The following is a 105,268-nucleotide window of genomic DNA, read 5'->3' on the forward strand; positions in this document are numbered from 1 at the left end:
GCGCCCCGGAGAACTACAAGTCCCAGAGTGCAGCGCGCCGCGCCAAGGCGGAGCAGCACCGGGGATGCTGCGAGGGAGACTGCGAGAGAGCCGGGGCGCCAGCGGGGCACGCCGGGACCCGTAGTTCCCAGACGGCCACTTCGCGGCTCCCAGGAGTGCCTGAGCGACAGGGCCCGCCCGGGTCCCGCCTTTTGTCCACGTCTCGCTTCTCCGGGCCAATGCCCTCTCCGGCGGCCGGGGCCGGCCCCTTTGCGCTGAGGCCGCTATTGGCCCGGAGGCGCGGCGGCGCCGGCCGCACCCGGAAGTCGCGCGGGCGGAGGCGGTTTCCTAGACTACGACACCGGAAAGCCGGGGGCGGCGCTCCGGGCCGCCGAGGGAGGGCGGTGGCGGCGCTGGCGCTGGGGACCGGCTCGGTGGCTTGGGCACACAGTTCGGCGCCGGCGGCCGCCCGCCTCGCTCCGCGTCCCGCCCTCGGCCCGGCTCGCTGCCCCGTCGCCCGCGGCGTGCGGCGATGTGTCCCCGCGCCCGGGCGTAGCCGCCGCGCGTGCGCGGATCCGCGGGGCCATGAGCGAAGCCGGCGGCGGCCGGGGCTCTGCGTCCCCGGTGCCCCAGCGAGCGCCATGGAACCTGGTGGCGGCGGCGGCCGCGCTCTGCCTGGTGGCCGCCACGTCCGTGTGCACGGCGGGGGCCGCGCCCATGAGCAGGGAGGAGAAGCAGAGGCTCGGGTAAGGGCGCGGGCAGCCTGGCTGCGCTTCCCGGGCGGCGGAGCTGTCATTGCCGCGCGGGCCGGGTGAGGGGCGCGGACGGCCCGGGAGGGCGGAGGGGCCTCGGCGCTGTCGCCCGGAGGCCGGCCGAGCCCAGTCCGCGCAGCGGCGTGTCCCTGGCCCGCGGGAGCCCGCGCTGGGTGGATGTCTGTCTCCCCCAAAGAGCGCCCGGCTGGGAAGGTGTCGCCCATCCCAAATTAGTTAAGGAAATGGTGTTTACACCTGTTCGGGGTGAAAGGGGGCCGGGCATTCACTTGGAATTAGAACTTGACAAATCTTACTGTGTCCGCACGGTGTTTGCCTGCCCTGCATGTTCATAATAGTGCCGGCTATTTGATGGTGTTTATTCAAAAGCCCTAATTAAGTATACTTCACTCAGAGTAGTTTTCAGCAGTCTTGAGAGTGTCATAAAACTATTGGTTAGGTTTATAGCGTGTAATTCGGCCAATAATGCTAATACACACGAGATCCCACAAATGGGTAAGAAAAAAGCCGAGGACCAATAGAAAATGGGCAAAAAGCGTGAACAGTTAGGTCAGGGAAGAGGAAATGCAGATGGCCAAACAAAGTTACTCAACCACATAAATGTGAGAGAGAGAGATTCAAATATGTTAGCTGTTTTTTACCCATCAGAAATGTAAATACAAAACACAGGGATACAGTACTAGATAGTTTAGGACTTGAGGAAAAAACCCCTCAAAACAACAAACCTTGGTGGGAGTATAAATTCATGTAAGTTACCGACATTGTCTCCTGAAGTTTCAATTGTGCATACTCTCTGATCTGTAAGTCGTCTCTCCAGGAATCTAATCCTCATAAACAAAGCAGTGTTAGTGTAGAGGTAGGTATACAGGGGTGTGTATTTGACAGAACTGAACTGTTGGGGGGAAATGGTTAAATATCATGCAGAAGATCTGTCATTAGAAGGCTATATCCAGGATGTATTCCGAAGACAAAAAACAAGAACAAAACAAGATGTAGAATAATCTATATATAGTACCATATCCTGGGTGTGTGCATTTTACTGGGGATCAAGCCCAGGGCATTCTACCTCTGAGCTACACTCCCAGCCTTTTTTTTTTTTTTTTTTTTTAATGTATGTGTTGTTTTTGAGACGGGGTCTCATCAGGTTACTGAGAGTCCCCCAGTGTTGCTGAGGCTGGTCTTGATCCTGTGACCCTCCAGTCTTAGCCTCCCAAGTACTGGAGTTACAGGCGTGCACCACTACACCAGCGGGTTTTATCTTATCTTTTTAAAGAAAAATATTGTCTAAGCTCTGAAAAACGTGAAAAGACAATTATCTCCTAGTATTAGGATGTAAGGGAGTTGGGACCATCCAGTTTTAATCTGTATACTTCTTTATTGAAATCATTGCAAGAATCTTGTGTTAATTTTTTGATTCAATAAAGGTCACATAATGGGAAAAAGATCAAATATCAACATCCAAAACAAAATTACCTTTAAACTCTAAAGTGTCTTAAATTTTTTCTTGAGGAATTTAGTGTATCATTGATAACTTTTACTAAATACCCCACTTTGCGAACACTTAAGATATGTATCTAGCCCCCCGTGGTGTAACCCCCGCGATTGGGAGGATGAGACAGGAGGATCACACAGGTTCGAAGCCAGCTTCAGCTGACTTAAGACAGCCTAAAAAATAGGTCTGAGAGTGTAGCCCGGAGGTAGAAGGCCCCTGGGTTCCATCCCCAGTACCACCACCACCAAAAAAAAAAAAGATATGTTATCTGTAATCCTCCCTATTTCTTCAGGAGGTGGCTAGGATCCCCATTTTGTAAGTAAAGAAATTGAGATTTAAAATTAACTTGTTCAGAGTTGCAAACTAGAAATGGGCAGAACCAGTTTTCACAATCAGGCCTGACCCCAGAGCCCATAATCTTTGCACTGTGCTGAACTAAGCCGTGGAAGAGAACCACCAGGCTACTAACGATGACAGCTATTTCATCACCTTTCTTCATTTTACCTTTTTATTTGTGTGTGTATGTGTGTGGTGCTGGAGCTTGAACCCAGGAGCACTCTACCTCCAATTTATAACCTCAGCCTTATTTTATCTTTATTTTGAAACAGGGTCTTGCTAGGTTGATGAGAGTCTCACTACTTGCTGAGGTTGTCCTCAAACCTGCGATCCTCCTGACTCAGCCTCTCAAGGGCTGGGGATATAGGTGTATGCCACTACACCCAGTTCCTATTTCTCCCTTTTTATTTTTTGTGGCACTACAGATTGAACCCAGGGTTATTCTACCTCCTAGCTAAAACCCTAGCCCTAATTTTTAATTCTTTATTTTGAAATGGGTTCTCACTAAGGTTGCAGAGGACTTCACTACATAGCTGAGGCGGGCCACAAACCTGTGATCCTTCTCTCTCAGCCTTGAGTACTGGGATTATAAGTGTATGCCACTATGCCTGGCTCTTTTTCCTTTTTTTTTTTTTGTTAAAAAAATCTATACAAAAATGATTGGATAACTCATTTTAAAAATGAGTTATCTCATAATTCTTAACCAAATTACTTTTTTGCATTTCCCCTTTTTAAAATTATTTTTGTGGCCGGGCGTGGTGGCGCACGCTTGTAATCCCCGCGCTTGGGAGGCGGAGACAGGAGGATCGCGCAGGTTCGAAGCCAGCCGCGCTGGCGTAAGAGACCCTGTTTCAAAAATATAAAATAGGTCTGGGAGTGTAGCCCGGAGGTAGAAGGGCTTCCAGGAACCCCAGTACCACCAAAAAAATAAATAAATAAATAAAATTATTTTTGTTAGTGCATAAAATTTCACAAAATAGTGGGTTTCATTGTGGCATACTCTTGCATGCACATAGCATCATTTGATCAATTTCAATCCCTAGAATGAACTTTAAGCTAGACAAGACTAGCCATGATTTCAGCTAAAATTTGGAGATCATTTACAAAAGTAAAATTACAATTATTTAGGCTTATAGTAAGGGTGGAGTAAGAGTCCAGAGCTATAAACCACAAATAAATGACTACTTTCTCCTTTGGAAATGTTGAGAAAACTGAACTGTGAATCGTTAGCTTTACATTGTGATTTTTTTTAAAGCTCAAATAATGATTTATAAAGAGCAGACAATGTCCTACCCTTTCCCCTACTCCCCCAAACGAAACATAATAAAGAGCAGGATTGCTAGGAATAGTAAGCAGTTGCTCAGTTGCTTGTAGTTTGTAGATAATTTACTTGATCATATCTTTCTTAGAAAACATTTTTTTTTGTCATTGTTCTTAAATGTTTAGGGCAGATGTTGTTACTGTTATCTTTTTACTCGAAAATGACTATAAGGCAACCCAGTCACTATAGATGTTGGCAGGTAGCTGACTTGGAGAAATGATTTGAAGAAAGACATAATTTTAAACTAGGAATCTGATTTTTAATATATTTTAAATAGTCGTTGAATAGATATAAAACCTTACAGAAATGTTTTTTTTTTCTGCCTAATGTAGTTATTATTGTACCATTCTGGACTTCTACATGACTTTCTTAGGACAGAGAGCAGCTAGATATTAAATATGTCCCCATGGAAGTATGTGCTGTGAGGTTTGCTGATCATACTCTCTTTAAATACAAGGACTGGAAAGTAGTATGCAGTTGTGATTTACTTATAATTTTGGAAAATCAGTGCTTGCAAAGTTAAACCTTATGTCATCCGTAATCCTGTAGAAATGACAGGAATTTCTACTTCTTGGTATTGATCTTTTTTTTTTTTTTGCTTTTTGGTGGTACTGGGGTTCCTGGAAACCCTTCTACCTCCGGGCTACACTCCCAGACCTATTTTTATACTTTTTATTTGGAAACAGGGTCTCTGAAGCCAGCGTGGCTGGCTTCGAACCTGCACGATCCTCCTGTCTCCATCTCCCAAGCACGGGGATTACAAGCGTGCACCACCACACCCGGCTCTTGGCATTGATCTTGTATTAGTTTCATTTCAGGGAAGGAGAAAGAAGAGCTTCCATAGTACTGGGATTACCCACCTGGCAAACAGCCATTTTTAAAAACACTTTTATTTTTCAGTTCTTTCTGTAAGATTGCTTAGCCATTTTGCTTTGCTAATTATTGAGAGATTTGGCCTCGTCTGGCCCTACATTAACCCTTATAGTTTTTCTTATAGCACTTAAGCCCCTGAATATGTTTCATTGAGAGACTGGTCTTATTTTCAACCTTGTAGCTTTTGATTTAGTAAATCTGATGTGGTAAATCCTCATTCTCCACTTTAAACCTGAGATTTTTGTAAACAAATTAGCCAAAACACATAAATTCCTTTCAGCCTTAGATTACTTAGAGAGTACTCTTTATATATATATATATATATATATATATATATATATATATATATATATATGGACTAGAATGCATCACAAACTATCTTTTGTAAATGTGACACACATGTTAATAAGTATATACTTACACTAGGCATTAGTGGTTATATTCAGTGTAAGTGGAAAGACAGAGGCTTGATGAAATATTATTTAATTCCACACACACATACACACACCTCTCTCTCTTAGTAAAGCACACAAGATGGCAATAAATGGTACCAGTAAACATTTTTCTTGGGGGCTTTCCAGCAGTATTTCCGCTTCAAGACACATATGTTAAAGGGTTATGTTAAGAGGTATGATAATTGTTTTTCAGCATCAGATTTCCTTCCCTCTTATCATGAATATGTCATTCAATAGTTTTCTTAAGACAAAAGGTGAATCTTATATAAATTACTAAAGGTTTGGCCCAGGTCTTTGTGATGAGTTTATGAAAACTTGTCTACTAAGTGCTGTATTTTCCAACTCTGTTATATCTCCTTCTACTGAATTTTTTTCATTTTTTTATATTTTTATGAGTGAGAATTAAATTTTTGGAACACAATAGAACATACTTAACTTTTCTCTGTTTATTTTTTCAAAATTAGGAATCAAGTACTGGAAATGTTTGATCATGCTTATGGTAACTATATGGTAAGTAGAAAGCTTACCTTTATATATCATTTCTGTGAGCTAATTTTGTGAGCACAGTCAACTGGGAATCTTGAAACCTGAATCTCTAGCACATGCTTTTACAGTAAGTTTTTAAAAGTCGGAGGAAATATAAGCTAATAATAGTCCTGGTAGTGATTCTCAGTGAACCAATTTATTGAATAGGCAGGAATAAATTTAAATCAGGTTATATAGCTTTGTATTTAAGCAGTTTCCTTGGGTGTTGAGTGAGTGCTACCAACAGTGTTCATTGAGTGCTTTGTATAGCTAGATATGGCAGCTGTAAACATGAAAATCTTTGGCTTTAAGGGAAATTCTCTTAATTTAAAAGAAAACTTTTTAATATTACTTTACGCTGTCTGCAGAAAACTACTGCTTGAAAGAGATAAGCTATCACCTACCTCTGACTAAGTTATATCCCTGTGGACTCTGAATATATTTTGTGTTCTGCTATGCTAATTTGTACTGCTTTAAAATGTTTTAGAGCTCTCTTAAGATGAAATACAGTTTCAGTTTCACCATATGAAACGTTCTGGAGATTTGTTGTACAACAGTGTAGATGAAATAGCAAGCAAATTTTAGAGTTCAAAAGAAAGTTTTGCTATATATTTCTGTAATTTTGAAAAGAATGATCAACCTGTCTTAAGAATGACCTTTACTAGCCTTTTTTAAACCCAAAAATATGCCAGCAGATTTTCTTTTATGATTTCAGTCTATAAAATGTAAGGCTACATTTTATAGTAGTCGGCAGCTGGGTGTGGTGGAACACATTTATAAATCTAGTACTTGGGAGGTTGAGACAGGAAGATTGCAGGTTCAAGGACAGTCTCAGCAATGTAGCAAGACTCTTAGCACCCTAGCAAAACCCTATTTTAATACAAAAATTTAAAAAGGGCTGGATGTCGTGGTGCACACTTCTAATCCCAGCATTTGGGAGACTAGGACAGGAAGATTGTGGTTTGCGAACAACCTCAGCTACTTAGGCCCTGTGCAACTTAGTGAGACTGTTTCAAAATAAAGCATAAAAAATAGGGTTGGGGGTGTAGCTCAGAGGTCGAATGCTCCTGGGCTTGATCCCTAGCACTTTCTTCAAATATATTTGGCAAAAGTTTGGCAGATAACTAATTTTAATTCTGCTTTAAACATTTTTCAAGAGGTAAAGTATTTTTTTTTAAACAGGTATAGGTCTTTGATTCCATTTTTATTCTATAGTAATCAAATATCTTCATACATCAACATCATTACTGTTATCTGTGAACATCTAAGTGTATATATTTTATGCATTTTTGTATTTTTTAAACATGTTTTATATGTGATAATCCTTGTTCTCTTTTATACTGTACATTGGGTGAGAGTACATTTTTGACTTAATAGTAAATTATTTAGAATATGATGGCGATGAAGTTTCGGATGTAAATATATTGGAAACATGGTTTTTAATGAATGTCTCAAGACTTCAGGTATTCCTGTAATACTGTTTCAGATCATTTGTGGCCTAGTTAATTCATCAAATGTAACTTAACAGTTGTAGACTGGGGCTTTCGAGACGGCCGAATGGACTCGTGCTGTGCCCTGCAAACCATCGTCTCCTCAGACACGCAGCGTTTTAAGATAGTGTACAGCTGGATGAGTTCAGCATGTCTTGCTGTGCATGGGAGCCTCTCTTTGTAAAGCATGTTGCCTTTAATTTCTTGTCCCTTTTAGGTAAATAGCAAAAGGTTAGATGAGTACATTTTCCCCACTATAGAATAGATTGAATGGTTTGTGCAGAGCAGGTGCTGAGGGCAGTTTCAGTTGTGACCCAACTGGGTATATTTTTGCTACAACTAACTACTTATGAAATCTAAATGAGAGAGCTTTCCACTGCAAAGCCTGAGAACTTCTGGAAGTAATATCCTCTTCCATATTTCTGGTGGGGCCATACCTATTTGTGTAGACCATTGCAGTGCATATTTTTAAAAGTGCAACGATTTTACAACATGCATGACTTGGAATGCACTTGTGCTGTGCTCAGTCTCTGAGTGGTCTGTAACCCAAGATTTAGTCTAGAATTTACTGTTGCCTTTTTCAAGTTCTCAACTAACAGGACACAGTTCTAAATTATTAAAGAGAAATTCAGGTGCCTTTTATTTGTTATTTGAAGTCAGTTTAAATTTTTTTCTTCTTCCCACAATCAGAAACACTGAGCTTAGCTTGCTCTCGAGTAAAAATGTTAGTTTTAGGGTTCAGTTGTGTTAAGCTGAAATCCTGGAACAGCTCTTCACTACTTGGACCCTACGCAGACCTGTCAACGCCTCTCAGCAGTGTCTTAGTGATAAAAACTGAGATCATTGCAAAGGATTATTGTAGACTGTAAGGTTTTTGAGAACAAAGATGATTTATTTTTAACTTTTAGTCGATCCACTTTTATATATTCTATGCTTAGCATAGTACCTGAAACATAAATGCTTATTAAATGCTTTTTTTGGAAATAAATTGAATTCTTGTGAAGATAAAATCTAATTATGTTTATTTATTGCATTTGAGTATTGTAATATATCTTTGCCTTTTAAACTCAAAGAAATGATTTAATAAATTTCCTTAAAAATCAAGTTTATGGTGAATTTTGGGACCTAGATCTCCTTTGTTTTAGTCAGTTGCGCCCTGTGCCTGACCGTGGCGGGCTTTTAATAAATGTTGAAAGCTTTCTCTTATTTCATGGTAGTTCTTTCTAATATTAATTTCTAGTCTAGCCGACAGAACAATTCCTTTAATCTTCTTGGTTCCCAGGAAAACAATGTTATTTTCTAAAGAGGCAATATAATAGAATAAAGGGAAAAACTTAGCTGGGCATTGTGGCATATGCCTGTAATCCCAGTACTTGGGAGGCTGAGGCAGGAGGATCACAGGCTGGTAACCAGCTTCAGCAGTATAGTGAGACTCCCAGCAACCTAGCAAGACTGTTTCCAAGCAGTATAATTGGGCTGGGGGTGTAGCTCAGAGGTGCAGTGCCCCTAGGTCCAGTCTCTAGTACCAGGGAAAAAAAAGAAAAAGCACATAAACTCTGGACATGAAACAGGCTGCCGTGAGGTGACGGTGCTACCTACTAGCTGGGTTTCACTGGGAGAGTTACCTAATCTCCTTGAGCCTGTTTCCCCATCTCTGTACAATGGAGACCATGGTTTGCTTGCGCAGTGTGGTGCTGAGAACTAGTGTTTACAAACAGGAAGCACTACCTAAGAGTTTACTGCTTCCCTGCTACTAACTGCTGTTGATTGTAACTACTAATGCTTTTCTGTGTCCTCTGCCTAAGATTGAAATGCCCTCTGTTTCATTTAGGCTTTACCCCAGAACTCATCCTTCAGATTATGCAGAGAACTTCCTTAAAACACACACAGTCTTTCCTATTCTGGGCATGTGTCCTGTGGGCTTATTTTTTTCTTTTTGTTAATGAAATAAAAGGTTCTCTTCGGGTTGTTTCTTTTTTTCTTTCTTTTTGTGATGCTGGAGATGGAACCAGGGGCATTGTACCTCTGAGCTATGCTAAACCCCCAACCCTATTTTATTCTTTTATTTTGAAACATTGTCTCAGTAAGTTGCTGAGGATGGCCGGGAACCTGCAATCCTCTTGTCCCAGGCTCCCAACCACTGGTATTATAAGGGTATATTTCTCAAGGAAAATGGCCTACCAACTCTAGGTAGTTTACTACATTTCTGCTATCCCTGTAGTTATATCCAGGGATTTTCTCATTTTTATTAATTAAGGTTTTAACTATTCATATTATAACAATTATTTGACAGAGCACCCACCCTGACCAGACTGTAGTTTACCCACAGTGACCTACATAGATAACTCTCTTTTCCCAAAATAACATGAAATTTGCTGTTTATTTGGGCAGTTCTTGTGTGACTGTACTTAACCCCAGACCACAATTACTTTAGAGCTTCTAGTACCATTTTTTTTTTTTTTTACTATTTATTCTGAGTTCAGTTTGCAAATTAATTTAGGTGACAAAATGGTATGTATTTGTGCTACCCAAATGCAGAACCATTTTGGATCTGAGCTTTCTGATATGGTATTTGTATCATAATGCTTTTCCTGCATACTGAAGATAACTCAAACTCTTATAAGCAAAAATTGTACTTTGGTAGAGCCCTAAAGCTTACAGATAGACTTGGAAAGAATTGTTCAGCACAATTTCCTTTAGTAAAATCATACCTAATACTGATAGGTCGGGTCCCTCCCTTCCCCCACGGGACCCCGCAGCGGGGACAGGAGGCAGAACCCCGGAAGCCAGAGTGGAGATGTTGAGAGACTCCAGGTGTCTCGAAACTCCAAACATCATGAGACAGACTCCAGGCATCGTGAGACTCTGGATGTCATAAGAGAATTGGCATTCTCGCACTGCTAACCCCCCCCTCCCCCAGCTTTAAACATGAGTACTTCCACTCCACTGTGCGACTCTGCTGACTGTGTGGCTCATCGGTTCCTTCCCCCATGGTCCGTAGATAACTTCCGAAGGTGCCAGGTTTGATTAAAGCAGATTTTGATAACTTGGCTGGTATTTACCTCCTTCGCGACTCCCCAACTCAATTTCAACATTGCAAATACTTTTAAGTTTGGTTTCATAAAAGAAATAGTCAATTAGTCCTTACTGTTGAACCAAAGAAAGTGTGTGTGTGTGTGTGTGTGTGTGTGTGTGTGTGTGTGTGTGTGTGTGGTGGTGGTGGTACTGGGGATTGAACCCAGGGACATTCTACCTCTGAGCTACACCTCCAGTTCCATTTTAATTTTCATTTTAAGACAGTCGCACTAAGGTGCTGAGGGCTTCACTAAGTTGTTGAGGTTGTTCTCAAACCTCAACATACAAGCATCTGGTCTTAGCCTCCCAGGGACTGGGATTGCAGGTGTGCGCCCCCACGCCTGGCTCCAAAGAAACTGTCTTAAAGTATATAGTTCTGTGGCATTCAGTACATCAACATTGTATATCCATCTCCAGAGCCTTTTCATCTTCCCTGTCTGAAACGACTTGATTTTTCTTTTTAACAGGTTTTTTTCATGAAGATTAATCTGTAAATAAAGTATTTTAGAAGTACCAGTATTGGGGAACTGCACTTAAATCTTTTCATGTAGACCTTGTAAGACAGTCATGTGTCAGTCATGGTTCCTTGACCTTTACTTTTAGAGAATCCTAAATCTTACTGACGTACACGAGAAATTCTATTATATTATCTCATAATGTTTTATAACCACATTTCAGTACTTCAGTTAATTTAGTAACCCCAAGTATTTCTAACTAATATTATTGAGGTATAATTTATAAGTAATAATATTCCAATTTATTTTATTTTATTTATTTATTTTTTTGGTGGTACTGGGGGTGGAACCCAGGGGCTTTTCTACCTCCGGGCTATACTTCCAGACCTATTTTTTATACTTTATTTGGAAACAGGGTTTCACGAAGTTACTGAGAGCCTCACTAAGTAGCTGAGGCTGACTTTGAACCTGTGCGATCCTCCTGTCTTAGCCTCCCAAGCGCAGGGATTACAAGCGTGTGCCACCATGCCTGGCTATAATATTCCAATTTTAGTGCACCATTCTAAGTTTTGACAGTTATATGTAATTACTTACGTACTAACACAATCTTGATATAAAGCATTTCTGTCACTTTCAAAATTCCCTTTTTACTTGTGTCAAGAAAATTCCTTTTCTCCATATTTGACCTGATAAATATTAATCTGTGTTAATTTTTTTGGTTACTGTAGATTTCCATTTTTTTGGTACTTCATACACATGGCATCATACAGTAGGTGGTCTTTGAGTGAGGCTCTTTTGTCTAGCACAATGCTTTTGAGTTTTGTCCATTGATGGAGGTAAATCAAAGCTCATCTTTATGCTCTATAGTGTTGAGTTGGTTTGCTAGAACACTGTTTATTCACTCTCCAACTGATGAGTAGATGGCTTGTTCCTGGTCTGCTTTACAGCTGCTATGGACCAGTGAGTGCCAGTTTTTTTTTTTTTTTTTGTAGACATGTGTTTTCATAGATTTCTCACCCAGGAGTAGAATTACTAGGTCATGTGGTAAGTTTGTCTGAAGTGGCTGTAACATTTTGTGCTTGCTACTGACACTGCATGAGTTTCAGTTACTACGCATCTCCAGCACTTGGTATTTTCAGTTTTTAATTTTAGCCATTCTAGTGGGTGTGTAGTGGTCTTTCGTTGTGACTTTCATTTGATTTTTCCTGATGACTAATGATAATGAAAATCTCCCATGTGCTTACTTGCTATTCGTGTATCTTTTTTGACAGAGCCTCTGTTCAAATCTTTTTTCCATTTTAAAATCAGATCATTTGTCCTGTTATTGGTGAGTTGTAAATTTTTATATAGTTTGGATATTAGTCCTTTATCACATGTTGTTTTCTACATATATTCTCCAGTATGCACTTTGGCTTTTAATTTTTTAACAGTGACATTTGAAGCACAAATATTTTAAAATTGTTCTCTAGTCCAATTTATCATTTTTATGACTCATTCTGTTTATTCTTAACTAAAAAAATTTTGCCCAGTCCAAGGTCACAAAGTTTTTTTTTTCTTCTTATACTTTATAATTTTAGCTTGTTCATTTAGACTTAAACCCACTCTGAGGTGATATTTGTATATGGTATGAGACAAAAGTTAATTTACATTTTTTTCTATGTGTATATGTAATTCTTCCAACACCATTTTTTGAAAAGAATATCCTTTTCCTACTGAATTATTTTGACCCTTATGTAAAAACAAATCAGATTACCATATATGTGTATGTGTGTATGTGTAACCCGTATGGATGTGTCTCTCTCTCTATATATATTTCTTTCTAGACCCTGTATTTTATTCTATTAATGTAAATATCCTTACACTAATCTCTCATTATCTTAATTATTATAGCTTTATGGTAACTTCTAAAGCCAAGCAATATAAGTCTTTCAGTTTTTTCTTTTTCAAAATTGTTTAGAATCACATTGTCAGTTTTGTTTTTTTGAGGTACTGGGATGGAACCCAGGGGCATTCTACCTCCAGTCTACCCCAGCCCTATTTTTTATTCCTTATTTTGAAACAGAGTCTCACTGAGTTGCTCACTGAGTAGCTGAAGCTGATTGCGAATCGAGATCTTCCTGTCTCAGCCTCCCAAATGCTGGGGTTACAAACATGCGCCACCACACATGGCTTTGTCAATTTCTGTTAAAAAAAAGCCCATTGAACTTTCATTTGGGGTATGTTAAATCTGTAGAAAAATGTGAAGAGAACTGACTTTTAACTATTGAATCTTCAAATCCATGAATATAGTGTCTCTGCTCATTTACTTAGACCTTAATTAATGTCTTGGCAACAGTTTATAATTTTTGGTATATAGGTCTTTGTACATTTTTGGTTAAATTTATCCATAAACATTTTATATTTTTGGTGTTATTGTAAACTATGGTTTTTCTAATTTTAATTTGTACTTGTCTATTGATGTTACAGAAATACAACAACTTTTTGTCTGTTTTGTTTATTTACCTTATATCCTGTAGCCTTGCCAAACTCACCTGTTATTTCCAGTAATCGTTTCTGTAAATTTCTTAGGATTTTCATATGGTCAACCATGTCATCTACAAATAGACTTTTAGTTCTTCCTTTTCAATCTATATGTTTTATTTCTTCTTCTTGCTTTATGACAGTGGCTAGGACTTCCAGTAGTATGTTGAAAAGAAGTTGTGAGGTCTTTGCTTTGTTTCTAATTTTACAGAAAAAAGCAATTAGTCTTTTACTATTGAGTGTAAAGTTAGCTGTTGGTTTTTCATAGATGTTCTCTATCAGCATAAACTCCCTTCTCTTCCTAGAATGTTAATTTTTATAATGAAATGGTAATGAATTTTGCCAGGTGCTTTTCTATATCTATTGCTATAATCTTTTTATTTTGTTTATTTATCTATTTATTTTTTGCGGGTCTGGGGATAGAACCCCGGGCATTGGACTTCTGAGCTATACTCCCTGCCCTATTTTTTATTCTTTATCTTGAAACAGGGTCTCACTAAGTTGCAGAGGGCCTCACTAAGTAGCTGAGGCTGTCCGCAAACTCTGATCCTCTAGTCTCTGCCTCCCGAATGCTGGGATTATAAGCATGCGCCACCACGCCGGGCTTCTGCTATAATCTTTTTTTTTGGATCTGAGGATGGAACCCAGAGGCATTTGACCTCCAAGCCACACCCCCAGCCCTATTTTATTTTTTTTTAATTCTTTAATTTGAAACAGGGTTTTACTGAGTTGTAAAGGGCCTCACTAAGTAGCTGAGGCTGGCCAGGAAAGTGGATCCTTCTGTCTCAGCCTCCCAAATGTTGGGATTACAAAATGTGCACTACCACGCCTGGCTACTTTGTTTCATTTTAATTTACTCTTGCTCCTTTGCACTGGGTACATGTTCTACTTATATAGGGCCCTCCCATCACCTGAATTTTACTTCTGAATGACTATTACTAAGCGTTTTCATGGCCGAGTCATACTGACATGAATCAGTTACTCCTTGTTCTGAAGAGGAGGCATTGCTGTACTTCAAATACCCAGGAAGTTTGAAGCCTCGTAAGGCTGTTTGCCACGTATGCACTACTCTGGATTTATGCAAACACGCTGGAGTTTGCTTTGTGGTTAACCCAAAGAAAAGGTTGTGGTTTATTTTTATCTTTAATCTTAAGACAAAGGAACATAAAGTATTTTTACACCTAGTTCAAAAATTCTTTACTGTACTACTCTGCTTTGCTTGGTAGTAATATTTTTATTTTCTAGGTATGTTCAGGATTTGAATTTTCATATTTAATTTGGAGTTTGAATTTGTATTTAATTTCAGACAGAGGTGTTTGTGTCTGTTTTGTAAAATCCTAAAAAATAGGAGTGCAGAAGTTTTCTAAAGCAGTGGTTTAAAATATTAAGGAACTTTACAACCAAATTAACATTTGAATGATCTTTTTACAGAGTACCTTTCAAAATATATCAGCAACTTCAAAAAAAAACTTTGCTTTTCCTGACTTCTAAGTGTTACTTATGTGTTAAAACAAAACTCTAAAGCAATAAGAAGTGTATTCTTGGAAATTGGGATTGACAAATGCAAAATTAGAATATATACTAAAAAAATTAGAAAGTACTGTATTGAATTGAGAATTTGGTGGCTGTCCGTGGGTTCTAATGATATTAAAACACTTTTTGCCAGGAATCCTTTCTTCATGGTATAAATCATCATAAGGGCCTTAATTTTTCTAAATAGTTGAATGTTTGCATTCTTTAATAGTGTTTGTATTCTTTAGCCTGGTTTAAAACTTGAGGATTTTTTTGTTTTTTGTCTTTTGTTTTTCTGTTGATTAGGTGTTAATTGTTCCTAGTTTCGGTTCTGTTTTTTTTCTGCTAATGCACTAAGAGTTTAAAATCTCAATAATTGATTGAGGGGCAGGAGGAAAGAGTTGGGCATGTAACTGGGAGTATTTTTGCTGAACTTTAAGAATTAAGAATCATATATTGAAGTAATTAAAGCTAGTCACAGTGCATAAAAGATCAGGCTAAGGAACTTTGCTAGAACGATAGATACTCATGAATGCAAGCAGAACTGTATTTTCAGATTTCAGAATGACAGAGCACGTCTTAGGTAGTGTGTGCGTGCGTGTGTGTGTGTTGCTGGGGATGGAACCCAGGGGCGTTCTACCTCAGAGCTAAACCCCAACCCTGTTTTTATTCTTTATTTTGAAACAGGGTCTCACTCAGTAGCTGAGGCTGGCCGCAAACCTGAGATTCTCCTGTCTTAGCCTCCCACGTACTGGGATTATACGTGTACACCACCACACCTGGCTTATGTCTTAGGTATTTCATAACCATACAGATTGTTCTTCAAGTAAAATTAAGCTAAGAGTCAGCCTAACCCAGGAGTACCAGCAAAACGGAAAATGCAGAATATGTTTAAAACAAACTCATGGGAACAATCCGGAGGATATCAGGCAGCCAAGAGAAGAATCAAAATAAAAACTCAGGCATGGAGAAGCTATGGAAAAATGTTGTGCCTCAGCTCCCTAAAGTGAAGCTTGCACCCAAGGATCCCTAGCAGTTAGGTTCCTGATCAGAATGCAAAGTGTCACATAAAGAATTCTCTTCCTTTGGTTGTAAATATAGAAAAAAATGGAAAAAATAGTAAAGGTGACATTTGGTATACTATAATTCAAATTAGTAATAAGGTTTTCTTTGCAGGAACATGCTTACCCAGCTGATGAACTCATGCCTTTGACCTGTAGAGGTCGAGTTAGAGGCCAGGAGCCAAGTCGTGGCGATGTTGATGATGCCCTGGGAAAGTGAGTATGGGCATTTCAAAGTGCCCACGTCAGCGGGGGGGGGGGGGGGAAGCAGCGCACAGGGAGTCCGACGACTTGGGAGGCTGAGACAGGAGTCGCAGCTTCATTTGAGGTCAGCTTCAACAACCTAATGAGACCCTATTTCAAAATAAAAAATAGGGCTCAGGGTATAGCTCAGAGATAGAATGCTCCTAGGTTCAATCCTCAGTACCAAACCAAACAAAAACCCCTAAGTACTCAAGTCTACTAGGGGGAGGGAGAAGGGAGGCAAAGGGGGTCAGGGAGAATGAAAAACCACGCAGTATATGTTACAGATGTGTCCTAATGGACCCCACTATTATGTGTGATTATAGAGCCCAAGAAAAATATTTTTAAAACAGAAAGTACGCCAGGCATGGTGGTGCACGCTTGTAATCCCCGCACTTGGGAGGCAGAGACAGGAGGATCGCACAGGTTCGAAGCCAGCCGCGCTGGCTTAGGAGACCCTGTTTCCAAAAATAAAAAAGTATAAAATAGGTGTGGGAGAATAGCCTGGAGGTAGAAGGGCTTCCAGGAACCCCAGTACCACCAAAAAAAAAAAAAAAAAAAAGAGAGAGAGAGAAAGAGAGAGAGAGAGAGAGAGAGAGAGAGAGAGAGAGAAAGAGAAAGTGAAAGTACCCCCCAAGTCTTAGGCTTCTTAGAGGCAATTTGCAATCATATTTTTGGGACTTGACTAAATTTTAAAGACTTCTTTAAATATTACTTTAAGCCCCTTTATTCTGTTCTCTTGTCTTTTATAAACATTAATCACTAAACTCCTTAAAGTTAGCTTGTCAAAGCTGGATATAACTTTAAAATATATACAATTTTATGTAGCTTTAAAAATGTATATAAAGTCGAGACATTACTTAGTGTTGCTGCTTTAATAGTTTCATTTGTTTTCAAAAGGGCTGATATTTTTGTGTATCTTTAAAGATGTGTATAATACTAAGACTTCAGATTTTCCCAGTGTTTTATAGACATTTGCCTTGTAGGTACTTGGAAGTGCTAGTTATACAGGCTGCGGTCAGAGGGGTGTAGATAGACCTGCTTATTGTATTCATGGACAAACTGTCCAGAACGCTCACGTTGTGTGTCTCACTTGTTTCTTAGGTTTTCCCTGACACTGATTGATTCTTTGGACACTCTTGTGGTAGGTTTGATTCTTCTTGGGTTTACTTATTTAATAAATTTCCTAATATGCACATTGAGGTATCATAAATAAAATCAACATAGTATAAATATGAGACAGAGCCTTCAGAAATTAAGATGTTCAGATCTTTGCTTTAAATCAGTCTTTCAGTATTGAGTTGGTAATGCCAAGTGAATGTCAATTGCTGGGGTGTCAGCTCATGTGATGACATCTTAGGAAGGTGCTCCCCCACGCCCCTTTGATAAGAAGGTATTTGATATTTTGGGAGAAAGTAATTTTGGAAAATTGATATTCTTGTTTCATAATGACAGGTTACAATAACACTGAAATTGTTAAACTATGATCTCTTTAGACAGTATTTATAAACAAAAATTTATTTATTTTTCCCAGCAGTGGTTCTTAGTACTATGTAAATGACTTCTTGTTTTTCCTTTTCAACCTCATGTGATGCAGACATTGTTTTGATTAATTCTAGTTCAGAACTGTTTGTGATGGCGGAGGGGAAGGGTTGAGCTCCGTCCCAGTGCCTGGAATCCTGAATGTAGTACCTTTCCAGTTGTCACTTTTTAGGTCACTGTGGCATAAAAGCAGGCTTTTTTGAAGATTTTCCTTAGTGCATACTTCTCAGCTTTGAATTAATGTCCTAAGTGCTGATTAGTATTTAAAAAACAAAAGACAGTGTCTAGAAGCAGGCTTTTCTTTCTGATACTATTTCTATATTCTTTTTTCACTGAGTTATTTTTTAAAGCAAAGATTCTCAGCTTTACAGCCACTTAGGAAGATTACCTGCTCAAGTTATTCTGATGTAATTGTTCTGGGTGAGGCTGGGCATTTTTGTATTTTTTTTTTTCTTCTCATGTTTCCTTTCAAAATGCAGCCATTGTTGAGAAAACCACAGTTGTTTAGATCTTTTTAGCCAGGTCAGTTTTGAAAGTAACAACTTCATTTTTTAGAGATTAATGGAATATGCAAGCTATATTATAATAACTATAAGCAGGGAATTTCCTATGCCTTGTTCTGGTTTTGTGGCCCTAGGTTTTTGGTAAATAGGGGAAGAGAAAAAGATACAGAAAATATCCTGGGAGGCACCACACTCAGCTTTATGCAGTACTTTGTAAACTTGATTGTGCTCAAGTCACCTAGTGCAGATTCTGACCCAGTAAATCCAAGATGGGGGCCCAGAGTCTGCGTCCTGAAATGCTGCCCATGGTGCTTAGGGACCCCACACTGAGTAGTGAGGCCGTAGTGTGCTCTGCCGTGGCTCTTTGCAGTGGGAGTGACAAGAAGTGATTATGTGATACTGATACATGTGATCTTGGCCAAATGATTTCACTTCTCTAAGCCCCTGTCTTTTACCTTAGAAGGCTAGAGTAGATGTTGATCCCTAGCAACTGTATTATTTCTTAAAAATCTTTGGTTCATAATCAAATAAATAATGTCTGTTTGTTGAAGCTATCTTCAAAAGAAGCCAGGAATAAGCCAGGCGTGGTGGCGCATGCTTGTAATCCCAGCATTTGGGAGGCTGAGACAGGAGGATTATGGTTCGCGGACAGCCTCAGCTACTTAGTGAGGCCCTCAGCAACTCAGTGAGACCCTGTTTCAAAATAAAGAATAAAAAAAATAGAACTAGGGGTGTAGCTCAGAGGTAGGATGCCCCTGGGTTTCATCCTCAGTGCCGAACAAAAAAGTCAGAAATAAAGATCAATAAAGTTAAGAATATTTTAAAAAATGATACTTTGTAAATCTGTAAGTTTCAGTCTTTTCAAGTGGGAATAGTCAAAGTAACCTACTGTATAACATCACAGCTTCAAAATAGAGGGTCATTTCAAATCTTTATCATTATCTTAAATTTTTTCTTCTATGTTTATTTATTTATTTTTTTTACTTTTTGGTGGTACTGGGGATAGAACCCAGAGGCTTCTACCTCCAGGCTATACTCCCAGACCTATTTTATACTTTATTTGGAAATGGGGTCTCATTAAGTCACTGAGAGCCTCACTAAGTAGCTGAGGTTGGCTTTGAACCTGTGCAATCCTCCTGTCTCAGCCTCCCAAATGCGGGTATTACAAGCATGCACCACCATGCCTGGCTCTTTTCTGGGTTTAAACAGAAGAATCAGAGGATATTAAAACACCATGAAAGTTTTCTTGCATTTATTTTTTATTTATTTATTTATTTATTTATTTATTTATTTATTTATTTATTTATATTTTGGTGGTACTGGGGTTCCTGGAAGCCCTTCTACCTCCGGGCTACACTCCCAGACCTATTTTTACATTTGTATTTGGAAACAGGGTCTCCTAAGCCAGCGTGGCTGGCTTCGAACCTGCGCAATCCTCCTGTCTCATCTTCCCAAGCGCGGGGATTACAAGCGTGCGCCACCTCGCCCGGTGTTTTCTTACATTTAGAAAGATGCCATCTTGTACATTTTGTGAGGCCAAGCACTGATGTGTCTGATTAACTTTGCCTTTACTTGTGATTAGTTTTTAATTTGTGATTTAGGAATTTGAAGATACTAATAGTTCATGTCATTGTAGTAGTGTACACAACTCTGCCATTTTTATTTTGGTTATACCATACTATGTAAAATAGAATGTCTATTACCAGAGTTGGATCTTCAAGTTTAAACTGTTCAAAATCCTAGCCATCGAGTTTCTACTGATTATCATGGAGTCAAGCACCAAAACTTCAAGTGTACCTTTAAATTCAACCTTACCATGAAATCTGTAGAAAAAAATCTATAGGAAACAAAGATAATGGGGAGAGAATGGACCTGGATTCATCCTTTGTGATCAACCAGGAACTTTAAAAACTCATTAAATAATGAAGATATTAGAATGAGTTTTCTAGCTAATTATGGACAAAGTTAATACTCTCTACACGTATTCTTTTTTGAAATAAATGGTTCTAAGCCGAGTGTGGTGGTGCACGCTTGTAATCCCTGCGTTTGGGAGGCTGAAACAAGAGGATCGCGCAGGTTCACAGCCTCAGGTACTTAGGCTCTCAGCTACTTAACGAGACCCTGTTTCCAAAAAATATATAAAATAGGTCTGGGAGTGTAGCCCAGAGGTAGAAGGCCCTGGGTTCCATCCCCAATACCACCAAAAAAAAAAAAAAAAAAAAAAAAAGAAAAAGAAAGAAAGAAAGAAAGAAGAAATAAATGGTTCTATTCTTGATTGTTTTGATTTTGGAGAGAAGGAAAGAAAGCTGTTTTTCAGTTAGAGAAGCAGCTCAGACCTTAAAGGAATACATGCAGATGGAAGTCTGAGCATAGGTTAGAAGAGTTGAAGAGGGAAACATCCTCAGGAGAGAGACTGGGGGAAATCGTAAGATTGAAAAGCATTTGTGCTTGGGCGGTGGGAGGAGTAGACCAGTTATGTCTCATTCTAAAAGTGACAGTTGGGCCATACGCCTTTGTATTCATTGCTGCAGAGTCCATGTGGATTTCAGGATTGAGAGGAGAAAGTAGTCAACTTCAGTTTAGATTTCTGACCATAAATTTTACTTTAACTTGAATTTTAGGCACATATCCTTATGGAATATATTGTACCTAAGTTAGAATTTTTAATGAAAGTATCAAATCAAGTGAAAATTACTACAAAATATCAAATGAAAAGACTAAACGGTCAAATAAAGGTAAACTTGTAATAATGCATCTTGTCTCTAAATAGCATCTCATTATGCAGCCATACTGGATGCTGAGCAATGAAAGCAACAGTGCCCTTCCTGGGGCTCTGCAGGACCTCTTACTGAGTCCGGATCCTAGACCTGCATGGTAATAGTGATGATATTAAACACATGAGACCACGAAAAACACTTCATGTAACATTAGCTCATTTAAGAAAACTATGGGAGTGGGCATTTCTTCTTCCTGTAGTTGAAGGGACAGGTTCAGAGATTGAAGTAACTTGGCTTGGATCACACAGATAGTGAGTGAAAGAACCAGAATTCATGTATAGAAATACATATATATTTAAAACAACAAATTAATATTTTAATTAACTTTGATTTTATCATATGTAATATGAAATGTGTAGGATAGAAGTGTTAGAGAGGTTTTTTGTATTTTGGATTATTTTCATAGTCTTTACTCTTTTTTGGCTCCTAATCCAAAACCTGAAATCTGAAGTGCTCCAAAATCTGAAAAATTTTGAATGGTGCCAATGTGATAGTCAGAACTCAAAAACCTCACACTTTTAGAGCATTACAATTTTTGAATTTTTGGTTTAGAAATACTCAACCTGTACTAAGGAACCAGTATCATATTTTAAATGATTGTTTGAAAGTCCTAAAGATATTTCAGTGTCCCTAAAAGAAGTGTATAAACATAGTATAATTAGACACTTGATTATTTTCATTGCTAGACATCATCACATTTTTATAAGGAAAATATTTATCATGTTATGTTACTTTTTAAAAGTTGCTTCTAGTAGCTCATTTTGAGGCTATTTCTCCTTAATGTGGAAGGAAGAACTTTATTCCTAATTTTTTTTCTCCTAGGTATTAAATAAAACTAAAGAATTTGAAGACGCGGTGAGAAAAGTTTTAAGAGATGTTAATTTAGATAATGATGTAGTTGTATCAGTCTTTGAAACAAACATCAGAGTTCTTGGGTAAGTATGCCGGACACTAACGCTATAATTTTAATAACAAAATCTTAGGGTATACTGTTTGTTTATGAAGCTAATAAACAAGTTTCTTATGTGTAAAAGATAAAACTTAGGTTTATTATACCACAGAGTGTGGGATAATCGCAATCAAGACAGCAGGTTTTGGAAGTAGTGGTGACCGAAATTAAAGGTAATCCCTGTGTAAAATGAAATTACAGGTTGTACGTTTGTTGTAATCACTACATCACAGGTTTGCTTTTTTTTCACGAGCTTACATAGTTTTCTAACTTTAGCCAAGCTCCTTTTGCAGAGAAGCTAAATAAAACTGAATTTATAGGATTACCTTTCAACTAAACAATTTGAAGTGCTCTTGAGATAATTAAAACAATGAAATTACAAAATTGGTTTCAGCATTACTAAATTTTTATATTTTAATGATTACCTTTGTGTTACTGTAATTCATTTTCTTTTGATAAAGTGAGCCTACTCTTCAGTTAAATGTAAGAAACAGCAGTTTTCAGAGGTTATTAATTCTCTGTATTTAATAGAGTATTTAAAAAAATTTTAAGTTTTATACTAAGACATTAAAAGAGTTCATGATAATAAAAATAAAATTATAGCCTGGTGTGGTGGCGCACGCTTGTAATCCCAATATTTGGGAGGCTGAGACAGGAGGATCGCACAGGTTCAAAGCCAGCCTCAGCTACTTAGTGAGGCTCTCAGCAACTTAGTGAGACCCTGTTCCCAAATAAAATATAAAATAGATCTGGGAGTATATAGCCCAGATGTAGAAAAGCCCCTGTTTTCACCCCCAGTACCACCCCCCAATAAATAAATAAAATTATAAATTTATTAAATTAGTCTATCACATTTATTAAATGTCTAGAATGTTCTTAGTTTTAAGAAAGATATTTAAGAATGCTACTTTACAAAAACATAAAACATTTGATTTTTAAAAATTATGTTGAAGCTGGGCATGGTGGTGCACACTTGGAATCCCAGTACTTGGGAGGCTGAGATAGGAGGATTGCAGGTTCATGGCTAGCCTCAGCTACTTACTGAGGCCCTTTGCAACTTAGTGAGACCCTGTTTCAAAATAGAGAATAAAAAATAGGGCTGGGGGTGTACCTCAGAGATAGAATGTCCCTAGGTTCCATCCCCAGTACCACACACACAAAAAAAAGTTGGCTATAATAGAATAGTTTGCCATGAAATAAGTAGCCAGTAAAGAATTAGGTCTTCTGTGGTCTTTCCTCACGTATGAACCTGTGGATAATGAGAGACATAGACCTGCTGATGTGGTACTGTTAGGCCTGTGTACGGTGTGGATAACGTTTCATCTCTGACCCCAGGGGCCTTTTGGGTGGACACTCCCTGGCAATCATGCTGAAAGACAAAGGCGAGTACATGCAGTGGTACAATGACGAGCTGCTCCAGATGGCAAAGCAGCTGGGCTACAAGCTCCTGCCGGCTTTCAACACGACCAGCGGCCTCCCGTACCCGAGAGTGAGTGATTCTGCAGGCGGGCCACCATCTTTACGTGCTTCCTGTGTGCAGGTGACAGGAGCTTCTGTGATCAGAGCCAGTGTTCCTCACCTGCTTGGAGCCGAAGAAAAGTGCTTCAGAGCTGTCTAGCGAGTTTACGTGGGCGTCTCAGCTCAGTTAGATTTGAGGGATGTGAAAACTAGATTCCCGTAAGCTTTGTGGTGTCTCTGCGTAACGGATTAGACTGTGCTGCAGAAGGGAGAAGCAGACGCCAGGATTCAGGCCAGAGCTGTGGGTGCAGAGTTGCAGTTGAAGCAGTGAGAGTAGGCACTCTGAAGGAGGCGGCACCAAGGGAACATGGACAGCAGGGTGAGAGGAAGCGGACTGGTGAGACCGCACAAGATGTCTGTGACGATCGAATGAGAGTAGCAGGCATGTAGGAGGCAAACCTAAAGTAGTGGGTAGTATTCTGAAGACCAAAGCCAGGCGTGGTGACGCATGTTGGTAATCCGAGTACTTGGGAGGCTGAGACAGGAGGATTGCAGATTTGAAACTAGCTTCAGCAACTTAGTGAAGCCCTCCACGGTTTAATGAGACCCTGTTTCACAATAAAAGAATAAAGTAGAGCTAGGGGTATAGCTCAGAGGTAGAATGCCCCTGGGTTCCATTCCCAGTACCACGAAAATACATCAATAAATCCCAAAGCAGGAGAGGTTGTGGGTATAGTAGCAGCATGTTTGTAATCCCAGCTACTCAGGAGGTTGAGGCAGGAGGATCACAAGTTTAAGACCACGCTGGGGAAATTGGCAAGGTCCTGTCTCAAAATAAAATTAAAAAGAAAAGGTTGGAAGCTGAGGTTGAGCTCAGCGGTAGACCTAGCATACCTGTGAGGCGTCCTGGGTTTGATTGCCAGTGTCTCTCACACACGCACACACACACACACACCCTTCTAGAACACTGGAGAACTGGGTGCAGTCGGCCTGAGAGGACGTCGTGTGGTAGATTAACGGGGCAAGAAGGACTCCGTAGGTTCAAGTAGGCGCGGGCCACTTATTTGGGGATTTCCTCTGTGTTAGTGGTTAAGGAGAGCTGGTCGCGCAGTCAGCTGGGGGCTGGCGTTGTTATTTTTTCCTCTGAGAAAACTTTACGTTTAGAGACAAGGGAGGAGCCGCTGAGGACTGGAGGGCTGTCGCTCCGGTTAACTCCTCTCCTGTCCCCACTGCGCTCCCCGTCCCATGGGGCGCCGCAGCCATCGCCGTGTGCCACGGCGTCCCCCTCTCATCACTCCTGAGCTTTTGGAGAGTATCATTTCATTCCCAAGCTCTGTGAGGACCTCGCTCACTCTTCTCTCTGCTTTGTGATTCAGAGCACGCTGAAAACTAGTGTGACTGACACTTTCCCTGAATTCCCTTCAGTTTTAGTGACTCTCCCTATCAGGTTGAGTGTCCTTTAACGTTGAGGATTCTTTATCGTCGGCCAGCAGACTGATGCTGTCTCAGACCCGCTAACCAGTTCAGCCTTTTTCCATTTAGCCAGACACTCCCTAGCGTTGCCCCTGGTTTGGTTTACTCCATGCTCTTAGACCTGCCGTCTCTGTTACCTAGCATAAGCTCTCTACCGTTTTTCCTATCAAGAAGTCGTCTCTGGCTGGGCATTGTGGCACATGCCTGTAATCTCAGTACTTGGGAGGCTGAGACAGGAGAATCTCAGGGTTACAGACAGTGTTAGCAACTTAGCCAGGCCCTCTGCAACTTAGTAAGGCCTTGTTTCAAAATAAAAACTAAAATAGGGCTGGGGGGGTGTAGCTCAGAGTTAGAATGCTCCTGAGTTCAATCCCTGGTACCAGCCAGAAAAAGCCATCTCTGACTACGTAACATAGTGTGATAAAGGCTAAGTGCTTTTCACACTGGAGCTCACATCCCACTGATCTTCCCATCAACTTACGGGTTATGGCAGCGCTTTTCTTTACTGAAATGGACTAGAATTAAACCTTGTATTATTTGAGTTTCCAGGTTTTGATATCATAGATAGTGGTGTGAGCATTCTTCTCTACATGTTTCTACACATTCTTCAGGATAAACTACTGCAGGAGAAAATCAGAGTAGGGGAGGCTTTTAAGACTTTGGGTACCTAATGTGAGTTTTTCCCCAGAAAGATTCTTTTTAAACTTCCTCAGTGTTACATAAAAGTGCATGTGCCACTGTACTGTTATCAACACTGTATATTGTCTTTTTTTTTTGCCAATTTTGTGAGGAAAAATGGGATCATTTTAAATGTGACTCTCTTTGCTTATTAGTATAGCAAACTTTATTAATCTTTTTTTTAGTTTATTAAAATTAGAAGGAGTTTAAAATAATATATATTTGTTTTTATACAATATATAAACATTTACTTAACGGAATTTACTTTTAGTTAATATTTCTAATTTTTCTCATAGAGGTGGTGAATTTTGAAGACTCTGGCATTTCTTTACTTTGGCCTAACATGCGAAGCAGGCAGGGGATTGAAATAGAAGAGACTGTGAGCACTGTAGCAGCTGAAGTGCACGTGCACACGTGCACACGAGGGAGGGGCTGGGAGGGAACGCAGCGGCGCGCCACCACTGAGCTGCGTCCCGGCCGTCTCACTAAGGTGCCCAGGTTGGCCTTGGACTTGTGATCTTGTCTCAGCCTCCCAAGAGGCTGAGAATAAAGGCATGTGCCACTCTGTCTGGCTACTTTTATTTTCTTGTTCCTTAAGAAATTTTTAAAATTATTTTTTAGAAGAGGGCTATGGGGGAACATAATTGGCTTCCCATCCTTTCTTCTATACTCATAGTAAATAACTACTTTTGCCCATGAAAAGTTTTGTAATGAATTTTAGATAACATGCATAATTTCTAGAAGTCACATTAATGTTCTAAGCCCAGAAAATTTTGCTGGACTAAGTGTTGTAAGAGTTAATGGTCATTTTTTAAAGTCACATATAAACCTTGTCCATGTTAGTTAAAGGCAACTGGCCAGCTTTTCAGATAAGCTCTCATGCTGAAGCTTAGTAGGTGACTATGCATAAAATACAGGAGTGATACGACTCACATTATGATTTGTACTTATTTTAAGGACTTTCCATTATAACAAATAGAAAATGTAGGTTAAAGTAATGTAGGTAATTTATTCTTTTATATTTCAATGAAAAAGTGCCCTTTTTGAAAGCCACTTGGCGACTCTCAGGAATGCAAGATCTGTAGGAATAAAGTTGAAATTCGTTCCAAAAGCCGGGCGAGGTGGCGCATGCTTGTAATCCCAGCATTCGGGAGGCTGAGACAGGAGGATCGCAGTTCGTGGACAGCCTCAGCTACTTAGTGAGGCCCTCTGCAACTCAGTGAGACCCTGTTTCAAAATAAAGAATAAAAAATAGGGCAGGAGGTGTAGCTCGGAGGTTGAATGCCCCTGGGATCAATCCCCAGACCTGCAAAAAATAAAATAAATACATTCCTTCTAAATACAAAACCTTTATTTTACTTTTATCTTTTTGTCTTGAGCCTTTCAAGTGAATAGAGCAATAAGCGACTTTTTCTTATGTCTACAGTAGTAAATGGGTGCTCCTACCAGTATCTTCTCTGTGTTCATGTATTGGAGGCCTCATCAAGAAGATGGGAACTTTCCAGCTTCTAGATCAGATGTCAACAGAGAATGCTTATTAAATTCTTTTTTTTTTTTTTTAACTCTTTTGTGGAGATGGCAGTGTTTCCTATGGGTAGAAGTGTATGCTGTTTTTTTTTTTTTTTTTTTTTTTTGCAGGTCTGGGGATGGAACCCAGGGGCATTCAACCTTCAAACCACACCCCCTGCCCTATTTTTTATTCTTTATTTTGAAACCGGGTCTCACTGAGTTGCAAAAGGCCTCACTAAGTAGCTGAAGCTGTCCACGAACTGCGATCCTCCGGTCTCATCCTCCCAAATGCTGGGATTACAAGCGTGCGCCACCTGCCCGGCTTGTATCCTGGTTTTGAACTTAAAAATTGCTTAATACGACTTATGTTCAGGGTACAAGACTGAAATGATCACAGTAGTAGAGGTAGTTGTATTAATACTTCTTTCGCATAATTTGTAGCAATCATCTTGGGATAGTAAAGGCTATAGTTCAGTATATAGACGTCTAAAATATTTTTAATGTGCTAAAACTTTAATGATTCCAAGTGTTTCCTGTACTCCCCTCCCCTTTTTAAGGGAAAAGATACTAAAAGCAGGATATAAATGTTTATGCTTTTCTGTTTTGTTTTGGCTTTCTCGTGACCACTCCCTGGATTCTACCATTTTTACAACTACCCCCAATCACTTGATAATTCCTCATTTGAATTTTAGCTCCTTTTTTTTTTTGGTCAGTTTCTTTTGTTTGGCACTTGTTTATGACTTTCCCCTGCTTCTCTATTTACATATTTGTCTTGTTTTCTCTGTCTAGATTTTACTCTCCTTATTAAAGACAAGGATCTGTTTCTTTGTATCTTACTATAATATCTGTTACATATTAAGTAATTAAATTTTTGAGGTAGATATTTTTGAGGTAAATATTGATCAGTTGACTAGTAATTAATACAACCAATCAGAAAAATAATTTTCACTGTTAGTTATTGTTCCAAATATATATAGACGTTATTATATATTACCTTTGTGTAATTAGTGAAATTATATCTACTATTGAGGATTGCTTCATTTTAACATCAGTTCAACTTCAGATCTATCGATAGGGAGAGATGTAGGCAGCATAAGAAGGCGGGGGATACTTCCTGCCCTTGTGATGGTGCAGGACTACCAAGCGTAGTCAGCCTTCCAGAGATGCCAGTGGGAAAGAGTTCTCATTGGGTGGAGATGGGGCGGTCTGCCAGCAAGTAGCCCATGGAAACACCTCAGTGACATTCTAGCGGTGAGGCGAGCAAGGGTGCTGAGTACTGAAGACGGCATGGCGTCCCACTCCCCATGCCTCACATTTTACTGTTTATTGTTGAGTGGGTATTTGTTTAGAAGTGCCAAGAATGTGTTCATTGGACACTGTTAAGATACTAGGCGTACTCACTACTTTCTGCAGATAAATTGAAGTTTAAGTTCATTTGAGCTTCTCTTGATAGGAGACATGTACAAGACATTTTGTATTTGAATCTTTTTATTATGCTAATTCTTTGGCATTTGTTTTCTTTTGGCTGATTTACTTAGATTGCTGGAAAACATCTTAATTTTCATCAGTTTGATTCTAGTTAATTCAGGTTTATACCTGAATTTGTTATGTTTGAATTACAAAAGAAATATTCCCCTGAAAAGCAATTTTCTTGTGTTATTAGGCCTGCCAGAAAGGCAGAGTACTGTGTATCTCAAAACTTTTAAAACATGTGAAGAAAAGTTTAATCTCTTCAAATACATACTTTAAAGTTTTTTTTTCTATGAAGAACTATTTAATATAGTACAGCTTTTTCACAAATTCTCCATTAAACCGACTTTCTTTTAAGGCTTTTGTATTCTTTTATGTTTGTACTAACTAGCTCATACTGTTCAGAGAGCAGAATTATTGGAAAGGTGCATCCTCTGGGTAATTATTTCAGTGATGCTGCATTTTGGCATCATCAAGGGACTAAAAGAAAATTTATTTGCCTCATGAATATTATGTTCTTAGAGTACATTTTCCTAGATGTTAATTAGAAAGTCGCATAAGTCATTAGGTTGAATTTATGAAATAATAAGTTATAATTTTCATGATTTGATAAAATATCTGGATTGAAATATAACTTCAAGTTGAGCATGATGGCTCACGCTTGTTATCTCAGCATTTGGGAGGTTGAGACAGGAAGATCGCAGTTCGCCTAGAGCCTCAGCTTCTTAGTGAGGCCCTTTGCAATGACTGAGACCCTGTTTCAAAATAAAGAATAAAAAATAGGGCTGGGGGTGTAGCTCGGAGGTAGATGCCGGGGGGTTCCATCCCCAGTACCCCCCAAAAAAGGGAAAAATAAGTAACTTCAGAAATCTCCTATCTCTTGATATTTGCTGATGATAATCTTCTGGTTATTTTTAGATTAATTTGAAGTTTGGCATCAGAAAACCGGAGGCTCGGACAGGAACCGAGACCGACACCTGTACCGCGTGTGCGGGCACCTTGATCCTCGAGTTTGCTGCTTTAAGTCGATTCACAGGAGCAACAGTATTTGAGGTTTGCCTTTTCTTCTCTTTGGACTTCTGGGTGTTGGGCATAACTAACTTTTATTTGTCTTCCATAGCTTAACTCTTAAGATCCCATCAGTTGGAGGATTGCTGTTTTTTTAGTGAACTTTTTATCTAAGTTCCACTACCTGGTTTGTTTGTTTGTGTACTAAGGATTGAACCCAGGGGCATTCTATGTTTGAGCTAAAACCTCAACCTATTTCATTTTTTATTTTGAAACAGAGTCTTATTAAGTTGCTGAGGGTCTTGTTAAGTTGTTGCCTCAAACCTGCATTCCTTCCATCTCAGCTTCTCAAGTACTAGGATTATAAGGCATGCACCACTATGCCAGGCTCATTACATAATTTCTAATTTTTCAAAACAGAAGTCATTGGGAGGCAGCTATTTTAAGTCCAGTTTTGCAGTTTGTGCATTTTGCTTACAAAGTAAAATTTTAGTTTTATTCTTTAGATTATTTAGCTATATATAAATTTGACAGCTCCTTGACATCATAAATGTCTTTTTTGAAATATCTTTTGTCTATGTTTTATTTGTTAGACTTCCAAATGATTAGTTGGATTCCCGAAACTGTCACTAATTTTTTAAAACACAGTGAAATTTTTTCTTTTAAGTCTTGATTAAAAAATCTGGTCTGTGAATTTGTTTACTTCACAAGAATATTATATTCATTTACCGGAAGGCTGGTGTAAGATCCCCCACTCACTTGGTTTGGGTCTAGCTATGTATCACATTAAAAAAAATAAATCTGCCGGGCGTGGTGGCGCACGCTTGTAATCCCCGCGCTTGGGAGGCAGAGACAGGAGGATCGCGCAGGTTCGAAGCCAGCCGCGCGCGCTGGCTTAGGAGACCCTGTTTCCAAATAAAAATGTAAAAATAGGTCTGGGAGTGTAGCCCGGAGGTAGAAGGGCTTCCAGGAACCCCAGTACCACCAAAAAAAAAAAAAAAAAAAAAAAAAAAATCTCCTTAAGCCTGCCTTTGGAGTGCAGTAGTTAAAGCACTTTCTTTTTCTAACACATGACCTTGGGCTACTTGTCTGTGTATTTTCTTTGCTTTTATATTTTGTAACATCTTTTTATCCAAAGCCAAGAATTTGATCAGATTATTTTAATTTAGTTTCTAGTGGATAAAAATAAATGAATGAAAGAAAATGTTATTATAGGGTTATAAGTTTGGTATTACCAAATAAAGATTTAGTAATCTAGTTGATTTACTAACTTGTTACTGCCAAAGTTATATATCATTTAACAAGGAGGATCTGACTGGGTATGATGGTGCACATCTGTAATCCCAGCTACTCTTGAGGGTAAGGCAGAAGGACTGCAAATCAGAGGCCACCTTGGGCAACTTCATGAGACCCTATCTCATGATAAATAAAGGATGAAAGGTCTAGGGATACAGCTCAGTGATCAGAAGTAGAACCAGAAATTACTTTTGCCAAGAGAGCACACCAGCTTTGAAATTCTCTTCCAGATTCAAAATATGAGTCTCTGAGAGGTTTTCACCTTGTATTTAAGTGATAAATTTTGTTTTATTTTAAAAGTGGGGATTGAACCCAGGGCCATTTTTAAGACACTGGGATTACAGGTGTGCACCAGCACTCCTCGTGGGTGACAGAAATTACTGTTGTGCATTTAATTATGCCTGTGATTAATATAATTTAATAATGTCTGAATTTGAACCTGTACCGAAAGAGTAGCTAAAAATGGATGTTCTCAGAGCAAGACCACTGCCATTAAATAGCATTTTTGGAATCCTTCTTAACTAGACCGACAAGGAAACAGACAAGATAAGAGTTACAAATGATTATCTTGGAGATTTTACTTAATTCTTAAAATATCCATAGGCTTTTGATTTTTGTTTGTTTTCTTTTTGCCAAAGACATGCAGTTCTCCAAGTATGCTTTCCTTTCTTAATTATAGGAATATGCAAGAAAAGCTCTTGATTTTCTCTGGGAAAAAAGACAACGAAGTAGTAATTTAGTGGGTGTGACTATCAATATTCATACTGGAGACTGGGTGCGGAAAGGTACGTAAGGTGGGCTTTTAAAATCAAACCTTCACATCCTCATAGTGGCTGGGAAATAAAAGCTTTTCATCTGTGAAAATAATCATTGGGATAATATACTATTCCCCAGCTTAGTGGGTATAGCTTTACAGGTCCAGGGTATAGATGAATCACTATAATTAATTTATTATTTTTTTTAATGTGGTACTGGGGATGGAACCCAGGGGCATTCAACCTCTGAGCTACACCCCTAGCCTGATTTTTTTATTCTGGCCTGGCCTATACTTATTATGAGGTGCTCACTGATGTGACAGGGTCCTTTTGAGCAATGATTTTACTTCTGGGAATGTAGCCTGAGGAAATAGTACAAACTAGAGAAAATTGTTTCCAAAGATGTTCATCACATAATTTATAATACTGGGAAATTGGAAAATAGTTGAAGTGACCATCAAAAGCCAAGAAAATTATTTTATATCAATCCTGGAATATTAAGTTATTAAAATAATTTGGAAGTAGGGAATGAAACATATAGTAGTGTTATATAAACAAATAGGATGTCATATTATATAAAGAATATAATTTTTTTTTTTTTTTTTTTTTTTTGGTGTTACTAGGGTTCCTGGAAGCCCTTCTACCTCTGGGCTATACTCCCAGACCTATTTTTATATTTTTATTTGGAAACAGCGTCTCTTAAGCCAGCGAGGCTGGCTTCGTACCTGCACGATCCTCCTGTCTCCGCCTCCCAAGAACGGGGATTACAAGTATGCGCCACCATGCCTGGCAAAGAATATAATTTTGTCGGGTGTGGTAATGCGTGTTTGTAATCCTGGTATTTGGGAGGTTGAGATAGGAAAACCACAGGTTCAAGGCCAGTCTCAGCAACGTACTGAGGGTCTGTTTTCAAATAAAAAATAAAATGGGGCTAGAAGTGTAGTAGAGGTTGAAAGCCCCTGGGTTCAATACCCAGTACAAAAAAAAAAAAATGTAATTTTATGTTTATAAAAGACCTCACTGTAGAAGTAGAAAGGTGACCATTAGGTTGACAGGGAGAGAGTGGGGGGGCAGTGGGGAGTGAGATTGATCAAAGTGTGTTTTTATATATGTGCAGATATGTAACAACAGACCCCACCACTCTGCACAATTTAGGTATACTAATACAAAATTTAAAATAAAATTTAAAACACCCCTATAGAGAATCAAAGAAGGAAAATGTATTATGATATGTCTAATGAATTATCTTTTTTATACATTCCCATGTTTTCCAAAAGGGTTATTTATATATATATTTATTTATATTTATATATATATGTTTTCCAAAAGGGTTATTTATATATATAAAATTATTCTCTATACTTAAATAAATGATATAATTATTAACCAGATCATATTAAAATAAAATTGTTACCTTCATTTAGTATTACTATTTTTTTCTAAGTTTTATCTAAATGGTTCATGAAAGAGATCTGAATACTGGCTTCAGAGCTCTATAATTTTTTCCTTAACTCATGTTGGACCTTAGGTATGAATTAATTAACCATAATTAATTTGAATTAGTCATAATCTTTGACATATGCAGATGCTCTTGTCATTGGTCCATGGGCCATCTTATTTAGTCATTTTAATAAGCACCACTAATGAACCATTCATTACAATAGCAGCTTTCCTGACACTATGCTGCTCACATGGTCCTTGATTCTCCTCACCTTTGCCTCTTCCCAGCCGAAGTAACCATTCTTATGTTGATCATTTTATTTCCATTCAGTAAAGTTGTATTACATCTCTATATATATTCTCAAAAAGTATAAACTTTATTACAGTATATTATATTGTATGCATCCTTTTGAGTTTTTTCAATTAATATTATGTTGCTAAGACTTAAGTATATTGTTGCATGAAGTTGTAATTTTTATTTTACTTTTTGTTATTTTGTTGAACTAATAAACCCTGAATAATAGGCATTCAAGTTGTTTGTAGGATTTTGCTATTGTGATAAGTAGTGTTGTGAATATTTTTGTAGTTACTCCAGTTGTACATGTGCAAGAGTTTTTCTTGGCTCTATATGCAGGAATATAATTTTTAGGTCATAGTGTAAATTCCTGTTGAGTTTTAGGAGATAATGTCAAATTATTTTCTAACGTTATTTTGCCATTATATACTTTCACTAGCAACATACATGATACTCTGGATTGGCATCCTCTCCAACCCTGTATATTATCAGACTTTTAAGGATTTTGTCAAACAAATGAGTATAAAAATATTATCCTGTTATGAGTTGACTTGTGTTTTCTTGATCACTAATGACTTTGAACATGTCTTCATATTTATTGGCAACATATATTTCTTTATTTTTGAGTTACATCATCCATTTGATGTTGGGTTCATGTGTGATTTTTAAAAGAAAATTATTTGTAAGTTTCTTTTTGTAGTTTTGATACTAATTCTCTTTGAACTTTGTATATTGCATGTATCTTCTTCCAGTTTATGACTTATCCTTTCATTTAAGTCCTTTGTAATTTTTTTTTTGTGTGTGTGGTACTGGGGGTGGAAACCAGGGGCTTTCTACCTCTGGGCTATACTCCCAGACCTATTTATATTTTATTTGGTAACAGGGTCTCACTAAGTTGCTGAGAGCCTCACTAAGTAGCTGAGGCTGGCTTTGAACCTGCGCGATCCGCCTCCCAAGCGCGGGGATTACAAGCGTGCGCTACCACGCCTGGCTCCTTTATAATTTTTGATGCAGTCAAATTTCTAAATTTGCTTTTATGGTCAATATGGTTTTGTCTTATTTAAGAATCTTATTGATCAGAGGTCTAAGGGATACTTTGGAATTATGAGTTTTAAAGTTTTGTTATTGATGTTGAAAATTATAAACCATCTTCAGTTGATTTGTGTTTGGAATATGAGGCAAAACTGATTATAGATTTCTCTTTTCTTTGAGATTTTAGAGGTGTCTTCCATTTTACAAATATGGGAAAAACATTTAAAACTTTTTGTGGTATTTATAGTTCAGTGGTATATATGTTATATATATATGATACTTATGATCTGTGTGACACCTGCCCTTTGAAATTTATTGAAGTATTCTTTGTTGTCTAAAATTTGGTCAGTTTTTGTAAATGTTCTACATATACTTAAGGAAAAATACTTTTTTTCCAAGTTGCATATAAAATTATCTCAGTTTGCTTAGGTACTAGTAATGTATAGATCCTAATTATTTTCTGCTTGCTTGACTGTTTAAGAATTAGCCCAGGTAGCCAGGCATGGAGGCACACACTTGTCATCCCAGTACTTGGGAGGCTGAGACAGGAGGGTTGTGTAGGTCCGAGCCAGCCTCAGCTGCTCAGGGAGGGAGGCTCTCAGCAATGTAGTGAGACCCTGTTTCCAAATACAATACAAAGTAGGTCTGGATGTGTAGCCCAGAGGTAGAAAGCAACTGGGTCCATTCCCAGTACCACACAGGATGTGTAGCCCAGAGGTAGAAGGCAACTGGGTTCCATTCCCAGTACCACACACACAAAAACCAAGAATTAGGACAGGTAGATGACATTTCCAGAAATGGTTTTTCTGTAGTTGTTTTTGCATTATATATTCTATTGGGTGCATTAATTTGAAATGGCTCCCTCTTTTTATTTGAACCCTCTGCCATTCATAGAGTGACCCTCTCCATTTCTTACAATACTTTTGTCTGAAAATATATTTTATCTGATAGTTATGTAGCTGCATCCACTTTATCTTGCATAGCACTTGCTTGATATAACTTTCTCTGTTTTTACTTTCAGTCTTTGCAACTGCTTATGCTCTAAGTGTGTCTTTTGTAAAATTTATACATCCTTAAGTCCATTATATGAGTCTTTGTCTTTTAATTGTGAGTTTAGTTCATCTACATCTATTGATATTTTAATGCATTTGGACTTATTTGTACCACTTTAATGTTATTTCAGTATGCCCCACTTTTCTGGGTTACATTTTAATTGATACCTCTATCTACCTTCTAAAAACATAAACTTTAGTACGCTCTCCCACCCCTTTGTCTCCCTCTACCTCATCCTTTATCCCGTTACACTGATATTGCATCAGTATTTAGTTCTTATCAATATGTTTTTTCTTTTTTTCTCTTGGTCTTAAGAGGATTCTTTTTTTGTCTTTTCTCCATCTCTTTTTATTTAAAGATAACAAACTTTATTAAGAAATTTACTTGTACTTTGTATGCCGTTTATAACATCTGGGTTTGTCTTCTTATTTAATAAGGTCAGACTTGAACTGACTTGTAATCCCAGTACTTGAGAGGCTGAGACAGGAGGATCGCAGGTTCTCCACCAGCCTCGGCTACTTAATGAGACTCTGTTTCAAAATAAAAAATAAAATATTGCTGGGGGGTGTAGCTCGGAGGTAGAATGCCCTGTGGTTCAATCCATGGTACCAAAAGTAAATAAATAAATAAATAAATAAATAAATAAATAGTCACACCTTCCACCTGTAGGTTCTGCTTCCACAGATTCAACCAACTGTGGATTAAAAGTATTCAGAAAAAAGTTGTATCTGTACTTTTTTCTTGTCCTTATTTCTTAAACAGTGTAGTATAACAATAATTTACGTATTGTTTACATTGTATTTGGTATAAGTAACCTAGAGATGATTTAAAGAAAATGGGAGGATGAGCATAAGTTCTATCAGATTCTATACCGTTTACATAAGAGACTTGAGGATACGGAATACTGAAATCAGTCTCCTGCAGAAAGGATTGAATTTTATCCCAGACTGTTCAGCAGGAACCTTATATGCTGGGACCTTATATGCCTAACAGTTGTTTTATTGTGGGTTTATATTTGGTTGTATGTAATTTTTTGTTTAAGGTATTTTCCCTCAGATTTTTAGAATTATAACTCTATTCTTACATCTTGTTTAAAAAATGTCATCTCATTCTTATATTTATGCCTTTATATGTGATCTTCACTCTTTTTAGAGGATTATAAATATCAAAAACTAGGAGAAATTTTTTAACGTGTCATTCTAATTCTCAGTATAGGTTTTCCTGTTTCTCCTTTGATACTATGTGGGCCCTTTCAATTCAGATCTTTCTTTTTGATTCCTAAAAATAACATTTTAAAGGTATTATCTTCATTTTTATTTGTTTTCAATTCCTGTTACCTAAATAATTTTCACTTGTACTTCTATCCTCTATTTATCTTTTCTAATATCTCATTTTTAAATAAGACCTTTGTAACCAATTTTGCAAAGTAGCAAACAGTTATAGCAAGGGAACTATTATTCACATAATAGGGTAAATATTTCTGTAAATGTATATTTTTTACTTTAAACAGTATCATGTTTAGACTATTTTTATTGGTGTATTAGTATCCTCATTTGTACTCTATAATTATCCAGACTTGTTTAATGAAAGATTATATTTATATGTATTTTCTATAGATAGTGGAGTTGGAGCAGGGATTGATTCATATTATGAGTATCTGTTGAAAGCCTATGTCTTGCTTGGAGATGACAGTTTTCTGGAAAGATTTAATACAGTAAGTTGATCTAATTTTGTATTCTATAGTTGATTCATTTGAGTCCAGATTTTAATAGAAAATTACCTGAGTGACTAAAAATAATTTTTAAAAATCTATAGTAGATTTTTATTAGTATTCCCTGATATTGGAAAGGGACAAAGTAAAAGCTACATACATTCCAAAAAATAAGTACACAAAGTAATTTTGTTTTAATCCACCAATAAGTGATAAAATATGTAGATTAAAGTTTGATCTTTTCTATAAGGAAGAGAAATTTTTAGAATAAGTTACAGCTAGCTTTTTTTGTTGGATTCCAATTCTGTTTGAAATCTTGGAAGTTTGGTCTAGCCCTTGATCATACCAAACGTATATCATTTTAACACTTAGAGAAACTCTTGAGTATTCATTTCAAAAGCAAGTTCATAGTATTAAGACTGGATCAGTACTGCCGGCTTAAGTTTTTTGGGAGAGGGAGAGGATTGTTGAATTGGACTGCCTTTGTAATTGAAATAAACAAATTAATTTGGCATACTCATCCGCTCTATCACTATCTTTTTTTGAACATAATTTACCTTTTTTTCTTTGTCCACACATCAGTTCACCCATATTACATATGATGCAATGGTTAAAAATATGGGAGAGGAGCTATGAGTGGTGTCGCAGTACGTGGAAGGCTGAGGCTGGAGGATGCGGGTTTGAGGGCAGCCTCAGCAATGTAGTGAGACTCAGCAACCTGGCGAGACCCTGTTTTAAAACAAAAAATAAAGACGGGCTGGCGGTGTAGCTTGAAGGTAGAAGTCTCTCTCTCACACACACACACACACACACACACGCACGCACGCACGCACGCACGCACACGCCCTGCTTTAAGCCCTGAGTGAGGCTTTGTCACTGTGAGCAAGTAACTAACCTTGCTTATTTTTATTTCTCATCTGCAGACTGAGGGAACGTATGGTATTTGTAGAGTTACTGAGAGGACTAAATGAGCTATGTGTATAAAGTGATTAGAACAGTGCCTTGACAGACGGCAGGTAATCAGTAAGAGTGAGTGAGTAGCAGACAAGCTAGCAGAGCAACAAGAACAAAACAACTTATTAAAGACCCAGTGAGTAATCTGTTGAATACTCTAAACATACCATCGTAGCCGCGTGTGGTGGCGCACACCTGGAATTCCAGCTTTTGGGAGGCTGAGACAGGGGATTGCAGTTCAAGGACAGCCTCAGGTACTACTTAGGCCCTTTGCAACTCAGTGAGACCCTTTTTCAAAATAAAGAATAAAAAATAGGGCTGGGGTTGTAGCTCAGAGGTAGAATGCCCCTGGGTTCCATCCCTAGTTCTGTAAAATAATGATAATAATATAATAAAAAATAAAATACTATCACATTATTTATTAGGTAATAAGATTTTCTGAAGGTGAGTTGGGACAGCTTACTTATTGTTGTTTCATTAACATAGCTATTCCTGTTTTTTCAACTGAGAAATATCGAGGGAAAGGGAGGAGTCTCTAAGAGCACACAAGTGAAGCTAAGAGACAGTGAGAGGGAATAGATTGGGTTTAGCAGTAGTGAATGCCAGAACACTATTAGTTAAGAAGGGACCGAGCTTCCTGGCTATAGGAGAAAACTAATGATCCCAAGGTCATTGGGCGTATGTTAGAAAGGTACACCGAGCACGGGCTAATCCCAAAGGAAATAGGGTGTTCAGACGTATTCCCCTCAGAGCCCCATATTAAACATAGTCACCGGTATTCTACATCTGACTTAAAGGACATAGGCGAATATGGATGTTTTAGAAGGATTTCAACCTAAAATAAATAGTGCCGTGTTAATAGATAAATGAGAGATCATTTATAAAAGTAGAAGTTTATAGGCTTCACTGTGCAGTTTGAGGTGCTTGGACTAGGGAATCTTTTTCATCCACCTTCACACATACATTGTCACCGTCTTCCAGCACTATGATGCCATAATGAGATATATCAGCCAGCCGCCTCTTCTGCTCGACGTGCACATCCACAAGCCAATGCTGAACGCTCGGACCTGGATGGATGCCCTGCTTGCCTTCTTCCCAGGCTTACAGGTGTGCAAAATGCTCGCTCCTTCCTTCCTTCCTTCCTTCCTTCCTTCCTTCCTTCCTTCCTTCCTTCCTTCCTTCCTTCCTTCCTCGCGGGCCTGGGGGGATGGAACCCAGGGGCATTCGACCTCCGAGCTACACCCCCTGTCCTATTTTTTATTCTTTATTTTGAAACAGGGTCTCACTGAGTTGCAAGGGCCTCACTAAGTAGCTGAGGCTGTCCGTGAACCGCAATCCTCTGGTCTCAGCCTCCCAAATGCTGGAATTAAAAGCGTGTGCCACCATGCCCGGCTTGCAAAGTGCTTTTTCTTAATATTAAAAGAAAATGCAGCTGGGTGTGATGTTGCACACCTGTAATCCTAGTACTTGGGAGCCTGAGATAGGAAGATAGCATGTTTGAGACCAGATTTCACAACTTAGCAAGACCCTCAATGACCTAGTAAGATCCTGTTTCAAAGTTAAAAAAAAAAAAAAAAGGGAAAAGGGCTGGGGTGTAGCTTGGAGGTAGAATGGGTTTCAACCCCAGTACCAAAAAAAAAAAAAAAAAAAAAAAAATTAAGTGCGTTTATGATCTCTAAAGTTGAATGACAAAATATAGTTTCATTCTAAAGTTATATTAATACACATAGTTCTGTTTATATAATGATTATAGATAAAAAATTAACTCATATTTTATTCATATTTTTGCTGTTTTTGACTTCTAGGTCTTAAAGGGGGATATTAGACCTGCTATTGAAACTCATGAAATGTTATATCAGGTGATTAAAAAACACAATTTTTTACCAGAGGTAAGCAAACAATCTTTGAAATTTTCATTTACATATATTATAAATTGCTAATTTAAAGGAAGCGGTATCTTCAAAATATTTGTTTTTGTTTATTTGTTTGGTGGTACTGGGGTTCCTGGAAACCTGTCTACCTCCGGGCTACACTCCCAGACCAATTTTTATACTTTTTTATTTGGAAACAGGGTCTCTTAAGCCAGTGTGGCTGGCTTCAACTTGTGGGATCCTCCTGTCTCCGCCTCCCAAGCGCGGGGATTACAAGCGTGCGCCACCGCGCCTGGCAAAATATTTGTTTTTGTAATCAATTTTTTCCTGGTTAGTTTTTTTTTTTTTTTATACAGATTTTTTTTTTGCTTTTTTTATGTATTAGTAGAAGCTTAATTTTAGGCTGATGCTAATATTTGCTAATATTTATTAATTTTATGTAAAAAACAATCTGAACTTTGTGTTTTCAACCCTTCTTAAGCCTAGCCATTACAATATTATATCTGTCTTTCTTTTTTGTGGTGTTAGGGATCAGTCCCAGTGCCTTCCACGTGCTACGCAAGTGCTTTACTGAGCTGTGCCCCTAGCCCTAGAACTCTCTCATTTTAACTTTTATGTATACCTGTACCAGCTGGGGATGTCTTGTCACCTTTATTTCCTGAGATGTGTTTGGTAAAGACTATATTCATTAAATATATGTTGGCTGGTCCCACACACTCACTGGGAATTTGGAGAATGACAAGTTTTTCTCATGTTAACTGAGATTTTTTTTTTTTTTTTTTTTTTTTTGCAGTACTGGGGATGGAACCTAGGGACATTCTACCTCCAAGCTACACCCCCAGCCCTATTATTTTATTTTTTATTTTGAAACAGTCTCACTAAGTTGTAGGTGGCCTCACTAAGTGGCTGAGTCTGCCCTTGAACTGAGATCCTCCTGTCTTAGTCTCTCAAATACTGGGATTACAAGTGTGCACCACCACTCCCAGCTGCTTCTTTCTTCCTTTCCTTTCCTTTCTTTCCTTTCCCCTCTCTTTCTTCCTTCCTTCCTTCCTTTCTTTCTTTCTTTCTTTCTTTCTTTCTTTCTTTCTTTCTTTCTTTCTTTCTTTCTTTCTTCTGTGGTACTGGGGGTGGAACCCTTCTACCTCCAGACTACACTCCCAGACCTATTTTATATTTTTACTTGGAAACAGGGTCTTTTAAGCCAGCCTTGCTGGCTTCAAACCTGAGTGGTCCTCTTGTTTCCGCCTCCCAAGCATGGGGATTACAAGTCTGCACCACCATGCCCGGCAGTTCTTTCTTTTTTTAACATGATATTATGTGTGTTGTTAGTAGTAAATATTATTACTAGATTAATAGGATAAGACTTTAACAGCATACTTTTTAGCTTTCCAGAAGTGTACCCCTATTGATTTCTAAATTTATTGGTCCTTGTTCTATCCCTGATTATTGACTGTGACTACCATCTGTGAAATGTCTAAGCATTCCCCCAACTTAGAATGCTTCCTAAAGTATTTGTTTGGGAGAATATAGTTTTATTAGCCTTCAGGTAAGTAGGACTTGGCATTGGAGAAAGTTCATATCCATGAAGAATAAAATGATGTTTCAACTAAATACATCTATTGCAAATGAAACTGTTACTTGGTTTCCATAAGGAATTTACTTCCTTTTATTTTTCTTTCTTTAAAAAACAAACAACAACAACAAAAAAAACAGCCGGCATTGTGGTGCAATCTTGTAACCCAGCTTTCAGGAAGCTGAGACCACAGGATCGCAGTTCGCGGACAGCCTCAGCTACTTAGTGAGGCCGTTTGCAGCTCAGTGAGACCCGATTTCAAAATAAAGAATAAAAAATAGGGCAGAGGGTGTAGCTTGGAGGTTGAATGCCCCTGGGTTCCATCCCCAGACCCACAAAAACAAACAAACAAACAAACAAACAAACAAACAAAAAAATACAGTTGCCTCTGTTCTTGATTAAATTTCAGAGTATTATTTAAGTAATTCTCTTGTGTCATTCCACAAATTGATTTAAAGTTGTTATAAAAGAAAAAATATGCTAAAATAAAACTAAAATAAAAACACAAATACTTTAGAATAGCTAAGAGAATACATTTTCACTGTTCTCATCACAAAAATCTGGTAAGTGTGTTTAGGTCGTGGATATATTAATCAGATTAACTTAGCCATTCCACAGTGTATACATATAGCAAAGTGCCATGTACAACATATATGGTTTTTATTTGTCAATTAAAGAAATTTAAAAGGAAATATGAGAACCGTGAAAGTAATAATTAAGAGGGAAAGGTAGAGAAAAGGAGAAAAAAGAAAACACAGTTGCCCATGGATTCCCAGGCAGAGTTGCTGGGAGGGGCACTGAGGGGAGAGACACTGGAATGATCTTGGCGGGTAGTTGTAGTTTGGGTACAATTCGGGGGTGTTGAGTAAAATAAGGGGGCGGTGGGAGCACTCAAGCAGGCACTGGTGATTTTCTTTTCCCTGAGAGGGGGTGGCAAGCCAATATGTTTGGAAGTTGGGGAACTATGAGGATCCCTGCACTAGCATTACTGAACTTCATTACTCTATTACTGAGTTTTTCTGCTTTTCCTAAGTGCCTAAATGGTTATTTAAAATAATTTGTTTAGCCAGGTATGGTGGCGCACGCTTGTAATCCCCGCGCTTGGGAGGCGGAGACAGGAGGATCGCGCAGGTTCAAAGCCAGGCGCGCTGGCTTAAGAGACCCTGTTTCCAAATAAAAATATAAAATAGGTCTGGGAGTGTTGCCCGGAGGTAGAAGGGCTTCCAGAAACCCCAGTACCACCAAAAACAAAAACAAAAACAAATAAAATAATTTGTTTAATTGGTAAAAAGAGTAGCCTTTGCCAAAATGAATTGAGATTTTAATAGTGAAAGGAGATATTTGATAGGTGAATATAATATCATGATTGATATTTTAATCTTATCTGCTTATAGCTTTGTATGTGCTACTGTATATTTTAGAACTATTTGTTTATTTTTAACCACATTTTTTGCCAATTTATATGTTGTTTTTTTCAGGCATTTACTACAGATTTCAGGGTACATTGGGCTCAACATCCTTTAAGGCCAGAATTTGCAGAAAGTACATACTTCTTATATAAAGTAAGATAATTTGCCTTTCTTTGCTTTTTAGCCTCCATTCTCTGTTGACGTTCTCACTTTTAATAATAGAAACTGGTATTTAATGTTATAATGGTTGAATATATCACAGTTTATATTCATCTAGTCCATAAAGTCATTGAAAAGGTGCAAAACTTGGCATATAAATTGTGTGCCCTTTCAAAATATTTAAGTAAACATTCCTTTAAAGAGAAGATTTATATTCTAGAGCTGCGTTCTAAAGCATGTCTCTTGCCTTTCTTCAGTCAAGGAACCTTTTTGACATTAGACATTTCACCTAAAGACTGAGGTTTAGCAGCTTCTCAGCTGTTTAAGAACCTCTGTAAAACAGACCAAGGTTCTATGTGACATGCATTCCAGGGCCCAGTACAGTGCCTGGCACCGAGTAGTACTCATTAAATACTTGGTAAATGAATGGGTGTATGATAATATATAAAACATAATATGTATACCTATATTCTCCTTTTTAATAGGCTACAGGAGACCCTTACTACCTTGAAGTAGGGAAAACACTTATTGAAAATTTAAATAAGTATGCTAGAGTGCCTTGTGGATTTGCTGCCATGAAGGATGTCCGCACTGGAAGTCACGAGGACAGGTAAAGCATTCGCTAACATCCCCTTTCTTTAGGGTAACTCTGACACAACACGAAATACAGCTACTTGTGAGGAGTCAGATGAACTTAATGTTTTTACAGAGGGTATTGGAGGATGGAAACTTTAGTTCATTGTGTTTTTTTTTTTTAACTCTCTTGAATAGACTTATTTTAAATTGTTTGAAAGGTTTATATTTTTATCATAGTGCCTAGTATGTAATAGGTACTCAAATGGTTCTTAAGCAGAGGAGTGAATGATTATTAAATATCAAAACCAGCCAGGTGTGGTGGTGCACGCTTGCAATCCCAGCGCTTGGGAGGATGAGACAGGAGGATCACAGGTTCGAAGCCAGCCTCAGCTACTTATGAGGCTTTCAGCAACTTAGTGAGACCCTGTTTTCAAATAAAATATATTAAAAAAAAGGTCTGGGAGTTTAGCCCAGAGGTAGAAAGCCCCTGGGTTCCATCCCCAGTATCATAACAAACAAACAAACAAGTAAATATCAGAACCTTGGTATTAGGAGTATTAGAATTTTCCCTTTCCCTCGTTGTTAATAGTTTTATTTTACTTATGATAGAAAGATGATGACGATGAAAGATCTGGATTATGATTCATGGCCAGTCAACGGTTCCTGTCTTCTTACTCTCTTCCCAGCTGGAGGGTGGGGAAAACCTGTGGCAGTTGTGTTTTGTTGGATTTTAGATAGATGTGGGTAACATGAAACACTCAGGCTGTGAAAAGCATGGTTTAGTCAATTTGGTATTCACTAACATGCCAGTTATTCCAAGATCATGCTGTCTCATCTCTGGATGAACAGCAAAGCAAGATAGTTCATTCGGTTATCAAATGTCCAATCATAAATCCTTACCAGGGCCTCTGTGTGCCAGCACTATACTAGTTTTTAAGGATTAAAGATAGGAAGACAGGTCCAGTCTGTCATCGAATCACTGAAGACAAGCAGATAGATGAACAGGATTTAAAAGCATGGCAGAAGTGCTCTGAAGCATACAGGGATGTGAAGTGCAAAGTGGGGCGTGATGGCAGTCACTGGGAGGCTCCTGAGTCCTGTAGGATGAGCAGAGAGTTAGGAGACGAGACTGGGAGGAGCCTCAGGCAGAGGGCCGGTCTTCCCGTGAAGCAGCACCCCTCTGCTCTTTAGTCTTCACCTAGAGGTGAACCCTCTCCTGACCAGAGCCTATGAGAAATGGGTAGGTTTCTGGACACAGGCATACAGGTAAAAGCAAGAAATGAAAGCAGACACCCCGGGTATTTGTAACTTCTCCAAACACTTTATGTATTTAACTCATTCAATCCTTGTAACAGACCTCCAAAGTATAGCTTTGCTATGATCTTCATCTTAAGATTGAAAAGACCAGCCGAGTGCAGTGGCCCACCCTGTCATCCTGGGACTCAGGAGGCTGAGACAGGAGGATCACAGGTTCAAGGCCAGCCTCAGCAACACAGACCCTGCTTCAAAATTAAAAGGGCAGAGGTGTGGCTTGGAGATAGAATGACCCAGAGTTCAATCCCCAGTACTAGAGAGAGGGAGGGAGGGAGGTGGAAGAAGGAGGAGGAGAGGAAGGGAAGGAGGGGCCAAGGTAGAGAAAATAGGGAACTTGTTTACACAGTAAGGCTAAGTCAGTTTTTTTTTTTTTTTTTGCAGTACTGGGGATGGAACCCAGGGGCATTCTACCTCCAAGCTACACCTCCAGCCCTATTTTTTATTCTTTATTTTGAGTCAGGGTCTCACTGAGTTGCAAAGGACCTCACTAAGAACTGAGGCTCTCCGTGAACCGCGATCCTCCTGTCTCAGCCTCCCAAATGCTGGGATTACAAGTGTGCGCCACCACACCCAGCAGTCTAATTCAGAATTCTAATGAAAGCACATTGGCTTCTGACAACTATGTTATATTGGCAGTTCATTCAGAGAACAATAATTAAGCACCTACTATATGCCAGGTACTTTATACTTGGTTATAGGGATGGAAAGATAATTGGAACTGGTCCCTGCCCTCCGATTACTTGTAGTTAGTGTTTGTCAAAAATAATTATAATCACATGATATGTGCTATAGTAGAAAGAGGTAACTAGCTGAGGAATTACAAAGTTACCACTCACTCTGTTTAGAGAGTTCCATTTTACAAAATTTTGAATCCTTTTTTCCCCAACCAAATATTATTCTTATGGCATTGTTTCAAGACCTCTCAGCACTTTGTTTCATTCTGATCATGCTCCAGAATGTAGCATCCCCCACAACAGCATGCCCATGGGCTGGGGATGGAGCTCGGTGGTAGAGCATCTGCCTAGCAGGTTAAGTTCCAACAACAACAACAACAACAACAACAACAACAACAACAACAACAGCTACTACTCATGTCCAGAGTTAACCAACTTGAACATAACCAGCACTCTTGCCATCTGTATTCAGGCAAGGGATGGTTAGGTGCCTGCAGTCCTGATGGACTGTGCCCTCAGCCCAGCGAGGACCACTGCTGCATCAGCTTGCTGCTCCTTGTGGGGATGTTTGACCTCTCTGCTGCTTTGGGTCCAGCGAATGACTGGGAACCACTGATGCTCATTGTACTGTATTATTACACGTGCTTTAGACTTCTTAGCTTACTTTGTTCAACTCACAGTGAGCTTGTGACTGACCCTGACCTAGCCTGCTGACAAATGGACTTCTCCATCCTGCTCTTGAGCAGCCTTTATAAAAAATTAAAAAAAGATTTTATTGTGCTGGGTGCGGTTGCACATGCTTGTAATCCCAATACTTGGGAGGCTGAGACAGGAGGATTGCTGTTTGCAGACAGCCTCAGCTACTTAGTGAGTCCCTCTGCAACTTAGGGAGACTGTTTCAAAAATAAAGAATAAAAAAAAATAGGGCTAGAGTTGTAGCTCAATATGCACCTGGGTTCCAAAACAAACAAACAAACAAAAAATATATATTTATAGCATAAACTTAAGAACTTTATATCTACTATAGACAAAAAAGAGAAGTTGAATGTCATCTCTGTAACCTAATCACAGCTAAACTACTTTTTTGGTGATCTGCAGCTTGGATAAGCAAATCTTAAATTGCTCTCATCCAAATTGTTGGGAAGAATTTTGGATGGATTCATGACCAGTGCCTTGCGGCGAGGCCCTCAAGAGCTGTTAACACCAGGCTGTGTATTTGGTGGCTCATTCCGACCTGGCACTGCCTGTCAGCTCTCTGACACCCATATATTACCCCCTCCACACACACATATGCTCTTCAAATGGAAAATATATTTTCCTAATGTCATGATTACTGAAAAGAATTTAAATGGCAAAGAAGATTATCTTTTTAAGACAGGCATTGTGGCGCAAGCTTGTAATCCCCGCACTTGGGAGGTGGAGTCAGGAGGATCGCGCAGGTTTGAAGCCAGAGACTCTGTTTCCAAATAAAAATATAAAATACGTCTGGGAGTGTAGCCTGCAGGTAGAAGGGTCCCATCCCCAGTACCACCAAAAAAAAAAAAAAGAAAAAAGAAGAGTATCTTTTTAGACACTCTCCCCTACTTGCCTAAAATGAGTTGTTAGCAGTTGGATGGTCTTTCCGCCTGTGTGCTCGCGTTTGTGTCTATCTTCATGGCTTTTAAATACAGGTCTTGATTGTGACACATAATACTCAACGTGCTCGTTTTACCCAATTCATATCTCAGTGACATACCACGTCTTACTCTTCTAATGTTTGCAAATCATGTTTTATAATTAGTTCTCAAATTTGCCCATTAACAATCTTGCTCATTAGTCTGTAGTTCACAAAATAATATTTGCTTATGATAGTTACTATCAGCCTTTCAGCAAAGGTTAAATTATGATTTGACAGGAAATGTTTTTTGTTTGTTTTTGTCTGTTTTAACAAGATTAACATCCAAAGCGGGCAAAAAATGTTTTGTTTCAAAATAAAAAAATCATTTATATGTAGGGGAAAGGAAAGCTATAGTTTTGATCTCACATATATACTAAATAGTTAACATATAGCCTCTTATCTAGTCTTTATACCGATGTTATGAGTATATTATGTTTCTTTTACAGAAGAATAAACAGAAGCCACAACTCTTACATAGTCAGTGGTCACAGAGCTAGTTAGAGGATCTGTTTCTGAAGCCCATGGTCTTTACTATTGTGTCTTTTGCCTCCAGCTCATTCTTTAGTAACTCTTTAAACTTTAATTCAGTTTAGTAAACATTGAGTGCCTACTGTGTGCCAGCAATTGTGCTTGGCCAGAGGTGTGATGCTATGCAACCTGTCCTATAAACTCTAAGTTATTTATTACTGCCAAAACCTCGGATGCTGTGGAAGATAGTACATTTGATTAAATCTGATGTTGCTATAATTTTATCTACCAGCTGTCCTTTTTTCTTGACAATTTTATTTAAACTTTTCCTTAAGATCTTATTAAAACATTATAACATTAAATCATTTGTAAAGGCACATACACTTCACTCCCATTGTTTCTCCACATTCTCTTCTTAATTGGTATATAAATATTTATAAAGTTAGTTCATATGACTGTGTTGTACATTTTCTTGTAACTTTTTATAAATGATTACCTTTGAGACCTTATTTATCATGTAAGTGGCTACATAATAAACATCATCAAAGGTGTATGACTTTAAGCAGTTCTGTTAATATTAGCTGAAGAGTCTCATGTGGTCTCACTAATTAAATTCTTCTGGGTGACCACTCTGCTGCAGATTCTCTATAAGAAGTAGAGACCTTCCCCCATTAGAGAGCCCACAGAAGAACCTGGTTTGCATTGTTGACAAGGCTGGTTTGTGTGTGTGAGGCATTCCCTCTGGTCTTTTTTATTTCTTTGCAGTATACTCAGAGGCACAGTTTTCTAAACTGTGAATTGATGGATGTATCCTATAGTTCTTTGGACATCCAAATTGGTGTAAACAGATTCATCGGCCTTGATTCTATGGCCTTCAGATAGTTGACATTTAGAGGTTTTTAATGCTCATATTTATTTGTGACTTTTTGTTTTAGAATGGATTCTTTCTTCTTGGCTGAAATGTTTAAATATCTTTATCTGTTATTTGCTGATAAAGAAGACATTATTTTTGACATAGAAGACTACATCTTTACAACAGAAGCTCATCTGTTACCCCTCTGGCTCTCTACCACAAATCAGAGCATCGCTAAAAAGAACACAGTGAGGTTTTTTTTAATGTTTTATTTTTTTTCATTTCTATATATTTGTTTTGTTTTCCAAGGAAAAAAATAGCGCGTGACTAGAATTTAATAAATATGTGTATGGTGTGAAGAAAAATACATATAATTTATTTTATTTTATTGCATCCTTTGTACACTTTGTCTCATAAAATGTTTCTTTTTTAATAAATCATAATGTTAAGTAAAATAGTTATTTTTTATTTACATGATGTTCTTTTATATTGTAGACCTCAGAATATACAGAACTGGATGACAGCAATTTTGATTGGACTTGTCCAAACACTCAGATTCTCTTCCCAAATGATCCGCTGTATGCCCAGAGCATTCGCGAGCCCTTGAAAAACGTGGTGGATAAGAGTTGTCCTAGAGGCATCATCAGAGTGTAAGATATATCGTTGTTTTACTTGTTGATATCAATTATTAGTAAATGATAGAGCATAAGGAACACACACCAGTAGTCAAGAAGACATTTACTTAGACCAAAAATACTGAGGTATGAAGTTATCAGTGATTAGAAATTATTAGTAAGGTTTATTTTGCAGTAATATCTTTTTTTTATTATGAAGGTTTTCAATATATCTTCTTTTTTAATTTATTTATTTTTGGTGGTACTGGGGTTCCTGGAAGCCCTTCTACCTCCGGGCTACACTCCCAGACCTATTTTTTATACTTTTTTATTTGGAAACAGGGTCTCCTAAGCCAGCGTGCACGACTGGCTTCGAACCTGCGCGATCCTCCTGTCTTTGCCTCCCAAGCGTGCACCACCACGCCCAGCTAATATATCTTCTTTTAATAAACTAATAATGGTGGCAGCATTTAAAAGTTTTTAATTTCTGTAGCTCATTTTTATGCAGGATAGTTTTATCAAATATATGTATAAGAAAATATTTTTCTTTATTTTATAGTTTTTTGGTAGTGGAAGAATAGGAATTTTTGTTTTTATTTATGGAGGTGCTACTTATTTTTGGTTGAATTTTTTTCTGGCTTAATGAGTTATATTAAGTCAGTTACATTAGAAAGGCCATTAGAAGGAAGTAAAAAATAAAAAAAATTAAGTGAGCATTATCATTCCTATGACAAGTATTGTTTTGCTTTTAAAATATTTGAAGAAAGAGCCAGGCGTGGTGGTGCACACTTGTAATCCCTGCGCTTGGGAGGTGGAGACAGGAGGATCACGCAGGTTCGAAGCCAGAGAGACCCTGTTTCCAAATTAAAAAAATAGGTCTGGGAGTATAGTGCGGAGGTAGAAGGGTTCCATCCTCGGTACCACCCAAAAAAAAAAAAAAAAAAAAAAAAAATATATATATATATATATATATATATACACACACACACACACACACACACACACATACATACATACATATATATATTAGAAGAAAAACCTGTGTTTTTACAGAAAGATACCAATTGTAAATCTTTAAGCAAATCTCTTCTGTACTTTCAAATAGTTACAGTACTAATACTGCCTTATATAGATGACATATGTACTTTTATAGCTGAAAAATATATTTGAAAGCTGTACCACTTACTAATAACCTAAGTTACATGTAAAAAATAACTGCTTCCAGTTATTACAGATTCACTAGTTCTAGCAATTTTGCAAATATCTTTGGCTTACCTATACTAGTCAGTAATTTTAACTTGTAGGTTTTTAAGCCTTGCTTATCATTACTTTTAGCAGAGAGGAGAGTTTCCGGAGTGGAGCTAAACCCCCTCTGAGAGCCAGAGATTTCATGGCCACTAACCCTGAGCATTTAGAAATACTGAAGAAGATGGGGGTGAGTCTGATTCACCTCAAAGATGGGAGAGTCCAGTTGGTCCAACATGCAATCCAAGTAAGACTTTGCTATACTAATTAGACCCTTGTCTCTTCTCTGCCCTTTTGGGTCTCCTTAGCTTGAATAAGATAATGGCATTTGGCTTGTTAAAACTTTAAAGCTTTTAAATTAGGACTTTAGGACTTGGAAGTGTTTTGAAAAGTCATCTAATTCAGCCTCTTCATAGTGTAAGTGAATTAAATCAGGCTGGATAATTTGCTTATGTTAATGTAGTCAGATATAATACTCCAATATAATTTTCTGTTTCTGTTCATTGTTTTTCCACTGTACTTTTAGCTAGAGCATAACTTTTAAGATTTATTAATTTCTTTTAATATTTATATCTCAGTGTTTTACATTATATTAGTTCCCAAAGAGCTACTGAATCTAAGCAATTTATTCACCATAGAAATAAAAATTTACGTGTATTTATGCCTAGGAAAGGGGAAATTTTTGTTGATTTTTACTTTAAAAGTGTTCATAACATGAGACATTTATATTATGCAAAGCTACGTAGTTTACTAAGTGACTTCAACCTAGAACCATATTTAGGTATCCTTAATCCCAAATTCAGCCTCCCCTTAACCTCAAATGTTTCTCAGATTTTTGTCTTATCTATATTCTTGCCATATCTGTCCTCCATTAAAGAGCATTCCTCCTCCTTTCTGTTTTACTCACTCTCCCTAGCGGTGAAACTGGCCACCAGTGATGTGATTGCCACCAAATAGCCTCTTGATTCTTAAAAGGATTTAACTTTTTTTTTTTTTAACTATTCACTGATCTCTTAAGCGGTTTTCTTTTTTGGCTTCCTGGACATTCCAGCAACTTAGTTGTTTGTTTGTTTACTTCTCTGTTCAGTGCTTTGTAGATCCCATTACAGCTCTCCTCCTTGACACCCCCATCAGCATAGGCACCCCCTACGAATCTGGATGACATTCTTTTCTTTTTATCCTCTTCTTCAGCATCTTCCTTATTTCTACAAGCTCAGGTATGATCTTCATACAGATAACTTCTTAGACCTATGTATGTAACCTTGATAACTAATTATAATCCTCAACCTAACTTTAGTTACCTGTTATAAAGTTCTGCGTCCCAGTCTCAGTCTGTCCAAACATGAATTATCTTTCCTTTTTTACTCTCTTCCTACCCCCACCTCAACACATTCTTTCTTTTTTTGTTCTCCTTGTCAACAGACCCTCTCATCCTTCTCTAAGTCATCAGTCCTGGAAACTTTAGAATGGGTTTGAACTCTTACTCTCCACTCTTCTTTATCTTTTGACTCCCATCAGTTCCTCTTGATTTTTTTTTTGGTAAAGTGTCAAGAATTCATCCTCTTTTTCTAGGATAGGCATTCTTCAACTATTTTCTTGGTTAAGATTCAATTCAGGTATTATTGTAAAGCTTTCTCAGATAAACAGGAAGGGATAAATGAATGATGTGTGCTTGTATGTCACTACCATCTTGTACCCCTTTAAGGTGTACGACTGCAATGTACCAATAAAAGAATGAAAAAAAAACACAAGAAAAATTAGTTGTTTCCTTATCTGTGGTCTTATTTTACTTCCTTGTTTGGACATTTTGTTATAGTTAATTTTGCATGTCTTTCCCTCTTAGAAGCAAACTTGACTTGCGCGTGCCTAGGCGACTGCTGGGATAGAATAAGTGCCTGGTACACGTGCTTTGAATGTACTGGTTCGCAATTTGGAGGAGGGTCAGATATGAAGTTTATTTCCTCAAAGGGGGAGCTTGTGGGGAAAACAAGCCATTTGTCCATTTGGGCATGAAGTTTATTTCTTCCAAGGGGGAACTTGTGGGGAAAACAAGCCATTTGTCCACTTGGGCATTTGGCAGAAGTCCAGTTCTCAGTCTGCATCAAAAGTTTTTTATAGAACGAAAGAGACATGGGTAAAAGTTAAGATAAGTGGTTTTAGGAGGTATAATTTCTGGGTGTAATATTTTGGGGATGAGTATGGCCAGGAATATTTACTAGGGATGTCAGCTAAGAGAGATTTTGAGAAGACAGCTATGGTATGAGGCCTTTAGGAGATTAAAATATGGTGTATGTTCTCAGGAAAGAAGGATAAAATGAGTCTGTTTCTTCCACAGGCTGCTAGCTCAATTGATGCTGAAGATGGATTAAGGTTCATGCAGGAGATGATTGAATTGTCAAGTCAGCAACAAAAAGAACAGCAGCTACCTCCACGAGCTGTGCAAATTGTTTCGCACCCATTTTTTGGCAGGGTTGTTTTGACTGCTGGACCAGCTCAGTTTGGGCCAGATCTGTCTAAACACAAAGAGGTATGTCTACTTACAGTAGGCTCGTTGAAACTAAATTTTAAATATGAAATATTATCTAATTTCTTTATCACTAATTTAGTAATTTTCATTTACTTAAAAAACCTAGAGGGCTGAGGATATAGCTCAGTGGTAGAATCCTTGCTTATCAAATACACAAGGCCTTGGGTAAGATTCCAGCATCAAAACAAGATTATACTATATGAAAAAGAAAAATAAATAAAACCTAGGGGCTAACTGGGCATGGTGGAACACGCTTGTAATCCTAGTACTTGGGAGGCTGAGACAGGAGGATTGCAGGTTTGTGGCCAGCCTCAGCTACTTAGTGAGGCACTCTGCAACTTAGACCCTGTTTCAAAATAAGGAATAAAAAATAGGTATGGAGTATAGCTCAGAGGTAGAATGCCCCTGAATTCAGTCCCCAGTTCCACAAAACAAAACAAAACCTAGGGAATGGGGGCGTAGCTCACTGGTAGAGCATGTAAGTTTAGCATGGAAAGGGCCCTGGGTCCATCCCCAGCACTCAGAAAACTACAAAGCAAGGTGAAATATGGTTCAGAGTCTCTCTGACTTCTTGGTCTTTTCTCTAATTTAGTACCTTTTATGTAAAAATGATATTTAGACTTTCTAATAACTATTAGAACCTTTCTTTGGACAGAATCCTAACTCAGGAGCTCAATGTAGAAAAGAGCCCAGAGCAAAGCTGCTCTGGCTAAAGTGGAGAGCATGGGTCCCTGAGACCCCGAGCAAAGCTGGAGCACTATTCTAGTCCTTCAGGAAGCGAAGACCTGCCTAGCTGGACAGTTCACAAGTTTATCGCACCCCACTGTGCTGACAACCTGCAAAACTTTATTATTCCAAACTTATACTTTTTCTTAATAACATCTTTTTAAAGTGTGTAGAAGATTTATAGATTGTCCCATTCATTTATTCAACAATTATTAATTGCTTGCTATATGCCAATTTATAAAACCAATAAAGAAACATGTTCTCATGTATTTTACATTTTTAGGAGAGCAAAGGATATAAAGATATCTTTAAAATGATCAATTCTCTAATGAATTTAAATTTTAGAAAGAGTTGCTTATATTAAATCCTTTTTTTCTTCTTTCAAAAAATTTTCAGGTTAACAATAATGATTTAAAAATTACTCCCAACTGATTATAGGTGGCACATGCCTGTATTTCCAGTACTTAGAGGCTGAGACATTACAAGTTTGAGGATTACAAGTTTGAGGGCAGCCTCAGCAATTTAGCAAGACTGTTCCAAAAAATAAACAAATAGGCTGGGGATTTGGCTCAGAGGTAGAATGCCCCTAGGTTCAATCCACAGTACCTCCAAAATAATATAAACAAACAAACAAACAAACAAACAACTAATTAAATAAATAAGTAATAAAATAGGGCTGGGATGTAACTCAGAGTACTCCTGGGTTCAGTCCCCAATGCCACACACACAACACACAAAGTAATTAAAATCAAAATGACTCCAAGATATTGTAATGTGAGCTTGGATATGGAGTAAGTCTGCCTACAGGGCCCACCATCACCTCTTACTAGCAGTGTGACTGACAAAATCACATAACCCCAGCCTCAATTTCTCCATATGTAAAATGGAAATAATATTTATATTTTTTTAACTCAGAGCCACTATAAAGATCAGCTTTAATAAATTTATGAAAGATGCTTTCCACAAAGCACAGTGGAAATATTGGTTGGATACTATGATACACAAAATGTTTAAAGTAAAAATTTTTGCTAAGTATATATTAGGTATATTATTAGAAAATGAATTAATTTTAGTTCCTTTGTAACTCTGGATATTGAGATTTAGTGCTAGATTGTGATTTGAGAAAATAAAAGATGTAAGTTTCTTTTCTTTCCGACAGACAAGAGGATTTGTTGCGAGCAGTAAGCCATACAATGGTTGTTCGGAGCTTACTAACCCAGAGGCGGTGATGGGCAAGATCGCACTGATACAGAGAGGACAGTGCATGTTTGCAGAAAAGGCTCGAAACATCCAGAACGCTGGGGCCATTGGCGGCATCGTTATTGGTAAGTGATCCTGTCTGTCACTGTGCCGACCAGACGAGGTGGCTTTTAGAGTTTTTCCTTTTATTTCTAAAGTTTTATTAAGGAGTTTGTCAGCTGGGCATGGTGGCGCATGCTTGTAATCCCCGCACTTGGGAGGCTGAGATAGGAGGATCACGCAGGTTTGAAGCCAGCTTCCACTGGCTTAAGAGATCCTCTTTCCAAATAAAAAATATAAAATAGGTCTGGGAGTGTAGCCCGGAGGTAGAAGGACCCTGGGTTCCATCCCCAGTACCACCAAAAAACAAGAGTTTGTCATATTTTTATTTTGGCAACATTAAAGGACAGATAATTCAATGACTTAATATTTTCTATATAGCTGATATCTCTTCTGAAAGCCTTGATGTGGGCTTCTGTATATTAATATCAGTGAACATATTTGGGGTGAGGCGTGAGGGTGGTAGGAGTGGTAAAATTCCCAATATCACGAAACAGAAACTGCTCATTAGATCCAAGACACCTTAAGGCACTGAGACCTCCGTTCTTCCTCGCAGACGCAGGCTTTGGAGTTGAGACATGTGGGCGCAGTGCCTTGCTGTGCCTCGAGATTGTGATTTAACCTTGGCATAGATGCAGGGGTTTTTGTTTATTTTTCACTGTGTAGAATTTTTTTGAGGTACAGTGAGAATGGCAATAAGTATCTTTTAGATTGTTGTAAGGTTCGAACATAGCGTACGTAAACTTTGTAGGTATGATAGTAGACGTAGATATAAATACTAGCTGCTAGCAAGTTTTTATTTCCTTAGTTCTTTAGCTGCTGACGCTGGCTTTGAACCTGTGATCCTCCCATCTTAGCCTCCCAAGCACTGGGATTATAAGCAAGCACCACCATGCCTGGCTTCTGCGTCTTTATTCTATTGAAATGATCAGTTATGGGTTTTAAATCATTTTACTCATGTACTTCAACCAGTGGATTTTACTTTTTTTTTTTTTTATCTTATAGAGAAAAGCACTTAAAACATGACAAATAGGCCATGACTACCAGGGAAAATACAATTTTTTTAATGTTTAAAGCAAATAGGAGTTTACATTCAGATAGAACTAGAAGATCTAGGGTTGCAACCTAATTGTGAGTTCTTCTGTATAGCATTTCCCACAAGGAAAATCCATTTTGGACATACCCCCACTCAATTAGGATAGATTTCTGAGTTAAGAATAAATACCAAAACATTTAAAGGGCTGGGTACAGCTCAGTAGGAGGCTCTGGGTTTGATTCCCAGCACCATAAGGAGGGAAAAGACATTTAAAATAAATATTAGGGTTTATCTCTTTTAAAAACTAATTTACCATTTCCTTTGTGTACTTCCATACGGTCAATCCAGTGTTAATGTAACAAGTGAAAGCTATAGGCCTGGTGGTGCGTGCCTATAATCCCAGCTACGTGGGAGGCTAAAGCAGGAGGATCACAAGTTCAAGTCTAGCCTGAGCAGTTTAGCAAAACCCTGGCTCAAAATAAAAAATTAAAAAGATATAGCTCGGTGGAAGAGTGTGTCTAGGTCTCTAGTCTCACATGCACACACTGAATAAAATCATTAGTTCAATAAGTATTAAGAGAACTTCTATTTAATCAATCAGTAGGTGGCAAACTAGAGCTCAAATCCAGCCCACTCTCCATTTCTGTAAATCAAATTTGTATTGGGACATCATTGCCACCCTGATTTCCATATTGTCTGTACTTGTGTTGAGCTACATAGTTGGGTAGCTGCAGTAGAGACCTGCAAAGCCTTGAATTTTCACTGTTGAGCCAGTTATAGAAAATGCTGACTGACCTCTGACCTAATTCATCCTCTTAGCCGTGGGTAATTTCTACATTAAGATTATTTTTATTGAAGAACTTAATATCTTACAATCACTATTACTTTGATCATCTCTTAACTACTGACCAAGACTTAAAAATAGAAACATAAAGTATATAAAAAAAAGTATGGGACATATGCATCGATTTTCCTTTTTAAATCTGTGTATAGAATTTAGGTTTCACAATGTTTTGTGAAGTCTAATTCTCATGGTATTTTAGGGTATGCAAGGATTGTCATGTCAGATTTTTTTTGTGTGTGTGGTACTAGGAGTGGAACCCAGGGGCTTTTCTACCTCCGGACTATACTTCCAGACCTATTTTATATTTTATTTGGAAACAGAGTCTCACTAAGTTGCTGAGAGCCTAAGTAGCTGAGACTGGCTTTGAACCTGTGTGATCCTCCTGTCTCAGCCTCCCAGGCACTGGGATTACAAGCATGCGCCACCACATCCGGCTCAGATGTTTTTTTATTAATAGCAGTTAATTGCAGAATCCTATAGTAGATTCTATAACAAGAAATAATGACTTTTGTTTGCAGAAAATGTAATGTTTTAAATTTTTTATTCATTCATTTATTTATTTTGGTACTAGGGATTGAACCCAGGGGCTCCTACCCCTGAGCTATACCCCCAGCCTTATTTTAGTTTTTATTTTGAAACAAGGTGTTCTACCTCCGGACTATACTTCCAGACCTATTTTATATTTTATTTGGAAACAGAGTCTCACTAAGTTGCTGAGAGCCTAAGTAGCTGAGACTGGCTTTGAACCTGTGTGATCCTTCTGTCTCAGCCTCCCAAGTACTGGGTTTACAAGTGCGCATCCTGGCAAAAAATTTAATTTTTAAAGAGGAACTTTCTCATATTGTAACTTTTTCCCTCTAAATTACTTTCTTTCTTTTTTTCTTTTCTTTTCTTTTTTTTTTTTTTTTTTTTTTTTTTTGGTGGTACTGGGGATGGAACTCAGGGGCCTTCTACCTCCATGCTACACTCCCAGACCTATTTTATATTTTATTTGGAAACAGGGTCTTTTAAGCCAGATGAGGCTGGCTTCAAACCTGCGTGATCCTCCTGTCTCAGCCTCCCAGGCGTGGGAATTTCAAGCATGTGCCACTGCGCCTGGCTAAATTACTCTTTTTTTTTCTTTTTTTTCTGACAAAGCATTTTATTTTGTATTTATTGATTTTAATTGTATGTAAGTGAATAAATCAGAATTTCATTTTTATTATTATTATAAGAACAAAAACCACAAATTATCTTAAAATCATTTGGTGCAAGAGATAAAATTAAGATGGTTTAAGAGGGGAGATTTGTTCATTATACAGAAATGGATTATTTTCATTGAACCCAAGAGTAAAAAATAGAACTGGGATTCACCAAGAGGTTGAGTTTTTTGGTGGTACTGGGGATGGAACTCAGGGGCCTTCTACCTCCATGCTACACTCCCAGACCTATTTTATATTTTATTTGGAAACAGGGTCTTTTAAGCCAGATGAGGCTGGCTTCAAACCTGCGTGATCCTCCTGTCTCAGCCTCCCAGGCGTGGGAATTTCAAGCATGTGCCACTGCGCCTGGCTAAATTACTCTTTTTTTTTCTTTTTTTTCTGACAAAGCATTTTATTTTGTATTTATTGATTTTAATTGTATGTAAGTGAATAAATCAGAATTTCATTTTTATTATTATTATAAGAACAAAAACCACAAATTATCTTAAAATCATTTGGTGCAAGAGATAAAATTAAGATGGTTTAAGAGGGGAGATTTGTTCATTATACAGAAATGGATTATTTTCATTGAACCCAAGAGTAAAAAATAGAACTGGGATTCACCAAGAGGTTGAGGTAGGAACTAAAAGTCACCAGGAACCGGAATAGCTACCATTTCACATTTCTGTCCCATCTCTGTCTCTGGGTCCTTCTCGACTCTATTTTATTCTCCAGCTTGCTACCAGCCTGCTTTCTCTGTGCATCAGTTCCAAAATGGCCTTTTGAATGTGGTAACCTCAGCTCTGGGTCTCTGCCACTAACTGGACTCTGGTTCAGGCCAATCGAGAGTGAAATGGTCTGTGTGTGTGTCATTTCTAGGTGCGGGGGATGGAGGGCCAAGTAGTCACTGCTGTCGACTGGGAAGGGGCCCTACCTGGGCTCTCCTCTTAGACACCTGTGAGGGCTGCGAAGCTGGCATGTGACCTTGGGGTCAGTGTGCTTGGCATCTCCATTATGAGAGGATTTATCTGACCTACTAATATTATTTAAACACTTCAAAATAATAATATTTAATTCAGCTTGTGGAGGAAAAATCACAGTCATCATCATGCTTTGTGACTGTTATATCTGTCAACCTGTAGCTTGGTAAGTCAATATGTAGCTTGAGTATCCCTTGTCCAAAATGTTTGGGACAAGGTGTGTTTCCAGTTTTAGAATTTGGGGATCTGGGAATGTTTACATAGACTTTACCAGTTGAATAGGCCTAATCTGAAAATTCATGATTTCAGAGGATGTTAGATTTTCAGATAAAGAATGGCCAACTTGTAGTGATACCAGCAGAAGAAATGTTAAAAAACAAAAATTGATTCATAATTCTATCGCTGTAATTCAAGACATTAAAATTTCTCATTTCCAGGCTTTTTTCTAATAAAATGTTTACAGGTAGCCGGGCGTGGTGGCGCACGCTTGTAATCCCCGTGCTTGGGAGGCAGAGACAGGAGGATCGCGCAGGTTCGAAGCCAGCCGAGACTGTTTCCAAATAAGAATGTAAAAATAGGTCTGGGAGTGTAGCCCGGAGGTAGAAGGGCTTCCAGGAACCCCAGTATCACCAAAAAAAAAAAAAAGTTTACAGGCATAATCATAGAATTTTGTTCTGTGTTTTTCACATATTATATCATTTTGTTTTTCTTGTGTTTCATCAAGGAGTTCATTGTCATTTATTTATAATAGTTTGCAATTATGCACAGTTATAAATAGCACTCTAGTAAACTTTGGGCATACAGGAGAAACTTCTAGGAGAGTTAGTGGAGGGAGAAGTTGTGTTTTCTTCCTGGAGGCCTAGGACTAACTGCCAGCAGGCTAGGAGGCAGTGGCATGACAGCTCTCCTTTGATGCAAAGCCCTGGTCTCACTCTGCTCTCTTTCTGCTAGATGACAACGAGGGGAGCAGCAGTGATACCGCCCCCCTGTTCCAGATGGCGGGAGACGGGAAGGACACCGACGACATTAAGATCCCCATGCTCTTCCTGTTCAGCAAAGAAGGAAGCATCATCCTGGACGCCATTCGGGAATACGAGGAGGTGGAAGTGCTGCTTTCTGATAAAGCAAAAGACCGAGGTAGGGGAAGAGTGTTTCGCTTCTTACTCAGCTTTGCGTTCACTTACTAGATTGGTAACAAAACTAAAGTACAAAAAAGTGGGGAAGTTTTTTGGTTCATTGGTAAAGAAGTAACATTTTTAGAATATGGTTTTAAAATATACTTTTGAAAATAAAGAGCAGTAAACATGTCTTTGCTCTGCAGAATTAGGATGTTCACAGTTGGATTTTTATGTGTAGTGTTCTACTCTTGCCATGATTCTGTCCCGTTGATCGATACACAGCATCAAGAAGGCCGTCGTAACGTTCGCCGTTCACTTTCACTGATTCTCTCTCACATTCTTTTATGAGGAATAGGAATAGATTGTATAAATGGTGTTGAGTACAATATGATAGTATTGTGTTGGTCTCACTGGCCACCTTAATGACATGACCACTGTCTTGATGAAGGAAATAGAAATTTAGCAGATTCACCCCACTGAGATCTAGATTTATCACACAGATAAACTTAAGTTGCAGGAGTTTCAAATGGCTCTGCCATTTGATTAAAATAGCATATTTTAATTGGTGAGAACATATAGTCCTCTCTAGACAAAAATGTTCGTATTTTGAAAGCACTTTGGAATGCTGCGACATAAAGGCAAAGCTTCACTAGTATTCTTGTGTAGTTAAAGGGAGAGACAAGGGCCAGTGAGCTGTCAGTCAAAGGCTGTGATCCTGCCGAAGCTGGTACTCTTTCGTTTCTGCTGCAGACGCCTATAGAGGGAGCTGTGCCACTCCTGTCCCCTTTGAATGTGCACTCTGATTCAGGAAGGGCTGCTGTATCCCTAAGCTGGTCAGGAAATATGTAGGGAACTGATTCAACTGAGCAAAACTTCCAAATGAGACATCTTTAAAAAAAAGCTTATTGAATAGCTGGGCGTGGTAATGCACATTTGTAATCCCAGCGTTCGGGAGGCTGAGACGGGAGGATCCGGGTTCGAGGCCAGCCTCAGCTACTTAGTGAGGCCCTTTGCAACTCAGTGAGACCTTGTTTGAAAATAAAGAATAAAAAGTAGGGCTGGGGGGTGTATCTTGGAGGTAGATTGCCCCTGGGTTCCATCCCTAGTACTGCATAAATAAATTAAAATTAAAATAAAAAAATAAAACAAAAAAATAAATAAAGCTCATTGGTAACATAATGCCGATCTTGCCTGTGTATTCCCTTGTCTTCTTGTATTGCTTTGTTCCTTGAGCTTCCTTGCGTTGTCTGCCCAAGAGCAGTGGAGTGAGTAGTGGGTGCCTCGGGCTGTGCTGGGAAACAGCACAAAGGTTTTCTAGTCTTCTTAAACCCTCCTGTGTACCTGACATCCCCTCCCGGGCTCTTTTTCTAAATTCAGAACTTTTCTACAGACATTCAATTGGGCACATTAAAAAATAGGCACATTAATATTATTCTATGTAATTCTTTAATACCTTTGCTTTTTTCCCCCCATTTGTGCTGTCATTGGAATTTCAGCAGCAATATTAAAAGGTAAAATGATTCCGAGCTACATTATTAATAGTAGTAAGTATCTTGCATTAATAAGCCTTATATATGTATGTGTGCATACATACATACACACACATACATACATATATAATTTTATTTCAGTGAATACCATATCTGTCTTAAGGTAATTAGATTATTTTAATGTCTAGTCAGCCGTCCCATAATAAATGTGTAGTCAGCTTTCCCATCATAAAATAATTATTTATTGTTTCTGTCATAAAAATCCTGTTAGTATACATTCCATATAATAGATGAGTCACTAGTTTGTTTGCTTGTATACAGGAGTCACTAACAACAGCATTGTTGTTGAAGTATTATTCATCTTTTATTTGGGTACAATGTAAAATACTGGCTTGTCTAAAAGCTTCTGGTGGAAGGTGTACATGTGGTCAGGACTGTGACCACATGTCACATCTTCTGACAAAGAAGATGTTTCTCATACAGGAGAAAGAGTATGAGAGATGATTGATTTTACTAAGGAAAAATGCTCGGTGGAGAGTATTAAGGAATTTGCAATAAGTGGGCATTATTAAATGGTATTTTAAAATATTTTATAGTCTATAAATTTATTGAATTGTGATTCTGTTATAGAGTGGGACTTTGATAGAGGTCTAGCAATTCCTTTTTGTGTGATAGTTCTTTTGAGAACTGTATAGCCATATTAATTAAATTAGTAACAAGTTATAACTATTAGTATTTATCATTATAACAAAAATCAGTGATTATGGCTTAATGAAATTAAGTACTTTATTCACTGAGTATAAGTCTAATCTTTGTCATTAATTTATTCTATACTACGACCACTTACATCAGTGTTTCTCCTCTCCATCAGAATCAACCAGTGTACTTGCGGAGAGTTTAGGTTCCTAAGGCCTGCTCCACAGTATTGAACCAGATTCTCGGAAGAACGGGGTAGAATTTGACATTTAAACATGCATCCCAGGTGGTTGTGAGGTTGTGGTTCCTCAGCTGCAGTTTGAGAACCATTGAACAAGACCCAGAAGGCAGCTTTCTAATCTCCCACTGTCTTATCTGGCCATTTTGTGCCATCCTGGGTACTATTTAGGACTACCTAAGAACACCAAGTCACAAGGATCTTAAAATCCAAACACTAAAATGTTTTCCAAATTATTCTTTCTAGATCTCATGCCACAGATATATTTTTTCTTTATAAAGTCACAGCATGCCGTTGAGCAGTCCTTTGTATATACAATACAGAAACCAGAAGCCCCATCCTCACTGCCTTCCTATTCTGCGGTAAGACCAGCCACTAGTGAGTGCAGGCAGCAGTGTGCAGATGCCCTCGGACACATTCTTCGGAAGCTCACAAGTTAGCGTTACCAAGTGGAGGTGATGCTTCCTTGGGTCAGCTCAGTTACACTTCTGAAAGTTAAGTTGTCACAGTCTGTTGAGCAAACTTTCAATACTGTGTCTCTTGTGTGTCTCATCTTTCCAAAATTTCATTTTATAAAGATGCTTAATAATTTCTACCCTGTACCCACAAACCAAAGACAGTATGTTGTTACAGTTAGATTCAGATTGAAGCAGTTTCCAGTTAGTCAATTTCCTCTTCATAGTTCTTAAGAGGGAAAGCAGTCCACATTTAGAAGTTCCAGTAATTGTCGTGCTTACATCTTGAGGTGCAGGCCTGTAGTCTCCTAATGGGTAGAGATAGATGTTTTCAGCGCTACTTCTAAATCTGTGTTCATCTTGCAAAAAGGCAGGCAGAAAATGGGGAAAGTTAAAAATAGTAAAGATGATGGTGGTGGTGCTCCCCACCGTTGAACTTCTCCCTTGTGCTGGGTGTGGTCACTCTTCCTGATTTTCTACTGTAGAAGGAATGGTTGGGGTGAATCTATCCTAGAGCTGAGCCGTAGAACTTAGGCTGCTGACAGAAAGGATTTGATTCCAAGGAGAAACAACTGGTGCCTGTGCACACGGGCTCTTCCCTGGAGAACATGGGGCACTCGTGTGTGTCAGCAGCAGTGGCCCTGGCTGCCCTCTCTGGCCTGTGCTTGTGCCTTTGCACTTCTCCCTCTTTCAGTGCACACGCCACCCCACCCCCATGGCTCTTTTCCTCTGAGAACAGTCAGCTGTCTTAATGCCCCTCTGCATGAAGTTTTATTATCCTAGGTAAAATTTAGAGGAGTCTTTGAATACCGTTCTCTGATATTTATATTATAAAGTTCTTTACATTAGATAGTTCTTATCGAATTTATTCCTTGCTTTCAGTAAACACAGTGTACAGGTGAATGATTGTAGAACATTCCATCTCAAGTCTTTACCAAGTTTCCATTCCTCTTTTATTAATAAAATCTACTGATTTTCTTTTCTTTGTATCTTGAGATTTTTCTCCATTCTTTCTTTGCTTCCTTTACTTCTGATACACCCTTTCTGAATTTGGTGTTGTTGTAGCTCTGCTTTCAATCAAGACTGTGGTCTCACATACTGGTAAAAACAAGCCCCAGTATAAAGAGTTACAGTGCCCAGAGCAGGTCCCGCATCCTTCTGCCCTTCTGTCTCTGCCACCCCATTGCTGCCGCCATCTCACAAGCTTGTGAAAACCAAAGCATTTTCTTCTGTGGATATCTTAAAAACTCTCTACTTCTCTCTTCAGTCTTTCTCTCTCCCCCTCTCTCTTTGTTCCTTCGCCCCCCTCCCAACTCTCCCCTCTCCTCCGGTTGGCCTTTGGTGACTTTACTTTCATTCCTCATAGAGTGATTATTGCTGTCTTTGGAAAGATTTATTTCTTTTAAATTTCAAATTCTTTTTCAGTTGTAACAAGTACAGTTAGAAGTGTTTAAAAAGTTTCTAAGTAATCTCTCTGCCTGAGATAACCAACCAATGTTAATAGCTTGATATGTAATCATTTGTACTTTTCTCTGTGTTTTATACATTTCAAAATTATGGATTTTTTCTTTTCACAATATTGGGTTATTTATAAATACCATTCAGTAACTTTTTACAGTTAAATCTATATTAAGGACATTTCTACATGCTAGTAGAATAGCAGAATTTATTCTTTTAAAAGCTACATTACTTTTTTTGTGTGGTACTAAGAGTGGAACTCAGGGGCATTCTACCTCCAAGCTACACCCCAGCCCCATTTATTTATTTTTTATTATTTATTTTGAAACAAGGTCTCACTTAGTTGCAGAGGGCCTCACTAAGTAGCTGACCCTGTCCACAAACTGAGATCCTCCCATTTCAGCCTCCCAAATACTGTGATTACAAGTGTGCACCACATGCCAGGCTCATTACATTTTATAGATGACTGTACCATAATTTATCTAATCACTTCACTGTTAAGTGTCCAGATTATATCCAGGTGTTTTAGTTTGTTTTGTCACTGTATGCAGTGGTGTAGAAAACATTTTGTACGTAGTTTTTTACACAGTATTCATACTTTGACTTGTCTAGCATTTGAGATTTACTAAAATGGAGTGCCGGCAAAAAGCATATTATGGGTAATAAATGTTGCAGATTGCTGTAGCAATTCATGTCCCTCGCAGCAAGAAATGAAAGTGCACGTTTTCTCCCTTGTTTTAGTCAGTACGTTTCCCTTTATAGGTGTATTTTTCATTGAATTTGCTCTTCCTTTATCAGAGATGTTTGTCTACACTAAAGATTCCCGAGATGTGTAAGTAGAGCAGCCCTGAGTCTCAGTTGAGAGCTGAGGGGGGGTCTAACTAGTGATACAAGGTGTTCTATATAAAACGGACTCAGGGTTGGCAGCAAGAAGACCATAAACAGATTGGTAAAGTAAAGATTAGGTATAGGTCAGGGTAGTGCTCAAGACAAGACAGAATAATGTGTAGATTTAAGAGAATATTTTATATAATGTTATCTAAACATGGGTCCAGCATTGGTTAATAGTTTAAAGGAGCCACAGAGAACCAAAATCAAATGGCAGTATTGCTGTTGCAAGTATTATTTTTTATCAACAACAAATAAATATAAAGAAGGTTGAATTGTCTGTTCATGTGCTTTGTCTTCTTTAATAAGGTTGTGTGTCTTTTCTACCTTGTTCTTATAGGACCTCTCTTTGCACATTTTCTTCTCTAAATTGTCTAGAAAATATATACACATATAAAAGACAGGTTGCTGTCTTTTATCTTTTAGATAATATGTGTATTGTTTTCCCAACATGGTACCTTTTTCTTTTTTTTTGCAGTACTGAGGATGGAACCCAGGGGCATTCTACCTCTGAGCTATACCCCCAGCCCTACTTTTTATTCTTTATTTTGAAACAGGGTCTCTTGGAGTTGCAACAGACCTCACTAAGTAGCTGAGGCTGTCCGTGAACTGTGATTTGGGAGGCTGGGAGGCGGAGGCCCGGAGGATCGCAGTTCTTGAACATTCTCATTTACTTAGCGAGGGCCTTTGCAACTCATTGGGACCCTGCTTCAAAAATAATGCGTGGTGGCGCATTTGGGAGGCTGAGACAGGAGGATCCAGGTTCTCGGACAGCCTCAGCTACTTAGTGAGACCCGTTGCAACTCAATGAGACCCTGTTTGAAAATAAAGAATAAAAAGTAGGGCTGGGGTGTAGCTCAGAGGTAGAATGCCCCTGGGTTCTATCCCTAGTACTGCAAAAAAAAAAAAAAAAAAAAAGAAAAGAAATACTGTTTTAAAATATAGCAATGATATATGCTTTAAAAATTTGTCCTAATAATATGTTCTCATATGCAAGCTTTACTGAATTTAGAAATGTAATAAATTTTAGTCTTGCCAGGCGTGGTGGCACATGCTTGTAATCCCCGCGCATGAGAGGCGTGCAGATTCGAAGATACAGGAGGATCGTGCAGATTCGAAGCCAGCCTCGCTGGCCTAAGAGACCCTGTTTCCAAATAAAAAACATATATGAAAATAGGTCTGGGAGTGTAGCCCGAGGTAGGAGGGTTTCCAGGAACCCCACCAAAAAAAAAAAAAAAATAAAGAAATTTAGTCATATGTTGAAAATTTATTTTCATCTTAATATTATTATTGTTCAGTTTATTTCTTGTCATTTACTGATATTCACTGAAATCAATCTTATCAATTATTTGTCATTTCTTTCCCTTTGGAAGAACATTTACTTCCTAATAGTGGCACATTTTTCAAAGGAAGCATACAGGAAAGCATGATTTCATTACTGTAAGGCAGCCACCTTCTCTTCAGTGCTAATGTTCACTCTTCTGCATTAATGTTATTATCTCTTAACGTTTTATTTCTTAATTTTGTTGCAAAACTCAGTAGGGCTTTGTAAGTGTAATGGTAAATTTTTTTAGAGAAAAAGTAGCAAGAAGTTTTTTTTTTTTTTTTTTTTTTTAACACAGATCCTGAAATGGAAAATGAAGAACAGCCATCCTCTGAAAATGATTCTCAGAGTCAGGGTGCTGAGCAAGTGATGTCAGTTCCTCAGGCCGTCGATTTGGTTGATCACGAGTCTCCTGAGGAAAGTGCTCTAAACTCTGACACAGAGCCCCTGTCTCCAGCAGACACTGATGACGCTGCAAGTGTCTCCCCTTCCGAACAGACTTCTGACCCTGCAGAAAACCACGAGACTACAAGTGTTAATGGTGAATGTACAGATTTAGATAACCGGCTTCAAGAACAATCGGAAACCGAAGAAGACTCCACTCCTAACGTTAGCTGGGGTAAAAAGGTCCAGCCAATAGACTCCATATTAGCAGACTGGAATGAAGATATAGAAGCATTTGAAATGATGGAGAAGGATGAACTATGACTCACGAAAGAAGCTGGTGGTAGGTATTTAAAGACAAGGTAAACTGTGGTTATAGACACCCTATTACCCAGCAGGCTCTCCGGTGGGAGGCTTTCCGTATGGTAATGAGCAACCATGTTCTGACTGCGACTGGTAGTTGTCATAGGAATCTGGAGCATGCTGTGTTAGAATTGACCTTGTTGACACTGTCCCAACCAAAGTGGAAACTCAACCCTCCCCCGCCCCAGGAGACAGCATTGCGCACCCTGCCACCTAATTGCCAGGGAGACATGACTGGGCATTGCTGGAAACCATGTTTCTAGTCTCTGGTAGACAAGAAACATTCAGTTGATAGTGGAATGGGGAATAGGAGTTTGTATGGCTTTCTAATTAAAGGAAACTCGGGTTTCCTGGTTTGGGCTAGAGGCTCTGGGGATGACAGGTCCAGGCACCCTGGCTCTGGTTGTGCTGCCTTCACAGAAGCACTCTGTGTGACCCGAGAGGCCGAGAAGCGATGCGTTCCTGGCAGTGAGTGTGCCCGTCATTTGCGTCTGCTTCACTCAGTGACAGATGATTTGGACGTCTTGATTCCCCCCTCACAACAATATGTTTTTAATTTAAACCAAAGGTAAAGCCAGTGCATTTCCTCAGTGAGTTTTCTACATAAAGACGAATCAGTGGGACCAGGTAAAAAGGGCATAGTGTGGAAATTGGCTACCTAATACTCTTGATGATTGGAAGAAGGGAAAAACTATAATGTTGCAATATGAACTTTCCATTGGGCCTTGCATAAGGAAAGCTGTGGCTATTCTGAATGGAATTTAGCTTCGTCCTTATGGGTGGAGTATGAATCTTTTCCAGCCCATTTTTCTTGGAGGTGGATACCTCTGGCCATCAGCCTTACTCCCTCCCATGTTTAGTGTGCAGTTGGAGCCAGCAGGCCCATATTGCCAACAGCCGAATATATTTTGTTCCATTTTTCTATCTTATAGAGACATGATAAACCGGGTGGTGATCTAAAATTCCTGGGGTAACTTTTTTTTTTCTTTGAAACTAAAGTTATACCTGAGAAGTCTGCACATTTTCTGTTGAATTATGATTTTTAGGTTTGTTTTTGTTTTGTTTTAACAAATATTCCTTGATGTGGACTTGAAACTTAGTCTATTGTGACCTGTGGTTAAAAAAAAAAATTATACAGTAACAACTGCATATAGCCATATAGCTTAATGATATTTTTAAATTTTTTTTTGGTGGCAGTCTGCTGCTGGCCACCTTTAAATTTTAAAATTTTGTTGTTGATATTGGTAGACAGCCCTGTTTTGGAATCATGGCTTTACTCATTTACTTATTTTTAAACCTATTGTAATCAGTTCTAAAGGAATACTTGAGAGACTTAATTCCTTTCTCTTTACCATGACATTACACAATAACCTTTTCCCAGAACACGGTTTTGAGGTACTGAGTAACTTACACGAGGTCTGGAACTGTTAGAACAGCAGTGCTGGATTGTAGCTATGTATATTCATGTACAGTATGTCTTAGATCCCAGGTTAACATGTGCTTTTATAAGGGGATGAATACCTGCTTTCAAAAGTTCCATCTAACCTACTTGGGCAGTGAGTAATAAATCTAATAGAGAAGTCACTCTGGGGAGGGGAAAAGAGTAGTGTAAGAAGACCTTCATTGGCTCTTAATTAAAACTGACACCACCAACATGGGTAATTTTAGTCTCTCTGCATGTGAAATTTGGTGTAAGATAGACCTATAATACATACCGTATACAGAAGGATAGATGTAGTGCATTGTTCATCTTTAATTGCAAAGCTGCCAAAATAGCTGAAGCTTAATGACTTGCCTTGATTTATAGGACTGGGGCTTGGGAAGGGAGCAGATGTTCCTCTCAGACGTTGATTACAGAAGCCTTATACACATTGATTTGATTCTGTATTTGTAGCTCAAAGCCATTTTTGTTTAAATCTAAGTCTTCTAAGTTATCAAAGCAACAGATTTTGTTCCAAGGAGAAGTTAATGGCATGCAGGATCCTGTTGCATACTAGGAAAAGCCAGCCTGCCTCCATGCTCCCTTCTTTTCGCCACCAGGGGGTGCTGTTGCCTTTCACTTGAGATTGAGAAGCAAGTTGTCACTTGTGTAGAAAACTAAATCCTTTTTTTTTTTTTAAAGAAAATATAACCAGTTCTATATAATACCCAGAAGGAATTATACTCAATTATACTCAATTATACTCCCTCTTTAAGAAAGGAGATATATGTTCAGCTTCAAAACACCAACATTCTAATCTATTCTATATTCATTTACTTATTTGACATACTGCCACGAAGTAGTTTTTTAATTCATTAAAATATTCAAACAGCATTAATTTTTTTTAACTTTTTTGTGAAATACCTTTCGTAGATATTTTATTTACTTGCTAAAGATTCAGGGTATTCTGTGAGACCTTGAATTTAGAAACATCTGGTCTACCTCAGTTAAATGTTGACTGCTTAGAAGTAGAGCTGCAATGGTCACCACAGCCATAAAACTGTTTGACTTAGAAAGATTTATACAATGTTTACAAACTTGGAATCAAGGAAGGATTTTACTGGGATGCTAAAAGTTAGATATTAGAGCAAGTATTTAATTCAGGTATTTTCAAGTTTTAAAACTTAACTTGTTTACCTACTAAAAGTAAAATATCTAGTTTTTTTTTTGCATACAGAAGTCCATTGAAATTATATGCCCTAGTTTGCAATATTTTTTCATAAAGTTTTAAGTGTGAAAGTATTGTAATTTAGTAAATATGTTTGGGATGGGGTATTTTGTTGAGTAGGTTGTTTTTTTTTTTTTTTTTGAAACCTGTAATAGGCTTCCAAAAGGAGAATAATTGTTTCAGAACAAATTATTTTGTGACACTTTACTTTCCTTTATTCTTCACAGTATTAGATTTTAAAATAAAAATGTGCACTTTCTGATTTTAATTTCTCTAATATAATCAGTCTCTCGAGAATTTTTAGATTTAAATTACTATCAAAGAATCCTTTTTATAGCAAAGCCAGCATTTGTTCTTTCATCAAACCCCATGCCAAATTCATCATAAAGAAAGCTCAGCATAAGTAATTCAAATAGTGCTTATAATTTTAGAGGGGGGTGGGTAGAATTTAGTAAATATTCAACCAGTCATTTTATGCACAAGGCTTCAGTCAGAACATAGAAAAAAAACATTCTGTGAATGAAACATTGTATGTTCAGATTTTATAAAAGACATTTTTAAAAGCCCAATTTACAGCCGTATATTTTCTTATGATGTAATTTATGAAAAAGATGTCTGTACTAACAGGTGCTGTAACACTACTGTTGTTGGGTTTTATTGTTTGGTGATAAATGTATACAATATTTCTAAGGAAAACTATGTACTGTGATGTAAAAGTCTGGGCAAAATGTATATAATCCTTGTATATAATTGTGTATTTGATTATAATTACTGATTGTAAAGATTTAATAAAATATGTAAATATTCTGGTCTAGTTTTAATTTTAATTCTTAGAATCATTGTGCATATCTTTCTACTTTGATGTTTTTCTAAAAAAAATCTTTTGCCCCTCTGTTTTCCTTTTTATTTTGCCCCAGGGTAGTTAATTTGGAAGACATCTTTGAGTATAGATATCCAAGCACACCTTGAATAGTTCCACAATTCAGATAGTGCCAAGGGTTCTCAGTTTAGGTGTGGGGAGTTTCTGATAACTCAGTGTCAACACCAGTAACAAGTTATGTTTGGAGTTTACTTATATTTAATAAAATCACTTGTCCTCCTAATACTATCATTAAAAGTAACACCCTTCCCCCGTTACCTGCAGTGGCCCCATTTCCTTCCGGTGGCCACTGCACTGTGGTACCCTGCTTTCATCTCTGGTGTTCCAAGGGTCTGACCACAAAGACCTCCGGGGCCTCATAATAATCATCGGTCGTTGGGAATTGTCTTTAAAGACAGTGACCTGACACGTGTTCTACGCATCTTCCTCAAAGCGCCGCATTTAGTGACGACAATGAAGAGGAGCTGGGCCCGGGCTTCAGAGGCCAGGCCTGGGCCTTGCCAGTGCACTGCCCTCTGCCTTGCCATCCCAGCCCTCCTCCCTCCCTATTTCAGGGTCTGCTCACCTTTTGTTCAGCCAGTCCCTTCCCAGTTGGCCTTTCCCCCAAGTGAGATTGGAGTTTAAAAGGGATAGCATCTTTCTCCGGTCTCTGGGCTGTGGTTCTGGCTCAGCATGTCTTGTTCCTCCAGAGCGATGAATGTACCACAGTGACAGAGCTAAAGGACCCCAGAGTACCTCCTAAGAGGTTGCTTTTCTTCTCTGAGTAAAGCAAACTTTAGAGGTCTTTCTACTAAGAGGGGCTGAGTACTTACAGGGTTAATGAACAAGAGCCAATTCTAGTATCTGCCTGCTTATAAAGCTTATACTTCTCAGACCTATCCAGTTGATCTTGTTCTTGGGCTAGTTACTATCTACTCAAATAGCCACTTTTGGACTCCTGCAAGATACTCTTAATCCATTAAAAAAAAAAAAAAGCCTTTTTCTGGTCCCAGAGGAGAGTGGGAGAATTACTGCTTAGGAGTCCTGGGGAACTTCACAGCACATTTCTACCCTCAGTTCAGTCTTGAACCAGATAGGCAGAAAAATGGAAGAACCAGGCTGCTAGACGCCTTTACACAGATGACGCCCTTAACTCCCTCTCCATGTGCTTACTCTAACCTCGGAGAGGACATCTAATTGCCTCCATCACGGGGCTTTGTGGACACAAATGCTGGGAATCACATCCACAAGGAAACTTCAGGATGCAGTAACCCAGTTCTCCCTAGGCCTGGAAGATATGCTGACTTACAGTCCTTACCTTAAAAAAAAAAAAAAAAAAGAAAAAGAAAAGGAAAAGAGGGATGTTCTGCAGCACCCCTATAATCCCAGTACTTGAGAGGCAGAAGATGATTGCAGGTTTGAGGCCAGCCTCAGCAACTTAACAAGACATTCAGCAATTTAGAGAGACCCTGTTTCAAAAAAGAAGGGGGAAAAAAAAAAAGGACTGGGGGTGTATCTCTGTAATAAAATGCCCCTTGGCTGGTACCAAAAAAAAAAAAAAAAAAAAGGACAAAAACTTCACCAAAAGTCGGTGTAGTCAGCTCTTTCCCTTATTTTTTATTTCTACTGCTGGTAGAAGAACAAGTTGGTATAATTCTTGTAAACATCAATTCAGCAGTACACATCAAAGCCTGTTTATTTTAACCCAAGTCATCTGCTACCAAGAACCTAAAGAGAGAAGACATTGATTTCCATCCAAATGCTAAGTGTCGGTAGGATAATATTTAACAGTATGGCATAGCAAAAAATCATGTACATTCATTAAAACGATGTTTATATAAAGAGCTTTTAATGTTTTTTTCTTTTCTTGGTTAGGGATTGAACCCAGAAACATGCTGCCTCTGAGCTGCGCCCTCAGCCCCTTTGATTTTTTATTTTGTAATGGTCTCACTAATCCTCTGTCTCAGCCTCACAAGTACTGGGATTCCAGGTGCTTGCCACCACCCCTAAGAATGTACTGAGTGAATGCTGATTCCCTCAGCAGCAATGTGCTGCCCTTCGTCTTCTCCAGGCACTGAACCAGATCTGCGAGTGCTGGCATGCTGCCCAAGACAGTTCCCATTTGTTCTTCTGGATTCACAGTCAAATCCAGAAGCCAGACCTTGAACAAGAATCAAGCATGATGAGGGTGTGGAAGGGGCGATTCTGTTACTCTGGCGGTGCATGCTACGTGGACCTAGCAGTGGAGAGGGAATCCTGTGGCAGAAGTCAGGGTTTGGGGGTGTCTTAACTCCAAGTATCAGCCGTGTGAGTCTTTCCAAAGATCGATGGCTTATGGGCTGTAATAAGGATTTTGGACTCTGTTCCAAATGTAATGGAAAATCACGGAAGAGTTTTAAACAAGTCAGTGGTATGCTGAAATATAAGGCTAAAGGACAAAAACTTAGAATTGTATATAAAATATGACCTCAGCTCTGACTATATATGTACTGTATGTAGTACTAAATATATACTATATAATATTAATATATTAATATTATGTTAATATTAATATATATTTATGTATATTCCTAAACCACATCTCTGAGCCCTTTTTATTTTTTTGTTTGGAAATAGGGTCTCACTAGCTTGTGAGAGTCTTGCTATGTTGCTGAGGCTGGCCTCGAATCCGTGATCCTTCTGTGTCCACGTACTGGGATTATAGGTGTGCACCACCACACCAGCTCACATGTATAGATTGACTCATTTACTAAACAAAGACTGAGCGCTTGCTGTGTGGCCAGCACTTATAAGACCTGGGTGCGTAGAAGTGACCAAAACATACTAAAGAAGATAGGACATGAAGTAGTAAGTAAGTAGGACAATCTGCTTATGAAGAAAAATAACGGTAAGGTGCTGGGCGAGGACATCAGCATGGAGTGAGGCTCTGGTTTAAATAAGCACACTGTTGAGAGTGACTATCTCTGGATGAGAAGCCACTGCTATTTCCTTGTTTATATACAGTAGCCCCCCCTTAGCTGTGGGGGATACTTGCCAATACTTTGGTGGGTTCCTGAAAGATCAGATAGTACTGCATACTACGTATACTATATGTAAATACCTATATGTAAATGACTGATGATAGAGGTAGGTAAAGGGGGATTACTGTGTTTCTATGTTTTCTTTTTTATTGGTGCGTTGTAGTCATACATCTTAATGGGATATAAGATAGTGGAGACATAAATGCACACACCACCCAATTATTCCTTACCCTGTTCCCACCCCATTCCCTCCCGCTCCCTTTCTCCCTCTCTCCTCCTCATGCTTTGCTTAGTGATTGACTTTGCTGTGTTTGTTAAAACACATCATGTTCATTAGAGAATTTCCCCTTCCCTCCTATCCCCTCAAGTTGCCTTATTTGCCCATCTATAAAATCTCCTTCGTCTAGAGTTCCTCCTATGACCCATTTCTCCCTGGTTTTCACATATTAGGGGAAGCATCCAATTGCTTATTTTTTGTGACTGACTAATCTCACCTAGCTAATGTCCTCCAGTTACCATTTCCCTGTAAATGATGTAATTGTGTTTTTCTTTATGGCTGAGTAAAATTCCATCGTGTACACATCCCATAGTTTTGTAATCCATTCATCTGTTGATGGGCATCTTGGCTGGTTCCACAGTTTGGCTATGGTGAATTGTGCAGCTATGAACATAGAAATGCATGCATTACTTTGGTAGTTTGGTTTCCTTTCTTTTGGGTAGATAACCAGAAGTGGTATTGCTGAATCATATGGTAGGTTCATTCCCATTCTTAGGATCCTTCATACTGTTTTCCAAAGTGGTTGCACTAATTTGCAATCCCACCAACAATGTTTTAGAGTTCCCACTTCTTCACATCCTTGCCAGCATTTGTTGTTGTTTCTGTTTTGAATGATTGCCATTCTAGGTGAAATCTCAGGGTAGTTTTGATTTGCATCGCTCTGATTGCTAATGATGTTGAGCATTTTTTTTCATGCATTTATAGGCCATTTGGATTTCTTCCTTTGTGAAGTGTCTATTTAATTCACTTGCCCATTTTTTGATTGGGTTATTTGTTTTCTTAGTGCTGAGTGTCTTGAGTTCCCTGTATATTCAAGATATTAGTCCTCTATCAGAGGAATAGTTGACAAAAATCTTCTCCCATTATATTGGCTCTTGGTTGAGGTTCTTGATAGTTTCCTCTGCTGTACAGAAGCTCTTCAGTTTCATGCAATCCCATGTGTTTATTCGCCTTCCAGTTTTTTGTGCCTTTGGGGTCTTGTTGAGAAAGTTTTTACCTGTGCCTTTGTGTTGTGGTGTTGGACCTATGCCCTCTGCAAGGAGCCTCAAGGTCTCTGGTCTAATTTCCAAGTCTTTGATCCATCTTGAATTGATACCTGTGCAGGGTGAGAAAGTGGAGTTTATTTCTGTTTTTCTGCATATGGTTAACCAGTTTTTCCAACACCATTTGTTGAAGAGCCTGTGTTATTTCTACAGTTACATTCCTGATTTGAGCTTCTGGAGCGCTCTTCAATTCTGTGTTGTCAGGTTCCGTTATTGTGGGGTTGTGGGAGCTCATTGCTTACTTATTATTCCTCCTTCTCGTGATTTCAGAAGTTTGTATCTGTTGCTTTTGATAGAGTTCTCTCAGTCTCTAGGTGTCAGTTGGTATATCCAAGGGCAAGTTGTATTGTAGTCAACAGTGAAATTTGAGTGAGGAGGGAAGTGAAGTTGTAAATGAAAGAATAGGATAAAGCTTCAGATAGGATCAAATAGATTGAGAGTATGCGTTTGGTAACATAGTATATACTGGAGATTAGAGATAGTGAAAATGTAGTAGTATTCTAGTGACCAATTAGAGTTTGTGGTATAGTGATACGAAGTGGATTTAATACAAGACAAGGAAGAGAGAAGAAGAGAGAAAAAAGAAAAGAGAAGACGGATTGAAGAGAGTAGGTACGTACAAGGGAAGAAGCTTGGGAGAGGGTTTGGGAAGAGGGTAAAAAAGCAGTCACACACACACACACACACACAAACCCCAAACCCCAAACAACCCAACAACAAAGTAATGCAACTCTACAAATAAATGAGTATTCAGCAGATAGGGCCTCTGCAGTCTCTCTCTGTGCAGATACCGAATGCCACTGGCACCTTTCCTGCTGTAAGCCTGGTTCTCTGAGTCTTTCTCAGTCTATATAGATGGTAGGTATCAGTGAGGCTAGATCTAGTGTTAAGCACAGTTCACTCTCCACGCTTTCCAAAGATTTGGAGTCTTGGTCTCTCCCTGCCTCCATACGTGGTATACGCCTCTCAGACCAAACTCAATGTAAGAAGCTCTGTTCTCCACAGCTAGGGCTGGGCTGGTTTAACTTCTCCCTGTTCACCACAATTGGGTGGTCTCAGAGGTCCTACTAGTTGGGTCTAGTGTTAAGCATACGTTTTCCCCCCATACTTTCCACTGATCAGAGCTTGAGTCTGTCTAAGCCTCTGCTATGTCCAACAGCAGACTCCACTCACACCTTCTCTGGGTTAAACTGAAAAGTCTCAGACCCAGGGATTTAATCGAGGTTGCATGAGTCCCTGGGGGCACTGCACTGGGCGTTCTCCTTTAGGAACCGTGACTTCACTTATGGTGTTATTGAGCATAGCTCTGGAGCTCCAGAGTGTATGGTAAGTTCAGCCACCACTGCTGCAAGTTGTAGACTCCTTCCTTCACAGGGTTAAACTGCAAAGTCTCAGACCCAAGGAGTTTATCACAGCTGCGTGAGTCCCTGGGGGTGCCATGTTGGGGATTCTCCTACAAAGACCACAGCTTCCCTTACAGTTTTGGTGTGTGGATCTCTGGAGGGCATGTTGGGCTTGGCTGTCACTGCTGCAAGTTGTAGCTAGTGTTTACACAGGAGGAACTGATGACTTGCAGTTTTGATGATCTGCAGCTGCTTACTTCAGATCCTTGGATGTTTTCCTGATCGTCCCTGGAGTCAGGTGCAGTGAGGCAAGATGATGCCGCCGTGACACCCTCAGCGTGAGGCAGGTGGGTTTCTTTTCTGGTGTTGAGCTCCACTCTGGATCCCTGGAGGGCATGGTGAGCTCAGCCGCCACTGCTTCAAGTTGTAGCCAGTGTTTGCGCAGGTAGAACTGATGGCTTACAGCCCCAATGGCCTGCAGCTGCTCACTTCAGGTCCTTGGTTTTCCTTTTCATCTCTGGAGTTGAGTGCCTGGTATGTGCCGCTTCCCTTGGTCGCTATCTTCCCGGAAGTCCTTATGTTTTCATAAGTTTCCAAAATAAACATTCAAATTGCTGTAGTTAGATATTAATGTCTCCTGAAGAGCTCATTTATTAATGTTTGGAGTTAATATAATTGAGTTCTGAAGGTTATAAACTCAGCAGTGGATAAATCCATTATCTGGGTGATGACCCAGGCCAGTAGGGTGTGCCTAGAGTTGGGTCCCTGGGGATGCAGGTTTGGGGATTATATAGTTCCCCCTCTTCTCCCTGCACAATCTCTCTCTCTCTCTCTCTCTCTCTCTCTCTCTCTCTCTCTCTCTCTCTCTCCTGTACTGGGGATGAAACCCAGGGGCATTCTACCTCTGAGCTACACCCACAGATCTATTTTTATTCTTTATTTGGAAATAGGGTCTCACTGAGTTGCAAAGGGCCTCACTAAGTAGTTGAGTCTGGCCATAAGCTATGATCCTCCTGTCTCAGGCTCCCGAATGCTGGGGTTACAAGTGTGTGCCCCCATGCCCTCCCTCTTTTTTCTCTCTCTCTCTGCCTCTCACTTCCAGCCTCCATGATGCAAGCACAACCCATGTGAGGCTCTCCCTCTCTCCCCTTCCTACCACTATGCCCTGAGATGCATGGTCCTTGACCTCACATGGACTGAACCCCAAACTGTAAGAAAATAAATCTCCTCTAAGTTACATGATCAATCTTTTGGATTATAGCTGCATAAATTCTGGCTCAAACACTAATCTTAGACATAAAATTAGGCCCAGCAAAAGTAAATAGGTCACAGCCAGATATAACAATAAAATAGGTAATTACTACAATGTACTGTATTACAAGTTATGCGAGCATGCACTCTCTCAAAATGTCTTCTTGTACTGTACTCTTCTTGTGATGGGATGAAGTGAGGTGAAAGATGAGGTAGGCATGATGCAATATCGTGCTCCTATGTAAGGTTTACTTGAACACAAGCATTGTTATGCCACAACAGCTGATGTGATGGTGGAGACAACTATTCAGTGGCTCGCAGGCAGGTAGCATATACAGAGTGGATACCCTGGACAAAGGGATGAAACACTATTCAGGCAGCAAGAAGTGAGATACCTTGTGATTGCATCACACTCATCAGGAAGGCAGGCAATTTAAAATGTGTATTATTTATTTCTGGAATTTTTCATTTAATATTTTCAGACTGGCTAAGCCCAGGTCACTGAAGCCACAGAAAGCAGAACTGTGGGCAAGGGTGGATCATTGCATTTCTGTATTTTCCTAAGTTTCTAAAATACGCATTAAGATTTTAAAAATAGAAACAAGAGCTGGGTGTGGTGGCGCACTCTTGTAATCCCAGCATTCGGGAGGCTGAGACAGGAGGATCCAGGTTTGCAACCAGCCTCAGCTACTTAGTGAGGCCCTTTGCAGCTCAGTGAGACCCTGTTTCAAAATAAAGAATAAAAAATAGAACTGGGGGTGTAGCTCAGAGGTAGAATGCCCCTGGGTTCAATCTCCAGTACCACAAAAATCCCAAAACAAACAAACAAACAAAGAAACAAATAATCTGGTTCCATTAAAGGATTAAAAAAAAAAAAGAAAAGATCACACCAGGCATCTCCCATTTGGTGCTCTGCACCCTACAACCCACCCCATGTGTCCTGCGCCCCTACCATAGACAGAAGCGTATAGCTGTAATTCAAACCCTTGGGAGGAGATGAGGTTTACCAGGAAAAGTGTGTGAATATTGAAAAGAGAAGAGCCCTGGGACTCCCGGTATTTAAGGTCATTAGAGGAGAAAGGGCTTGAATAAGAGAAGTTTCAAAGAGCAACTAGTGAGGCGGGAGGAAAACAAAGACAATGTTATTTTAAAAATCATCTCAAGGTGGGAGTGGTAAATAGCCTGAAATCCCCACTGAGTGGTTTCTGGTTTTAACAGCTATCTATGATGCCTCCCCCATACACAGACCAAATATCTACAGAAAACAGTGGTGGCACCAACAGACTGTTTCTTTGTAAGAATGTACAGCTCCATCGCCTAATATTGAGAAAAGCCAGACACCCAGGTGATACCTTCTCATTCTAAAGCAGCTGTGTGACTAAGCTGTCACTATAACAAACACCTGAGATAAACAACTCAGAGGAGCAAAGGTGTATTGTGGCAGAAGTTTCCATCCGTGGTTGATTAGCTGCATTGTCTTGGGACTCATAGGGAGGCAGAACATCATGTTGGTGGCAGAACAAAGCTGCTCTCCTCTTGGCAGCTAAGAAGCAAAGAGGGAGGCAGAGGCAGAGGTCAGGTTCCTAATATCCCCTTCTAGAACACGCCCCCAATGACCTAAACTCCTCCCATTAGGCCCCGCCTCCTGAAGGTTGCACCATCTCCCACTAGTGCCACAGGCTGGCAGCCAAGCCTTTAGCATATGGGCCTTTGGGGGACATTTCATATCCAAAACTGTTTAAGTAAAATGAAATATATGTGCAACAAAGGCCTCCAGTCTGTAGTCAGATCTTTTTTTTTTTTTTTTTTTTTTTTTCAGTACTGGGGATGGAACCCAGGGGCATTGTACCTCTGAGCTACACCCCCAGCCCTATTTTTTAGTGTTTTATTTTTGAAACAGGGTCTCACTGAGTTGTCTGCAAACCATGATCCTCCAGTCTCCACCTCCCAAATGCTGGGATTACAAGCATGCGCCACCACGCCTGGCTTGCACTATCAGATCTTTACTCCATACGTCTGTGTGGAGGGACAACCCCCTCCACTTTTAGGAGGCCACGCAGCAATCTCCAGTCTGAGTTTTATTATACACACGAAAGGCCTCCTCCAAGTGCTGAGATTGCCTTAAGTCCTAACCCCCAATCCCCACCATGGGGACTATATAGCTTTCAAAATATTATTAGTTCAGTCGAGTTGCATATTGGAAAACAATCCCTTATCCATTTGCCTTCCTATAATTTTCTAATGTAGACCCTACTTGGTCTGAAGCAATAGAAAGTTCTCTCTTAGCCAGCATGGTGGTGCACACCTGTAATCCCGGTACTTGGGAGGGTGAGACGGGAGGATCCCAGGTTCAAAGACAGTTTCAGCAACCTAGTGAGACCCTGTTTCAAAACCAAAACATAAAAAAAGTTGGAGGTATATAGCTTAGAAGGAACATACCCCTGGGTTCATTCTCTGGTACTACCACCCCTCAAAATTAAAGATTTCTCTCCTGGATTGAATTTAGACCTTGTATCTGTCTGTTGGTCTGGCCAGATGGCTGACTCAGTTTCACTCCAGCTTCTTCCTTCTGCGGTTTCTGGGGGTGTCTTAGTCACCATTCTCACTTCTATAATCCAGAGACCTGACCATACAGCTTAGAGGAAGGAAGATTTATTTGCTCACAGTTTCCTTGGAGATTCAGGGGTTTGGTCCATGTGAGACCAGGGACCACGGATCTCAGGGCATGGAAACAGGAGGCAGAGAAAGGGATACCCCAAAACTCCCTTCTCACATCATGGAGGCTAAAAAGAGAAAGCAGCAAGAAGAGGAGGAATCAGAGCGAGCCTATGTAGCCCCAAGTTGCACCCCCAGGGTCACACCTCCTCTAGCCACACCCCAGGTTATCACCCAGATAAAACCACAGCGAATCCATCCACTGATAAGATTACAACCCTCATGAAAGAACCCCGTCAACCCTGAACACGAATTTATGAGCTCTTCAGGAGACATCTATATATGACCATAGCAGTGGGGATTTGCCATCTCCTCAATGGAGCCACATACCCCCTATGCATTGATACGCCTCTGCTCAGCTCAACCTGGCTCCTTCCAGTCCCAGCAACACCTCAAAGAATACATGACTAATATCCTCCCTGCATGTGCCTGGTAATAAAACACCTCCACCTTTTCAGCTCTCACTAGGTACTAACCTAACCTGGACACTTTTTTTTTTTGGTAGTACTGAGGGTGAGACCCAGGGGCATTCTACCTACAAGCTATACCTCCCGGCCCAATTTATTATTCTTTATTTTGGAACAGGAGCTCACTAAGTTGCAGAGGGTCTCACTAAGTAGCTGAGGCTGTCTGTGAACCTCGATCCTCCAGTCTCAGTCTCCCAAATGCTGGGATTACAAGTGTGCACCACCACGCCCGGCTCCTGGGCACTTTGGACCGGTGACTCCTTATCCATATGGTAGACCTCGCTACCAGCCAGCTATTGAGGGGATCTGGGAACTTCGGGTCCTCCGCACTTACAAAAGGGCTGGGAATGGGAGAAGGGATTGCTTATAAGATTGTCTTTGAGTCAATATTTATCAGAAACTCTTCAAAATGGCAGGCAAGGGAGATGGGTCTCCTTGTCTCCAAGGCAACTACCAGTTTCTCTAATCTTTGGCTCAAACATTTCATTATCTCCAGCCAGAAAGGCCAGACATAGGAGACATTAAAAAAAACACACAGGAGACCCACATGCAGCATATTTTACCAGCTTATCTCTGGACTGTGAGCCCAGGAGAAAAAGGAAACATGTGGCTTATCTATGTTTGTCCTACCTACTCCAGGACCCGGCTCTAGAAGGGAACCCACCAGGCTCTAGGCAAATTGAATCAAATGCCCGGTTTGTAATAAACGTGTGCTTTTGCCAGTCCCCCAAATCCCATTTATCCCAGAAGAGCTAGGCTCTGTGATGCCTGAGAAATGGCAAAGCTGTACTGAGGTGTAGACACTTGTATGAAGGTAATCCTAATCTTTTGGAAGTAGATATTGAAGAGAGCGCAATTTACATAGGAGTCTAAGAACTTTAGAGTCAAAAGATTCTTGAGATTGTCAGGGTCGTTGATTCTCCTCACTGGACAGAAAATAGAAGTCAAAGTGGGGAGGGACCTGACCCAGGACACACATATCCAGAATCGATTGTGCCCTTAGGAAACAGGGAGGTGTTGCAATTATTCCTAGATAAAGTGTGTGTGTGTATGTGTGTGTGTGTGTGTGTGTGTGTGTGTGTGTGTGTGGTACTGGGGGTTGAACCAGTACCACATAGTTCATGTGGTTGGAGGGCCCTACTACCCTCAAGCCACATCTCTACCATATATATGTATATTTTGGTGGTACTGGGGTTCCTGGAAGCCCTTCTACCTCTGGGCTACACTCCCAGACCTATTTTATACTTTTTTATTTTTCAGAAACAGAGTCTCTTAAGCCAGAGTGGCTGGCTTCAAACCTGCGCGATCCTCCTGTCTCCGCCTCCCAAGCGCGGGGATTACAAGCGTGCGCCACCACGCCCAGCTTCCACCCTAATTTTTATTTTGAAACAGGGTCTCACTAAGTTGCTGAGGGTGTCACGATGTTGCGGAGGCTGGCCTTGAAACTCCAATCCTTCCGTCTCAGCCTCCCAAGTACTGAGAGTACGGGTGTGCACCACCACTCCCGGGTCATGGTGAGGGTTTTACTTGATAGGCTCCTTGGGTCTGTTCCTTTGCAAGCTGATTGATGTTCAGCTTGTGAGATAATCACCAAGTTCAGAGCTGCCCTAAGATGCCTTTGTGAAACAGCAGGACTCCACTGAACATCGATTAAAAAGGACTGACTTTGAAAATGTATTATTCGTTAAACTTTCTGCACATTCAGGCGAAAATGCCTTCGAATTCCCTGAAAACTGGCTATTCTCACTGGCAGCATTTATTCTTCTCTCTTTTCTTTTCCCCTGATGAATAACCCCACTGGTGAAAGACTGCCTGTTGTTACTTATTCTGTGTCGTTATTCAGCTGAATTAGCGTGTGTGGGAGGAGTTCAGAGCCGTGAGACCAGGACTCCACTCTCTGCTGGGTGTGTTTCAAACCCAGGCGTTCCCAAGCTTTGTGGGGATGGCAGAAATGGTTCCTCTTAAACCCGAACCACTGACTCTAGTACTTCTAAATTTGAGAATCTGAGTAATATAGAGAGCTGCAGGAAAGAATGATAATCTCACCCCTCTCTCTCTCTCACATTCTGATGACTGAAACCAGGGGCATTTTACCTCTGTAGAATGTACACACCCATCCATTTTTACTTTTTTGTTTTGAAACGGGGTCTCAGTAGGTTGCTGAGAGCCTCGCTATGTTGTTGAGGCTAGCTTCCAACCTGCGGTCCTCCTGTCTCAGCTTCCTAAGTACTAGGATTACGGGCTGTGTCCACCATGCGCTCTATCTCTCTCTCTCTTTCTCTCTCTCTCTCTTTCTCTCTCTCTCTCTCTCTCTCTCTCTCTCTCTCTCTCTCTCTCTCTCTCTCTCTCCTTGTGTGTGTTAAACACGTGTTCTACAACTGAGCTATACCCCCTGCCTCCTCTACCCATTTATCTTTGTATTGATTAGGCAATAATGAAACATCCTAGATTTTTGATACAAGAGACATCTCATTTTAAGCCAGTACTTTCTCAACCTCTGTGACATTGTTATACATTGTAATAGCAATGCTGATTTATTGGCTGTCTACAGTATCAGGTCTTAGAACTCAAAAAAGTACAAAATATGTACCTTTATTATTTCTATTTTATGAATTAAAAAAACTCTGAAGCTTTGCAATTGGGGTTCTTAAGCATAATCAAAGACACACACTCTGAGCTGGCTGTGGTGGTGCACGCCTGTCACTCAAGTCCTTGAGAGGCTGAGATAAGAGGATCGCAGGTTCGAAGTCAGCCTCAGCAATTTAGTAATGCCCTCTGCAACTTAGCCAGACCCTGTTTCCAAGTAAAAAATAAATGCAGCTGGGGGTGTAGCTCAGAGGTAGAATGCCCCTGGGCTTAATCCCCAGTCTCAAAAAATAAAAAGGAAGGAAGGAAAGAAGGAAGGAAGGAAAAGAAGTGCACTCTGGTGGGGCTGAGAGTGGGGTACTGGAAAGAGAGGAAGGCCTCTTGGGGCGTCCTAGTGGTGGCATCCAGGGGACTGCAGGAGGGGAGCAGTGGATTTTTCTCAGTCTTTATTATGTATAATGCAGAAGTTAAGAGTCCAGAGCCTGGATCTGGAATGCTGAGTTCCAAATCCCGCCTGTACCTTGAACTTTGTCCCTTGGTGTCCTGTCTGTGGCAAGGACACGATAATAGGACCTTCTTCAAAGGATGGCTATGTTCAGAGCAGTTGGCTCCTGTCCATACTCACTGTGAGGCCCCAACACGACAGCCGTCCTCAGCGGTCCTCAAGTGGTACATGTAAATGTGCCTCCAAGTCCTTCCTCATCCCCCTCCCCCCAGGTTGCTATCCTGAGTTTCACCTGCAAGTTCTAACTGTATTAACCAGTTCTGTGGCGTTGCTGCTGGCATCTGGGCCTGGGGATGCATCCTTTGGCTCAGATACAGGAGAAGCATCTCATCAGCAGAAACATACCTGAATGCCTCAGTCTCTCAAAAGGCAGCAGAAAAATATCCCTTAGAACAATAAGAAGTTTTCAGAAGCCAAGGGTTTGGGGAGAAGCAATAAAGACCTGGCCTGGCTTGTTTGTGTATATCTAGTGTAACCAGACACTAGGTGATAAATTGAATCTCAGTGTGACAAAGCCCACACAAAGGAGGTCACATCCTTGGGACACCAGACTTTATTCTGCACTGTAGTTACCATACTGAGAGTCTCCAGGAGTGGATCAGGGCAAACGGGGACACCAGCAGCTTTCCAGGTCATTTTCCAATAGTCTCTTGATGACACTGCAGAGATGAGAAGGTGACAGCCCTGAGGAGTCCCCACTGTGAGTCAAGCGTGCGGCAGGGTGTGCTGGCTTCTGATGCCACAGATGAGGCCGCACAATGCTAGTCTCTGCACAATCTCCAGGATTGCAGAAAGAGCTCAGAATTGTCTAAGAAACTTTTGGGAACAGAGGTGGAAAGGACTTCAAATAAATAAAACATTGGCTTGGGGAAAAAAAGCTGCTTGCCTGGGAATTCTAACCTCACCATCAAAATGTATCATACCAATCTCCCTGGGAAAAGCAACCGGCCACACAGTCTTGGTGATTGAGACTGGCACATCAGGTTTTCTTGTTCTCAAGGGCTGAGTCTTGTTTTTTTTTTTTTTAGGTTATTTACCCCTCAGTTTTATCTTTCCTATAAAAGAAACAAAATCCCTGAAGCCTTAATTTCAGGGGTTTGCTTAGGAAATACTTGATTCATAAATCCAGAGTAGTAACTGAGGAACATGGTAACAGTGAGAGGTCCATGCCGTATGTGTGTGTGTGTGTGTGTGTGTGTGTGTGTGTGTGTGTGTGTTCCTCTCCCTAAGGTGACACCCTGGCCCACCTCTCCATCTGTCAGCTACTTACCTGATTGGTGAGTCGGGAGCCAACCCCCTATTGGCAGAGGCCTCACTTTCTGGTCCACTTTTGACTGTGCAGTCAAGACCATCTCAGCCGTGAGGGGAGGGGCGTCGGTGGATGGGAAGATGCCCCTGTCTTTCTGTTGTGCCACCGTCCAGGGCTAAGTCTGTTTAATTCTACAATGATCTTGACATTCTCAGCCCATAAATCCATAGGGTTTTTTTTTTTAAGATGTCACTTTTTTTCCCCAAAAAGGAAACTTCATATGACCAGCTCTAAGAAAGCTCTTAGAGCTGAGTGTGGTGGCTCATAACTGGGAGGTGGAGACAGGAAGATCACAGGTTCAAGGCCAGTCTCAACAACTAAGATCTTGTTTCAGAATGAAAAATAAATAGGGCTTGGGGGTAGCTCAATAATCATTGCCCCCCCAAAATAAAGAAGGAGGAGGAGGAGGAGGAGGAGGAGGAGGAGGAGGAGGAGGAGGAGGAGGACAGGAAGGAGGAGGAGAGAAAGAAAGAAAGGAAGAAGGGAAGGAAGGAAGGAAAAGGGTTTTAGTAACTTTAAACATGGGATAATTTTTAAATGCAAAATTATTAAAGAGCAAACACATTTGACCATGAACCATTTAAAACCATCTTCAGACCAGCGGTATATGGATTTTTATTTAGAAAATACTATGTATGCTCTATGGTTTCCGTTTTGTTTGCTTTAACAAGCATGTCATGTCAAGAGGTAAGAAATGACTGACTACAATGAACCTTAACCAATATTTCTAGACACCTCAAATTAGTAAATTCTGTGACAAAAGCAAATTTCACTTTCTGTCAATTACTGTAGTTTTCCAGCTAAGAGCTGAAGTCAGGTAGCGTGAGCACTCCAATTTTGTTATTTTTAAGATTGTTATTCAAGAGCTGCCATTTTCAGTCCTGGTACCCTTTTTATCCTATTTTTAGATCTTTTGCATTTTCATATAAATTTCAGAATAGACTGGTCAGTTACTTCAAAATGCCCAATGAGATTTTGATTGGCATTGTATTAGATGTAGAGAGTAAATCTGGGAAGAAAGCACATTTCCAACAATACTGAGTCGTCCACTTTATGAACATTGTGTGTGTGCATTTAATGAGGTCTTTTAAATTTGCATCAGCAATATTTTGAATAATTTGATAATATCATGAACTGATATTGAATGTTTTTTTCTTTTTTCTTTTTGTATTGGGGATTGAACCCAGAGGCATTCTACTTCTAAGGTACATCCCTAGACCTATTTTATTTTAAAACAGGGTATTGCTAAGTTGTTGAGGGTCTTGGTGAGTTACTGAATCTGTCTTGTGATGTTCCTGTCTCAGCACCCCAATTACTGGTTTACAGGTGTGAGCCACCACACCCAGCTGATACTGAATTTTGTCAAATGCCTTTTCTGTATCTAGTGCATAAATGGTTACACCATTGCCACAATACATCGCATTGACTGACTTTCAAATATTACTACACTAACATGGAATCTTAGTTGGTTATGATGTATTTTATAGATAGAGATAGATAGATGATAGATAGATAGATAATAGATAGATGATAGAGCTGAATTTAACTCACTAATATATTTTGGTCAGAAGTTTCATGTCAGTATTCATGAGGGATGTAAGTTTGATTTTTAAAAAATGTTTTTATTAAGCTTTGGTATTAGGGTTATGCTGACCTCGAAATAAGATGGAAAATATCTCCTCTATTTTGGAAAGAACTTAAGGTTGGTGTTCTTTCTTTGTTAAATGTTTGATAGAACCATTTGGACTTGAAGTCTTTTTTGTAACATTTGATAAAAAATTCAATCTAAAATAGATATATGGTTATTCAAATGTTCTGTTTCTTCTTTTTCAAATGTATTGGTAAGTTACATTTTTCTAGTAATCTGTGCCTTTTATTTGAATTGTCGAATTTATTAATATAAAAGTTTTCACAGTAATTCCTCATTATCCTTTTATTATCAGTGAGGTCTGCAGTAATATTCCATCTTCGTTGCTGATGTTGGTTGTGTTTCTTTCTTGTTTTCTCTGCTCTCTCTCTCTTTTTTATCATTCTAGCTAAAGGGTAGAAATGTTGGGCTTTGTTAATTTTTTCTACAATTGCTTGCTAATTTATTTCTGTTATTATCTTCTTCCCTTTCTATCTTGTGAATTTGATTTACTCATGCTTTTGAGGCCGGGCATAGTGGCACACACTTTAATTCAGCTACTGTGGAGCCAGAGGCAGGTGAACTGCCAAGTTCAAGGTCAGTCTGGGCAACTTAATAAGGTCCTGTTCTGAAATTGAAACATAATAATTTGCTCATATCTTTTCTAGTTTCTTAAGATGGAAACTTAGATTACTGATTCTAAATGTTTCACTTCCAGTTTCTCCTTGCTTTTGTTTATTCTGTTACCTTTCAAATAATTGAGTATACTATATTATTCATAGTTTTTAAGGGTTATATCTACAGATCATCTAAGATATGTTGTTGCACTATTACTGGAACTTGAATTCAGAAGACCTTTTAAGATCTAAGCTTTGGAATCTTGGTATTTATTTATTTATTTATTTATTTATTTATTTATTTATTTATTGTGGTACTGGGGATAGAACCCAGGGGCCTTCTACCTCCTGGCTACACTCCCAGACCTATTTTATATTTTTTATTTGGAAACAGGGTCTCTTAAGCGAGCTGAGGCTGCTTCTAACCTGCGCGATCCTCCTGTCTCAGACTCCCAAGCGCGGGGATTACAAGTGTGCACCACCACGCCCAGCTTGGTTAAGTATTCTAATTCAAGCATATTTTTTTCATCTGTAAAGTAGAGGTTTTATGCTAACATGTATTTTTAGAAGATTGTTTATCATGGAGAATAAATGAAAAATGCAAATGGAAACACATGAAAGAAAAACCTGGGCCGGGCGTGGTGGCACACACTTGTAATCCTAGTTCTTAGGAGACTGAGACAGGAAGATCAGACAGGAGGTCAGCTACTTAGTGAAGCTCTCAGCAACTTAGTGAGACCCTGTTTCCAAACAAAATATAAAAAAGGTCTGGGAGTATAGCCTGGAGGTAGAAAAGCCTTGGGTTCCACCCCCAGTACTACTACTACTACTACTACTACTACTACTACTACTACTACAAAAGAAAAACCTAATATATAAATTTTTTTTTGTTATTGGTGCAACTAAAACAATAACTCCTACACTTGTATTTTCATTCAAAATTAAGACATAATACTGAGTCATTTAATTTTCATAGCTGGGTAGACAAGGAAAACAGTTCTTTATTCTCTTCCAAGATATTCCAGTATCTTGGAAGAGAATATTCCAGTATATAATCATATGCAGTTTGCTTTCAACTGATATTAACTGCCTACCAGGCTTATGTTAAGCACTTTTATGTGCTATATCTTATTCAGTCTATTTCTCACATCAAAATAGTACTCTTCATATTATCTTATCAATAGGTAACAATAACTTAAATTTTTCACACCTTGATTCCATTCTTAAAAATGTATGTTAGGAAAATCAATAGGGGTACCCACATTTATGTGCAAAATGCCTTCTGCAGCCTTATTAATAATAACTAAAGTGGAACAACCAAAATAAATACATATAAAATGTTGGTCAAATAAATTGTGACATATATATACACACATATAACATTTTACTATTATGAACCTATTTTCAGGTGTTATGTGATCATGTGGTAAATTGTACATAGGTAAATAATAATGCTACTGTTGAAACAGCTTAATTATACTTTTGTGTAAAAATATGAATTAGAAAATAATACCAGAATGCTAACACTGATCACCTCTGGGAAGATGCAATTAGGAATGAGTTTTACTCACATGATTTACCTCTACAATGAATGAAATTTCACAACGAATGTGTCATTTTTGCTCTTTGTTTTATGTTTGGAGCCCAGATAAATGAAGAATTGAATTAATCATAATCCTTAGTTCAAGAAACACTCTCCTCATCAGTACATGAATAGCCATAATTTTTAAATTATTTCTGTCGAGTATAATAAGTATCAAGCTATGGCTGAACATGAACACTAAGACTCCTGTGCAAGTTTACACGTAGCCATCCCTCCTCCCCAGCTCCCTGGTCACTCCTCCCCCAGGTAAATACCATCACAAATCTTATCATTTCTTTGTTTTCCTTTTAATGAAATTGTATCTAATTATATATATAATATATTCATATATATATAATATATTCATATATATAATATATATTCATATGTTATATATATATATATATATTCCTTAAAAAGCTTTTAGTTAATTAATTGAACCCAGGGGCATTCTACCTCCAAGCTACACCTTCTTCATTTATATAGTTTTTTGAATTTTGAAACAGGGTCTCACTAAGTTGATGAGATTCTCGCTACTTGCTGAGGCTGTCTTTGAACCTGTAATCCTCCTGCCTCAGCCTCCAAGTATTGAGATTACAGGCATGCACCACCATGCCTGGCTCATATATTTTTTAAATTTTGATGGCTTTATTATTTATTTATTTTGGTGTGTGTGTGTGTGTGTGTGTGTGTGTGTGTGTGTGTGTGTTATTAGAGATTGAATACCAGGGTATTCTACCTCTAAGCTATACTCCAAGCTCTTTTTATGTTTTGTTTTGAAACAGGGTCTCATTAGGTTGCGGAGAGTCTGCCTCTCGGCAACCTGTATCTTTGGAGCCTTACTTTTTGATTGATATTGTATTGCTAAGATTCATCCATACTGATGCATGCCACTATTTCTTGTATTTTGATGGCAATATAAAATTCCGCTGGTGAGTATATTACCATTTATTCTGTAGTTAGTATTTAGGTTAGTTCTAGGCTTTTGCTATTATCAACAGCGCTGCTATAAACAGCCTGGTACGTGTCTCCTAGAGCCTTCTGTAACAATTCCTCTTGGGTATAAATCCTGGAATAAAAATGCTTTTCATACTTTACATGAAAGTTTAAATTTAAAAGATAGGATCATGAGCCGGGCGTGATGGTGCACACTTATAATCCCAGTCCTTGGGAGGCTGAGACAGGAGGATCTCAGGTTGCAGCCAGCCTAGGCTGGCTACTTAATGAGGTCCTTGGCAACTTAGCGAGACCCTGTTTCAAAATAGAGAATACAAAATAGGGTTGGGGATGTAGCTCAGAGATACAATGCCCCTGGGTTCAATCCTCAGTACTACCAAAAAAAAAAAAAAAAAAAAAGGATAGGATAATTTATTTGTCTTCTTTTGAGAAATATCTATTCAGATCCTTTGCCTGTTTTTAAGCTAGTAAATTGCTTTTTTGCAATTGAGCTGTTTGAGTTCCATGTATATTTTGGATATTAACCCCCCATCATATATGTGGTTTGCAAATATTTTCTTCTGATCCATAGATTGTGTCTTTACTCTGAATAGTTTCCTTTACGGTGCCAAAGCTTTTTACTTTGATGCCATCCCATTAACAGATATGTGAAACAGCCTGACATCACTAACCTTTAGGGAAATTGCAAATTAAAACCCGCAGTGAGATATCAGTTCCTACCTGTCAGAATGCCTCTTATCAGAAAGATAAAAGATAAACTGTTGGCAAGGAGAAAAGGGAGCCCTTATACACTGCTAGTGGGAATGTTAATTAGCACAGCCATAAGGAAAACAGCGTGGAAGTTTTCCCCAAAAATACTAAAAATAAAACCACCATATGATTCAGCAATACTACTTCTGGGTCTGTATCCAAAGGACATGAAATTGTGTGTTGAAGACACATCTGGATGCCCAGGTTCACTCAGCACTATTCACCATGGCCAAGAAATGGAAACAACCCTGGTGCCTATAACTGATGGAAGGTTTTTTAAAAAAAGTGATACATTTACACAGTGGAATACTATTATTCTGCCAAAAAAAATTGGGGTATCGATGGACCTAGAAACGATAATGTTAAGCAAAATAGCCTGAGCACAGAAAGACAAACACTGCGTGATCTCACTCATACACAAAATCAGAAACAATCAAAATAATAGAAACAGAGAGTTTCTGTGACATTGAGATTGAGTTGGGGGTCGCAAAGGAGACAAACACCAGCCAAGTTATTAAAGGCCTCTTTAGTCAACCAGCACCTTTAGGTGAGGTCTGCCTACCATGGGGGAAGGGACCAATGACTGTGTAGCAGCATAGTCATGTGGTCAGCAGAGGTGCATGGTTGGCAGAGTCACACGGCAGAGAGGAAGTGGGGGTATGTATGTAGTTGGGGTCTTGGGTGGAGCTAGCAGCATGGGAATGCTGGTCCACTGGTGACATCTGGAGTCTCATGACCTCTGGAGTCTGCCCCGCGATTCTGGGAGTCTTGCGATGTTTGGAGTCTCACTATGTCTCTGACTTCTGGTTCTGCCTCCTGTTCCTGCGGCAGGGTCTCATGTGGGGAAGGGAGAAACCTGATCTATCAGTTTCAATGGCTGGAGACAGAGGAAATGAGATGTTGGTCAAAGTACAGTTTCAGTTAGGGGATTTGGATATTGTGCAGCCTGGTGACTACAGTAAATAACAATGAGTATTCAATATATTCTTGAGAATGGATGAGATTAGAAAATTATAAATGTTCTCACGACAAAGGATCAATATTTAAGAGTGTGTGTGTGTGTGTGTGTGTGTGTGTGTGTGTGGTAATGGGGATGGAACCCAGGGGCTTTCTACCTCCGGGATATATGCCCAGACCTATTTTTTATATTTTATTTAGAAACAGGATCTCAGCTGGGCGTGGTGGCACACACTTGTAATCCCCGCGCTAGGGAGGCGGAGACAGGAGGATCACGCAGGTTCGAAGCCAGCTGCGCTGGCTTTAAGAGACCCTGTTTCCAAATAAAAAAGTATAAATATAGGTCTGGGAGTGTAGCCCAAAGGTAGAAGGGCTTCCAGGAACCCCAGTACCACCAAAAAAAAAAAAAAAAAAAAAAAAGAAAGAAAGAAAAGAAAAAAGAAACAAGATCTCACTAAGTTGCTGAGAGCCTCACTAAGTGGCTGAGGCTGGCTTCAAACTTGCACGATCTTCCTGTCTCAGCCTCCCAAGTACTGGGATTACAAGCATGTGCCACCACGCCCAGCTGTGATAACATGTTAATGTGCTTGATCTACCCATTTCCCATTTATACAAATATCATAACATCACATTACACATAATGTATACAATTATAATTAGTCAAATAATAATAATTATAATTATTATTATTGTTATTTTGGTGGTACTGGGGATGGAACCCTTTTACCTCCAGGCTACAGTCCCAGACCTATTTTATATTTTATTTGGAAACAGGGTCTCTTAAGCCAGCGAGGCTGGCTTCGAACCAGCACGATCCTCCTGTCTCCGCCTCCCAAGCGCGGGGATTACAAGCGTGCGCCACCATGCCTGGCATCAAGTAATTATTAAAAGATAGCATCAAACTGGCTTTTCTGAGCATTTGCATCAATCAATATATCATATATATTGATTGTAAGCGATCCTATGTAGGATTCACACTCTTGCCAGGACTGGGTGTTGTCGGATGTCTTGCTTTTACATTCAGGAGAAGAGTGTTCCTAAAGATAAGCATGCAATCACAAAACCCACCTGCCTTGTTCTCTTTTTCCTCTAAATTTTGGGAGAGATTTGGGGCACAGAAGGTGATGCTGGTAGAAACCAACAGCTTTTCAAAGCTTTCCAATTCTAAAAAGCCTTTGCCAGCAGTAAAGTGGAAACGGCTCTCTCGGGGGCGTGAGAAAGCCAGGGACTCAGGGTTTTGTGTCATGGGGACTTTTTCCAGCAGATGGTGGGATTACGCCACATGTCTGAATTAGAAATCTCTCTCTCTCTCTCTCTCTCTCTCTCTCTCTCTCTCTCTCTCTCTCTCTCTCTCTCTCTCCCTCCCTTCCTCCCTCCTCCTCCCTCCCTCTCCCTCCCTCTCTCCCTCTCTCCCTCCCTCCCTCTCTCCCTCCCTCCCTCTCTCCTTCCCTCTGTCTCATATCTCCTCTGCAACATAAACATTGAACCCGCCAGACTTTATTCTCTGCAATCTGTGCTCAAGATACTTTCTTTGCAAGCTTCCTTGCACACATCTGAGAACTGATCTGCTTATCCGGTGTTTTATTTTTTCTGAACGGCGGGGTAAGAACCTGCTGGTTATATGATGTGGGGTAAGGAACTCAGAGTGCTAAGAATTGAAAAGCTACTTCAGTAGTGGCATGGCACCCTGCTTGCCCGTCCTTTCTCAATGGAGTCTTAGTTTCCATCACTTTGCAGTCACCATGGGGCGTCAGATGAATCTAAGGATGTAGGATTTTGCCCATCCGTTTTGAGCAATGTAGGCAGCCCATCTGAAAAAGTGCAAGAAAGTAACAACAGAACTGATTACCTTGAGGGCCAGAGAGCCTGTTGGCTCAGACCTAGAGTTATTACTCAGCCCAGAGGATGGGTCCTCGGAGGCTCAGCTCCAGGGCTATTTCAGTGTAAATCAGGGACCACGGTACAGTGGTGTTCACAGCAGGCTTAGAATTCTCTCTGAGTTCTGGAGAAAGCAAGAGCGCCAGGGAGGCAGTTAGCATTCCACCTTATTTGAGATAGGAAGGCAGTACCTTCAAAATAGCCAGAATTCATTATATTTTGTTTCCAGATCAAATATCCTTAGAAGAAACATTTTCTGTTTTAAAGAAAGTTTGGAAACCAGTAGTTAGACTTTGGATCATAATAGAGAGAAAGGGTAACAGGAGGGTAGATCTGAGATGTCTTTGGGACGGAGCTGAGCAGTGTAGAATGAGGTTAGACATGGGTTGCTGAGAGCCAGGCTATTTCATTCCAAAGCCAACCAAGTAGGAATAAGGCATGTGTCTTCTTCATAAAAACCAGGGAGCCAAACCCAAGACGCTTGCTTCCGTATGAGTAACGAGGGTGCCAGGGTTTGAGGATGTCTTGATAATGTCCCTCCAAAGGTTCGTGGGAGCGGAGGCTTGGTCCCCAGGGTGGCGGAACCTTGGGAGGTGGTGGGACCTTTACGAGGTGGGAGGTGGGGAGGTCCTTAGCCCAGCCCCACCTGCCCTGTCATTACTGAGGCAGCCAGCATAGCCTGCAGTATGCTGTTTATACTCAGAGAACTCTGAGCTACAGAAGCCTCTTTTTAGATTAAGTTAGCCTGGCTCAGGTTTTTTATTATGGTAGTGAAAAGCTGACTAATACAGAGAGGAATGATGGCGCCGATTTTATTCACCTTTGTGTTCTTGTTGTAAGCATGTATACATAGTGAATGTTTTGAAAGATTTATTAAAGGAAAAGGAGGATGGAGGGAGACTTAATATGTGGGCACGGCCAAGGGGCTGGAGTTGTACTTAGTTGTTTGATCTTTCTTCGGTTCTTAGAAAAGTGCTTGGCAGGAACTTGGAATTCATAAATCTGTGTGAAGCGAGTGAGTGCTTCTCTCTGTTCTTGTTTGCGTGAACGTAGGCTCTGCACACATGTTTCTGGTTTGTTGAGGCAGAGGAGAGAATAACAAAAACTTTGGCTAAACTGCCAAGGCCCTGGATGAATGGAATTTAGAAGCGGTCACTGTAGGTTTTATCAGCTCCAAATCTTATATAAATTTCTTTCTGCATCTAAAAGACTCAAATGCATTTGGGGGGCCCGAGGTTTGGCAGCTCACAGTGAATGAGGTAAGGTTTTGGGCCATAATCAACCGGCAAGGAATCGGCTGAATGTGAACATGGGAACTCAAATCTGGACAGATGTCTTTAAATTTTTCAATTCTTCAACTTCTGGGCAATTGTCTTGAAATTTTCTCTCACTGGATTCTGGTGATGTTTCTCATAGCGGGCTTCAGCCCCTGGGAGCCTCCCTTCTAATTTCCATCAACAATTCACCAAAAGATGAGAGAGAAGCAGCATATCTCTCGAGGGACCAGTGATGGTGATTTAAAAGACTTCACTCAGCAAAAAGTCACCCCGAAGATGAGACAGGCTCCTTTGCATCTCACCTGACCCGCTCAGACCCACGAGCCGACTGTGGGCACCGGCAGGCCTCGGTACAGCTGTTACAAGGGTCAAGTGGACCTTGCTTATTTGACCCCAACTCTTCATCCTAAAATAGATAGAGATTAATTACAATTCAGTGGCAACACCAACTGTAGTGATAAAATGGCCCTCAGAGAGTTTCCCATTTTCAGGTTCTATTTACTAACACATATATATATATTTGGTACTGGGGATTGAACCTAGGGGTGTTCCACCTCCAAGCTACACCCCTGGCCCTACTTTCTTATTCTTTATTTTGAAACAGAGTCTCACCAAGTTGCAAAGGGCCTCACTTAATAGCTGAGGCTGGCTGAGAACCTGCAATCCTACTGTCTCAGCCTCCCAACTACTGGGATCATAAGTATGCGCCACCACACCTGGCTACTAGTGGGTTTCCTATGGAGGAGGGAGTTTAGCTGTAGCTGCTGCAAGAAAGCAAGACACTTTACCAGGGTGTGTTTCAGATTACACGCGGGGTAAGGATAAGACTGAAGGTCACCAGGATGTACCAATGGGCAGATGGATGGAGAACCAGAAATAGAGCCACAGCCCAAGGAGAGGGAATGAGCCAGCAAGAGACTGTGTTAGAAAGATGTTTCCAGCTGGAGCAATGTCCGTCATGCACGTGGACTAGAGAGGCCCCCACGCTAAAGCTGAGGAAGCGTTTGCTGGGCTCTGCAGTAGGAGTTCATGTGTGGGACGAAGTGTTTCAGCCAAGGGGTGGCGGGAAATTCTGGACACCATGGGAGGGGAGGAGGAAATGTGTGAGGAGGCTGTGAGGACAGGGAAGGTCCCCTCCATAGAGGATGACTGGCCTCCATACCTAACTGGCCTCCCTGCCTCCACCCGACCCTGCATACCACTCACCTCTAGAATACATGTGCCCCCGCTCAAAGTTTGCCCATTATCCCCTGTAAAATAATCGTCAAACTTAACACTTGCAGACCATCCTACCCCAAACCTGGCCAGAAGTTATTTGTCTAACTAATAGTCTTTGACACTAGATTATTTTCTTATAGACACAGTCCCTTCAGGGTATGCATTATTTCTTATTTAGAGTTATCTATTTATTATATAATATGGCCTTTACCTCCTGTGGTTGAATAAATGAAAAAAAATAAGTGAGAGGGGAAATGAAGGCAGGATACCAAGACCAATTGTCTTGGTAATGATATTTATTTTTTTCCATTTTCTTTCTTCTGTTCTTCTCTCTCTCTCTCTCTCTCACTCTCTCTCTGGTACTGGGAATTGAAGCCAGGTGTGAATTACCTCCCTGAGCTACACCCCCAGCCCTATTTTTTCTAAATTTTGAAACAAGATCTCACTAAGTTAGTGAGGGCCTCGCTCAGTTGTTGATACTGGCCTCAGACCTAAGACCCTCCTGCCTCAGCCTCCCAAGTACTGGGATTACAGGTGTGTACCGGCCACCACGCTGGGCTGTAAGGATGGGTTTCTGAGGCCCCAGATGGAAGCTGAGGATACTCTGCAATTGTCTTTTGTGAAAGGTCTCAGCCAGTTGAAAGAATCTTTGTGTAAGGGATTTTCTAGGTAAGAATCTCTAGGTAAGAACTCTCAATGTATCTGTTTTTGCTTAGTCATTCTCAAAGTGCTGTGTTTTAGTGGTTTGTGTTATCTTGATGATTTCTTATTACAGAGAGACAATTCAACTGACGTGAAGATCCCTGGTTGCAACAGGCTTCACTTAGCAATCTGGCAACCTCCTCTGGAAGGGCTACTATTTAGCATGATGCTACAACTTAACAAATGTCCAGTCCTTCCTCCACCCTCTGATTCATGCATAAAATTGCCAGAATAAATAAATAAATATATAAATAGAATCGCCAGAGTCACCAGGATGATAATAGGCTTTGCTCTGTGGTACCTCTGACGGCACGTTTATTTTAGCTTTCTCTGACGAAGCTGGAGGCTTGCCCTACTAATTCATTGTGACGTTGTTTTCTAATTAGGTGTCTCTGCACAGCGGGCGTTCCAGTCTTGAATGTTCCTTTTCTCTTTAATGTGCCAGCAAGCTGCCTGCCTTTAGCTGCTTGATCTTCCACAAATGTTACCTGCCAGGTAAAATGAGACAGCCCAGGGAAGGCATCTAGCCCAGCAGGACCCACCTGAGGTCCTTGAGATGTTCATCATACTCCGGCTCTGTCTGACTTCTTACTTGCTGATGCTTTGGTTACCTTGGAGATGAACTATCACCTTCTGCATCCCACAAGAGAGTGCAGCGATTCCACAAACCAGTGCTACATGGATTCAACATTTCACTTCCTGTCATCCTCAGGAGATACTAGATGAAGTAACAGTGTTCATTCGCATTGTTTTCTGGAGGAAGAGGCCTTAACCAAGACCTCAGGTAGCTGAGGCTCCAGGGAGGGCGAGCAGGGGAGCCGGGACAAGAACCAGTGTACCTCCCTCCAGAATACTTCCTCCACAACCACATACTGGCTGTCCTTCCAGACCCGGCTCTCAGTAGCTGCAGCTCAGAGTACCAAGGACACTGTGAGGGAGAAGCCACAGTCTTACCCGAAAGACACTCCTCCTGGCAGAACAGAAATGTCTCTGAGCCTGGGTGCCCAAGCACCGGAGCTCTGAGGGCCTGGGAGGCTCCAGTTGCAGAGACAGCCAGAGCTCCCTTCGCCCTCGCCTGCAGTGCTCCCAGAGTCTTTGTCTAATTTTGCCCCGGTCCCTGCCTGCCTCCCAGTCCTGGGCATGCGGGCAGGGTACTAGCTAGTTGGCAGGGTGGCTGTGGATGGTAAACAGCACTGCGCTGGCTGCTCCCCGGGCCGTGTGCCCAGCGTGCACCCTGACATTTTCTGGAGCCTGCTTGAAGCCACCTGCCCAGGGAAGGTGTAACAGAAGAAATCAGGCCCTGGTTGCCCGGCAGGGACAGCCCCTTGGGGAAAAGACCAGCTGCAACCCAGCTGCTCGAGATGCTTAGACAGCGAGGAGATGCGGCCTGGGCTCTGAGGAGAGCCCCTGGAGGGACGGAGGAGAGCTTTCCTGCTGCCACCTGCCAGGCAGAAGGCACAGGGAGCCCAGGCTGCTGGAGCCCACAGGGAGCAAGAGGCAGCTCCAGCTCCAGGCAGGTTCCCAGCCTGGGCACAGCAGACAGCCCTCAGACCACACGGACGAATGCTGGGGGTGCTGTGCTTCTGCAGAGGAGTGGAGCCCTGGGAGAGAAGCAATTTTGCTTCTTTTTGGACACTTTTTATATAGCAAGAGTGGATTTTGGAGCCAGACAGATCTGTTTTCAAGTCTCATCTCTGACTCTGGTTAATTCTTATTGGCTGGATTTTTCTTTAAGGTGTGTGTGTGTGTGTGTGTGTGTGTGTGTGTGTGTGTGTGTGTTTTGCTGGGATTGAACCCAGAGGCATTCTACCTCTAAGTTACACCTTCAGCCCTTTTTATTTTTTATTTGGAAACAGTTTCACTAAGTTGCTGAAGGCCCCGCTATGTTGCTGAGGCTGGCTTTGAACCTGCAGCCCTCCTGTCTCAGCCTCCCAAGTACTAGTATGACAGGTATGTACCACCATGCCTGGCACATTCAGGTTTTTTTTTTTTATCACTATGTTATCTAATGCTCACAACAACCCTTTAAAGAAAACATTATTTGATAAGAAATGAAAGCTTAGTTGAACTCCTCACCTATGGGTATTCTCCCAGGAAGCCACAATGTCTGGCTTAGAACTTAATTCTCTCTGGACGAGACCATGCTCTAACCATTGGGCTTCCCAGTGAAAAGCTGCCTGGTGTGGGCACAGGAGGCAAGACCCGGGGCCGGTCCTCGTGATGAGCTTCTTAGTTTTGCCATCTCTGAAATGGGAAAAATAACCTTCTGCTTGCAGGGCTTTTGTGGAGACTGGAAAAAATGTAAAACAGTACAGCGAAGGGGGTCTCCTGGGATAAGGCTGGGGGCGTCTCCCGCCCGCCCTGGGCACTTAGAGGGCATTAGACACTGCGCATTAGACACTCTGGGGCTGAGCAGTCCCTGACAGACTACAGTGCCTATGCCCTCGTTATTTCTTTTAAATTCTCGTACACAAACATTATATTAAATAAAAATAGAACAATCATTGCATCTAAATGACAAGGCTTTGTGCTTAATTTTCTATTCTCCAAATAAACAATGTGTCTTTTATTTTCTCACTGTAACTGTAACACAGGGGGATTTTGTTGAGATGGTGTGTGATAAACTGCCAACTGGACTCTTGGTCCCATCACTCCTGTCCAACCTGGAGGAGGAACAGGAAGCGAAGCTCTGGGGAGCCCAACAGCGCAGCCCAGGGGAGTTTGTGTCTGCGCTTCTACAACCCAAACAGTTGGGCTGGGGGATGAGAGGGCAGGAGATGGGGAGACCTGTCACCTGGACACACAGGCGCTACCTGTGTAAGGGAAGAGGAAGTTCAGGGCTGGAGAGTCCTTGGCCAAGAGAGGTGGGAGGAGCTGGAGACGGACGGATGGATGGAAGGCACACAGAAGCCTCTCTGGAGCTCACCAAGCGGAGCTCACAGGCACGGTGTGCTGGAAGGGTCTGTGGGTCCCTGGCCCGCCTTCAACACCTGCCCCTTCCCCCCCTGCAGGTGCAGAGTTGGGGTTCACTATCCTCTCTCTTGTCTTTGCTGCACCAACACCTGCTGTTTCTGCGCCCTTTGCCCTTGCAGTTTGGATTCTATAAAGGCAGAAGGAGGGATGCTGTCAGGCTTCCAGGTGTTTATGAGAGGACCCTGGACAAGCTTCAACGCAGGCCCAGGGACGCCTCTGCCCACATTCAGGACAATCACGGGAGACAGTGCTACTCGCCAAGTGCCCAGGATGCTGGGCGGGAACTGTATAAGCTGCCTCCCTCGGCCCCCATAAGAAGGCTGGCCGGGCAAAGAGGGTCTCTGTAGCAGAGGTGGACCCGGGAGGAGCCCACAGCTGCCCGGCAAGGGGGTGGCCTTGTAGGTAAGGCTTTCCTGCCTGTTCCTCCCAACCTTGCTTCTCCTGGGAAGAACTTTTAGAAGGTTTGGGAGGATCAAAAGTAAGGGCCTAGATAATGTGCCCTAACTGGGGAGCCGCCGGCTGTGGCCACTGTCAGTGCACACAGGTCCAGCCGGGCCTGTCCTCAGGGCTCTGGCCGAGGGTCTCATGGCCTGGCTCCACCGCTGGGCCTGTTCACCCCTCTCTCTTGTCTTCATGTCTAGACCCAACTGCCCAAGGCTGGAGAGAAGAAGAAAAGGGTCCCTGCTTCAGCGCAGCGCAAGGCTGGGCTCCCAGGCTGCACCTGTCCTAGGACCCGTCGCTTCCCAGCATTATTCAGAGTGAGCTGTCATTCCTGAAGGTTTCCCACCCACAGGTGGGGTGCGGGGGAGAGAGCCACTTCATGCTGTTTACCATCTGTAGATCCTGCCTTAATCTGACAAAATAGCCTCGAACTAGGTTCCCTAGGCCCAGCCTTTATTTTCTTATTTAAACTGTACCAGACTTGTACTCTGGTCCCAGAGCACCTCCCTCTCCGGGCTCTCTATCTTGCAAGCCCCTCCAGTTTGTGGCAGGGTGCATTCCAGATTCATTCAGAAAAGGGAAGCATTTCTCCTTTCTTTCCTCCACGTCATAAAACAAACATGAAATAAACCAGAGAGGAGGAAACAGAACCCAGTTTAGAGGAGGCTGAGCACATGCGCACACACGTGTTGGCATCGCTCTGCAGAACGCTCTGCTTCTTGTGCCAAAATATTTCCTTTTGGAACAGGAATGATTTCATGATTTTCTCTGAATGAACTTTATGAAAACAAGGGACTTATTCATGTTCTCCAGAAACAAAAGGATAGACAGCAAGAAGTGGGTTCAAGTGGTCATCTTTTCAGGAAAATGTGGATTGCACTTTAAAAAAAAAATCACTATTTTCCCCAGCTTTTATTCAATGAGATAAAAAGAAATTAGGGATTAAATTCTAACTATTGGATGCCAGAAAAAATACAAATAACTTTTGAAATTAGGGAGGAAATGACTTAATTGAGAACTACTTGTATAAAAAAAACTTTAAAGTTTAAAACAGAAGGAAACTATAGTCTACCATACAATAGGTATTTTGGAAAAAAAGTGACAAAAATGACAAAGTAGGACAATGTATCATAAGAATAATAATATTTGACCAAGGAGGGTCTGTTCCAGGAGTGTGAAAATGGCTCATTATCCATCAATAACTCTATCAATATAAGTATACAATGTATATAGTATAACATATATCAATATATTAGGGCATATTACTAGTTTTTAAAACCTTTAAGTACATATCGAAGGAAAGTATGTAAGTGGGATGAATATTAACAATTTAACTAGCAAACCTCATTATAAAAATAAATTGGGAATATTTCTTTCACTAAAATCAGAAATAGAGTTGGTTCGAGAAAAGCCTCAGCAAATTAGTGAGGTCCTGTCTCCAAATAAAAAATAAAATAGCTCAGAGGTAGAATGTCCATAGTTTCAATTTTTAGTATCACAAAAATAAATAAATAAAATCAGGAATAGAAGGGACTTGCTCATAATCACCATAATAATTGAATGTTATTTTGAAATTCTAATAAATGCAATAGGGCAATATATTGAAATATTATGTATAGACATTGGAAAAGAGGAGATAACATGTTTCAAGCTTTAGTAACACAATTTTATACCTGGAAAATCCAAGAAATACTATAATAATATTAGAACTAATCAAATTTTTTAGTATACAAACAAGAAAGGCACAGGAATAACAAGAAGTGAACTATAATATAATATCAAATGACTTAAATCAAGATCAGAAAAACAACCAAAAGGTATAGCATAGAAGTTTTGTGAAAAACTTACCACAAGAATATAGTTTTCCTTAATAAAGTGTATAATTAATGAAATTCTAATCAGAATCTAGGTAACATTTTTAGTTAACTGGATATTTTAAGATTCATGCGGAAGATTATGTGTCCAAGAATAGTCATTAAATGATGAACTAAGGGTTGTGAAGGAAAACTTTCCTACCAGAAAATAAACCATTTGCTAAAGCCATCATAATACAAATGGTACAGTTTGGTATAGGATTTTTTTTTTTTTTTTGTGGTACTGGGGTTCCTGGAAGCCTCTCTACCTACGGCTACACTCCCACGGGCTACACTCCCAGACCTATTTTTATACTTTTTATGTGGAAACAGGGTCTCATCACATAAAGTAACATAATATACTGCATATAATAAAACAGTAAAAGGAAGATGTAATAATCTAGTAAAGAAAGAACAGTTAGTGGACTCTACTAAATGAAGCCAGAACCACATGCTCTCCATCTGGAAGGAAGTAAAGCTGGATCCCTACCTCACATCATATTTGAAAATAAAGCTCTGATTGACTAAAGTCCTAAAGTCATGAAAAGAAATTTAGGTAGACACATATTATACTAACTCTTCAGAAAGACGTTTTTACTAATACGGAGAACCCAAAAGGTCCACATACCTGGATGTATGTGAATGTTTATATATCTTTACGTCCACATGCATGTTTTTTGTAAACATACACACATCCAGACACATATATAAACATTTACATATATAGATGTATACACATATTGTGTATATGTGTTTGACACATAAAAAATTTTAAGCTTCACATAGTAAAAAGATACCATAAACAAAATCAAGAGCCATAATAAATGTGGGAAAAAATATTTATAACAAAGAGTATAAGTAAAATTTCGTAGATAATGTCTACACATCAAAGAGATCTTCAAATTGAGAATCAAAAGGCAATCAAATAGAAAAGTGAGTAATATATACACATAATCAGTTTGTAGAAGCATTCCAAAATATCTGTAGACACAGAGAACATTGTATACCCAGGAGTGTGGTGCAGTGAATGGACTAGTTGAGTTTCTGAAGAGACAGATTGCCTGGTGCTGTGACCTCTGGCAGTCTACTGAAGGTTCCTGTGCCTTCGTTTCACCATCTTACAAATGGGAAGAGTCATAGTATCTGTCCCACCAAGTTGTTGTAAGGATTAAAAGCTAGCACATGTAATGCATATCGTATACAGCCTGTGAAGACAGTCAGCCGGGTTCTGAGCCAAGCATTATGTGTTTGCTAACGTTATGAATCAGGGGAATGCAAATTGGAATAACAGTGCAAAGCACTTCTCACCCATCAGGTTGGCAAACATTAAAAGAGTGATTATACAGCTGGTGGGGATTCATGAAAAAGAATTCACTGCTAGTGGAAACATGGAATCTCACAGTCACTTTTTGGAGTGAATTCTGGCAATATCTCTTAGCATTTTAAATTTACACACCCTTTGACTCATCGATTCAACTCCTGGGAGCCTATCCTATAGAAATAAAGCCACCAGAACAAGCACATTCACTGCAGTGTCACTTGTAGTAGTAAGCAACAGGAGATAAAAACAAGAATTTATGGAAAGGAGAATTAGTAAAATTATGGTGTGTGCACTCCCAACCTTGAAATATTATGCCACCTTTAGACAGAGCTATGAAAAGATTTTCACAACATGTTTTTAAGTGATAAAGCAAATTTACAGAAAATATGTGGGGGATTTTTTTTGTAAAAAAAAAATCAACAACCCTTAAATGTATGTATATGTGTTTGTATGTTGTTATATGAACAAGAGAATGTAAGACAGGCTACATATAGAATTATCAATTGATTGCCTTCATTGCATGTTTTGGAAAAAGAAATATATATCCACATGTCATGGTTTGGATTTAGAATGTTCCCCTAGATTTTATGGAAATCAGGCAGCCATGCTGGAGGTGTGGCTTGGTTGCCAAGGAGAGGTATCTGGGGATGTGGCCTTGGGGATTACATGAAGTCCCTCTTCCTCTTGCTTTCTCTCTCTCTCTTGCTTCCAGCCTTATGATGTGAGAGCAGAGCCTTCTTTGCTTCCTACCACCATGCTCTGAGCTCCAAAGACCAGGCCTGACATAGATTGAACTTTCTGAAATCTCCAGAACTGTGAGCAAATATTTTTCTCTAAGATGTGTGGTCAGTTGTTTTGGATTATAGCAGTGAGAATATCAACTAAAACACATATATATGTATATATATTAAAAAAATTTAAACCAAGAAGTATTAAAAAGAGAAATAAAATGACATGAAATCCCATTGCCTAGGGATAATTATCATTAATGTTTGAGAATTCATCTTTCACATGTCTCTTTATGCATATGCACTTTTTTGTACATGGAGCGGATGCTATTTTAAAATTACGTAACCATTTATATGTGACGAATATGCAGTAGGGCTAGTTTCATTTGGAGGCAATTTCAACAAAATTTCACAAGGAGTACTTACTGTGTGAGCAGAGTTCTGGACTAACAGGAGCTGCTGAGAAATGGTGGCTCTGTCACTTAATTAGCTCTGTGAATTGAGCAAGTCATTTCAATTCTCTGGGCTCCAATTCCTCCCTTAAAATAGAGCTTGGGCAGATGATCTTTGAGTTTCCTTTCTGCTCTAGAATTTAATGTTTATATATTGCTACTTTTGGGAAAGTCAGAGTGATCTACTGGAGGGAAGACACAGATGCTAAAATCAAACACTGATGTTATATACTGAGTGTGTTATTAAGGCTAGAGAATTAAACTCTTAAAGGGCTTTCTTGCTTAAGAAATGAAGGAATCACAATTATGGCATATAATTGTAAGGATTTTCTGGAAAATATACTTGAAGCATTTAATGTACATATATACATATGCATGTATATGCAAAAGTTATGCATATAAATACACATGGCATATAAATATACATATGGTTTAGCCGGGCATGGTGGTCCATGCTTGTAATCCCTGCACTTGGGAGGCTG

At 39.7% G+C, this 105,268-nt stretch overlaps 1 protein-coding gene across 4 annotated transcripts; it reads left to right on the top strand.

The window, feature by feature from the left end:
• Positions 1-564: 564 nt before the first annotated feature.
• Positions 565-67,391, top strand: EDEM3 (ER degradation enhancing alpha-mannosidase like protein 3; the record flags this gene model as incomplete). Of its 4 annotated transcripts, none has more annotated exons than XM_080698998.1 (21): positions 565-725; positions 5,691-5,736; positions 15,980-16,080; positions 17,212-17,251; positions 21,752-21,864; positions 23,214-23,367; positions 29,385-29,519; positions 31,450-31,555; positions 36,962-37,059; positions 38,992-39,117; positions 39,816-39,899; positions 42,933-43,016; positions 43,508-43,632; positions 48,647-48,812; positions 49,060-49,214; positions 50,517-50,670; positions 52,759-52,950; positions 54,836-55,001; positions 59,968-60,153; positions 61,631-61,678; positions 66,982-67,391. In XM_080698998.1, 21 exons carry the CDS (start codon positions 565-567, stop codon positions 67,389-67,391), a joined length of 2,850 nt encoding a protein of 949 aa, XP_080555124.1. The 4 variants fall into 4 exon arrangements, with proteins under 4 accessions (XP_080555124.1, XP_080555126.1, XP_080555127.1 ...); XM_080699000.1 differs by having other exon boundaries at positions 50,517-50,613; positions 61,631-61,645; XM_080699001.1 differs by lacking the exon at positions 61,631-61,678 and having other exon boundaries at positions 50,514-50,613.
• Positions 67,392-105,268: the final 37,877 nt, after the last annotated feature.

Source organism: Muscardinus avellanarius (assembly GCF_963383645.1).
Source record: "Muscardinus avellanarius genome assembly, chromosome: 7".
In the NCBI taxonomy this organism is placed as follows: Eukaryota; Metazoa; Chordata; class Mammalia; order Rodentia; family Gliridae; genus Muscardinus; species Muscardinus avellanarius.